The sequence below is a fragment of the Lissotriton vulgaris genome, chromosome 10 (genome assembly GCF_964263255.1).
Source record: "Lissotriton vulgaris chromosome 10, aLisVul1.2, whole genome shotgun sequence".
Lineage (NCBI taxonomy): Eukaryota > Metazoa > Chordata > Amphibia > Caudata > Salamandridae > Lissotriton > Lissotriton vulgaris.
The window spans coordinates 44,081,499-44,225,677 of record NC_141698.1 but is presented as its reverse complement, the minus strand read 5'-3'; the positions used below and the strand labels follow the sequence as shown (position 1 = coordinate 44,225,677).

Genomic DNA, 144,179 nt, shown 5'->3' with positions numbered 1-144,179 from the left:
CTACCTTGGTGTGGCTTATTAAGACAATGTCGTCTGCGTATAGTAGACAAGGTAGCTGGAGCCCTCCTAGTTTAGGGGCGTGGGAATTACAACCATTTAGTATTGGGACAAGGTCACCTAGGAATAGGTTGAAAAGCGTTGGGGGCCAGGACGCAGCCTTGCTTTAGGCCCCTATTGGTCTGTATGGGCCTTGACAAGGCGGATCCGTCCCCTATTTTTATCTGTACCCAGGTCTCTGTATGCAGGTTGATGAGCAGGTCCAACAGGGGTCTCGAGATCCCCCAGTCGTTCAATTTAGACCACAAAAGCTTCCAATTTATGTTGTCGAAAGCGGCCTTGTAGTCGATGAAGCAGAAATGAATGGGCATTTTGTTAGATTCTGCTTTGTCTATGAGCATACCCATGCTCAAGATGTTCGTCATCGTGCCTACTGACTTAGCGAAGCCTGTCTGGTTGGCAGGGATTAAGGATCTCTCTGTAGCCCAGGCTATCAGCTCTTCGAGTAGGGTACCTGCAAAGTATTTTGCCTCGTTGTCAATTAAAGCCACCAGTCGATAGTTATGTGGGGAAGCCTTATCTCCTGCCTTATAGATTGGGGAGATGATAGAGCCCCTCCAGGACCTTGGTATGGTGTTGAATTGTCGTATTTCCAGAAAGAGGGGTTCCAGGGCTGCTGCCCAGCCTGGCACATCTTGTTTGTAGAGAATAGGAGGTATACCATTTGGCCCTGGCGCTCCCTCCTTTCTTCCTTTTTTGATTTGGCGCTGTATGGTGCTTTGTAAGTTCGGCAAGTTCTCAATATCATTTGGAGTATAGCATTCTGTGGGCCTTGTGTCAGTAATTGTTGTATGATTTTTATAAATGGCAGGCTCGTAATGTTGGTTATTCCCTTCAGTCTGACTAAAATGGGTGCCGAGAAAGCTTGCCCAGATTTCCTCTGAGATGTTTGATGAAACCCCGTGGTGCGCAGGTCTTATGAATGCATTTATTGATTTCCAAAACCTTGCTCCATCGTTCCGTTTGATGTCGGAGTGAAGTCTCGCCCATAAATTGTCCTCAGCTGATTTGTTTGCTTCCCATTTTAGTTTTTTTAGTGTTGATTTTAGTTTTCGTAGATGGTTTTGCTTTACGGTGTCCATGGGTTTCCGTTGGAGTTCTCTCATTGTACGGTAGATTAAAGTCTTTATGTCTTTAATTTTCCCTTGGTCTTCTCGAGAGAATTTGCAGAAACTTACATCCCCCAATTGTGACTGAAACTTGGGTCTTGTTCCCATTTCGTTATTTCACTATCCCCATAGCGGCTCTCGAAGTGCTGTTTTGCCCTTTCCACTAGCGTTCCATCTGTTGCTGATGAATATTACATTTTTTTAAAGTTGATGGTTTGGGTTGACTCTTTTGGCACTTTTGATCGCTCAAAGTTCGGCTTTATGATCTTGATGATAATTTCTTGGGGGCAGTGATCGCTTTCCCCGCTGCAGCCGATCCGGTATGATTTTAAGGACTGGAAAAAGGGTAATGATATAAAAGTATAGTCTAGAATGCTGCTTGTTTTTGTTGTGTGAAAGGTTGCGACTGGAGGATTATCTCCAGAGGTCCTACAGTTGAGGGCCCTGATGTTAAAGTATTCCAGATCTTCTAGTGTCCTGTTACCTAGTTTTTTTTTTTGGGATAACTGTGAGGTTGCTTGTGTTGGGATGTCCCAAATTGCATTTTGGATTAGTTGTACGTCTTCCTGCGTCGCGCCCATGAGGTTAAGGTTAAAGTCCCCAGTAAGAACAACATTTGGTGTAGGTCTTTCCCTTATATGTGTCTCCATAAAGCTACAGAGGTCTTTAGCTGCTTTCCCTTTCCTTCTTGGGTTAATGTAGGCATTTATTAGAAGGAAGTCGGTTTCAGTAGTGCCTTGTTTGAGTTGTGGCAAGCGGATTTTTACAGCCAGGGCGGCTGTAGAGGATGGTCCATCTTCTATTGCCGTCAGTACACTTGTAACCAGTATATAGGTTACTAGGCCACCTTTGGAATGCCCATATTTAGCCGTCCTACTTGCAGCTGAGTAAAAACGTAAGTAGCCATGGAGGTTGGGGGGGTCTGCGAGCCATGTCTCTTGGAGTGCCACTATATCACATTTTCTGATGTAATTCATAAAATCTGAGTCAGTTATTTTGGAAGCCAGGCCATTGATGTTCCATGAGCATATTTTTAATGAGTCGTATACGTCTTCCTTTGGCTTGTGGCCGATTTGTCATTCGTTATTGTTTAGTGTTCTAGCAATCCATCCTGAGTCAAACATTCCAGGTATTTGTGTGTGTTCATCTGCTGTGACTTACTTACTTTCTTACTTACTTACCTTTCTCAAATGGTCTACCACCCCATTTACGAAGAGAGAGAACAAGGTTGGAGCCAGAACACAACCTTGGCGCACCTCCCTATTTACTGCCACCCTTCCCGTTAACTGGCCATGATTACCCCATCTGATTCTCGCATAGTTCCCCTCATGGAGATGCTTAGTGAAGTCAAGGATCATGGGAGGAATCCCCAGGTCGTGCAGTACTGCCCATAGCTTGTCCCTGGGGACCAGATCAAATGTGGTCTTCAAGTCAATGAATGCCAGATACAGGCTACCCCTTCCTATTGTTACCACTTTTCAGTGTAGGGTACAGAATCTAAACACTTGGTCGATCGTCCCTACTTTCTTCCTGAAACCTGCCTGGAAGTGTGATAGGACGTTTGCTTTTCCATCCAAGACCTCATTCGCGATAGGAGGACCCTGCCAACCACCTTCTGTATAACATCGATTAAACTAATCGGCCTGTAGTTGGCAGGATCCTCCCTATTGCCCTTTTTATATATCGTGACCACCTCCGCCCCCTTTCCAGGAGTCCGGGACTGGGTGGCCTCTAGCTATCAAATTCATCATAGGGTGGATGAGGTCAGCCCACACTTTAGCTTTTCGCACGAGTAGATCGCCAGGAAGGCAGTCCGGACCCGCCGCCTTTCCTGCAGCTAACCCAGCTATGGCAGATGAAACCTCGCTGAGCGCAAAAGGCTCTTCTACATACGCCCCTTCTGACAGGTAGATTGGGCTAGAATTCACCGCAACTAATGGGGAGGAGCCATTGGAACGTTCCAAGGATGTTTCAGCATCACAGTACAGAGCAAGAAAGTGGGCTTGCCAGGCCTGCTCCGTAATGTGATTAGGAATCAGATCGGATCCCTTCCGAGTACCCTTATTAAGTATTCCCCAAAAAACTACGGGGTCTTTTAAAAGAGAGGCGGTTTTAAGTTCCTGCCAATGCTCTTCTTCCCAATTACACTTAGCAGACTCAACTGCCCTAGCGTACTCCTTTCTCGCTAGTCTAACCAGGGAAGGATTGTTAGTTTTTAGAGCCAGGGAGAGACTATGCCTCTTTTCCCTGCAAACGTCTGAGTACGACAGGTTTGTAGGCCTGGGAAACTGTCTATTATTAGTACTCTGAATGCTAGGGCCCGGGGTGGTAAAGAGTACTCCCAAGCTATCAATCATCCTCTGATAAAGATCAGGAAGAGGAGAGGGCTCTGGACTCTCTATGTCATCACTAATCAACTTGAGCTCGATTGATTTCTGCTCAATGAGCTCTTTAATAATACCCAGTTTATCCTCCTGGTCAGCAACCTTATGCAATTTAAGGTGTCGGTTGCAGTGAGTGGGGACTACTTCTTTGGTCAGCATCCTCAGCATATTTGAGGTCTTGGCGATAGTCCAGTTATTTCTTACTTGCATACAGAGTGCGTTGTGGTCACTTTCCTGGGATGGTTTCACCTCCATATCCAATAGATCACCCCATAGTCGAATATCCAAAAGGATATAATCGATTTTTGATGGGCAACTAGGCCTGTTATACGTGTTGGCCCCTTTCAGATCTGAACAAGTTCGCCCATTAACAGCTCGTAAACTAAACTCCGCCGAAATGGCGTTCAGTTGTATGTCTCGTTGGGTCCACTTCTTGATTGGGGGGAGGTTTAGCTGCAGGATGTTAAATCTGCTGTCCTGCTCCCCCGTACCTAGCACGTCCTCCTCGCTTAGCGGTTCGAATGTGCAGTTAAAGTCTCCCGCCACTATAATTACGGAGTTAGGGGATAGAGCAGACAATTCAGAATTGAGAACTGAAAGAATAGTAGATTAGGCGTTCCCAGGTGACCCTTTACCATACACGTTAAATATTTCCAATTTAGGTCTGTTTGGCAAACCTTCCACCCTCAAGTGAAGGATATCCCTAGATAGTGTAGTGTGCATGGTGATAACCCAATTTAGGGAGATACTAAGCCAGATAAGGAGACCCCCAGAAGGTCGTCCCCTCCCCATACTTATTGCTGGAATAAAATATGTTGCATAACCGGATTTGTGCAAGGGGAGCAAACTCCAAGTCTCTTGGAACAAGCAGATATCTTGTTTCTCAATGAGGTCGTTCCACTCTGGGAGAAGCATTTTTTTTCCAACCCTGCAATGTTCCACAAGAGGAGTCGGATTGAGCTGGTGTTGTTACCTTCTCCAGTGGACGGCTCGTCAGAACCCACACCCGCAGGTCTGTCCGCCCCTACACCACTTGGGCAGGCAGACTCAATCTCCCAGCCCCATCCTCTGCTCCCTGGTGGGGATCAATAGTGTAGGGTTTAACTAGTGAATCAACTAAGCCAAGACCAGAGTCAGACCCCTCCACCTCGGTTGACCATTGTGGGATACAACGAAATTGGATAAGAGAGTGCCCTGGGAGGAGGGTGCGGAATTCAAGTTCCACCAGATTTTTTGCAATAACAGCACTGAATAACTGTATCTTAATACAGTCCGTCGCAGAACTACCTAGGCTGACCCTTCTGACTTTTGCTAGGTCCTCTCTTATCACTGACCTACACCCCCTAACATGCCTAGTCCAATGGATCACTTTATTTTTAAGGGACTCCCTACTCTCGAAGTTCCCGTTATTTGTTAGCTTTGGTACCTTAGTCATGTAAATCTTAGGCAGGGGGTTATCAAGGGGTCTGATTCCCATATGCTTAACTGGTCTCTGATTGTTGCCCTGACCCTCCCCTGGCACAGTGCCACTACGTGGCTTCCCTGTAGAAGGCTGGTATCCTACAGCCACTCGACTGTTGCTCAGGGACGGATCACGGCCACACCAGGGACCCCCGTTAGCTTTACCAGGGCAGTTGGGCCTCTCAGGGGATCTCTCTGAAACGATCTTATGCCCTATGGCCGGCCTCGACCCTACTCCTTCAGTGGTCCCCACCCTGGGCCCACTGTGGGCATAGGAATAGTAGAGGGAGCCGCGGTAGTGGGGGGTCTATGCCCACGGCTAGAATCTAATAACCAAAGTAGGGGAGCAAGGGAGACAGTGCTGTTGACCTTAAGAGCGTCCATCTTCTTATTTAGCGAAGCTAAACCACTTTCAAGAAGAGTTACTCTATGCAACAAGCTGATTAAGTTTGAAGAACAGGTGCTGCAGGATTCTGCATTTGAGGGGGAATGTGTTTTAATATCTTGGCTCACGGACTCTGGGGTGTTATCCTCACCAATGTGCTCCAGGATGTCAAATCTATTAGAGCACTCAATTTGGACCTTAGTCAAACCCACATCAGGACTGCCGTCGACAGTGCCACAAGCTGAATCGTAACCAATCTGCAATATGGGGAGTGGCACTAAATCACCCGCCTCTGATCTATGCACCTCTCCTACAGCATTTGCTTGTGGATTTTTCTTGTTAAAGATAGCTGGGATTACTCTTGGCTTTGCCCTGGGAAGGGCATCATGCAGCATGTCGTTAGCAGCAACATTGGAGCTTTGAGTTATTAACCCCCAACACTTCCTCACACTCAGTAACTATTGCCTCTATCCTTGTTAATACACAGTTACTGGCAGCATGTACACCTTTCTTGGGTTTTTTCCCTTTTTTTGATGGTGCTGAACCTCCCCCCTCCATGGACTTCCTTTTCCCCATTCTTTAGCACTTATGAGGATTGGGGGCACAAATAGACAATTTCAATTTCACTTAACAGCTAACAAAGGTCCACACAGTTTGTCGGATCCCACTGTGTAGAGGGACAGTTCTCAGCAATCTTCCGGAGTCCCAATGTGTCCCCCACTTATGGCTACAAACAGTACCTTTTTATCCAGCCGCTGCTTCTCGTGATGTGAGGGGGGGCCCAGCCCTGCCTCCTCCGGCCCCAGACGGCAACAGACGGCCCGCCCTTTGCCCGGGCTTAGCCCGCGCACGTCCCGTGGGCCAGAAGCAGATGCTGACAATATCCTGTAGGAGGGGGCGTGGCCGGGTAGCGCTGGTGTCTCTCACGCTGTTCAGCTGTGTCCCAAACACTGGTGCTGGACGCTGCATCTCCCATGGAGCGGGAGACGCGAGGTGGTTTTCTAGTGCCCGGTAGGAGGGGGCGTGGCCGGGTAGCACTGGTGCCTCTCGCGCTGTTCAGCTGTGTCCCAAACGCTGGTGCGGGAAGCAGTTTCAGCTGGGAATCATCTCTGTTTGCTGTCAGGTGTGCAGGTCGGCTGAGGCCAAAGGAGCGGGAGCGTCAGTGAGCTTTTCTTTTGTTGCATTAGATTGGAGGAGTACCTTCATAGGCGTCCATGCTCCGATGCATGCATTTACTAACAGTAAGGAAGGACGACCAGCCGGCATGTGAAAACCTGGGCAACTAGTATATACAACTAGTAGATATATATTAGTGTCTTTAGGAATTTTTTTATCTTATTTAAGAATTCTCATAATAAAAAAAACAATAAAAGAAGAAGTTAAAAAAAACTCTTATTGTTAAAAAAAATAGTTTTCTACACTTTTTTGTGCTTTCACAAACTTTTGTCGCACTTTAATATGGCTTCCTAGTCCCTTGATATGAATGTCGCTAAACTTGCATGACTTTAAGATGGCCGCTGAGATTTTGAACTCTTGTGTGAAATTTTATTTTGCCTGATTTCAAAATGGGCGCCAATTGGGGTGGAAAGGCGGGAAAATTTAATCTAGAATCGGAATCAGGACTCTAGAATCCCGTCACTGGTCGATTGGACCTTTTTACCTGTCATAGAGTGTAGAAGGAAATCCTTTTCAATATGTCAATTCAAACCACTTTCATCACCTTCCCCAAAGAACCACTGACAAAAAGTCAAGTTTGAAAATTTATTATAAAGCCAAAAGCAGTTGTGTATATAAACACCTCAGTAAAAGGTTCAGCAAATATACGGGTACTAATACAAACATAATCCTACGGAAAAGTCTCAATCGACTGAGAAACAACACCAAAATGATTTCCAAAACCACAAGACTTGCAAGGATTGCTAGAATTTGGGTCTTGGTAGGCATTGAAGAAAAGAAGAAATACATCAAGATAAATCTGTCCCAATGCTATACTAAATGACATCCCTACATCGCAGGTTCTCTCCTAACAAAAGGTGTCAGCCGTGGTCGCTTCCAAAGAAGTTCACTCACTTCGTTCGAACTTAAGACTATGAACCCATCTTCGCATAGCATCGCTCTCTGCCTACCCAGCATCTCTCTTGGCCCTCGTGCGCTTCTACTCTGCTATCCTCCCCGGGGTGTTGTCCCTAATACGAAACCCACAATACAGATGACACGCCCTAAGGGACGCCCCTCTCAAAGTATTAGTTTTCAAAGTGGCTTCATGGCGATATCTTCATCCTTGTTCGTTGAAAAACGGCCTTGGGTCCCACAGTCGTCTCCTCTTGAAGTTGCTTCCCTAAAATTCCACAGCCACTCCTCCAGGTCTGGAACTACCATCCTAACTCTCATACACAATGGGCCCTTCTCTACTATCTTTGGTTAACCTTGCACCTGCAAAGGAACGCACATAAATCGATTCGCATTAACATGCTACTTGCAATTAATTCTCTAAGGCAACCTTCTAGGAAAAGGCAGTTTCGTGATTTAATGTTAAGAAAAACATTCCTAGCTCGGCCTACACAATCCTCTCTCCCCACCTGGGCCTCTGCATGTTTCGAGATGTCACCCCCTAACATTGGCAAACAGCTTTGTTCATTAGGCCTACATCATTATAGCAAAAGAAAGAATACACTTTCTAACTAAACACTTCTATGTTGTTACATGGAATACAATAGTGAATTTCTAAACATGCATTTAAATACATCAATGCCTATTTAAGCATCCTTTAACTAAATTAGTATTACTTCAAAAATACATTTCTAGGTTAACATGACATTAGTATTTCAAAAGCACTTTACGTTACAGCTATGTAAATTCTGGTACATGAGTTCATAGCTTTGTGTCACACTTAAACATGATTATAATCCTCTATATATGCGGGTGCGGATTACTTGTGAATATGGTGCACCCCTACAATTTCTAACACAGTTTTGCGCTCTCTCAGGGGCATTCAAATTGTGCGAGATTTGCAACGCGCATGCTCCAATGATCTTCAAGAAAGGGAGCTCAGCGCATGCCTAACGGTAAGCCTATTTTCTCCTAATTGGTTATTTCCTTGAATTTCTCCACTTACTGAGAACCTTTAACATCCTGCAGCAAAACACTTACAGTCCAGGGTTATAATATAACAAAATTTCCCTTTTACATTGAGTAAGCATATGCTGATATTCTACAAGCCACGTTGCGCTCTTATCGGCTTCAAGTAATGTTTGAGCTTCAGTTTGTATCGCCGATCGTCACCAATTTGTAACATTCACAGAGCCTCACTAGTATTAAAGATATTTATTCTTCATGTCAATTGGGAAGTTATTTTGGTCTGCACTACAACTGCAACCAACTGTATTTTCATCCAACTACATCTAGTCCTAGAACACTAACATTCTACATTCTACATGGGGCCTTAACTACATGCCACAGTTCTAACATTTATATTACATCACTACAAACCACATTGATTTTTGCCTGCTTGTCAGTCCAGATTTTCATTTTATCATCATTGAACTTATATTTTTTCTTTCTTCCCCTGGTCTCCTTCTCTTCTTCCTGGCTTGCCATGTTGTTTGGGGGTAGAGGTGTTGTTTCCAGAGACTCACATGTTTCAGCTGTCCGAGCAGCCACTATGCATTCTCTCTGTCTCTTTCCTTCGGCAGCAGTCACTGATAAGCAATTCCTAGTTCAGGTCTTTGAGTGTGATCCTTGTCCCAGGAAGTCTTTTCCGTATTTTGAAATTGCATCCCCAATTTGCCATTCCTAAAACATGCTTTGCGAATCGCAATTTCACATTGCAAGGCCTAAATTCATCCATAATTGTGATTCCCTATTTGCAAATTTTTGCAAATGGAGAATCGCAATTTTTGGGCTTTTTACAAGTGTCCCTATATAGCTATTCAGCATCTCATTGAAAGCAAGGCAAGGAAAGACATACTGCTGCAAAGTGAAGTGTGGCTAAACATTTTAGAAAACCTCCTTGTTTTGGGATATATCTTTCCAGACTTTGACTTAGAACCAGCTACTTTAAGAAAGTATCACTGGCCCTAATAGACAGTAGTGACCTATTTCCCTTTGCTCACAAGTAGTGTATTTTTAAATTGGGTATCTCCAATCATGTTTGGAGAATGAGCAGTGGGCATTTACATACCAACTGACTCATCCTACTATTTAAACATTCAAAGTCAACAGTAGGGGTGTGTGGAACTCACAGAGTTGTACGTTTAAAGAACACATCACTTTGAAACCACACTGGAGGACTGGGTATCGGCACATATTTTGATTTGCGGCCATTTTAAAGTAATGTTAAATCTTTTTTATTATCTTTTAGTTCGAATTGTCAATTGGCTTTTGGAATGTTTGCTTGTTTCCTCTGATTTGCACTATACTTAGCACTTTATTCTGCAAAGAGCATAGGACCTTGTACATTAATGTATTACTGTAAATAACAGTGTTACCTTAAGAATTGTTGTAGGTGTTGTTAGACATAATTAACTTTAACCAACCAATTAACACAGCTTTAGAATTTCGGGGTCCCTAAAGGTGACCTGTTAAGTCATTGTTATTATGTATACCTGTATTTTGTATTGGAAATTGGTGCCAGTCTTTTATGTGCTTTTTGTAGTTTACAGTGAAACTAATGTGCTTGATTTTCATATTTCTTTTACACAGGAATGCATTTTTTAACTAACCAAAATTCTTGAACACGCAATAGGGTTTATCCACCAAACTTTGGAATAAAGACAATTCGATACAAAAGTTTGTTAAATTTTTATGAAATTAAAAAAATGCTACCTCCCCCTAACTTCCAGACTTTCAGGATTCGGCCATCCTTTCATCAGGTGGTGTTCAGGAGCGCCCTGAGGAGTTATGCGTTTACACCAGTATATACCAGAACACTCTCTAGTAGTTTGAATACCTTGCCCCAAATTACACTCCAGTCCAGGTTTCCTTATTACCACTCTGATGCATTATGCTCTTAGAATTTCCTTTTTTTTTACAACTGTTGCCTAGATTATGTGCACATCTTGCCTGGATAGCGTCCTGGAGGTTTAGCTTTGTTTAGTCTCATGGTTGCTATATAATAAGGCTATTGTAAGCCCTACATACATGAAATCTCAACTCTTCTTTCATTAGCTCCAATTTTCATTCTCTTACTGGTTTTCCTTTTTTCGTCGTATGATTTCTTGCACCAAAAAGCAGTGCAGCCTTTCCTCCATTGGAGGTTTTCTGATTTCCAACCCCTGGTTAATTACTCACCCCTGGATCTGTCCCCAACCTGTGGTCTTACACTGATCTTCCCGTTATTGCTTCCTTGTTATCTTAATGCAGAGATTTCTCGCAACCATATTTATTGCTGAGACTCCGTGTGAACTGTGGCTGTTTGATGCTTTGCAATAATGTGTGCTTCCACTTTATGTGTGCTTTGATAATTATTTGCTTCTTATTTTTCCAAATTCTTGAATTGATACCTAAGCACTTCTGTTCTTGCTCCTTTTTATTATAGCTCCTCTGTTCCTGTTATATCGATATTACTTGTCTTGTACTCAAGTGTTCTTAGTTCTGCTTGGACACTTCTAGTCCTGTCCCTGTATGTACAGTGATTCCTTGTTGTATAAAATGCACCTTTTCTGCAGGGTCACCCCAGATGTTTTGCCTTTTTCTGGACCGTATTTTTTTGAAGGACTTAGACTTCTGTGCATTATTACTCGTGCTAAGAAGCAGCAACATCCCTGTACCCCCTTCTTTAAACATGGTTAAATTGATTTGTAGTGGATTGACATATTTAACTGACATTTAGGTTCCTAGTAAGTTCAGTAGAAAATAGATCCTGCAAGTTATATGCCACCTGTGGATTGCAACACCTATTGTGCGATCCACTAAGTTGTGTAATGTTAGTACTTTTCCCCACAGGATACACTGACACCGGTTTGTGTGTAGAACTTCCGTTTATTGCCAGTAACATACAAGATATGAGCTAAGGGCGCCGAGCGTCTAACTATGCCAAGCTCCGGTCGCCAACTGCCGATTACTCCGTTCGCGCCTTTCCCTTCTACTCCTGTGCGCATGCGCGCCTATCCGCTCTAGCCTACGGCGTGACGCGTCATCGCGTTTACGCCCGTCGACTAGAGCGCACACCACATATCTCCCCCCTTTACCAAAAACAACGTCAAACATTTCCCCCCCAACATTGAAGAGTCCTCCAGCTGTGAACATTGTCTATGTGGGGCTCCAGGGGGAGGCCGGCACCAAGCTAGTGTCCGTCCATCACAAAGTCACTATAACGAGAGGGCACTACAACTGCCCTTCCGCTGCGGGTGTGTCTTACCGGCATGATCTCTCTCGCCTCTGTCTCTCCTTGGGACACCCCAGCTTCTCTCATGTCTGTTCTCTGCTCTGCATTCGCTTGTACTCCTCCTCCGTCGGTCGGCCTGGCTCTCCGGACAACCTCTTCACTGTCATCGCCTGCACCTTCACCTTGGTTATCTGTGCAAAACTCAGAGGGAGGTCTAACCTCTGGTTGATCCATGCATCTTTCGCCTTCCTCAACTTTGGGCCAGACTAATATTTTATTGACTCTGGCCATGCGATCTTGTGACCAGACCTTGCCGTCACTGAGGAGAGCCGCCCTGCCACGCACCTCTTTGACTTGTAACGGCTGGCTGAATTTGCTTTCGCCCTTCTTTTGTAGGGTGGGAAGTTTAATCCTAACCCACTCCCCTTCTTCCAGCGCCGTTTCCTTTGTGCTGCGTCGCTTGTCATAGTGTGCTGCATAGATCTTCTGGGCCTTCTCCAGATTGTGCTGCACCACCGCTGGGGACCACTTGCTGGTGAGGGTCTTCTCCCTCCATGCTACATTGTCCCGGGTGAAGGGATGCCGTCCTCTTAACACTTGGAACGGACTATACCCCACTACAGAGGGCGTTATCCGGTAGGCCCATAGCATGTTCATCACTTCCACCTCCCAGTCTTTTCCTCGCGATATGGCTGCCTGGATGGAGCCCATGAGCACCCTATTGAACCTTTCGACCTGGCCGTTGCAAGCTGGATGGTACACGGCAGTGTGTCTCACCTCGATCCCGTTCCTCTTCATGTATCTCCCCCACTTGTCCGACACAAATTGCGGTCCATTGTCACTGAGGATGGTTTTGGGTATCCCTTCTCTGAGGAACACCCCAGTTAGGAACTTCAAGATCGTGTCCGTATCCATCGACTCTTGTATGTCCACTTCTGGCCACTTAGAATACTTGTCTATTAACACACAGATGTACTTATTCACGCCTCTACTGTCCAGAACGGGCCCCAGAATGTCTATGGCCACATCCTCCCATGGGCCATGCGGGGTGTCGAACTTCCCCAGTGCTGGTCGGAGTGGGCGGAGCACCTTGTCCGCTCCTTGGCACTGTCCGCACTCCCGCACTTGTCTCTCGATGTGTGCATCCATTCCTGGCCACCAATACATCTGTTTGACCAACGCCTTGGTTTTCACTATGCCCAGATGCCCCTCGTGGAGCAATTTCAGCAGTCGGGGTATCAGCGTCACTGGGGGCACCACTCTCTCTCCTCTGTACAAGAATATCCCCGAGTCACTCAGGGACAATTCTTCTCTCATTTCATAGAAACGTCGGACGCCCTCCGTTAGCTTTTTCTTGTCCGGCCACCCCAACGTGAGATGTTTCCTTACTTCCATCTTCTCCTCGTCGAGCTCGTAAGCCGCCTGCCATTCCTGCGCACTGATGGATGACTCGTGATCCTCCATGCTGGCGACCATCTCCTCTGTGTCCGGGGTCTCTCCCGGCGCCTCTTCCATGGCCGATGCCCGGCTGAGGTAATCAGCTACCCTGTTCTGCGTACCTGGAAGATATTCTACGTCGTATGTATAGTCTAGCAACTTCAGGGTCATTTTCGCTATCCTCGGGGTGGCTGTGTCATGGCCCGATGACGTTAACACTTTGATGAGTGGCTTGTGATCAGTTTGGAGCCTGAATCTCGTGCCCCATATGAACTGACGAAATTTGCTCAACGCCCACGTGACCGCCAACATCTCCTTTTCAATTACGCTGTACCTTTGTTCCGTCGGGGACAGCGCCCGGGATGCAAAACTGATGGTTTCTTTGGTTCCATCCTCCCTTTCCTGCGCCAAGACGGCCCCCAAGCCCTTGTCGCTTGCGTCTGTTGTTACCATAGTCTTGCCCGTGGGGACATACCCCTGCAGTGGGATGGCATGGCTGATACAGTCTTTAATGGACTCGAACTCGGACTGGGCCTCCTTGTCCCATTCGAATTTTGTATTGTGCCTGATTAGTTGTCTCATCCTGTGCGTTCTCGTGGCAAAGTGTCTGACAAACTTGCTGTAATACTCGGCCATTCCAAGGATTGACCGCACTTCCTCCTTGGTTGTTGGGGCTTTGGCGTCCTTTATTGCCTTCACATTTTGCTCCTTCGGCGAGATGCCATGCGTTCCTATCTCGTGCCCTAGGTAGGTCACTGAGCGAGACCCAATTCTGCACTTGCTCCATTCCGCCGTCAATCCTTTGCCTTGCAGCACTCCCAGCACTTGACGTAGTTTCTTGTCGTGCTCGCGTTTGTCGGAGCCCATCACTAGGATGTCGTCTTGGAAGTATTGCACTCCCGATATGTCCTTAAACAACCTGTGCATCAACTTCTGGAAAACGGCCGCAGCGGATGCCAGGCCGAAGGGCATTCTCCTGAATTGGTAGCATCCAAAGGGCGTTATGAAGGCTGTGTACTTCCTGCTCGACGGGTGCAGTTCTATCTGGTAATATGCAGACGTGAGGTCTATGGTGGAAAAGTGGGTGATGCCTTTCGTCCTTGCTAGCATCTCCTCTATTCTGGGGAGCGGGAACCTTTCCACTATGAGGTTTTTGTTGAGCTCCCTCAGGTCCACACAGAGCCTGACCTTTCCATTTGGCTTTTTAACCACTACCAAGGGCGATAGCCATTCCGCACTGTCCACTGGCTCGATGATATCTAGCTCTTCCAACTTCCGTAGCTCCTGGCGCACCGCCTCACTCGTGGATATCGGTATGTTCCGGACCTTGTGCACTACTGGTACTGCTCCCTCCTTAAGGACCATTTTATGCACGAATTTGTCCAGTTTTCCTACCGTGCCCTCAAAAACCTTGGGGTATGCTGCCTTCCAGTCTTCCTCCTTCGAGAGGGGCCATTCGTCTGTCAGCAGGATCTGTTCTTTCCTTCCAGGGTTGAGTATGATTCCGAGATCACCTGCGTCTCTCCATCCCAGTACAGATGGGCCCTTTTCTGCCACATACAGGGTGCACGTGGCCGACCGTCCTCTGAATTCGAACTCCAAGTCCCTGCATCCTACCAGTGGAATGGAATCCTCGGTATACGAGATGGGTCTGATGTCCGGCGGCTCCAGGTCGGGCCCTATGACTGGCACAAAGTCCTCTTCCCATATCGACCTTTGCACAATGGTCCAGGGGGACCCTGAATCCACGGCCACATGTACTTTGACGCCCCCGATGCGCATGTCGGTGCGGGGCTTATCCCTTCGCTTACCGGATACGTCGAGCACTTGATCCTCTATGCACAGCACCAGGTCATCCTCTTCCTGGTCGTCTTCCTCACTTACGTTGGCCGTGGCCGCATCGATGCACTTGACCGTGGTCTTCGTCCCTTTCTTTCGGCAGACCTTTTCGAAGTGACCGGTCAACCCACAGAATGAGCACCTGGCGCGGAACGCGGGACAACGCCTGTCTTGGGCCGCGTGCGCCGCGCTGCCGCATCTGTAGCACGCGAATTTCGTTCCCTGGCTGGGGCGAGACATCTGCTTCCCAGACCCTCTTGTGTCCTTCTTCAGGTCTCCGTAAGCGCTTTTGGGCTTGCTGGATTGTGGTGCCTCATCAATCTTGTTGATCATCTGTCTCGGCTCACTTTCTCTTTTTGCCGCGTCTGCGCCTCTCTTCGACATTTCCGCCTTCTTGACCATCGCCACAACTTCTTTCAGGGTTGTCTCATTCATCGCCCATAGCTTGTCTTGGACTGCTCTGCTGGTGGTGTGCATCACAATTTGGTCTTTGATGTATTCATCCTGCAGGTTCCCATACCTACACGTGATTGCTAGCCGGCGGAGGGCCGCCACATAGTCATCAATGGATTCTCCAGGCTCTTGTTTTCTCTGTTGGAAGTTATAGCGGTCTATCGAGACGCACACTGCTGGGCGGTAATGGCTGTCCAGGTCGTCCAGTGCATTCACAAAGACGTCCGTCTCTGCCGCACCCCTCTCTTTGGGCACCAGATTCTTAAACACCCTGACCCCTTCTGGGCCTAAGTTGTGGAGTAACAGCCTCTTTTTCCTTTCCGGCTTGTATTCACCCTCGCTTTCATCTTCAAGGGCCTCAATGTAATTGAGGAAATATTCCTTCCAGTCCTCCCATTTTAGTAGGGGTTCTCCTGGTCTGGTTAGGAACGGGACGGGCGCCATTAGGGCTGACGCCTGATTCGCCATTCTGGCTTCGCCTCTGGGTTCTCCTTCCTGGGCCCTTTGGGCAGGCACACCAGACGTCCCTGCGCTCACTGCCGTGTCGCCTTGGCCCCTTGGGCTACCTGGGGTATTGTCCCTCGTAGTGTGTGCTTCCTGCGCTGTCTTCCCCCTTTCCTCTGGCTTGGGGGTGTCTCCCTTGGTTGCCAGGTTGCTGGCTGGGGGCTCTTGGGGTCTTGGGCCACACTAACCTGGCTTGTGAGGCAGGTGTTCCTGGCCGTGCTGCCGCGCTGCTGCCACGCCCTTGCTCTTCCTTGCAGGACCCGTGCCTTGCTGGCTCGTGGGAGTAGGCTGTGGGGGTTTTTTTCTTGCCGTCGTCCACTGCACCTGGTGGTGTCCCGATCTCAGCCTCGTCGCCACTGTAATGTTAGTACTTTTCCCCACAGGATACACTGACACCGGTTTGTGTGTAGAACTTCCGTTTATTGCCAGTAACATACAAGATATGAGCTAAGGGCGCCGAGCGTCTAACTATGCCAAGCTCCGGTCGCCAACTGCCGATTACTCCGTTCGCGCCTTTCCCTTCTACTCCTGTGCGCATGCGCGCCTATCCGCTCTAGCCTACGGCGTGACGCGTCATCGCGTTTACGCCCGTCGACTAGAGCGCACACCACAAGTTGGTCTGTAAAGCATGGTTTTGGGTCTACTAAGTGAAGCCTGACTTCAGCAGCCTAAACATGTCATAATAACCCTTTTAAAAAAGCGAAACACCATGCTTTTAAATGTTTGTAAACCACTTCAAAGTGCAGCTTGTTGACCACAATGTAGGATGCCCAATATTTAAATGTAGAACCTGGGTGAAATTGAGATTAGCATGTTTCTCCAGTGTCTAGGTTTCAAAAGCTATTTTCACCAGCCGGACTATAGCTAAATTTAAGAAAATGTCGAAATACAGTTTATAAATGTATGTATGTAAATTTTGAGATAAAATGGCTATAAAACTATTTTAAAAATCCAATTTAATAGTAACGTTGGATTGTTAATAAGCATTTAGGAAAATAGAAAGCTACCTTTTACCTACCTGAACCTCGAGTAAACTAATTAACACTGTCCTACTGATAGTGGTCTAACAGTGCTTGGCCTTGATTAGGGTAGATAACAGCTCCCTGAGCAGGAGTAATGGCCTTGAGGTTTAGAGGTGTTTTTCCCATTGAAAGAAGACCAATTGCATGGCCCAGGAACTTCAGTTACTTGTAAAGGGCCTATCCTTTCACAAGTAAATGTAAGGTGAGGCCTGGAGAAGGCATCCATTTGTTCCCATACCAAATCCAGTGAGCGGGGAGCTTCCCACCGTACAAATTTTGAGTCACTACAGAGGAGGGATGGATAATTTGTCTGCCAGCCTCTCTGGGTGGGAACAAAGGCTGAGTGCAATGAGGATGGGCTTCTCCTTCTTGCATTTTAGGAGCAAGGTGCTCTGTGGGGTTCTTTGCTGTACGCCTGGGTCAAGTTTGTGGAGAAGGCTCCATTACATTGCGCTATTCATGCTGACGTTTTGCGCCGTGTGTTTCTATCATACTGTAAAATCAGCACAAATAGTACCGCTTGAGTACATGTTGTACTCGAGTGGCAGTTTCCCCAATGTGAACAGGTTTCTCAACAAGAGTGGCATCGACCATCTGCAAATGCCAACGTCGAGAAATCTCGCCGGGGGGGGGGGGGGGTGGGGGGGGATCGGGTTGTCCAGAGTAATATTTTCTTTTTATTTATTTTGTATTGTTTTTAATCAGACCAAACATTAGACAATTCAGATTAACAATTTAAACAACAGATTTGGTTGTACAGAATTCATACAAAATAAAACAATAATTTGTCAAATTAGTCAAATGATAACACAAATACATACTGATCAATTAAGACCGAGGAAAACACATCCAAAGCAAATGAGATATATATTAGTGCAGAAATACAGTCCAAGCAACACATTTCTCTTATCCAATCCATTCGGCCACAGGCGCCCAGACTCGGGTCGCAAGTTGCAGCCGTCTCCCCCCTTTACAAGAGAATGCAGAGAATTCTAAATGATGTATGGCTAACAATCTTGCCCGCCACTGTCCAAATGTGGGGGCTTCCGGCGAGAGCCACTGAGATGTAATACATAGGCGAACCTGTGACATAACAATAAATATAAGAGCTGATTCATTAAAGGTGTTGCCACCAACTAATATATTACCTGCATCTACCCCAAATATCACAAGCGCCGGTGTTATTGTACATCGAATCTTAAGTGTAACATTAATAAAATACTCAATATCATCTAGAAAGGCACGGAGCGATAAGCAAGAATAAAACATATGTATTGCATCGGCTGCCAACAGCCCGCATCTTGGACATGTATTTCCTTTTGTGGCCCCCCCATTTTGCAATCTTAGCAGGCGTATAGTATAGGTCCAGCATAGACATGTAACTTTGGGTTTTAAGCGAACCAGATACTATAACCTGACTAGCAAGTTCTATCACCGAAGATAAATCAATACCAGCTACACCTAATTTCACTTCCCACTTGACGTTTTGAACTATCAAGTCATCCTGAAATGTTGATAAAATATAATGATACAGAATGCCAATTCTACTTCTCTTTTTTATCAACTCGATGACAGGCACTTTCTCCAAAATACAAGAATTTGTCTTCGAGTATTTTTGTATAAAACTTTGAATCTGTAAATACTTAAAGAAGTCACGTGAAGATAACTGAAATTTATCCCTTATTTCCCTATATGATAAAACAACACCATCCACAACCATATCGCCCAGCCCATAGATACCTTTGTTTTGCCATCTGTACATAACGTAATCCTGAAAGATGCTGGAAAATATTCGGGTAGCTTTAAAAGGCGTATATAGGTTCATATTTGGAAAAGTTAATTTCCTCCTAATCTTTCGCCAGATAGTATATGCTGCTAACAAAATCTTGAAGCAGGTTCTCTTACAGTAACTAGGTTCAAGGACTTCAAGTAATATACCTTTTGCAGCTGACCCAAGCCCAATGTCATAAATAGTGGGAGTGTTACATAAAGGTATGCTAACTTTATCTCCGCATAGCAACACACCTATTACCTGCAGCATTGCAGCCCAATAATAAATAGCAAGATTTGGAACCGCCCAGCCCCCTCGATCTCTGGGAAGGCACATCAACTTAGCTGCTCTACGTGAGCGTCTATACCCCCACAAAAATCTGTAACAAACTCTATCTGCCTTTAACAAGCTTGTTTGAGAAAACAAAAGAGGAATGGTCCTAAACAGATATAAAAACTTAGGTAAAATTTGCATTTTAATGACACTACATCGTCCATATAGAGTAATATTTTCTGCGGTCACCAACAACTTTTTCGTAACTCCGCACACTACTCAGATTGTGGAGTGGAAAAGCCTGTGAAAACTCCGCGAGCAGAACATAATTTTACACCCAGGCCTTCTTTGCAGTACGCCAGATAGGAACTGAGGCAAAAGTGGCAAGGTTTGCCCCAAGGAACTTTTTCCCCATTGGTTAGGGAGGAGCCAGGAGTTACTCTAAATGTTATTCTATTAGTAAATTCAGTAAGTGATTTTTATATTTGTTAGTGTTTTGTCTTTTCTTACTCTTATGGTACTTTATAAATACGTTAAACATTGCTCTAAATTAAGCCTGTGTGCTCTGTGTCATAGGTACCAGATGGTTGAGCTCAAGTTAATTTAGTGAATTAAGGATACACCCTGCCACGTTAGCATTATTATTCCTTAAGGTGGACAACCACCCCTCCCCAATAATAATCCACTTTCTTAGACTTCAGACTTGGACCCTTGGTTGTGGTGTTAAATATGCCCAGATAGCCAAAAAATGTTATGATAATGGGCTCTTTGGACAGAGAGCAGGTGGCTTTACAAAAGCCCTTGGGGCAAGATTACGTGCTGTTGAAATCTACTCAATCCATGAAACCGTACCTCACTATGGTTACTTTTAAACATGACCAGTTTCTGCTTACAAGGTTCAGGTTACACTTGCTATCTCAGCTACTTGCATTTCACTGGAGTTGGCAGGTTGTTCACCTTCTAACTCCCTTCAGTTGTGACCAGGCTTCACCGCAGGACAAAATATACTTTGTCATGTTTTACCAAGGAAAATGTATATCATCTCCCTTTTAAAAGCTCATCAATTTAGCCAAGTGCACCCTGCCTTGTTGTTTTTACAACTGCTGACTCCATTTTTTATGTGGCTAGTTTTTTAAAGGCTGCGTTGCAACTCAGGAACTTAGTGGGTGATTGATTGCATTGATGAAAACTAGACCGGTCTAGAGAGCCATTTTGTCTGTCAGGTTGTTTTTAATGTTTTATATGTTTTAAATGATCTGGTATGTGTGTATATATATACTGAATTGTTTTGTAATTTTATGGAGTGGGTGAGTACTGCCAAGGTTCACATACAATTGGACATGACCCAATATTTGTGTGGCATGAACTTGTCAAATGGTTTGACCCAAGGACCACTGTAAGTAAGACAATGTTTTCAAGAAGTGTCTGGTTTGTGCATAAAGTATATATATGATTTCTTGGGAGAAATGAATCCCAAAGTCTAATACTGCTTTTCAATATATTAATTTGTATTTATTTATTATCATAAATACAAGAGAGCAATCGAAAAAGCCAACATGTGTTCCACCCTTGTGGCCAGCAGGCCAAGGGCCAAGGGCTTTCTCAAGGCTAATTCAATAACAATGTCGAAGAACTTAGTATTTATGTAGAACAAAGTCACATATATTTTGACAGTAGTAAAATATGATATTGGGAAAAATAGTGTGTATGGTACAGTGAGGTAAAGACATAATCAAAATGAATAGATGGGGCAGAGAAAACCGGAGTGTTTCATTGTGACAGAAGAAGAAAAAGTAAAGTGGTCCGTGTTAAAGAATAAATAGTAGGATGAAAGTACAAGAGAGTCGTGTGTTGTAGACCGAGTTGGCAGCACCAAAGTGAGGCAGGAGGGGTTTGGGGTAAAGGTTTATCAAAATGAGAAAGGCAGTGGGAAGTGGGGGGATGGGGAGATGTGAGTGGTAGACATAGTAGTGGTCAGAGAGGTAAAAAGTGGGACAAAAATGGGTAGAGAAGGCAAGTCAACATGAAATCAAGCAGCATGTGCATTGACATATAGGAGCTTTTAATAGAACAAATGCACCTAAACAATAGCATATCAGGCTCCAAAATAATATAGTCATTAGAGCAGGTAATGATAAAAGAAACAATGACAGAAAGACTAATGGCAAAAAGAGATCATATAAGATATACAGTAAATATAGGAGGTGTCATTATATCAGGCCAGCTTTGAATTTGAGGGTCTGAGTGTGTCAGGGCGAGGGAAAGTCTGTACCCATATGTGTAGGTATAATGGTATCTGGAATAGCTAAGGTTCCCGAAAGCCTATACTTGCTCTAGTTGGAGTTGAGAAGACGGATCAAGACTTGCAAGGTTGTCTTTAAGGTATAGAAAAGGTCTTTAAATGCAAGGTCTATGAAGGGAAGGGGGAGAGATGGTGAGTCGAGGTGATTAAGAGGAGAGGGTACCGGAAATAACTGCTTACAAAATAAATGATGATAATGTCCATAACAAAACGCACCATCCAAAAGAATGTATAGAAGCGAGAAGGTCTCTGCGGTCAAAAGAGTTCAGGCGCCAGCTTCTTGAGTCTCTACTTATAGGTCAGTGGTTCCCAAACGTTTTCAACCTGCGGCTCCCTTGACCCATTTGCCATTTCCTGTGGCTCCCCACTGTTACTTTTCTTGAAGGGTGGGCGGATGTAAGCCCGGCCTCTAGAGTACTTGCATTTTTCTCCCTGGAAATAATTTGGATGAAGCTGATGCTGGTATTATAATCATATACGCAGGGTGTTTCATAATACTGAGGCGGAGCCTCTAATAAAATATTCCTAGTTACACTTCTTTGAACATGACTTTTTTAGAGTACTCTCTCAAACCTTTTTATCACACTTACAGTGCTAGATAGCACCCCATATGCATGTAGGGCCCATTGCCAAAGTGTTTCTGCACTTGAAGTATCTTTGCATGTACTCCCATGTCTACCCATGTCACACGTGCCAACACACCTGTCTCAGCAGGATGACTCAGGATTTTTTCAACCAAAAACAGCTTTATTTTTGATGTCTCTTCCCTAAAATTGCTTTCAAATCAATGTAAGTAAAATAAATTCCTCTGATTTTTTTTAAACGTCCCTCTTTCTTGTTTCCAAATGTTGGCATTATGCTGTATAGGGTGTTTTACTTCACTGTGCTCAAGGAGAGAGCAGGCCTGTCTGGAAATGTGTGTGTACTGAAAGAAATGTGTACTGGTAGTACCTATGATTCAAGTACAAATGTCAATACTTCATAATAATAAGTGTGCTTAATATACATTCCAACTGTACTTTCCTAATACCTTGCATTGGTGTAAAATTATTTTAGAAAAAAAAAACTATTATCGAGCCTAACAAACTAAATCAGGCATCTTCTGCTTCATTTGGAAGTGTTGGAATGTGGGGATCCACTGAAATTTGGAGGTCATCTCCCTCGACATACCATCAATTAAGCAGTATGTTTACAGCTTTAGGCATGTCACTTATAAATCATCGGCATCATGTGTTTAGGTCTAATTAGTTCAACTAAGGCCAACATACCCTTTAACATTAAATACATTAAAATGCTTGGTGTGCGACTCCCCTGGCTAGGTTTGACGGCTCCCCAGGGAGCCTCAGCGCACAGTTTGGGAACCACTGTCATAGGTAGTAGACTCATGTAGGTTGAAAGGCATTCCCAATCGTGATGTCAGGCAGCCGTAAAACTGATAGTCACAGCGGATTCTGAAAGCCAGAAAGTGAACTTAGTTTACGTGACACAAGTGTCTGATGGAAGGCATCTAGAGCAGTATGCCTGATAGTAAAGGGGAAATTCTAGGTTAACTAGAGTGCCAACTGAGGTAGAATGTCATGTTAATGACGGCAAGCATATCTGAGCATAATGATAGGAAAACGTGAGCCTCATATTAACAGGAAAAAGTTTTGTATACTGAAACTAACAGTGTGATCTGAAAAAAGTTAAATGATGGAAAAAAGTCATGGAGGGAAAGGTAATGGGAAAAATCCAAATTGCGATACGACAAGGTGCTGTATACAAACAATAAAAGAAATGAGATTAAAATGTAAGGAATTTAGCTCATGTAAGCGAGCAAGGCACGAGGAAAATCAAATTGAGAATAAGGTGATATAAAGACTTGAGTCAGAGTCACGTCAGGATAACACTAGAAACAGTCTTGACAAGTAAAAGCAGATAGGCAAGAAAAAAAAGTAAAGGTGATGGTTAATCAGGGTCGGGCGCTAACTAGGATAGAGTATTGTGGGGAAACCTTGCTGGGAGCAGTCTTAGTAGGAAAGAGTAGAAAAAGAAGAGGTACATGCAAGAAAACAAAGTACAATATTAGGAGACATTATAGTTTAACTGATGAAAGAACGGTAGATGTAGAGAATCGTCATCTGAGGTTACGTGGTACCCATACTTACCTTGTAATGGGTAAAACATAAAGCTCTCCGAGGATTTTCACATTGGGCGCAGGTCAGTAATCTTTAATCAACCAGGGAAGGGGGATGTGGGTTAAAAAGGCTGTATTTGGAGGAAAAAAGGCAAAAATACTGGAGTAAACAGAAGATAGCAAGACAAGGAGGTCAGGCACAGGTAAGGAAAGAGCAGCCAGTGGATTGGTACAAAGAGACACAGATACAGTTGAGTTAGTCATAACTGTGTCATAAGTAGTCTATGTTGAGGAACAAGTCATTTTTACATCCATTAGTGCATTTCTGCATCCCTATTGAGTCCCATATTTGCAGTGTCCATGCGTATGATGGGTTGGATCTCTCTTCGTCTCATGTGTAGTTCGCGGGTTTCCCCTCTTGATTGTGGTTTAATATGTTCCAGTCCGAAGAATTTTAATGTTTTGTGATGGGGATGACCTTATTGGAGGTGGTCTATCAATGGTGGTCCTACTTCAGGTTTATTGATGAAAGGTTAAATGTGTGATAATGGAAGCCGCCCTGCTTGGCTTTTCATGGCCTTGTAGATATGGACGGAGGCAACGCAGCACATTTCTCGGCATTGGCTCTCCCAGTAATAGGAAGGCATTCCATGGGTGTTCCAACGTAACAACCATGGCATATGACACATTTCCAGATTTACAAGAACCTGGTAATGTGTCAAAAGCCTACACCTCTCCAGGGGTGCCGCAGGGGAGGTGCAAATAGGAGAAATAACAATTTTTCTCCTAGTTTTTTCCTCTTTCTATGTGTGCTGCATTTAGGTGTCCCTTCCTGCACACAGACAGTCACCCATAAAGCACAGGCACTCTTGCATCATAGTGCAGTGGGGCCTGCGCTGGAGCATGGCAGCCATTTGCGCGTCAGCGCAGGGAAAAAGGGCAGGAATGCGCTGTATCTGATAGATGCAGCACCTTCCTCCTCTTTTCTTTTGACATAGGGCAGCGTAGCAGGGAGGCTTGTGGTGCTGCCCTATGCCAAGCAATTGTAAATGAGGCCCAGGATATAACTATACAAACCAGACACTATCCTCTGCCTCGAGCATTAGCAGTTTGTCCTCATTACTTAATCCAGAAAATCAGCTGCCCCCTTCAGATCCTTTGAGTTAAATTTAAATAGCTAATGTTTCCAGCCAGGAAATGGTCATCTTAGTTGAATTTTAATAGATAAAGGAGAACTGCTTGAAGCATGATACATATTCTACATTCATTTTTACATATGAGCTTGTTGAGAAAACATTTGTGTACATAGACCATGCCAAGGTAAGGTAAAATATCAGGTCGTATATCCTCAGAAAGCTTTGATGTAGTCTGTACAATTTACTTTAGAAGCAGACGTTCCAGTTTATTCCCTTAATGCTCTTATCCAGTACGAATGGAAGTTGTTGCTTTTTTTACCAAAATGTCCTTGGTATTCCTCTCTGGTCTGAGAAAGACAATGTAAATCTTTGGGGCAAAAATACAGTACATGAGGCCAGCACCAGAGGACAAGATTGCAAAGATCTCAACTGCAACAAGGTATTTTCCTTTTGTGCTGAGATAAGCTGGGATGAAAGAAATCCAGACACTGACAAATACCAGCATGCTGAAGGTGATGAACTTGGCTTCATTGAAGCTGTCTGGCAAATTTCGAGCTAAAAAAGCAATTCCAAAGCTTACACATGCCAAGAGTCCCATGAACACCAACATGCAGCAGAACATCAGGATGGAGCCCTCGTTGCACTGTGCAGTAATCTTCCAGTTGTCCGTACTATTGGTAAATTCTGGGAATCCTGGTGAAGTTCCCAACCAGATGACTCCAATGGTAACCTCTATGAAGGTACAGACCAGGACATTGATGTAGGATAATCTGGAGCCAATCCACCTTCTTAGCTTGCTGTTGGGCTTAGTGGCCCTAAAGGCGATGACGACCATGACTGTTTTAGCCATCACACACGAAACAGCAAGCGAGAAGGATATGCTGAAGATAACCTGACGAACCATGCAAGTCCCTCTCCTTGGCTGACCAATGAATATCAAGGAACAGAGGAAGCACATCATGAGGGCAAAGAGAAGAATATAACTGAGGTGGAGGTTGTTAGCCCGTACAACTGGAGTGTGCCGATAAGATATGAACGTAACCAAAATGCCAGCAGCATTAAAAAACAGGAAAATAGAGATTAAAGCCAGGATGAATCCCAGTGAGTCCTCATAGGACAAGAAGTCAATTTGCTTTGCAATGCATCTGTCTTTTTCTGTGCTTGACCAGTGGTCAATCGGGCATTGTATGCATTCTAAGGAGTCTGAAATAAAAACAAATGGCAACCTTTATAATTAAAATAATCTATTAGATTTTCAGATGAAGAAGCACATTTGTGCATTCATTTTGTTTCAGAGAAATAAGCTTCCATGTGCAAAGACAATTCTATTGTTCATAAGAACTGTACATCTAATGATGTTTTACTTTCAGACACAAATATTTATGATGCTTTTGATTAAATATCTGTTGTAAAGACAACACTCAATAAATATCTGCAATTGTTTCTTTGTCATTCAGGTTCCACTAGATGTTTCTTGTTATGTCACATTTTCAGGTAGGCCTAATCCCTGCGGGACACCTACATTATAGATTGAGTGCTTCTGAGTAGGTGAAATTCCTTATTGAAGTTTGAAACAGGAGAAATTTGCTATTGTTTGTACCTGAGAATGGGATGTAGGGTTGCCCTGCATGAGAAAAACCCCAGCCCAAAGCCCAACAGATGTGCTTTTATTACTCTTGAAAACAACTTTCCCAGCAGTGAAGCTAATGTATAGAGTCTATCTGAAGGATCTTCCCGGCACTCCAGATATTGTTATTAACATAGTGCAATTATCATTAAGGTATTTACATTGCCCAGATCCTAACAACCCTAAACACCTCACATGTTATTTCCATTTAATGCACTAGGCTAGATAGTGAATTGGCCCTTACGGCACTGACATCTGTCCCCGCTGGTTCTGGAGGAATTATCCCTTGGCTGCCTGATTACAAAGTGTTCATTTTCCAGAGGACCTTCAGATGCTAAGACTAACATGATGGCATTCATATCTTTCTTCTTCTATAACACTGGACTTTGAGACATTTTATGTGAGTTTAGTGTGGAGGTAATCCAGAGCAAACTATACCATCAAGGTCAACATTAAAATGCTTAGATTCAAGAACCTTGATAAAATTACACATGGTGCGAGTATAACAACAGTAAGAATAAGGTAACATTGAAGACAACCACCACTCAAAGTGAAATGGAACAGAGTACGTAAATATGAAGCTTTTTTATTGATTCATTCTGTAACTACCGTGGCCATGTTGTTCTGGCTCATGCTAATTGTGCTTGAGATGTGATATGATGTTGATATGATAACATGATGTTAGCTTGTTCAGGCAAAATGTTATGTTCTTAATATGTTTGAAGACCATCTCTCCATTTCTCAAGACCCCTGCACCCACAAAATTCCCTTTGCAGTGCAGCGTCAATGATAGCCTGTTTATTTGGAAGTCACTCAGGGGTGACTACAATGCATCCTGTTACAGCTCTGACTGTTGGTCGGATCCTTCAGGGCCGCATCGTAATCGGCCCCACGGTTTACTTTCCAACTGCCTAATTAAGATCTAGGCGGCTAGAAAGTAAACCGGTAGGTCATTCTGACTGGCCTCTAACAGGCTCTAGGAGCATGTCGGTCAGACAGCAGCCATCCAGTAATCTCTAGGGCAGGCCTATACGCCCTTGAGATTACGATGCATGGTTTCTGTCATTTTTGGACCTGTTGATCCCTGCACCTTATGGCAGGCACCTCATGGTGCCTGTCACAGGGTGCAGGGATGAACTCCACCTCCCTTTTCTGAATGGGAGCTTGTGTTATGGCGATTTACAGCAGTACCACAAGCTCCCATTGAGAAAAGGGAGCATACAACCGAACAGTGTTTGGTTACATCATAATGACCCAGTCAGGGCTGCCGACCGGAAGTCGGTTGGTCCCAGGACTGAGATGGTGTCGGGAGGACTTCAGTCCTTCTGTCATCCTAATCAGGCCCTATATATTTGTCTACTTTATTTTCAGGGTGACTCTTTGTCAGACTGAAATCACATTTCTATTTTTGCTTTTGTTGCTAAAGATTTTAAGACTTGTGCACAGATCTTTCTTTAACTGAATTATCCAGTGACATTGGTTAAATTGATCGGAAGTCCTTCACATTAGTCCAAGTATAGTGTGGCTTAAGGTTCTGCACGTGTTGCCACTGCCATAGCACATGGCATTCTGTGCTTGTTTATGCTAAAACAAACAGAAACTACTGAAAAAGTAAGTATGCTCAGGTGTCACTCCCAGCCACTAGTTGTTGCCCTCTATAAATAGTGTAATCCAGGCATCTCCTAAGAACTCTTTCTCGACGTGTGGAAGAATAGAAGAGGACTGGACCTTCTGTCTGTCACCTGAGAGAAGCCCTGAAAGTGTGGACCTGCTCACCCTTGTACCCAGGACAGAGATGTGAACTTCAAGGATCAGTTGGATGATCTCCTGTGTGGCAACAGCAAGCTACAAGAGGACCTTTCCTGGACAATATGAGCTAACCAGTGGCAACTGGAACTTAACCTGGATTTTGATGGTGAACTCTGCTTGACACCCAGAGAGTATCAAAGTGCCCCGTTCGTGTACTGGGGGCCTTAGAAGTGCACTCCAATGTTTGTTTGGCCACTAAAAGAAGTGCAGAAACCTTTGAAAAACTTTGCTCCAGATACTAAATGGGACCTGTTTAGAAAAGTATGTATTGAATCAAATTGAATTTCAGGTTTTTGCCCTGTGGAGATCCCCACTTCAGGTGAAATAACACAGCTCATAATTGTGGCATAAGTTATTCTTTCAGCTGAGCCCATCCACACTTTCGGCCACATGCATCATCCCGGCCTTTTGCGAATTCCAAATTGCGAAAAATAGGGAATCGCAATTTGGAATTCACAAAATGGGATGCATGTATATTTTTGCAAAATATTTGCGATTCGGTAAAAATCACAATTTTTACCGAATCGCAAATATTATGCGAATTCCAAAGTGCGAATTGGCAATTCCCATTGATTCCTTTGGGCCAAAAGGCCCATAGGGATCAATGGGAAGACTTTAACAAATTGCGATTTTCTTTTTGAAAATCGCAATTTGTTAATGCATTCCAAGGGTGCAGAGGGGGGTCCAAAGGACCCCCCCCTGCACCCCAGAAATGTAATTTGAAGTGCATGCTTCACTCACACATGTCCTAAGGACATGTGTGTCTGAAACATGAAAGTTTAAAAAATGCATTTTTGAGCATTTTCAAAACTTTTCGCAAATTACCACGAGGTTCAACCTCGTGGTAATTTACACCTCCTAATTGCTAATTCGCAATTAGAAAAACAATCATGCATTGCTTTTAAGGAATCGCAAATTTGCGATTGCTTAAAAGCAATCGCATTTTGGGAAATCGCTAAAAATAGCGAATTTCACAAAAATGCATGATGCATCCCAAAAACTTATTTAGGAAGTGCAAACGGCCGAATTTACCGATTCGCACCATTTGCACTTTCTAAATAGGTTGATGCATGTGGGGGTTTGAACGTTAAATGTGACTGTACACATTGAGAATAATCCTTTGTCATCCTGGAAGTGTGTCTTCTCCATAGGAAGCAGCAAGAGTTTTGTGAGTGGAAGCAGAAATGAAATATAGGGGTCAAGTACAGGAACTAAGGGCCTGATTTAGATCTTGGTGAGACTGGTCCCAGCACTGCTTTTTTGTTGGTCTACCCACACACCTACCTGGCATCCTCCAGCCTGATTAGAATACTGGATTTCAATATGAGAGAAGACCGATATGGTCCTGGCAAAACTGCCAGGACTTTGCTGCCCGCATCAATGGGGGAAAGGGATGGAGGCAGTGGCAGCAGGACTTCAGCCATGATTCCCGCAGTTGGTGTTTGGATGTGGGCTGTTTCCATAGCAATTCCAGTGGCAAACACTCCCACTTCATGTTGGCAGAATGGGAAGAAAAGTAGTGAGGTAGTTTGAGGTACAGGATGCTGTTTCCTCCGCTTCTCAAACGCACAGGTCCCTCCAGTCCTGCTGCACCCTTACTGTGACGGGCTAGTACCCCGTTTTGACGGATTCTATGGTAAGTGTCCGTGGTGTATGCGAGGATACATTGCATGGTGTGTGCATGTTGGTGGGGTGCAAGGCAATATGTACACCTAATGCACACTACACATATCCTGCAAGCACATATGTACACAGAAACAACATATATATGTTTTATGTTAAAAAATATATTAGTTACCTATCTATAAATTGTATCTTTACTATAAGAAGTTAGTGAACCCACCTGTTTGGTTGGTGATGCTCCCATCAGGACAGGACACACATGAGAAGCAGCACTTGGGACGCCCAGTAATGGCAGACTTCCGGTATCCCGGATCACAACTTTCACTGCAGACTGACGGAGGGGGCTGGAATAATGATAGATGGTTAAACATTTCCAAATCACAGCTCTCCCTACCTGTAAGTATTTTATTGGAATATATGTGTTACTTGTAACTGTTCTGGATCCTATGATGGAAAGAGCGGTGGATCTACCAGTGGTTGATTTCAGTAGTCTAAAAATGTGAAATGTATAATGGAGGTGCAGCATATTTAAGTGTTCCAACATGATATCACCACAAATAAGAGGGAAATCTCAGTTTTAATAATTAAGAGCTACTTTTTAAAATACACAAACATGTAGAGCAATAACCTGAATCAAAAATAGTGTGGAAAATGGAGGAGCATGCCACATATATATCTCCAGATGTTAAAGAGCTCTATTGGAGTTCTCCATCTCTTATAACAGTAATAAAACATGGAAAAAGGTAACATTTCTCATAATGGGAGTGTAGTTGCAGAGCATATGACTCTTGGATGCTCATGAGATGCTGTCTTCAGCTACTCTACAACTGTCTCTGATGTCAAAACTAGGATGTGAGTATTGAAGAAGGCATTCGCCCCTCCTTTGCCTGGCTTAATAACATGCCACTGGCAGCCTCAATTGTAGTTTACATGCCAGACTATGCACCAAGAGTGTACCTTTCCCATCTCTTTCTGTCCTGTCTTCATGCAGTCCTCTCCAGTCCTCCTTGGTGGTACAAGTGACTAAGATTATCAGCAGCAGCTAAGCATTATTAATGCATTTGTATCATACGCATAACGATTGAGGGGACATTTGAGGGTTCAATGAGTAAGGTGAGGCACAGTATAGGCATTAGAAGAAAAAAGAGTGTAGCAGAGTAAACACAGTATGGACAACTTGAAGTATCCTTTGGTTTGGCCATTAGTCACATGTAGGAATAAGCTTAGCTGCTTTATTATGATGTCAAGAAGTTGAAGACCTGGAGGAATTGACAAAAGCAACTAATGGTGCACAGGCCTATGGAGAGGTCTGAAGTGAAGTTGAAGGTAGCTTTAGCAGCCAAAAGAGCTAGGCTAACATCTCATGGGTAATAGGTTTCATACCACATAATCCTTCACCCCAAACCTAATTTGTTCCAAAAAGGCACATGACATTTCTTCATGCACATAAATATTTCTCTGAAATAAGGAAGATAAAATGCAAAGTGCCTCGAAAGCCAACAAAAAATGTAAAACATAAAAGCCTGCAGCAATAACCTCAATAGAATGAGACAAACAAACCTCCCTGTAATGCTGACAATTAAATTAAGAAGAGAGAAATGTCAGAATGTACCTTTTAGGTATAAGAGTTCAAAGTTGCCCAAGTGTCTCTACTGGAGGTAATAGAAGTGTATTCTTGCTTTAACACTGTAGTACTTCAAGATAGTTGAGAAAAATGGACAATGAGGATCGTATGTGATGGGCTGAGCATGAACAAATAGGAAAACTCCATGGCAACGCGAAGAAGGAAGGAAATAAAATAATAAGTGGGGGGATGAGAGTAAGTAGCCAATGTCAGTTTGCATACATCTATACATTTATGACCTAAACATCTTGAAGGGAAACAACCAATATAATTTCAGAGCTAGGAACATACATGCATATTCAGCAGGTCGACCAATCAATCGCTGCATCTCTCAAGAGTGTCCATACCATGTAATTACCAAATGGCAAAGTTAGTGGCCGAGTAACACTATAGACACTATGAAGCTATAGTAATTATCATATCTTCATCCCCTCCACCTGAGAGATCAATGCCAAAAGGGGAGATTAGAAGCAATTCCCCAGATTCATAAGCATTACATATGTAAAGGGAGCTGACAACCATTATATTGGCACAAAAAGTGATCTTCCAAGTCATCCAGAGGATAAGTAGGGATAAAGCACAGACAGAAAAAAGTGAGGCCTACTAAAGGCATGCTTCTACCACCAAGTTCATATACCCCAGACAACAGCCTAAGCAAACCTACAACCAAAATACCAAAATCTGACTAGCCCAATATTTTATTGGCTAAGCCACCCTACGAACCATAACCCAAATATGAGCCCAAGTCTGAGCCGAAGAAAATATTGTTTTTATTTTTACATTCTTATGGACCAATCAACTAGCAGGAATTAGCTTGCTGTATGTTAAACCAGTTTAAGACAGTCATCTATTATAATGAACAGAATAACAACCAAATAGAACATATGAAGCAAAAACATAACCTGAAAGAAAAGAAGAAGCAAGTGAGAGAAATAAATTTGCCATTAACCTCTAAGGAAGGTTTATGCACTGAGGGTTAACAAGAAAAAAATGATAGAAAAAATGAAGGCAGATGGAAGGCTGTAGGCAATTAATTAAGGAGCTCAAATGAGTTGTTTTCACAGTTCATAGCTTGAGGTCGGAAATGAAAGGAGACGAAGCATGACTACAGTGAAAGTAAAGATAAGGGAAGGGCTGACTACCCTTGATAACTTCACATAAATATAAAGTCAAATAAGCAAGCATAGAGCAGGAGAAAGAGAAAGGATGAAAATTATAAAACTGAGACAGAGGCATAACTAATTTGAGGAGGAAACAAGGTAATCCTGACAGGGTCATGCACGTAGGTTATCAGCTAGGATTCAGTGGATAGGGTAAGAAATGGTAAGTAGATGGAGGGACAGTTTTCAAATGTAGGAAATATAATAACTTTGTGGTGTGGAAGTCTCTTGAAGAAGGAACTTAGGTCAAATTCAAACAATCGGATTTTCTGTTTCCTTCTGAAATACTTACAGGTAAGGGGTGCCATTAAGAGGTCACTGATCCCTAAGAAGACAATATTGAAGATCTCTGCATGATAAATTCTTTAGTTTCCAAGTGAAATTCTATACACTCTTCAGATATTACCTCCTGATTGTTTGATCATGGGGCATGGATATACATGCTTGTGGAGATATACAGCTTGGCAAGTAATACAAACCAAACCAAAAACACAGAGGTTTCACTTAACTTTTTTCCTTAGATTTGGAATCAAGTTTACATTTAATCAGGATGTATTTTGTTTCCTCATGGTTCCATTTAAGGGGGTTAGAAGACATCCATCTTTGATTCTTCAACACTCACTCTTTCAGTGTAGAAATAGCTTCTATTTGGGAGGATCTTTAAATACTTCTAACTTCTATCTGCATATTGATGAATTATGTGTCTCTTCCAATGGAATTCAACAGCAATTTCATGTATAAATTGCATAACATTGGTGCCAGTATCATACCCTGCGGAACACCATAGACCTCAAATGTGGCTTGGATGTGTAATTCCCTAATTGGACTAATTCTTAATGACTACTCAAGAAAGGGTCAAAGCTACTAAAGACCTCACCACCTATGTACAAACAAGTCTCAAGGATCGGCAGGAGTTTATGAAGATTAATAATTCCAAAAGGATAAGAGGCCAGGCAGGACCAATATGTAACATGCAATTAATATCAGCAAGGATTTTAAGAGTGAAAGTTTCTCTAACACAAGCACTTTGAAATCTGCGTTGATAGGAGCCCAGACGTTTATTCTGAACAATGTAAATATTAACTGTATGTCCATACATTTCTCAAGAGCCTTTCATGCCCTTGTGAATTTTGATGCTTTTTATAAGATATAGAAAGTGTTAATCTTCTCTTACGTAAAAGTTGTTTAGTAGGCTGCAAAAAAAGCAAATTGTTGAAGTTCTTTTTGATTATATGAGACAGAATTAAATCACAAGTACAAGTGAGGTACCATTTTTATCAAGAGACCCGGGGGGATGTGGGGTGGGAGGAAATTGGGGATCCACGCACATTCTAGAACTTTCCCACACAGAAATTTGAGAAAAAAGTGATTTTTTAAGCTAAATTTGAGGTTTGCAGGGATTCTGGGTAGGAAAACGTTGGTGAATAATGCAAGCCATACCTTGCTGGACTCCCCAGGTGCGTAGTTTTCAGAAATGTGTGGGTTGGTAGGTTTCCCTAGATGACCACCAAGCCCGGGGCCAAAAACTCATGGGACCCCCTTGCAAAATCAGGTTGGTTTGTGATAGGTAATTTTGGTGTCGCCTGAATAGGTTTGGGGCCCTTGCCTGTCGCGGGTCCGTGACCTGTCCATGTGAGTGAGGTACAATTTTTATCGGGGGACCGGGGGAACGCTGGGTGCGAGGGAATTTGTGGCTCCACGCAGTTTCCCAAATTTTCCCATACAGACATTTGAGAACAAAGTTCTGCTAAATTTGAGGTTTGCAGGGGATTCTGGGTAGGAAATCTTTGGGAGACCCACGCAAGCCATACCTCGCAGGACTCCCCCGGGTGTCTAGTTGTCAGAATTGTATGGGTTTGGTAGGCTTCCCTAGATGGCCGCCAAGCCCGGGGACAATAACTCAGGTGACACCCCCAAAATCAGGTCCTTTCAAAATAGGAAATTTTGATGTCTCCACAATATGTTTTGGGTCCTTCCCTGCCACAGGTCCTTGGCCCACCCACACACGTAAAGTACCATTTCTATTGGGATACTTGGAGGAATGCTGGGGGGTAGGAAATGTGTTGTTTCTTTCTGAAGCGTGAAAAGTCTGGCACAATAATGCAAGGAAAATGTGACAGTCACATTTTGAAGTTTGCAGGATATTTTTGGTAAGATAACTTGTTAGGACCCACAAGAGAAACATCACCATGTACTTCCATGGGTGTTTAGTTTACGAAAAAATATACAGTTGGTACGTTTTTCTTATATGGAATGTACACCTTGGCAGAGAGACAAAAAAGACAAATATTACTGCACAGCCATCTATTCCTCAAGCACACACACATATACTGGTTGGATTTGGCATGAGGGCGAGTGATGGTTTAGTATATAACATTTTATTAACAAGAGGTTTCACAAAAATGAAATGCACTGTCAATAATTAAAAGGACAAAAAACAAAACCAGTGAAGCCACAACAAGGCCCCAACCGCTTTACAGGCCATTCACACACCTTTCATACATGATACACACAAGACCATTCGCACCACCAAGTATGAAACCAACACATTACAGCAGTCACAAAAAGGGACAAGGTACACTCTGCTTGAGAAAGACAGAAAAGACAAATATTTCGGAACAACCACCTATTCCTCAAGCACACATACACACAGTTGGATTTGGCGGGAGGGTGAGTGATGGTTCAGTATATACAGTTGTATTAACCAGAGATTTCACAAAAATGAAATGCACTGTTAATAATTGAAAGGATGGGAAACTGAACCATTGACTCACAGCTCATGAGCTGTTAAGCCACAACAAGGCACCAACCTCTTTACAGGCCATTCATATACCTTTTATACGTGTGACACATACAAAACCATTCACACTGCCAGCGTGGGCCAGGCACATTACAACACTCACACCAGCAGACAGCGCCATTCAAGGGCCCATCACTTTCATACTCTGACATTCCTGAAACAGCAACCACACCAGCTCACGGATTGTGTGGAGTGGTGTTTGGCTAGCAGTGTGTGTAGTGACCAGCAGCAAGTCAATACTCACACACCACCAATCTAGCCACATCCTCCACCACTCCAACTCTAGGAACACTTGCCTGTTCCACTACAACAAGGCTGCCTATTACACACTCCTGAAACTTATAATAGGTCATCTTTGACACAGGACAACAATCCTTGAATACAAAAAAAAACATTAATGGTTGCCAAGTGAAAAAAAAGATGGATAGCCAACTTCTTACACCAAATGTAAGCCTTACGAAGAGCAGTGTAAGGTTCCAACCTCTGATCTACTCTATCAACACTACCCATGTGCCTATTATAGTTTAAAATGCACACAGGTTTGCACGCTTCAGCAACGTGACCCCAAACAGTCATAGGGGAAGTGCTTTCATCATGGATGGTAGTCAGCATGTAGACATCTCTCCTGTCTGAAAACTTGACAGCTAGAAGTTCCTCACAATGCAAAGCACTGCACTGTCCCCGCACAAGCTTTTGACAAACAAGTTATTTTGGGAAACCTTTACAGTTAGAGAGGATTGTGCCACTAGCATCAGTGTCCACTTTGACCAATTGCCTGAACAACTGCACACCAGTGTAGAAGTTATCTACATATAAATGGTGACCTTTGTTAAAAAGTCCTCTACCATGTTCCCACACAATTTTCTCAGTCACACCAAAAATGGACCGACAACCAGGAGAGTTAATCCTGGATTCCTTACCTGTGTACACCCTGAAATTAGAGACATATCCAGTCCTACTGTCACACAGCATATACAGCTTAATTCCAAAGCATGCCCTCTTACTAGGAATGTATTGCCTAAATACCAAGCGACCCTTGAACAAGACCACAGACTCATCCACTGCTATTTCTTTCCCTGGAGCATAGTCTCAGAAAATCGATCTACAAAGTGATCAATGACAGGCCAAATCTTAAAAAGATGGTCACAATCAGGGTGATCTCCTGGCAATGCTAAAGTATTATCAACAAAATGCAGCATCCGAAGAAGAAGCAAATACCTATCACTACACATGACTGTCGGAAATATAGCCGTTGCGGTCAAGGGACTAGTAGACCAATATGAAGACATTGATGGCTTCCTAAGCAAGCCCATCAAAAAAGTGAAACCCAAGAACTTCTTCATCTCTTCCAGATTCGTGGGAGTCCACTGGATAGCTCTAGAGTGGGGCCTAAGGCTGGCACTGTTGTCCCTCAAAAACTGTTCGGCATACAAATTAGTCTGCTTGACAATCTCTGCCAAAAATACATTGTCCATAAACAACTGAAAAAAATGTATCTGCAAAAAGTTTTCAGTATTCACTCTACACCCTGGCACACCAGTAAACTCTGGCAAAGCCGGCTGCACCATGCCTGTGGCAACTCAGAGGTCAGCACTTCCGACGGGAAGCCTTGCAGCCCCAGGCTGCAGCCCAGAAGCCTCTTGCTGCACTATTGGCACATCAATGTCCCCTTCTAAAACAGGCACTTCATCCGTACTAAGAGTAACTTCATCCGCACTGAGAGTAGCGTCATCATCTGATGATTCCATGTGGAGAGAAAACTCACTGCCTGAATTTTTCACTTCCTCCTCTGCCTCAGAAGCAGAGTGAGTCTCTGAACCATGGTCAGAGGAAGACTCAAAAAGCATACCAACAACCTGCTGAGCAGTAATTTTGCGGCTAGCCATCATCCTTACTACGAAAGGAGACTGCACAAACAAGTCAACAACAACCAACACTGTGCAAAATAAGTAAGTAAAAAAATGTGTGGCTTTATCACAAAGATCTATATACTCAAAAAACGATACGATTCACTTGCAAGAGACAGCTATATACTATGTAGAGACACATCAAAAACCAACGATATTCCACTAGAAAGATAAAAACAAAACCATTACTCACAAGACAACAAAATACACATGAAGCACAAATGCAAAATGTTTTTGACACTCAAAAAACAGAAGCCAAACATACTCCACCATTTTCCAAAAAACACATTCATGCAGAGAAATGAAACTCATTTACATTGTACAAAAAAAAATTCTCTCACCAAACACATGCAACTAGACAAACAGCAGAACCACCAGTAACGAAACCACAACCTGGAACAGTTTAAAGAGCAAAAGCCTTGAACTAGAACAAAAAGGGAGAAATAAAGCATTACAATTGCAATTCACAAGAAATAAAACAATTAACATTTTAACACGCTATGCCACTACCCAAATAGTCAATCTGCGAGATGGGCCTTCAAATAGGGCTGAGAAAAATGGGGGGTGATCTTGCTCAAGGTATGGGGTGAAGTTGTCTGCCAGGCCGATCTGTCTCCCAGGTGGGGCAGAAAATAGCAGACAGAAATGTGTCCCGTTTGCAAAAGAAATAAATCCCTGGTGCCTAGAAGGGTTTTCTGCCTCCCGCCTAGGGCAGAAAGGCCAAAAAAAGGGGCAGATGTTTCCCCCCCCCCCCCGAGGGGAAGAAAAAACATTAACCAAATGTTACCCCCTTGGAAGCAACCATGTCGCTTTCATTACACACAAAACAAAATCCCTGGTGCCAAGTGTGTTTTCTGCTGCGCCCCCCCCCCCCCATCCCCGGGAACAGCAAGAACATATAAACAAGGCGATATGCCCCAGGCGGGGCAGAATGCAGAAATCCCTGGTGTCTAGTGGGGGTCTTCTGCCCCCCGGGGGCAGAACGATCAAATAAATGAGCCGATCTGCTCCAGGCAGGGCAGAATACAAATAAAAAAAATATGCCCCCTGCCCAAGGTGTTGCTTCCATTTTTGTTTTTAAATCCTTGACTGTGCGCGGTTGTGCAGCAGCAATGCCCTGAATTGAGACATCAGGGGAGAGGAAAAACTCTTTCCTCTCCCCCGATGCTTCAATACATCGCAATTCCCCCCCATCCCCCCCCCCCCCGCCGACCCCACTGTAGCAAGAAAACGTACCTCGCTCCTTCTGGACTCCTGGAAGTAAATGGCTTCCAGCGTGTCCAGGGCTTCCTGATGAAGCAGGTGCGCGCTGTGCATGCTGACACCATGGGATTGCCTGGGGGGATTGGCAGCGGAAACTCTTCCGCTGCCATCTCCCTTTGTGGAGGCTAGATGGGCTGCCCATGGAGGGAGGGCCAGTGCTGCCCCCATGGGTTTGTGCCATGACTAGCGCTTCCGTCATGAGCATACACCCACTGTTGCAAATGACAGAACCACTCCATCATGAGCATGGAAAAGGTTAAAAACAAGAAGGCACGGAGGATCAAAAAAACTGATTTTAGTCTGACCTAAAGTAATCTTGGTATGGTTGAATTAAGATACATAGCACCATCAACTCTGAAGAACTGTGAAAAAGAAAGTTTATGAGAGCTCCTAAATAGAAACTGGTAAGAAACAACTTAAAAATCAATCAATCAATCAGTGACACTTATAGAGCGCGCTACATACCCGTAGGGTCTCAAGGCGCTGGGGGGGGGGGGGTGCCGCTACTGCTCGAACAGCCAGGTCTTCAGCTTCTTCCTGAAGGAGAGGTGGTCTTGGGTCAGGCGCAGGTCGGTCGGGAGGGAGTTCCAGGTCTTGGCGGCCAGGTAGGAGAAGGACCTTCCTCCTGTAGTCGCTCTTCGGATGCGGGGGACGGCGGTGAGGGCGTGGTTGGCTGATCGGAGGTGGCGTTTGGGAGCGTAGAAGTTGATCCGGCTGTTGAGGTAGCTCGGGCCTTGGTCGTGTAGGGCTTTGTGTGCGTGGGTGAGGAGGCGGAAGGTGATTCTTTTGTTGACGGGGAGCCAGTGAAGGTCTCTCAGATGTCCGGTGATGTGGCTGTTTCGTGGGATGTCGAGGATGAGTCTGGCTGAGGCGTTCTGGATCCGCTGGAGTCTCTTCTGGAGCTTGGCGGTGGTACCGGCGTAGAGGGCGTTGCCGTAGTCCAGTCGGCTGGTGACGAGGGCCTGGGTGACGGTCTTCCTGGTCTCGGTGGGGATCCACCAGAAGATCTTCCGTAGCATGCGTAGGATGTTGAAGCACGCCGAGGAGACGTTGTTGACTTGCCTGGTCATGGAGAGGGAGGAGTCCAGGATGAAGCCCAGGTTGCGTGCATGGTCTGTCGGTTTGGGTGCGGTGCCCAGGGCGGGAGGCCACCAGGAGTCGTCCCAGGCGGAGGGTGAAGAGCCCAGGATGAGGACCTCTGTCTTGTCAGAGTTCAGTTTCAGGCGGCTGGTCGTCATCCACTCGGCTACCTCTTTCATCCCTTCGTGCAGGTTGGCTCTGGCGGAGGCGGGGTCGTTGGTCAGGGAGAGGATCAGCTGGGTGTCGTCGGCGTAGGAGATTATGCTGAGGTTGTGTTTGCGTACGATGGCCGCGAGGGGGCTCATGTAGACGTTGAAGAGGTTGGGGCTCAGAGATGATCCTTGAGGGACGCCGCAGATGACTTCGGAGGCCTCTGACTTGTACGGTGGTAGGCGGACTCTCTGTGTTCTTCCGTCGAGGAAGGAGATGATACATTCCAGCGCCTTGTCCTGGATTCCGATGTTGCTGAGGCGCTGTACTAGGGTGCGGTGGCAGACCGTGTCGAATGCCGCGGAGAGGTCTAGGAGGATGAGGGCCGCTGTTTCTCCATTGTCCATCAGGGCTCGGATGTCATCGGTGGCGGCGATGAGGGCGGTCTCGGTGCTGTGATTGGCTCGGAAGCCGGGCTGTGAGGGGTCGAGGGATCCGTTCCTCTCGAGGAAGGCGGCCATCTGCTTGTTGACGGTCTTCTCGATGACTTTGGCTGGAAACGGGAGGAGCGAGATGGGGCAGTAGTTCTTGAGTTCGGTGGGGTCCGCTGTTGGTTTCTTGAGTAGAGCGCTGAGTTCGGCCTGTTTCCAGCACTCAGGGAAGGTGGCGGTGTCGAAGGATGTGTTGATGATGTCTCGCAGGTGGGGTGCGATGACAGCGTCGGCCTTGTTGAAGACGTGGTGAGGGCAGGGGTCGGTCGGTGATCCGGAGTGGATGGAGTTCATCGTGCGGATGGTGTCTTCGGTGCTGATCGGGGTCCAGGCGTGGAGGGTGGTGGTGGGGTTGTTGTGCTTGAACCCTGCTAGTCCTGCTAGTCCAACTATAGAGATTAAGGAGGTCGTAGATTCAAACCCTTTAAAGTCCCTACTGCCTAAAACAATACAACTGGTTAATCACATATCCATGTTATTTACTTGAACAATTACCCACCTCTCTGCCACTCTCTACGATGGAACGATTCCATTGGTTCTAATCCCATTTATGCCAGCCACCACACATATTGCTCTCATGTTCTTGAAACCCTGTCCCATTCAGTAATAGTAACACAGTCATTACACGGCACACTTGCACTATTACATCTGCACACTCAGTAGTGCAACTTGCCTCATGTCAGGCATGACCAATATATACAGTATTGACAAATGCAGACACTTTTAAACCTTTTATTTGCATTTAACTAAATTATTACTTGCACATCAACAGTTACCAAATGCGGACCAAGCCAGAATTAAACAATCCAGCATCAACACATTGTTGGTCACCTCACAATATTATATGCACCTCATGCAATCCCTAGCAAACAGGCAGATTGAGAAGGCTGAAGAGAGCAGATGTCACACCATCACAAATGACATTGCTTCAACCATTTGATAGCAGTTCTGTTTCTTCAGGACAGTTCACAGCATCATCACTCTCATCCCAGTAATCTACATTTATCGAAAGGAAAAGCTTTATAAGTGCTACTATGCAATAGCAAGTAAGAACATCAAAAACAACAAGAACATAATGCTTGCAATAATCAGAGCTACTGGTAATTACTCTGCCTCATATTTCATACATATAATTCCATTGTCTTTTTCTCACTCTACAGATAGCGACCAGCCATATAAAAACGTAGTCCTGGACCTACCAGAAAACAACACACAGATACATTACTTGCCCCTGCCATGAAACACAAATGACTCCAGGCAAGTTGCAGCTTTGTTGGGTCTCATCAGTGAAATGTGGATTGTATCCCATCACACAGTTAAATACCAAGCCGGCAACTGGGCATACCCATGGTCATCTCATGGATACTAAGGGTCCAGTTTAGGGGTAGATGAGGGCTATAGTTGGTCCCAGTCTTTAGTGGTGGGGATTAAAAAATGGCCGCCTGTAATGTGTCTGAGAAAACGTACCAGTTATGGTGATTATTTCAACTTGTTTTTCTCACTGCCCCCCTAATAGCCTTAAGTAAATAATTGATATTAAATCACATATTTAATAATAAGCACTTAACTATGGCTTTCCTTCTTGTCTTCTTCCATTCCTTTCTTCATTTCTTCCTCCCTTACTTCTCTCCTTCTATCCCAGTATCTCGTTGGATCCATGGCATTACTTATCATGCACTTGGAAGGGATTTTTCTCTTCAGTTTTAAGAGGGGTTGGGGACAGAGTGGAGAGCTAGTTGGATTCCTGCTGCTTTTAAGGTAATGCTTATTTGTTGTCCTTCCTTAAATCATCTATGTAATCTCTTCCTTGGATGCAGTGCAGCTCTGGGTTACAAATATAAATAAACACTGACAAAGCAAAAAGGTCTGTGGTTGGCTGACTTCTTATTGAAATGGCCAATGCATGCTTTTAAAAAATGTTTTTAGTAAATTGTTATTACAAAATCATTAAAAAAAAGGTTCCCTTGTGTGCACTTGAGTGCGACACACAGTTAAATGTATTTAAATACTTCTGAGGTAAGGTTTCACAGAAACATGCGCATTGGTGGAAATACGAGCATGCAGCTAGCTAACTGCTGTAGATGATTCTAGGATTCTAGTAAATATTCCCGATTTCATGCCCTTATGTGGTTTTATTAAATCATACCCTTATACAGGCATAAGAATCATACCCATATTAAGACATAGCCAATGCAGTCCAAATACGGCAAGGCTACTCCCATAGACTCCTAGAAAGCACAACGCGTTCTTAAACAACCCAAGCCTCCAGCAGCCCAGGAATTCCCCCTGCTTCTGTATTGATTTGTCCTAGAACTCCTGGAGTCCTGAAAGAACTGTGAGTTCTTAGTGACGTCTTATGTCCAACCTTACGTCAAACTCGGCACCTTCCAGGTATAAATATTCTGGCATCTGCCTTAAGCAACACACGGTGGTTTGGAGCAGATCGGCTATCTACTTGCCCGACGCCCTGCTGATGCGAGTGCCGAAGGAAGCCGACCCTCCCTGCAGACGCCTTGAGAGAGACGCTGTCTTTTCTCCTGCCGAGAAATCCAGCTCCAGTGTTTCCCTGTCACCCTTGAGGGTTGCTGGGAGATCGAGTCCTGAAAAAGAGATACAAGACCTCCTTCATTCTATAACCAAGGTACGGAGCTGATTAGACCCACAGAGAATTCTTGATTCAGATTCTTGGCAAAAACTGTAACTCATCTACTCCTTCCCTGTACTAGGCTTAGGTTAGGTACACTGGGGTAGGCGTATCTTAGAAACACCAGTTGAGTACGTTTAGTCATTATTTAATCGTTGTATGTATTTTATCTGTTTTAAGTGTCTTGTGGCTTAGAAACCATATAAATGCTTTGACAGTATTATTTCATAAGACTCGTTTTACTGTACGCACTTTACTTTATGACAAGTATTGCAATTGTGGCAATTCACTTCTCCTGCATGAGAAAGTAGACTGCTCAATAAATACCCTTTTTATTAAAAACGCCCGTCTCTCTATTTCTCTGCACTTCTGGTGAAAGTAAGCATGCACGATTAACTGAGTGAAATAGCTATCTATTGTTTCCGCGACTCTGGAGATATACTTCTTTTTCTGGGGGAGCAAAGTTGTCATGTTTATGCGGTTGTCAGAAACTAATCCCTTCTTGTCTATTCAGGAAAGTTAACACCTTCTTGTTTACTTGAGAAAGTTTCTAGTGACCTCTGAGCTAGCTGGCACGCACAATTAAGTCTAAAATATTCAATAGAGACCTAGTCGACCTCAGTCCTACGTCTACACTGTCGTTTATGTTATTGCAATGCGCAGAGCCTATTGGGAATATAGGAACTACACTACAAAACACAGAAGAATACATTGTCCTATCACTGTCTGGACATCTGGGTAAGGTCTTGAGAAGACAATATTTTCTATATCCGAGGAGTGAAGACAAGGAGGAAGATGGCAAAAGCAGAGAATACATTCTGAAAGTGACAGTTATTCTCAAGTAGTAATATCATTTATGTTCAGCAGCCTTTTTAAATGCAATTTTTTTAGTTTATATAATACATTATTTATTTAGGAAAAGAATGGGATTAAAACTTTTTGCAAAAAATGTGCCACACTAGCAGTGCAGATGTGGTGCAGCCTAGTAGACTGGAGGCGTATCTGGTCCTTGCAGGGAAATACACAGAAAATAAACATGTAAATAAGAATAGTCCCAGGTCACTCAAGGTGGTTATTGTTGGGGCAGAAATGAAGGTAGCCAACGGCTCACCAATTACAACATGCTCTATGCTGTGCAGAAGGAAAGCGTGAAAGGCACACAAAAAGGCAAATAAATGAAGAGAGCTAGCTGAAACCTCCTAAATGCTTTGACTAACACAGGGCCTAAAAATATTCTTCACATGCTTTGTAATACAGAGAGTGGGCTGTTAAATTATGTGGTGGATAGGTTGCAGCAGCAGAGTCTGCTAAGGTTCAGCTGTCTGGCACCAAGTAGTTCTACCATCTCAGTCTTGGGTGCGGAACTTCATGTCCCTGTAAATGGTACCAAAAACTGCTGGGGTCTAGAAGAACAGAACGAGCCAAAGGCACCGTTATTATAGATGTTTGTTTTGCATTTTCAAATTGTTTTATGGCTATAAAGGGAGTTAAACTCATTGGCACTCCTATGGGAGCCTTAGAAAGGCAGCACGTGGGACCGCTACAGCATGTTCCTGCAAGGCATGGACTGTGAAGTCTACGCCATTTTGGAACTGGGGGTGTAAGCACACAGGGGGCACACATGTGCACCCTGCATGCACCAACATTCATGGGGCAAGGAGGACCCTGTAGGGCCCTCTTTGTTTCCTGACCGCCAGTAGTTGCATGTAGTAAGAACTTCCATGAGACTGCTGGCAGTCAAGAAACTCGGAATATGCATGGTGGTGCTGCAGGGTCACCATCCGCATATTGTGAGGCCCTGACTGCCACGCCACCATCAGGGAATGGGGTTCCCTGGCAGTGGCAGCAGTCAAATGGTGATCTGACTGCCAAAGTAGAAATAGGGAAAAACTGTCTGTGCAGCAGTGGCTGGACTGCCACACCACTGTGAGTTTGGCGGTCTAGGGACTGCCATTCTCATAATTATGCTCTAAGGGCCCGATTCACAGAATGAACTTAAAACTCAATCCTAAACTTACTACTGTTTTGGTATTCACAGATTGCACTTACTACTTTTGGTATTCACAGAATGAATTTACTACTTTTGGTATTCACAGAATGCACTTACTACTTTTGGTATTCACAGAATGAACTTACTCATTTCAGTATTCACAGAAGTTAGGACTCCTAACTTTAGGACTCCTAAATGCCTTCTGTGAATACCGAAAGTCTTAAAATTAGGATTTTTCTCAATTTAGTAGTAGTAAAGTTAGGACTACTAACTTTAGGACTCCTAAATGACTTCTGTGAATACCGAAAGTCTTAAAATTACGATTTTTCTCAATGTAGTAGTAGTAAAGTTAGGAGTCCTAACTTTACTAATACTAAATTGAGAAATTAAGTGCGAGCTACAGATAATTTGCCCCTCTTTGTTTTCTTTGAGTTGCTTGTTTTATAAAGTTTTGGAGGCTTTACCAACTCCCCTTCAGGACAGGTGAGGAATACTTGCTACTTGGTAATAAATGATTAGTCTTTTAATTTTGGAGCAGCTGTTGTTTTTCCTGAACTGCCTTCTGCAAATGTGTTGAAAGTGTTGTTTTTCTGTAAAGTTAATCAACATGGTTCTCACCTGAGACCATTTTCCACCCCATATGCTGACATTCTTGTTAATGACCAGTCGTAGGTGGTTGGGAGCACTGACGTCGTAGGTCCCCAATGTCACAAAGCTTCTGGTTTCATTGGATGTAATGTGCCAATACAACAAATCAAGGAATGAACGGAAATCTCCAGATGCATCGAAATATAACCCGCTGCCAGCCGAACTCAGCGTTCGTGCATTCTTCACATATTGCAAAATCTGCAAGCAAACAATATTTTGGGACTTCAAAAGGGATGTAGAAGAATTTTGGAAGGACATTCATTATGCTGTTTGGAATCTGTAATGAAATGTTGAGGCCACAGATATCTTATAGAGAGAGAAACGTTTAAGAACACAGTACTCTACTGTAGGTAAGCAGATTATAGCGATTGTGAGAATGAGTTGAGGGGTGTTTTAAGACAAATTGCTATATAGATAGCATAGCTATGAGAAACGCAAAACTGAACACAACACATTAGTGCCCTCACCTGCCATGGCTGAAAATCTTTAGGATCTGCACATGTACCAATGGTAAAGGGACCTTCTTGATCTTTACAATGAAGCAGATCATGTAATGCCTGGGCCATGGCATAGATAGCTTGGTATGCTGAAAAAGAGAACCGAAAATCATTCACCTCCAACAACGAAGCATCAAGAGATTGAAGATGTTCTGTCCCACTACAGAGAACCTGCTTGTCTTCTTTTCCCCCAGATTTAGTTCCATTAAATGCATTCATCCATTTGCAACTGAAGGCCTGCTCCCAAAAAGTCTTCATGAATATGTCCTCGGTGTCTCTCAGTGGGTGAATATTGTACAGAAACTCTTTGAGTCCAGGGATGTCTCCTCTGTGCACTGCCAGTCCCAGAGTGCCATTTAATATATGCCACATGTCTCTCCATGAGAAAAAATTTGATGGAACCCAGCTTGTAATACCGATCCAGATTTTGTCAGGGATCCATCTCAGAGATATCTCCTTTAGAAATGGCGCTATATCTATCGCATAGGTGTAGCACACAATGACTCTAGCAGTGGATCTTTGAACAGTATCAATGGCATGATCTAAGGATGCCCTGCTGGATTGTGTGGGCAGAGTTTCAAAGAATTCAATGCATATGTCATTCTTTGCAGCCTCCTTTCTAAGCATCTGACTACCTTGGAGACCATGATCATTATTTGAGACCAGAATTCCAATCCACGTCCATCCAAAGAGGAGCAAAATCTGCAATAAGCCATCCACCTGGAAGGTAGCACTTGTCACTGTCCGTAGGAATGATGGAAATTGGATTTTGTCACTTAGGATTGGAAGTGCTGCAACATAGCTGATCTGTGGAGAAACATTTTTTATAGCACACACTTAACATATGTAAATCTAGTGTTTTCAAAATAAATATTGCTTTTTAGCATTCTAGAGTAATTTAGACTTTCTTTTGTAAATTTTGCATATACATAAATCAACATGTGTGTATTCTATTACAGGTCAGGACAGCAGTATATATATATATATATATCCAGTCGCGAAATTTCCTGGTGTGTCGGGCTCATTTTGATGTAAGTGAGCGTCTGGTGTTTATATATATATATATATATATATATATATATATATATATATATATATATATATATATATATATATTTATATTACCTACTGGCGGTCGCCAGTAGGTAGTTATAGTTAGGATTGGCTACCATAGGAAATTCCGAACATTCTATTGGGAATAACTTTGGCGCCGATTGAGGGATCTGCCTGTAATTTTCCTTAAAATGGTCTTGCTGCGCTCCGCTCCTTCCCTGCAAGTTTAGGGGGGATTCGTGAAGTGGGGACTGAGAAAAAAGGGTGGTCCCAAAACGTGTTTTCTCCATGTTAATTTCCGTAGGACGGTCTGACAAGTCTACAGCCCGAAGCGCTGAACGGAATTACGCCAAATTTGGCAAAATTGTAGGGACTGGTAGGCAGATGTGCCTTTGCTATGTTTGGTGAAAATTGCTCCAGTGGTTTTTATGAAAATTAAGTTAAAAACACATATATATCTATAGGCGCGCTGCCTGCGCTCCCCGGTGCGCGTACCGGGGAGCGCACCCGCCGCGCTACGGGAGTGCCCAAGCAAAAGCTGATTGGCTGTCGGGTGTCTGTCAACATTCTAAACAGTCCGGAGAGTCCGCCATCTTGTGTCTCGGTAGAATCGAGACACAAGAGGTGAAAAAAGAAAGGGGGATATAATTAAAAGGGGGCAGAGTAGACACCCCCTGACCCCCTAGGTTTTCTGAGGGGGGCCTAGAAGGACCATGAAGGGCTAAAAAACTTTTTTTTTTTTTAAAGTTTCGCGGGGTGAGCGCTGGCGGCGCTCCCCAGTACGCTCTCCGGTACGCGCACCCTGAATGCACCACGGGGAAAATGAGTGTAAAAAAATAGAGAAAAAAAAATGTTGAGTGTTGCATTGCTGAAGTGTGTCAAAAAAATGATGCAACTCCAGCAATGCATCCTTTCACATGGGGCCTGTGAAAGGGCCTGCATCAGTCTTACACCTACTGTGATACAGGCACAAGATTTGGACGCAACAGCGTCATAAAAGTGACGCAGTGATATCTCTTAGATTTCACTGCGTCACCTCTGCAACCCTTTCTTGCGTCAATACACCCCTTTTGTATACATTACACCTGACGTAGGTATCATGTGGCGCAGGGGTTTACAAAGTGACGCATCTACCTAGATGCGTCACTTTGTAAATATGACTCAATAAGGTGCATTTTTAACAGCACTGGTGAGTCACAAAAAGTGACGCACCGGTGGCCTAAAAGTGACGCATGGCCTCATAAAATGAGGCCTTCAGTCTTCTACTCATGCGTCATATTAAATATATGACGCATTATGTCGCAAGTACTTACAGATACGTCAGTATTTCAGACGTATCTGTAAGCGCAAAAGTGATGCATTGCTGGAGTGTGTCACAAAAATGATGCAACTCCAGCAATGCATCCTTTCACATGAGGAAAGTCCCATGTGAAAGGGCCTGCATCAGTCTACACAACGGCGTCCTAAAAGTGACGCAGTGAAATCTCATAGATTTCACTGCGTCACCTCTACGACCCTTTCTTGCGTCAGTACGTCCCTTTTGCATACATTACACCTGACGTAGGTATAATGTGGTGCAGGGGTTTACAAAGTGACGCATCTACCTAGATGCGTCACTTTGTAAATATGACTGAATAAGGTGCATTTTTTACAGCACTGGTGCGTCAAAAAAAGTGAGGCACCGGTGGCGTAAAAGTGACGCATGGCCTCATAAATGAGGCCTTCAGTCTTCTACTCATGCGTCATATTTAATATATGTGATGTCATTTGAGATGTCATCAGTGATGCCATCAGTGATGTCACTGACCATGTCATAAATGATGTAATATGTGACATCATCAGCAGTGGATTGCGGGCACGCAAGTTATAGTGAGTCCAACTAACTATAACGTGGGAATTTCAATGGTTTTGTATGAGTAAAATGTCCAGCTAACTATAACTGGTGTGAAACCTATGGTTTTTTCAGTGAATTTCAATTGTTTTTTAAATGCTAATTCCTAACTATAACGATTGTGAAACCTCTGGTTTTTTCACTGAATTATATATATATATCCAACAGTTCCCGTTTTTCCAAAGTACAAGAAAATAAAGTCCAGGGCACAATCCTTAGTTTCAGCGTGCTTTTATTTAGCAGGAAACTCGACGCGTTTAAGAGACCAAGTCTCCTTTTTCACGAGTGTGAATATGAGGTAGAATAACGTTATATATACAAAACATGTGCCTCTCACCCTTAGTGAAAATAGACAACATACTCCCGTTAGTGCTTATTGTGGCCTGGACTTCGTTTTCTTGTACTTTGGCAAAACGAGAACTGTTGGATTGTCGGGTGTTGCGAGCCCGTTCCGGCCCATCGCTGCGAGTGGCTGAGACAGTATTGCTGAAATCGAGTTGGAATATAGATTGCGGAGAGTATTCATATAGTTTATCCTAAACTCTACAGAAACAGAGACGTTTCGGCTGTTGCCTTTCTCAATGACATCAGGTGCACCAGAAATGGACAACATTTATCAAGAGTGTTACATAAACATCAACAAAGTACTCGCAAGCATATATCATAATATATATCGTCGCCATCTTGCCGTGGTGTCCATTCGTTCCAGTGCCGATAGAAACATTGGTATCGCACCAATGTGTAATGACCACTGGGTAAAACATTAGTTATATATACACATTACAAATTTTCAATGTATCCACGCACAATAATAATGTCAATTCATTATAAGTGCCACATCTGACAATACGCTCTATATGGGTTCATACAAGGTGCAAATACTTAATTGCGTGTGTTCCAATCAGAACACGTAAGACACAACTGTGTCCTACCTGCATTCTGTTATTAGATGATATCATACATGATCTGCAATTAAGAAAGTGCTACGTGTCAGTGGTGCAGCCCTCTATGGGCCATGGCCCTAAAGTCTATTATATAAATAATGTTTTCCTCCAGGGTCTGGTTGCTTGAAATCAAAGGAAATCCCTACATGTCCAATGCAAAACATTTGTGAGAAAGAAAGCAAAGTGCAATCAAATATATATTTTTTAAACTGTCTGTATCTTGAAATCTAGCCTGTCACAGATAAGTATTCTTATTATTCTCCTAGGTGCACACAAGGATGGTCTGAAATCAGTAGAACGTTTTCTGATAAACCATCCTTTAAAGTTAATGGAACATAACGTAATGCTGCTAGAATGAATAGAGTTAACAATATTTTTCTCTTTCAAGAACAACATTATGGGCAGGTCTCGGGCACGGCAACGGGCACCTACTTCACCCCCAGCAATACAAATGTATTAGTGGGCTTGTGGGAGAAACAGGTGGCCTGGTCTGATTCCAATGACAGCTAGACAACTAATGTGGTAGCATGGCATAGATACATAGATGACCTCTTTGTATTCTGGAAGGGGTCATAAGAGACATCCAAAGCATACATAGAGATCTTAAACACAAACAATGTCAACTTGATGTTCACTAAGGAAGTGAGTTTCACGTCAGTGAATGTGTTAGATTTTAAGGTTTTTGTCTCTGAAGAGAAGCTCTGTACCATGCTTTATAGAAAACCCACTGCTAGGAATTCAATACTGCACGCTACCAGCAGCCACCCACATAAGCTCATTACCAGCATCCCCTATGGTGAACTCTTGAGAATTAAAAGGAACAACACAAGGGTTAGTGATTTCCAGAAAGCGGCCCAAGAGAGTATAGCTAGATGCAGTACATGGGGTTATGGGAAAGAGGTACTGAAACAAGCCCTGAAAAAGTTTGAGTCTATCCCTAGAGGAGAATTACTAAAGGAAACACCTACGGTAAACACAGACATGGGTACATTTAGAATGATTACTACCTTCTCGGTTAACACCAATGAACTAAAGAACATTTTCTGCAAACATTGGTTTACCCTAAATTTGGACCCGGTCATAGGCCCTGATATACCACAAAGTCCCCTGTTGACCTTTAGAAAAGCTAGATCTTTGGGTAACAACTTGATACATAGTCATTATGAAAAAGAAAGCAAGGGAACATTCAGGGAATTACAGGGCTTCTTTCCATGTGGTAAGTGCAAAGCCTGCTCTAACAGCAACAGGATTTTGTCCAATAGAGTTTCAGGGCTGAAGAAATCCAGACCTATAAACAAGTTCATGACTTGCAGTACACTATACACTGTCTATTGCTTATTGTGCTCCTGTGTCTTAAAATACATTGGAAATACTATCCATCCCCCCAAAATACATATTTTAGAACATATGAGGGCTGCCATGAATGAAGATACAACATACCCAGTTGCTAGACACTTCAGTACGAAGCATTTTTTGCAACAGAGATTTACTTAAGATTTCCTGTATAGACCATGTACCTGACAACCCCAGGGAAGGGGATAGAATCTTAAAACTTAGAAGGTTGGAATCCCGCTACATAATAGATCTACAAACTAAGGCCCCAAAATAGTAGTAAGGAATTATCAGTCGACCTCGGAGAATAATAAGAATACTTATTTGTGACAGGCTAGATTTCAAGATACATTTTTAATTTTTTTGTATTGCAGTTTCCCGCAGCGCTTTCACTGCCACCTGGAAGCCTTGGACAGTGTTTGTTGGTAAAGCATGTGCTGCGCAGGGCTGCGAGCGTGTGGGACCGGACTTCGAGGACCAGAAGCCTCGGTAACCCGCGCCTCCCATCACCTGGCCGCTCTCCCTGTTCGCCACGCCCCGCCTTCACATTTAAAAGGACTTGAAGGCAGAAGTGCATTGGGACTACTTGCTGACCGTGCTAGTGTTGCTATTTACAACTCGCTATTTACAACCCGCGGTACCCGCTCCGCGGGTCCCGCAGCGCTTTCACTGCCACCTGGAAGCCTTGGACAGTGTTTGTTGGTAAAGCGTGTGCTGCGCAGGGCTGCGAGTGTGTGGGACCGGACTTCGAGGACCAGAAGCCTCGGTAACCCGCGCCTCCCGTCACCTGGCCGCTCTCCCTGTTCGCCACGCCCCGCCTTCACTCTACTGGTCCATGTATTTAAGAGAAGGGCTCTCCCCGCGGCGCGGGAGCGTCCCGGGAGAAGCCCGGGACAAGGGCGGGACCGTCCAGGGCCGGTAGAGGCCGGGCTGGGCCCCCCCTCTGATAAGCTCAGTGTTGTGGTCTTACCATTATTGGGTTTGTAATCCCACCTACCCTTGAGTTTATCTGATAGTAATTCCTGAAGTAACGTGTTCTCACTTGTTTATTGGCTGTCTTAATTTGCCCACCTTCTGTTTAACACCTCCTTTTTTTCCTTAGGCACTACTTATCACTGTCTTATTGTTTAAGAATGTCTAGCCCTATTCCTAACTCTCTTCCTAATTGTGTGAATATATCCATTCTCGGCCCCCTTGATAAATATTTTGCTAAAGCAACTAAGGATATTGATCGAGAGTTAGCTCTAGCTGAAAGGAGGGCCGAACGTCGTCTCTCAATTGAGCTTCTTAAGAGACAGGCTCCTCCTAGTCAAGTGAAGTCTCCTATATCCACTTCGGTACATGTTGAGACGGATGCAGAATTGTTTAACACAAATAATATACCCTTAATTTTTCAAGAAAGTCCGCCCTTACTGGAAGATTTGGATGCAGCTGTGGAAGATCAACGTAACCTGTCCACGGTTGTGTCCAATAACCTTATAGATCTTAATACCCCTTCGCCCTTGGACGCTGTCCCCCACTCTATTAGTAACATCTTACCTCCGCCCTTGAAGATCCAAACTGAGGTAGTCACGTTGCTTGATCCTCAATCTACCACTAAAACAAGTAGAGCACGTGACAATCAAGAGAATAGAGGTGTGGTATGTTCCCCAGTTAGGAAAAGAAGGAGGAAGGGAGGGAAAAATAAAAGTGGGTCTGGCAACCCGTGGAAGCCGCCACAGGTAGCTGTCCACAAAGAAACCACGCCAGATGTAGTGGGGAAAGACTTAATAGTGGAAACAGAGGTAATAGCAGGGAATGTTGTTAGGGAACACAAATCCACTCTTAATGATGGGCTTCATGAGGCTGTTGAAAGTCTTTTAAAAGCCCTTATTCTCCCTCTCATTGAAAGGCTTAAAAGGCTGGATAAAAAAACTTGATCGCCTTTTACCAGAGTTTATTCCCCCAGAGAATCCAAACCCAATTACCCCAGCCATTCCAATTGAAAACGAAACCATAACTAAACAATCTGAAAACAATCAAAACAGGCAACATAATCCCACTATGAAACCAAATAATGTGCCTGCTAATAAGAATCCCATTACATTAGCTGGCACACCAGGTACTATAGCTTCGAAACCCACAAGCAAAGAGAAGACCCGATCAGTGGTTCCAAAGCCCGTTCAATCCAATATATTACCCTCCACCCAAATAAATTCTTCTAATAGAGGTAAATCAAACTATAAAAACATAGTAGATCTGCCTCCGGACTCTTCCAATTTTGTTATTATTTTAACAGGTGTTCCTGCTGTTCCAGAGGGAATTGTGGAATCAAATAGTAGTTTAAAAAATACGGTCATTCATTGACTACGTTTAAATAGACCTCTACCTTTACACTTGAATGGAGACATTGTCTCAGTTAGAAGATGTCATTGGGTGGGCATACGCCCTAAGGACATAGAGGGTGATCTGATTATTGTTAACTTTCGGGATCATAGGGTGGTCACTTATATTAGCGATTGGTTTCTGGGAGGTAGTGATGGAGGAGTGTCATCCCGGAATTTGACATACTTCTATCCGGAAAACATGATGTTCTCCTCGAATAAGCCCCGGATGAGATATGGTTTGGATTTCCCATATCATCGGAAACAATTTATGAATCAGCCTATCCCCAAACACTTTAACAGAAATGTTAATTTTTTCCCCCCGCCAAACCACCCTAATATGTATCCTAGTTCAAATAACTACCTCCCTATAAATCCAAAGGATTTTTGGAATATTCCTTTATCAAATATGTTCCATCCGCTAACTCCTATGGATTTAAATGACTGACTGAATCTAACTTCCCAACAAAAAATATCAGTCTGGGATAAAAAGTTTACATTTTCTTCTTTGACTGAGGATGTTGTGCCTACATTGGTGTCCCACCACGATTTTATCCCGTGGGATAATATGAAGACAATAACCAACAATAACATAAATGATGTAGAGAACCTTTGGGCTAGTGATAGATTTCAGAGTCACTATGAAATAAACAATGATTCTGTAAACTATGGTAGTGATGGAGATGATGTTGTTCAAGGGAATATGGGATCCATGTGTATACCAAATCTTAATGCTGAATTAGATCAGTGGTCTGGAGACAACCCGTGTACATTTAGAGATATAAATACTCCTGATGCTGATGTGGTAATAAATGGTATAGGAAATAGGGTAGATGGGTGTGTTTTAGCTCATCCTATAGTGATAACACCACAGAGAAAAGAAGGTAAACGAGAGGAGGCTAACTGTTTCCGTTTAAACTCTTGGAATATAGCAGGCCTTGCACGAAGAGTAGATGATCCGGTCTGGCTAGACTATGTTGACTCTTTTGACATTGCCTGCTTCCAAGAGACATGGAGTACTGTGGACCAGAGCTTGGATGGTTTTCAAATGTTTAATGTTTGTGCAATACCATCGCAGTCAGGGAGAGCCAAGGGTGGGCTTATGACAGCTATCTCCGTAAAACAGAACCTAAGACATGTGAGCCGAGTGGTGGAATCACCTTGGTACCAATTACTCATGATTAAGGATCTATTTCCGGAAACCCTTCTTCTCATAAACTGGTATTATAATATATTTGATCCCCATGTAACCGTAATTATTGATAATTTACAAGAAGAGATTGTTAAGGTGACAAATAGGGTCTTCCCTCTTTCCATTATATGGTTAGGTGATTTTAATTGTGAGCTATGTAAATTCAGCGGGTCTAGGGTGTGTGGTCTGATGGATTTAACTGACCAACCTATGGCCCATTTTATTCATTCTAAACAAGGAGAGGCTCTAAATAGAATCGTCATGAACAATGATCTATGTATCTTGGATATGTCTAGCTTTTCTGGTGCATTGAATATACCCACTTTTCAAGGTACAGGGGGCAGAATGAGTACAATTGATTTTGCTATGGTGTCTAAGGGGTTTTCTCATTTTTTGAAAGATTTTAAAATTGAGGCGAACCCAGCTAGTGACCATAATCCCCTAATTTTGAGCTTTAACCTGGCTCCCGAAAAAAATCTGTTTTCGGAACAACCTATAGTATATAGCCAAAACCAGGGTGTCACTTTAAGGTGGGATAAAGTACATATGAGACAACTGGAAGTGGATATCTTTAAGGAAAATGAGGATAAGATAGAAACTTGTCTGACACCTACATCTGATCCAGATCACATAATCAAGAATTTTGAATTATTACTGGGAAATGTTGCTTCACACCTTGTAAGGACAGGGGGGAGGAAACAAGATCGAGGGCCTAAATGGTTTGATGGTGAATGCTCTTCTGCCCAAACCTATTTAACAAAGGCACTACGCCGAGACCCACGTGATAGGGAATTGGTTAGATCAGCCAGGAAAAGATATAGTGAGGCAGTCAGTAAGAGGAAAAATGATTTGCGGACTAAAGCATGGGAAGATTTGGAAAAAGCAGTTGATCTAAAGGATAATAGGCTTTTTTGGGAGATAATAAATAGGCCTTTTTTAAAATAAGGGGAAGATAATACTATCTGAGTACATATACCTGAAGACTCCTGGGTAGCTCACTATAGTAAAATCTTTAATCCAAATGATATAGTGTGGACTGCTACCATGGGAGAATGTGATTACAATTTTAACATGGAGACAGCAAAGTCACTCAGTGACTCATTAACGCTTTCGGAGGTAGAGTTAGCTTTGACCAAGGGGGCTGCCTTAAAGGCCCTGATGCAGTACCCTTGGATCTTTTTAAACATAATTTGGAGGTCTGGTCACCATTACTTTTGAATGTTTTTAAGGCAATAGTTCTGGGGCCCATTCCGACCTCTTGGAAAGAGGCAGTTGTGGTGCCTATTTTTAAAAAGGGTGACAAGTCTGACCCACGTTGCTATAGGCCAATATCATTAATAGACGCGTCATGTAAGCTAATGGGTAGGGTGATATTGGCTCGCCTTGAAACATGGGTAGAGTCAGCGGGGGTTATTGTAGAATCCCAATATGGTTTTAGAAGAGGGAAAGGAACTACCGAGCAGTGTTTGAATCTAGCACTGATCATGGGCAAGTACATGCGTGACAAGAATAGTTCTATTCATTTGGCATTCATGGACTTGTCCAGTGCTTTCGACACGGTATGTAGGGATAAATTGTGGCGGATGATGGAGTCTATGGGGTTTGAGGAGCCTCTGGTTACCCTGCTCCGCAGGCTTCACGCTGCCACAATGGTTAGAATTAGATATGGCGCTGGGGGTGAGAAAACTAGACCTATATTATCTACCGAAGGTGTCCGCCAGGGATGTATTTTAGCCCCTTTTTTATTTCTGGTTTATACGACCGGACTAGAAAGTTTCCTGTTAGAAACAGGTGCTGATTTTCCTCAGATAAATGGTAAAAGAATTCCAATGTTGTCATATGCAGATGACGCTGTCCTAATGGCCCTTACTCCCAATAGCATGCAGATTTGCCTGAACGCTTTTGACATGTTTATGGGAAAATTAGATCTTGGGGTCAGTTTTACTAAATCCTTTGCCATGACTTGCGATCCGAAAAGTCTTAAAATCCGCAAATACAGGGTCAGGGACTCAAATAAAGAGAAAGTTGATAACTTCAATTATTTGGGAAACCTTTTTAATAAAAAACTGAACTGGGAACCTCTGATATCAGCCCGGGTTCAAAAGGTTACACAGTCAATTGAAGCTCTCTTTCGCTTTGCTAGTAAATTAGGACAACGACGCATAGCAGAAATAATATCTTTGTATAAAGCTAAATGTGTCTCTGCTATGACCTTTGGTGCTGGTGTCTGGGGGTCGCAAAATTGTGAAAAGTTACAGATTATGGAGAATACATTTATAAAACGTCTCCTATCTGTCCCATCGGGCACATCAAACTTCTTTTGCCACGGGGAGGTTGGTATTGAGTTTGCAAGTGACATTATTCATGTAGCACCATTAGTATTATGGTCTAAAGTTTGGAAAACTGAGGAACTGAAACTGACAAAAGAAATCCTACAAGATTGCCTTAAACTTGAGCACTATAAGGAAATCCCATGGCTTCGATATGTCAGAGATACCCTTTATAAGATTGGGTTAGGCAACATGTTTACAAACCCTGGCATGATCAATAAGGATACTAAATTAACTATCAAGAATGCCTACAGCTCTAAATTGGGTTCCTTAAAGAACAGTGACTATGTATTACGTGTTCGGGGAAGGTTAGTGCGACCCTTTTATTTATCATATATTATGAATACACAATTGCGTTTCTATCTGACAAGGTTTCGCCTTGGTACTCTCCACTTCCTTTTTGCATTTCCAAAGCAGGGGGGTTGGAGTGAGACGCTACCTTGTTGTCCCTGTAATAATAAGGTCTCGCAAAATACTTTGCACCTTATCCTTTTTTGCACTTTGTATAAGGTCCCAAGAAATACTTTTATTAGACCATTACTATTATCCCTTGGATCATGCTATTATAAAGAAGGATATCAATTTTTATTATCTTTGTCAACTGCAAACATCTGTAATGCTGTACTGAGTTTTATTAGATCAGCTCTTGTGATTAGAAACTGATATTGAATGTTTATGAAAATCAGATTTATGTAATTATGTACCGTGGTTTTATTGTAAATCATGTAAATATGTACCGTGAATTTATTGTAGATGCTGTTATTATATTGATGTATACTTTTATGATTTCTTTGTGGAATCGAAATAAAGTTATTTAAACGAAACGTATTGCAGTTTGCTTTCTTTCTCACACATTTCTTGCTTAGGACATGTTAACATTTTGAACTAAAAAGAACAAATACATTTGCCAGTTATAGAGAGCAGAGATATAGCTAGTGGTGTCTAGTTAGTGAGCTGAAAAGAGTTTTTAACAAGATCTACTACTTATAATACTATGGAGGTGGTGGATAAATTGTAAATGAAAGTTATAAATATAACTTTGGAATGTTTAATATTTGTGTAGTTTAAACTTGGTTTGTATAGGGAAAATAAGGTTTCCTAACTATAACTGAGCTTTACCCTTTGTTTTATTGATTGCATTTCAAAATTTTCCAAACTTTTTTAATAAAAATGAGTTTCAAATCATAAAGTCCAGTGTTGCAAGGGGAGAGTTGTTATGTGGAGTGTTGTGCAGTACAATGGAGTGTTGTAAAGTCTATTGTCATATATTGGAGTATTGTAGATTGGATTCGAGTGGAGTAGAGTAGTGTGTTGTAGTGTATAATATAGTTTAGTAAAGTGTATTATATTGTAGAGGCATGGTGCCTCATATAGTGGAGTGAAGTATCCTAGACTAGAGCAGCGAGTTATACAGTGGAATAGCATGTCAAACAGTAGAGTAGAGTGTTGAAGAATCTCATAGAGGTGAGTAAGGTGAAGTTGAGTGTCATAGAGTGGAGTATCATCAAGTAGAGTGTTGTAGAGTACAGTGGAGGAGACGTGTCATATAATGGAGTGGTAAATCATAGAGAAAAGGTTTGTGATGTATCGTCAAGTGTCATACAGTTTAGTACAGTGGCATAGGGTAGATGGGCATAGAGTGGAGTAGAGTGTCCTGGAGTGCCATAGAGTGTTCTACAGTGTTCTACTGTGAAGTGATGTAGAACAGGGTATAGTACAATGGCACAGAGTAGGATAAAGTGTAGTAGAGTGGGCTATAGTGGAGTGGAATACCCTGGAGGGGGGTAGTGTAGAGTGGAGTAAAGTGTAATAGAGTGAAGTGGTGTGGCGTATACTACTGTGTTGTAGCATACAGTTGAATAAAGTGTTACAAATGGCAGTGCTGTGTTATATAGTAGAGAATAGTGTGGTATTGTACAGTATCAGAAAGTGATGTAGACTGCAGTAGAGTAGAGTGGCATACAGTGAAGTTGATCTTTGTAGAGTGGAGTGGTGTACAGGACATTACAGTGTTGTAGAGTGTGATACAGTGGATTGGCATTCAGTGTTATGGAGCTCAGTGGCATTGAGCAGAATAGAGTGGCGTACAGTGGAGTGGTGGAGTAGAGTGGAGTACTGTGTCAGATTAGGGTGGAGTAAAGTGGGGTGGGTGCAGTGGCATACAAAAAGTTGCATACAGTGTTGTTAGTGGACTAGCGTAGCGTAGAGTCTCGTGTACAGTATAGTACAGTGTTGTACAATGGAGTGAAGTGGTATAGGTAGGAGTAAAGTGTTGGAGAGTGCCATACAGTGTAGTATAGTGGTGTAGAGTGGAGTTTATAGAGTACAGTAGCATGTGAAAAAGTGGAGCTGCGTAGAGTGAGGTAAAGTCTCATACAGTGGAGTAGAGTTGAGTGGAGTGGTGTAACATAGTGTGGAGTAAAGCACAATAGAGTGTATTGGCTCGTTATAGAGTAGAAAGGCATGATGTGGATTGTACTAGGTTAGTTTAGAAAGTAAACTGTTATAAAGTGAAATTGCATCTTGTACAGTTGACTGGAGTTCTGCGTCATATAGTAAAGTATTGTATTGTAGAATAGAGTGTTGTACAATGGAGTGTACGGGCATAGAGTGGAGTATAGAGTTAGAAAGTGTAGTGTAGGGGGTAGAGTGAAGTAGAATGTCATTGTGTGCCATGAAGTGTGATATACTTCCAATATTAAATACCTAGATAAACAGTTGCGTCACTATGTTAAAGCCATTCTAAGTCTGTTAGTTTCATGTTTAAATCAGTGTGTGCATGGCTGCCTCAGTGTGGCATCAGTGTATGAATAAGTGTACCACAGTATGCATCAGTGTTTGCATGGGTTAGCATATGCATCAGTGTGTGTCTAAGTGTGTCAGTGTATGCAATTATGCATAAGTGAATGCCTGAGTGTCTTAGTGAATAAATCAGTTTCTGACTGGCTGTTTCAGTGTATGCATATGTGTGCGATTGAGTGTGTTAGTGTACGTATGAGTATGTCCCTGGGTGTTTCAGTGTATTTCTCAGTGTCTGTTTGGGTGTGTTACTGTATGTATCAGGGTGGGCCTGGGTGTGCGACTGAATGCATCAGAGTGTATCTGGGTGTCTCAGCGTAGCATAAGTGTATGCATAAGTGTACCACAGTATGCTCAGTGTTTGCATGGGTTAGCATATGCATCAGTATGTTTAAGTGTATCAGTGTATGCAATTATGCATAAGTGTATGCCTGAGTGTCTTAGTGAATAAATCAGTTTCTGACTGGCTATTTCAGGATATGCATATGTGTTTGATTGAGTGTGTTAGTGTACGCACGAGTATGTCCCTGGGTGTTTCAGTGTATTGCTCAGTGTCTGTTTGGGTGTGTTACTGTGTGTATGGGGGTGGACCTAGGTGTGCTACTGAATGCATCAGAGTGTGTCGGGGTGTATCAACATATGCATCACTGTAAGGGTGCATCAGTGTATCCGTCAGCATATGCCTGGGTGTCTTAGTGTATGCATATGTGTGTGTCAGGGTGTGAATTGGTGTGTCACTGAATACATAAGTGTGTCATTAGGTGAGTTATTCTATTCAAAAGTGTGTTTCTGGGTGTGTCATTGTGTACATTAGTGTTTCCTTGGGTATGTTATTATATATTTCAGTGTGTGCCTGGTTGTGCTATTGTATGCATCAGAGTATATCTCGGGTTGTCAGTGTATAGACCACTGTCTGTCTGGGTATGTCAGTGTTTGGCTCAGTGTGTGCATGGGTCTCTTACTGTATAACTCAGTTTGTTAGTGTGTGCATTAGTGTCTGTTTGTCTGTGTGAGCGTATACATTAGTGTATGGCCATGTAACTATATGCATCAATGTGTGCCTCAGTGTGTTACTGTATGCATAAGTGTATGCCTAACCATGTCAGTGTATGCATTTGTGTGTGCCTGGGTGTGGCAGTGTATGCATGAGTGTGTCAGTGTATGCATCAGTGTGTGCCTCGGTGTGTCAGTGTATGCATACATGTATTCATGGATGTTTTGCTGTATGTATCATTGTGTGCCTAGGTGTGTTAGTGTATACATCAGTGTGTGCTTGAGTGTATTACTGAATGCATCAGTGTGTGCCTGGGTGTGCTACTGTATGCATTAGACTGTGTCTGGTGTGTCAGTGTATGCATCAGTGTATGTGTACCTAAGGCTTACCTTACAGTTGACTTATATGTAGAAAAAATAGATGTTTAAGGCTTGGCAAGGGATTTGAAGTGGCTACTCGACCTGGCAGTACAACTGCACACACAGCCTGTGCAGGAGTAGGTCTGAGTCGACTTCAATCAAAACTACTTATCTGGATAGGTGACTTAGAGTGTCAGTACTTGAGTAGATACCTAAATAACTGTATCAGCCCCTCTCTGGGTGTGTCACTTACATGTGTAAGTAACTATGTCACTATATGAGTGGCTGTCTTAGTATATGTATAGGTCTCTATACTCTATACGTATATATAAGTGTCTGTATAGTTACCGTTCTGGCTGTATTAGAGAGTCTAGGGGTATGTACCTGTGTGTGCAACTTGATCTCTTACTGCTGGAAACATCAGTGCTGATGGGCATATAACTGAATGTTTAAGTGCCTCTGTCTAACTGGGTGTTTGAGTGGCTATATGCTTTTGTAAATAGGTATTTAACTCAAACTATATGAGTATAACTCAGTTTATGGGTCTCTAAGTACATATGTATCTCACTGAAATTTAAAAGTAAATATCTTACATTTTAGGCACATATCTCCTTGCTTTATGATTTATGAACTACTTACCTTAGGAGTGATCTACATGTAGGGGACGGTGGGCCTCATTTATTCGTTTTTGCGGTAGTGCAGCGCCTTCCTGCTGAGCTGCCCTATGGCACAATATAAGGGCAGGAATGCGCCGTATCTATCAGATATGGTGCATTCCTGTCTTTTTCCGACTGCACAGGCACACAATGGGCTGCCATGCGCCAACGCAGGCACCTTTGCACCATGTTGGAAGGGTGCCTGCGTTGAGAGGGTTGATTGTTTTAGGAAAACCTTCCTGCAAAACAACTATCAAAATGAGGCGTTTTTCCTCTTTCTATGTGTGATGCAGAATGCAGCATACATAGAAAAAGGAACACAAAGAAGAAATAAGGATATTTCTCTCCGTTGTGCCTCCTTTACACCTCCCCATGGGGAGGCGTAAGTTTTTGGAGGTGCCTCAGATTTACGATTTCTCATAAATCTGGGCCAGTGTCAAAACGCAATGAATGTTGCTGGGAACTCCCCCAGGAACATCCATTGCACGCCCCTTTAACACAGAAAGCTGCATTAAAGGTAACCATATTGACAAGGCAGTATTATGTGGCTCAGTGCTGCCTGATGAATATTGTGCAGGCTCCTGTGCCACAGAACGTCACAAAAAGTGATATTATGGCACTGCAAGGGGCCTCACAAATGAGGCCCAGGGAGTTTAAGGAGTGGCGAAGAGTTTTAAACGCCTGCTCAACTTGCCAGTAAAACTGCAAACACATTCTCTGCAGTAGCAGTCCCAACAATGGCTACTTGTCGGGATCGGTGACTTGATAGTGTCAGTTCCTAAGTACATATCTTAATGAATGTATTAGTTCCTCTGTGGATGTGTCATTGGGTATGTAAGTAACTATGTCAGCATATGACTGGCTCTCTTAGTATGTCTATAGATCTGTAAATGTGTATGTAAGAGGTGGCATGGATTGCTTACTGGCTGTGTTTATGAGTGTTGGGGTATGTAACTGTGTGTGCAACTGGCTCGCTTACTACTGGATAGATAAGTGCTATGTTGGTGCGTGAGTGAATGTGTAAGTACGCCTGTCGCTGTCTGACTGGATGTGTGAGTGGCTTTAAGCTTTTATAAATAGATATGTGAGTTACAGTATGGTGGGGAGACTGGATGTGTAACTGTGTGTAAGGCTCTCTTAGTGTGCATGTAACTCACTGAAACTTCAAAGTACATGTCTTACCTTTTAAACACATACCACCTGTTATGTGGCCTACCTACGGCCTACCATAGGGGGCACTTATATTTAATAAAAGTGGACTTTAAGGCTTGACAAGGGGTTTTAAATGGCATGTCAGCCTGTTAGTTAAACTGCACACACAGGCTTTGCAGTAGCAGGCCAGACACCTGTTTAAAGGGTGACTTGTCTGGGTGGCTGACTTGGTTTTGTCAGTACTTTAGTACATATCTAAGTGAGTGTACCATTTCCTCTGTGCACATGTCACTGAGTATGTAAGTAACAATGTTGCTATATTCCTGACTCTCTTAGAAACAGTATGGGTCTCTGAATGTATATGTTAGTAGTGTTATGGATTGCTTACTGGCTGTATTAGTGACTCTTGGATTGTATAACTGTGTGTGCAAGTTGGTCTGTTAGTGCTGGATACATAACTGTTGTATGGGTAAGTGAGTAGATGTGTAAGTGTCACTGTCTCTGGCTAGCTGGGTATGTGAGTGCCTCTATGGTTTTGTAAATAGGTATGTGAGTTGCAGTATGGGTGGGAGACTGAATGTTAGTTACATAGGTCACTCACTCATACAATTGCTGACACTCTCACTCACCCATATAATCACTCACACATCCATACACTCACCAATACAGATACTAACACACACTTACTCACCCATACAGTCACAGACATACTCACTAACTCACCCATACAGCCATTAACATACCCACTCACTCATTCATATAGCTACTAATACATTCACTTGCCCACCCATATAGCCACTAACACACACACTCACTCACCTATACAGACACGCACACACCCACTCACTCACTCACCTACAGAGCCATTCATGCACCTACTCACTCACCCATACAGTTACTAACACACCAACTTAGTCATCCTTACAGGTACTAACATGCGCAGTACCTCACCTATATAGCAACTCATACACAAACTCATTCACACATACAGTCACTGACATACCCACTCACTCACACAAAGAGCTACTAACACACACACTTACTCTCCCATATGGCCACCCATGCATGCACTCATTCACTCATACAGTCACTCACAGGTTCAAATACTAACACACCTATTCACCTATACATCTACTCACATACCTACTCACTCACCCATACAGGTAATGACACACCTTCTCACTCATCCATACAACTACTAATACATGCACTCACTCACCCATATAGTTAATAAAACATGCACTCACTCACCAATACAGCTACTAAAATACCCATCCACTCAACCATACAGCTATTAATAAACCTACTCTTTCACCCATACAGTCAATGATACACCCACTTGCTCACTCATACAGCTACTAACACACACACACTCATTCAACTATACAGCTACTAACACACAAACTCACTCACCCATACAGCTACTAACACATGCACTCCCTCACACATACAACCACTCACATATGCACTCAATCACCCATATAGTCACTGACACATCCATTCACTCACCCATACAGCTACTAACCCACATACTCACTCACCCATACAGCCACTCAGACACCCACTCACTCACCCATACAGCTACCCACACATAGTCCCTCAGCAATACAGCCACTTATACATGCACACACTCACCCAGGCCATACAGTCACTCACACACCTACTCAGTCATGCATACAGTCATTGACACAAACACTCATTCACCCATTCAGCTACTTACGCACGTTTTCACTCACCTATACAGCTACTCAAACATGCAGTCACTAACAAATACACCCACTCTCTCACCTATAGAGCTATTAATACACACTCACTCACCCATACGGATACTCACAAATCTACTTACTCAACTATACAGACACTCAGATACCCTCTCACTCACTCACTTACCCATACAGCCACTGACACACCCAGTTATACACCCACACAACCACTCTTACACCTGCTCACTCATACAGCGACTCACATACCTAGTCACTGACACACCAACTCACTCATCCATATAACTTCTCACATACTCACACACCCAGTTACAGATACTCTCAGACACTCACTTACCCACTCACCGACCCACTCAGACTCTCATACACCAAATACACTCACTCACAGCTAGTCATTCACCCATATACTCACACAGCCTTTCACTCACCTATATAGCTACTTACACACCCACTCACTTATCCATACAGCCACTCACACACCCACTCACATAACCACTCGCTCACCCACTTACACAGGAACTCACTCACTCATACACTGATTTACACATCTAGACACATACAATTCTTCTTTTTAAATCATGAAAGATGGTTCTAACCATTTTTCTAAGCAAATGTTGCTTGATGCATTCATGATGGCTTGGGCCGTGGAGGGCAGCACCACCCGATGGATGTAAACGGGGCCACGAAGTTTGAAATTTCCAGAGTCTCATTTGTGGGGCAGCAGTCGTCGGGGATTTGAATGGACCTGCGCTCAGAAACCCATTGGGGGTCAGAAGATTTTTCCTGGGTCAGAAGATTGCACCAATTGCACACTACAAATCCCATGATGCAACAAGGGATTTAGCTAATCTGAGTGGCCTATTGGAGGGCAGTCAACCATTGATAAAGTGTGACATGGGGCCACAGAGACATTTCAGCCTAAAATCGTTGATGCTTCACATTGTCAAATTTGTGTTCGAGTAGAAATATTTGGCCTGTTTCATAGACGATTCTATCCCGATTAAATTTGAAAGCTTTCCTTATTTTTATGGTATCTTCATGTTTTTTTGGTCGTGTCTTGATTTCATTTCTCATCTTTGTGATATGTTCTTGATTGTCACATTTATCTAGATCACTATTTAATTTGTCTATTTCCTAGATAAATTCCTCTCAGTCAATTTGTGCATATTTTATTACATTTTTTCACCAGTCGCCTAGAGGTGTCTAGATTGCTTTCTCCCCATTCAGTTAGCATTTTGGGGTTTGGGTTGTCAAAACGTGATGTGAGCAATATCCTAAGTCCATGAGGCACTCTCCCTGCTTCCTCTTATTTCTGAAGGGACTTTTGCTCCCACCACTTTATATATATTTCACCTCAATGCCTTCATTCAAAATCAAGATCAGCCACACTCTCTCCACGTATCCCATGAAGATGGCTTTCTAAGTGCTTGATTGTATATTATTATCTCTAGGATCTCTACAACACACAACACAGGACATATATATATATATCACGCAACACTCCGGGATGCTTAATTAGTTAATTGGCAAGGTTGCTCTCAACCAACACATTTCACCTTTTGGCTTTTTTACGGTATGGTTGTGCCTCAATACATACAAAATGTCATTAACAGTGAAAAAGGACATATGAAAATTGGAACACATTATTGTTTGGCTTTTCTGGGCACCATTTTGAAATGTCGATATTATATAGGCGATTTCACTACATCAAAAAAAAGACAACTTTAAATGATAATATATACAAATAAAGTTTCAATCCAATTCATATATTGCTTATTTCAGCATTGTGCAGCAATAAAAAGAAGATTAAACTGCATATTTATACAGTACATCATCTTTCAGCTTCATTCCCCAAACTTGCTTTGAGCATTGTCATTTATCACCACTCGCATATTGTTGTATATATAGACAATGTTTTTTTAAATAGTAATCGCGTTCACAGCGTGGTGAAGAAAGGGCCTGGGTCTCTGACTAGTGCTCAGGAATCCCGCTGTACAGGACTTACAGGTGGTACCAGGAGGGCTTCTTGGCCCCCCAAAGTCCCTCAGGAGTAAAATGGACTTCATCCCCCAAAAAGTACTGTGCCAGGAGATGCATTTGCAGAGTGGTGGAGAAAGGAGGCGTGGCCTCCGAAGACTTCTTAGCCATTTTACTGAATGGGAATTACTGGAAGTGACAGTAGGGGTAATTGGCCTCCAATTATATATAAGGTTTCCCTTCCTGCATATAAATAATCATTAAAACAATGACGTTTTGCAAGTTCTATGTGTGCTAATGCACACATTGCTTTTCAAATATAACAAGTTGCATTTCGATTGATAATATGCAGAATCAAATCTTTGTCTTAGCAAATATGGAAACCACTTGGATGAAAAATTGTCAGAAATTAAATATAAACAATTGATCCTCTCAACCATCAAATATTTCAGGATGGCAGATGTGAATTTTCAAATAAATAATTATTTATGTATATGTTTATCAACAGCAGTCATAGTAAACCTAAATCTCACTTTTAAGCTTGCACTATTTTTCCATACATGATAGGCTCATATCTTACCTGAGGGAACCTGCTGAGCCCAAGTATTCTTGCCATAGGAAGAGCTTCTGTTGATGGACCAGCTCCGATGAAGCCAACCAGCTTTGGGCGTGAAGGGCGACTGTAGTTGGGTAATGTATCTTTGCCCCCCGAGAGCAGCTGCAGGGTCCCCTGAATAGCCCCCAACTCAGAGAAACAAGAGTCATAAACTTGAAATCCCAAAGTAGTGTTAGGTAGAAGATCTGGGCTACTATTAATTTCTCTGATGGCAAAGACCATGGCAAGGACGCATTGATAGAATTCTGAATAAATCCTGGAGATAACGAACAACATGAAACCAGACATTTTCATTAAATCAGTGGCGCATATCATCATATTAGAATCAAATTGCATTTATTTAAATTAAAAGCCAAAAAGTTAGCAAAGCATCCGGTCACACATGTAATTAAATAACTTACATTTTTTACATATTATTTATTTAATTTTATTTTTGCTTCTCTTTATTTTCATTAAATTCATTATACTTTATTTAGGAGAGGTATTTATAAAGTTTGTTTCAGAGTATTATATTGCACAGAGAATTATATGCCTCAGTGTACACAAGACATTTCTGCAGTCAATGCTTTTTTGAATTGATGAAAGGAGGGGGCAGACATTTGAAAGATTTTAGTTTAGTGTCCTTAAACACAGTTTGAAAAGTCTTGCCTTCTAATGTTGACTGGAAAATGCTCTTTGGAGTGTCGAACTGGACCGAAGTAGATAGTTTCTCTGCAAGGAAATTAGGCTTCTAGTGATGTCCTTGAAGATGATGCTGAATCCTACACTGGAAGGGGAATCCATTAGGATTCTCAATCAAGTGGTGGTCATACCTGAGGGAAAGATAACCTTTAGTGATGCCAAAATGGTGTTTAGGAAGCCAAAGAGCACAATATGCATAACATGGGGTTGCCTTGTATTGCATTTTATTTGCCTTTTTATTAGACTTCATACCAGTAACAAGGTGCTGAAGGGCATTTGTGGACTCATAGAAGGTGGATGAATGAATGGCCAGTGTTCCAATGTGTGTGAAGACCAGAATTGCACTCTTATGTTGTTTTTGTTGATGCATCTTGGTGAGAATTGATGAAAAAAGGAGTGAGAGATAGGATGCTAAGTCACAAGCTTGTGTATGGATGGATAAACAATGCATGAGTGTAGGGCCTCCCATGTTGGAAGTGTTTTGGTGTTGTGCATGTATGTCAGAAACGGCACATACGATGTTGCTGTGAACACTTAGCTGGACACAGGCATGAGTTTAAGAGAAAAGTGGCTGACAGAGTAATGTATGTGGATATCTACCATCATGGTAGTCATCTTTATCAAAAGAAAAAAATGCACAGAAGTGAAAGATGCTAATTTTCCATGGATCATAATATACTCTCTGTGGTCTCCACTCCTAGGAATGTTCAGTTTTCTTCTAGCAGTAGAACATTCACTGACAGGTTTAGTCATGTGCGGATGGGAACAAACAAAAGGAATGGACATTATATAACCAGCATCCACCCAAATTGAACAGAGGACCATCTGTTAGGAGGGCATGGCCTTCATATTTAATTAATTTAATATCTCATGTTTCCTCCCAGTATTATGGGAGTGCCTTCCCTAATACATATTTGGGGTACCCAGTCTTTAGGGTGTCAACTAGAGGGAAAGCACTGCTGATTGAAACAGAAAGGTTTTGAGGAGGAGAAATGCAGGTTAATACAGCCACCAGGACCTAAGGCTAAGATGAAGTGAGGCTGATGGCTAATCCAGGGAACATTTTTGTTAAATTAAGACACTGAAAAACATTGGCTGAGGAGTGGATCCAGGAGGAAATCATACTCAGATCCTATCAGGCTGTAACAGGCTCAACCTCTCTGCCTGGCCTTTTTCTAGGTATCTGGGATGAAAACCTTGGACAGCAACCTAGTCACTTGAATCAGAGTGCACAAATAGTTCAGTTCAGTGATACTCAAAGTACAGCCCATGGGCCGCTTTTGCAGCCCTCCTGACCTTCACATGCAGAAGCGTTTCACCTTAGTACATAAGATTGTATCAGTGCATTTTGAAGCATTTTTTTAAAGTGATAGTTTAAAAAAATTAATATAGAAACAGTCACGCCTCCTACCACCCTAACAAAAATGCCAACAGTGAAGTAAGAGGCAAGTCATTTGTTCTGTCAAACCCTTTGGGTGGATACTATACATGGATAAAATTACAGTTTATTAAGACAAACACGTTAGAATGTTTTGTACTGTGCACACAGTTATTTCAAGGTGCTCTTACATGTGAAAACAAGAAAAAGGACGCCAAGTAAAATAAAATATTTGCCTAGGATCAAGGAGGTTTGGAAACTTCTTGGAGTGAAGGCTGGGGAGTGAAGGACATTTTTGCACTATGATCCAAAAAGTGTGTGACAGGAGTCCATAAATGCAATCATTTTGCGGCAAGTGAAAGAGGATGAACAAGAGTCGTATCTAATCTGTGATTAAGGCAAATAGCATACCACCAGGCGAGGTATGATATTTTGGAGGTATCTTTACAATGCTTTGTATGTGCTGAAAAGAAACAGCTAATAATGGATCAATGATTTGGGGTCGTGAATGACTTCCCTGCCAGTCAGGAGACAAACTACCTAAAACAACATTAATGAAGAATAGGGGAATTTTGGTTTTAAAAATGATGTTAATTTGAGACCAAACCTGTTCCCAAAATTTAAATACATTTGGAAATGTAAATAACATGTGATTCGGGTCGGCAGAATCATGAGGGCATGACCAACATTAACTAGGAGTGTTAGCATGTATCCTATGCAGATGCCCTGGAGTAAAAAGCAGTCTGTTATAGATGAAAAAAATTGTTTGAATGGTATTTGCCGCTCTAGAGGATTTTCTTATTTTGAGCCAAATTTTTTTCCAAAAAGAACTGGGCAAAACAACCCCTAGGTCTGCCTCCCAAGAGAGTTCTATTTTAGACGTATCTCTGTTTAGGGGCAATTGTGTTAAACAAGAGTAAATGGTAGAGGCCTTTGGATGTAATTGAAGAAAGGTATTAGGGGGCAGATTTAAAAGCCCCAAGCCCCATGTGCCACGTGTACACCGCCTTATGTGACGCAAGCGCGGCGTACACGTAGCGCATCTCTGTGAGGTATTTACAATGTAACGCAGCTAGGGAGATGCGTCACGTTATAAAGCCCAGCGCCACAATGGGGGCGTTCCCATGCAGGGTGGGTGTTCCGGCGCCTGTGCGCCTCGCAAAAGTGCCTGCGTGAATTCTACAAGATTTCACGCAGGCACTTCCGCGACGCTGCTACGTATATTCCTTACGGCTGCTTGAAGCAGGCATAAGGACTGACGCAGCATGTTAAGTATTGGGCGGCCCTGAGCATTGCTGGAGTTGCGTCGCGCTTGCGACTCGACTCCAGCGATGCGCCGCCCTTACGTCACGAGATGCGTCATGCATCTGCCTACCCTTGCGCCACGCAAGGGTAGTTTTGCGTGACGCATCTGTTCTGGCGCATCTCTGCTGATATGCAGAGATGCGCCAGAACTCGTAAATATCCCCCTTCAAGTGTTGTGGGAGATGGAAGATAAGGAGGGTGCATCTGAAATCGCAATTTGCAAAGTTAAAAATGTGTGTTTGGTGGAGGCTGGTAATTGATACAGCTCCAGTGCTTGTGAGAATTGGAGGGGTATGCCTTGGTCATATAACTGGTATATCTATATCAGGCCTTTCTTTCTCCAGGTTCTCCAATATATCGGTTTATTTTTGATTAATACCTGCTTTTTATGCCAGATTTTGGAGTTCATAATAGTGTTAAGATCATGTGGGACTTGAGGGAGGGTGACTTGCAATAGTTTACATGAGTGTTTGATAACTGGCGTGGAGTTGTTTTGAAGTTTGCGAGTAAAAGCAAGGTATTCCTGAAATGAGAAAGGTTCTGTAAATGAAGCTTCAAGGTCAACCCATAATGGTCTGTTAGATGAATAGTCAGATAGCCAATGTGATAACTGTTTCAATTAAAAGGCTTTATTGTAATTAGAAAAGTGGGGAAAATTAAGGCCTCCTTCCGATTTCGTCTTCTAGTTTTTGTAATGCGAACATTGGTTTCTTGTTATTCCATAACAAAGTTATTAGTATAGAGTTGATCTTGTGAAAGTGTTTAGTTGGAATAGATAATGGTATATTGGAGATGATATAAAGAACTATAGGGGTGAGCATCATTTTGATGCTGTCTAAGCGTCACCACCAGGGGAGATGAAGTGGACTGAAACCGAATTTAGACTCTCCCAAATGCAGATGGAGAGGCAGGGTGTTCCAAAGCTTAGCCTTGGGAAACGCAGAAGTCTCAAATTATTAGATGTCAAGTCTCTCACCTGCTGGTACTGTCTGATTCTATTTCTACTGTATAGTGCCCCTTTGCCCCTAAATACATTTGCTGTCCCGTTAACTCACTCTTACAGGTTTCTAATTTCTGTCTTTCTGACTTTTTTTGTCTTTGTCATTCTCCTTCTTTCCCCTTTGTGCATTTTCCTCTCCTGCTGTTGATAAAGTCCAATGTGGAAAATAAGTGTCAGTCTTTAAAATGAGTGTCAGTAGGACCCACCCGCCACCATTAGCTCAAATTAAGCACTACCTGCCATGGGAACGTGTGCTGCAAATTCAAGCTGCCTACTTGATTAAAGCAATAAAGTCAGTCTCAGAGTGGGAGCATCATTCAGCATTCAAGAATAGCATTGCCCCTTGTTTTTGTACCTGAGCAAAGTGGCACAGTGCACTGTTTGAATTCAGGGCAAAATGTAATACATTTTAAACTCACATTACCCAATAATACCTCAATCCATAGGACTATATTTGACCCAAACTGTGCCAGAGAAGCACTATGGCACATAAACACTGTAAATGGATTCATTTTATTAATGTAGAAAAAAAGTATGATTACAAAGGAAATCTAATTACCTTTCACAGCGCCTGGGAGAAGGGCGCTCTGTGAACAAAGAATTGATCGAAGGGTAAATTGTTTCTTCACGGACAGAAGCCAGAATGCCAAATACCATATCCCCTTCCTTGGAATACGTCTCCACGTTTGGTAGTGAGAGTTCACAAGGGAGTGGTCGGCCATCTGATGCAGCAGTGGATGCAGTTGCCCACAAGACCATAATAATTATCAAGTATGTAATATCCATTTCCAAGTTCGGATCTTTTTTTGAACCACGCTGGGACTTCTAATACCTAAAGGTGCTCCTCAAACTACAAAAACAAAATGGTGGTCAGTATGTGAGGGCAAGGTAGTTGCTTTGGTCTATGAACATGTTCACACCTATTATAACTATTGATTACTGTTCTCAAACCTGACATAAAAGTCAGTCACGTCACTCCGTAAAGCACACCATTACCAGTTGTTGTAAGAGGGCAGCTGTCACACATTAAGATACCTTGGGCCCGATTCACAGAACTAACTTAAGACAAAATCCTAAACTTACTACTTTTGGTATTCACAGAAGTTAGGATTTTGTCTTAAGTTTGTCTTAAGACAAACTTAAGACAAACTTAAGACAAAATCCTAACTTCTGTGAATACCAAAGGTAGTACGTTTAGGATTTTGTCTTCAGTTAGTTCTGTGAATCGGGCCCTTAGTTCGTAGGCAGTAGTACAGAATCCAGTTGATGTAGTTAATTATATACGCCTACCCAGTGCAACCTCGACTCTGGTGACCCCCCTCGCCGTAACCACTAACACAGCAACGTAATGGCTCCCCAACATTCAATGACTTCATAGGCCCAAAATGTATCCTAATCACTCTGCACATTGTTTTAGATGTATCCATCATTCTTCAGCAAATTGGTCACATGTTATGGTTTATTGTGATAAGATTGCAAAATAAATTCTGGGAAGAGATTTTCAGCCATTTCCAGCTGAAATGTGGTATCGAAATTGTAGTTAACGAGAAATTAATTTTGTACAGTTATGATCCTGATCTTTCCTTTCCCAACCAGGTGGCTCAATTGCTATATATTGCTATGGCAGTGGCTAGATCTCTGCTATTACAACTTTGGCGTACAGAGCAGATCTCATCTCTTTATGAATGGCTACATAAGATGTAACGGGTTAAATTAAGTGAGAGTACGTTCGCCCAACGAGCAGAGGGTATTAGAAGATTTGGGGGACTTTCTTTGATTACAAATTTCTTTTGAGAGCAGGCATTGAGATTACGGGAAATAGTCGTTTTTATATGCTCTACAGCATATTATATGCAGACTTCAATAACTTTTGTTGTATAATGTGTGATGTATGTTATTTGTTTTCCTTTCTTTCTTAGAACTATGACATTTGTTAAGACTAAATGAGATGAAGTACTGTCAATGAACTGTACATTATTTATAATTTTATTTATCATTTTGTATTGTTTTGAAAGACTTCTTGCTAGCAATCCCATGTTGTGTTTACAACCACACATGCAAATATGCACATTTTATAACACATGTTCTTGCTGAAATAGAACATTGATTTGATGTTTGGTGTTTGGGGGTATACTTCAATTGAAATAGTAGGAAAAATTCAAAAAAGACTTCATAGGCCTGGTGACTAGTGCAGATAATTCATGTCAAAGACAGATATTTATAGCAGAAGGTGTAGTTCTAGCAAACATTCTGGTTTATAAGAGCTTCAAAAGTAACTAGTAGCCACAAAAGTTTGAATTGCTAGAATTAAACTTCAGGTGTTGAAAGAGTGCAGGTGTCACAAATGAAGATACCTTCTTAGAAACCAGTGGCCTCATTTATGAGAAATGACGCAATGCTGCATGAAAGCAGCGATGCGTCACTTCTCAGTGCAGACTCCTTGCGGACTCCTTGCGACATTCCTGATGTGAAAGGGCCCGTGTCAGTCTTACGCCTGCTGTGAGGCAGGCACAAGATTTTGACGCAACGGCGTCCTAAAAGTGACGCAGTGAAATCTCATAGATTTCACTGCGTCACTTCTACGACCCTTCCTTGCGTCAATATGCCCCCCTTGCATACATTATACCTGGCGCAGGTATAATGTGGCGCAGGGGTTTATAAAATGACGCATCTACCTAGATGCGTCACTTTGCAAATATGGCGCAACAAGGCGCATTTTTTACGCCACTGGTGCGTCACCAAAAGTGATGCACGGGCGGCGTAAAATTGACGCACAGCCGCATAAATGAGGCCCCAGTAGTATAGTAGCCGCTTGATGTATGTAATTATATACGCTGGAGAACGCTGTTTACAGCCTACTCAGTGCAACTTCCACTCTGGTAACCCCCCTCCCCTCTAACCACTGACACATCAAAATACTGACGGCTCAACATTCATTGACCTCATAGACATGGTGATCAGAGCAGAGAATTCATGACAAAGACATAATTATAACAGATGGTGTATTTTTTAGCAAAAATGACTAGTAGGCAAAAAATAATTAATTTGCTGAAATAACATTTCTCATTAAGTTCTCTTAAGATGACCAGCCCACTATAAGTTTCAATTACATTTTTAAAACAAATGCATGTTGTAGATTCCTGAATTTGTCTTTCAGGAGTGGTACAGTCTTGAACCCATGGTAAGGTTTCCTATAGCAGTTTGTTAGTTAAGCCTGATAAGGACATTGTTGGTGTGACTGAGCATGTAGGGTGAATGGATTGGGAAGTCCCCAACTGTCTTCCAACTTCCTGCCATATTGTGTTAGATCAGGGTGATTGAATGCAGGAGATTAGGAAAACACGTGACAGCTTGGTGAGCATAGCACAAATACAATTTTATTATGTATGTTCCCTTAGATCATACCCTAGTGTTCACTGTCACAAATCAAACCATCCTCCCTATGTAACTCCTAACGCAAGCATGTGTGTACTGCAAAGACATTCACTGATCCATTATTAATTGCTCTTAATTGCTAATTATGCACATGGTCTCTCTGTCCATTTCCTCACTCTCTTCAAGCATCCAGCACTATGTCTCAACAGAGGTAGAACAAAACACTGTTTCTGAACTTAGGTACCATAAAGTGTATTTTTGGCATCCTCATCTTGTGCTACAGATATGTAGAGCACACGAAGGAAATTGTACTATACTCATTTGATTCAGTCTGCAAAACCATCCATGCATGATTCATGTGGTCCAGTACAGCTTTTTAAGCTAGGATATCGCCCGTTGGTCAATGACTGCATTTATGCAACTGACTTTTGGCCTCATACTTCACCTAAGAGACATGCTTGCTTATAACATGTCAGTAAATAGGTGGCGTTGAATCTAAAATGAATGAGGAGTGTGTCAGTCCACCTATACCATTTCCTATTTCACACTAATGAAACAGGAGAACAACACCCGTGAGATTTTCAGAGGCAGGGTACAATCTGTCACCCTGTGCAGAACTGATTTATGGGGGTGTGAAAAGGTCCAGGTGCTGTTTTCAAGGAAAACCAATTTTGCTAAATTAATCCTCACCAAAGCACCCTCATGGTGCCTTTCTTCTTTGACACAGATCTCAGGAAAAATGATCACCTCTCTATCTTAAGACCAATATTATTTTGGGTCAGATTGTGGACAACAGCTGTGCTTGACATTTATAGGGTTGTCTAGTAGAAATCTTATTTCTAGGTAAGGCAGTTACACTGCTCTGGTTAGGCCATGTAAAAGAATTGGTTTAGCACCCTGGGGTTAGAAACCATGTGGCACGAGCCTTGTTCTATGGTATGGGCAAAACACCTAAGGGCTCTTTGAAAGTTCCTTCATAGAATTGTGTTGTGTGCAGGAGTCATCAGTGTCCTGAAAAGGGTAGTTTATCTGACAAATGTTTAGAGTTTATACTATTTCCACCCACGTTTTGATGTTGTACCTAGATTAAATATTTCCAAACAAAAACACTTTTTATGAAATTTCGGTCTGGTATGATGCATATAACCAGTAAATCGAAGAGTCACTCTGATGATGAGACTAACAGGTGTGACGTGCAATCACAATGTTATTGAAATATTGAACATGTATTACGTTTTTTGACCGGTCTATTAGAATGTGAGTAAATGCTGGATTCTCCCTTTATGTCTGTTTTTGAGGTTTTGGAGCTAACTGCCCACATTTTAAACTTAGTACAATGCTTTATTGTATTCGTATTGTAAATTATAACTATGTTTTGTGTAGGGTTCTGCCATGAAATAATCATAGACTTGACTTGACATGGCAAAGTAACACTCACACATGTTGGAAATAAGTGAACATTTATATAGGTGTCGTGTTGTACATTTGTATTGTAAATATTATCCACAACACATATATACGTTATGCTACAGGTAAAATTCTGAATAAGAACAACTTTCTTTTGTAAATGTGGCCGGTGTTGTTAGTATGCATAGGGGAATGCAACTAATTGGGATAATCCATTATTTACCCTGTGTATTTTCTTTTTCTCTTTGTCACCTTTTGGAGATTGCTTAACATCTTACACATTTTAACGTGATGCAACAAATAAAATGCATTAATATGATGACAGTGGCATGAGCCCAAAGTGAACTTTAAAAAGTGGCTTTGGTAGAGACAGTTAGGATGGTTGCAGGTAGATTGTTGAATCTCCTTAGAAACCATTGTCTGTAAATGTGATGGATCCCCTATTCCACCCACTCAGAGGGGCTGTTTGTGTTCTCGCAGTTGTCAGTGACTGACCAATCAAAATACAATCCTAACATGACCAATTTCTACACTTCCACAGGATCTCCTGTTGTGAGCCCCTCTCCCTTTGTCCAGCGAAACATTGGTGGCCGGATGTCATTCTCTTACTAGCCTAACAACACCAGAAAGTCGATGATATGTCAAGTCAAGTTTGCCCTATTTCAAATCTTAGACTGCTTTATAGTGTGGCTCACTGGTTAGAGGAGGCAGACCCTGAAGCAGAGGTCAGACCCGGGACCAGGGTTCAATTCCCGATGCGGCAGTGTCCTGAGCCCAATTGTCCATGGACTCGATAATTCTCGCTTCGGTGCCCACTCTAATTACGAGTTCACACTATGCAGCTCTGGGCAATAAGCTTGCATAATCTCCACAACGGCCCCCCGCGGCGAGATGCCTGTCTTTCACCTTGGGGATGCCCAGTATGGGTTATCTCACAGGGAAAAAGCCAGGACGGGTTCCCAATGCAAGCGCCAAGATGCCCTAGGGTAAGTCGAGCGCTATATAAGAACATACATACATCCTTTATTGTGCTGAAAAGAGAAACAGAAAAAGCATTTTTAATGTGACCTGGCAAAAGGTTTATACAATGCGGAGCTACTTTGTAGTTTACAGATCCTTGGCGATTTTAATGGAGACTACTTTCTGCTGTGTAGAAAACAAAAAACTACAACACATTAGAAATTTAAAAAACACTTACTGAATTATCAGAGATGTGTATAAGCATTTTTGTAGTGAAGAGAACCCGCATGTCTGCAACGGCTCGAATAATTGCAGGAGATTTAGTATGATCAGCAGTTTTATAAGATTTTTCTTTCCTAGGCATGGTGTCACCAGAGAAATGGCTTCATAGTAATCATCTGTACTGATCCCTTGATGGTCCACCCACCACCCCACAGCCAGTCCTCCTCCAGGTAATGACAGGTTAACACCAGCAGAAAATAGCCACCTTCCATAAATAAAATTATAGCCTGTCTGCACGCCAGGATGCTGTCAGGCACAGCTGCAGTGACATCTTCACCATGATGGACATCTGGGGCACTTCTGAGGCCACTCGGAAAACTAGATTGTGGCCAAGTGAACTCACACAAAAGGCAGGCAAAAAGTTGGGGGAAGACCAGCCTAAGGCTGTCAGGTTTGACACCCTCATCACAAATCCATTGCAAAATATTACACAATTCCTGCAGTACCAAAGTATGAGGCAGTGGGAGCCAGGTTTGAGCACCAGTGCAGAGGATGATACCAACAGCAAGCTAATCTTGATAGTTATTGTGCTTCGATGAATTTTCCCCTTCTGCAATTTAGAGAAGCACATTTTCTGTGTGATTTTAGTTGCTATAATCTGGATAGTTTTGTAATGTGTGTGAATGTGTCTTACAATTTTCTCATCCTACACTACCGCCAGTAATCCCTGCCTTGCTTTTTGTCAAGGAGCTTCCCATTGACAATATGCAAATTGCGGGTTATGTGTATGAAAATACTGCGACTCGTGAAACGGTTGTAAAAGCGTTTGTGACCGCAAAAATGACTCCATCCGCAAACCCCAAATTGCTATGCAACTGTTTTGCGAGTCTGTAAAAATTGTGAATGCAAATACTGATTCGCAAATAGGAAATCACTATTTGCGACTCCCAAATGGTATGTTCATCGTATCCGCAAATAGTGAATGGTCGCAAAATTGAGCTCAAGTGCATGCAGTTTAGCACGAGTTTGGAACAAGTTGTAAATGGGTGGAGAGTATATACACAGGCCCATTATGCGCCAGCGATTACAACAATGGCTGCCCTTTACCTTATTGCCCGGAGGATGCGAATGCTGGTTGTTCAGTGGAGGAGGAGGAGGCGGAGGAAAGAGTGGATTTTTTAGAGTCAGGCAGGCCCTCTTTCAACAAAATAAGGAAGAAATCTATGAGAAATACAGGCTATGTTGTCATATTGGAGATTATTTCAATCTTACACCCACATCTTGAAAGCTTGAGCCCGCACAGTAATGCAATCCCTATTCTTGTGCATGTGTTGTGCTCATTACACCAATTAGCCTCTGGCAGTTACCAGGGTGGGATTGCAGTAGCAGGAGGGGTTTCAGAAGGTGCGCTTTCGCAGTTCTTCAGTGCATTCCTAGATGCCATGCTGATCTACAGTCACCAAGACATATACCTACCCAGAAATGCCCAGGAAAAGCATAGTACCAAATTGGAGTTTTACAGGATTGCATATTTTCCCCATGTCATAGGGTGTATAGATGGGACACATGTGCCCATATGTCCCCCATCCTATCTTGAATGCTTTTTCTGAAACAAGAAAAGTACGAAATCCCTGAACATTCAGTTGGTAAGCAATGCCTACAGTATCATAACTGATGTTGTGTCACAATATCCAGGAAGCACCCATGACTCCTACATGTTTAGACACAGCAGGATAAACAGATGGCTGGAAAGAGGGTAATTTGATGATGGATATCTATTAGGTATGGAATAGAAAGTTATTTGTGTGTGTGGTCAACTATTCATCATACCATATAGCAATACCATATAGCATCGAGAGTATGTTCGTGTTGCAGGTGACATTGCGAAAGCCATATGTCCATGAATCCTCACACCATACCCTTCTCCACCTCCCGAAATGAGTGCCAAAATAATAATGCGCATTGTAGCACCAGGAGTGTCATTGAGTGGACATTTGCTCTACTGAAAATCCCATTTCAAGTGCTTGCACTACAGTGGGGCTGCTTCATCATTTGCACCTAAATTAGCTGGTAAGATAGTAGCAACTTGTGCCATACTCCCAAATATTGCCACCAGGAGTGGCATTCACATCAAGGTGTCTGAGTCGTATTCAAAGGATGAAGATCCCGAGCCACCAGTACAGACCTCGAGAGATGGGAGTAGAGCAGTGGGCAATGTAGTCAGTCTGCTTTCCCTCAAAAGCAGGTGTTATCTGTTGCAGATCCCTTGTTAGATCGCCACTAAAGTGGCCCATAGGAACCTGTACATTGACAGTCCTCCTGCACAGGGTTGCTGTTGCATGTTCATCTTGGCTGTACTGTGTCTACCTTTGCATGTCCGACCTGAGTAATGTGTCAATTTGTGGTCCAATTGGCTTTGGTTCTCTGCCACTTGGTAGTATTTTCAAAACCCACTGCAATACTGTCATGCATTCTTTAAAACCTCCTGTTCATCATCTTCATCTGTTCATGTTGCAGGCGTAGAATTTGCGACATGGACTGTTCCAGCCCTCCACACACCATTGTGTCCTGTGATGCCTGTGGGATCAGCTGAAGTGTTTGCGGTACAGATCGTACCCTGTGTTGCTGTCGACCATGTCCCAATATCAGGGGCGGACTGGCTACCGGGCGTTTTTGTGTGCTGTTAAGCTGGGGGCTAATTTCTCTGCTGTGGGGGCTGATTTCGTTGATGGGGACCAGCGTGCCCTTTGAAATAAAAAAAGCAAAACAAACTTTGTTCAGCACACGCAGGTCTCCATCAACGAAATTAGCCCCCAGCTCGGCCACACACCAAAATGCCCGGTAGCCAGTCCGGCCCTGCCCAATATATGCAGCTGGCATGGTCTCCATATGGGAGTCGCAGTCTGACTTGTTTGTGGATGGGCCTCATCCTTCTCTGGTGATGCAGGCTGGGATGAAGAGACAGCACTGGTGAGGATGGAATGTGCTGTGGAGGGCTCACTTTTTGATTGATTGGGGTCTTCCTCCACATCCATGTAAGTTGCCTAACCTGCCTCCGACTCTGCCCCTTCTGTATGCGGTCTAGATACACCTGTGTTGCAGAAAACATTCTAGCTAACTTCTGTTTTATCTGTTTGTGTGCCAACTACTTATACTTTCGTATTTTAGTTACAATAAACTTTGATTACCTTTACTGTGTGTTTTGTACTACATGTCCCATTGGTTTGGATGCAGTAAGTTTTACCTTAACATGTCTCTGTGTATGACCCATTTACATTAAACAGTACAATGAACATGCTGCACTTACTTGTGTTGGGTCCTGGAGTCAAGGTATCCAAGTGTCCGAATCCAACAACTGCCTCAGGCTCATTGGTTCCTTCCACCATTCTTTCTATGGCTGTAGGTGGGGGTACTGTGAAGGGTCTACAGTACCCCCTGAGGGTTGTTATCTTTTACAAATTACTGTTTCCAAACAATTTCTTTGGAGACAGTCTTAAGTTGATTACTCTACCTATTCTGCAGTCAGTCGCGGCCAGTGCAGGTAAGTGCGGTGGGGCAGTGGAATGGGTATGGCGGTTTGGAAGTCGATAGACGATGAAAAAGATATAAAACAAGCATGTGGAGAGGCAACAAACAAAATAATGACAGAAAATGTTGATGCAATAAAACACAACTGATGTCCTTTGTAGATGTATAAAAAGTCCAGTTTTAATGAAGCTTCTTGACACAATGAAACAAGTGAACAGCCAATATTCTCAAAATTGGATGACCAATAAAAACAGCCAAGAAACAGCCAACGCGTTTCGCCCGAAGCGGGCTTCCTCAGGGCAAACATTTCTTGAATAATTAACAGTCACAGTCGTTAGCACTCCAAAGGTAAAAGTACATAGAAAAGTGAACGTATTTATATACGTGATAGTACGGCCACTACACATTTAGCCCCAGGTCCCCGCCAAAAAAGAGGAAGCGCGGGAGGGCTAGCAAGGGTAGCAAAGGTGCTAAAACATTGAATATTTCTAAAACACCTCAAAGCCCCGCATGGGACGTTAGAAAAAAGGCTCCAAAGAGCGCCCAAGATCAACAGCTCCCCGTCCCTATCTGTTACGGATTTAATGGTGGCTATGCATCAACTGTTTAAAGCATTAATTTCTGCCTTTAACAAAGAGAGTTAAGAGAATAGGCGTGCAACTGGGGTCCATAGAAAGGAAATGGTAAAGCACACAGAGTTGTTTAGTAACTTAGCTTCCTCTAGCTCTTTTAATTCTAGTGAGAATACTGTATTAGGACCGAGGCCAACACCTAATTCTCCTAACAAGGACCAACCGCCTCCCCAAGTCCAGAATATCCCGGTCCCCCATGCTACAGCTAAACCCACTAATAATATAAAAATGGGGGAAAAAGCTGAAAAGCTGGCCAAAATACAGGAACAGGAAAACCCTAAATCATTGGCTAATGGCCCTACTTTTCCCGACAAGCGGCATAGAGCAATCCATAATAAAATAGATCTGCCACCTGAGGCCGCACCTTTTGTTGTAGTAATGGCGGGTGTTCCGGCACTCCCGGAGGGAAGAATAGAGGACCATCGAGCATTAAAAAATAAAGTAATATTTTGGTTGAGTAACAACAGACCCTTACCTGCACATATCAATGGAGAAATCCTTAATGTAAGACGTTTGGGTTGGGTGGGGAATCGCCCAAAGGACAGAGGGGGGGATGATGTAATTGTTAATTTGAAGGATCACAGAGCAGTGAGACACATTGGTGATTGGTATAACGATGGCGGTAGGGAAGAAATTTCTACACACAATCTAAGTTATTTCTATCCCCAGTCGTTGCTACCACACCCTCCAAGACATATGGTCTTTAATAGGCCCATTACAGAAGGTTTTGGTTATAATGTCCCCACTTTTAATTATTACTCGATGCTTTCTGGATTGGAAGGAGTTGATTGACTTCAAAAACCGCCCATTGGGGTTAAATTCACCTGTGCCCAGTCCACTACTCCTGAAATTTTAACATCAGGCAGACCAGGTATTCTAGATAAATCAGCTGGTGGTGTTATCTTAACGTTCGAATCATGCTACACAGAAACTGGGAGAGGTAGTGGGGTATTCTGCAATGTAGATTCAATGTCCTTGGGAGCTGTTCCTCTAAATATCAGTAGTAAAAATATGGTAAAACCTAGAATGGCTGAACCCAGGCAGGTAGTCCATTCCACCCCTCCAGTGGGCAGCTCCTTAGTTAACGATCGACCCCCAATAACATTTCTTTTCTGGAATATAGCCGGTCTTTGCTCTAAGTTAGTGGATGGTATTGGTTTGAACTTTCTCCAGAAACGTAACGTAATCTGTCTCCAGGAGACATGGTCCACGTCCGAAATCTATTTGGTAGGATACAAAACCTACTTTTCCCCCGCATTAGCTGTGACATCGGGCAGGGCGAAAGGAGGTTTGACCATTTTTATAGCCAATACCATAGGGGGGCTAAAAACAACAGTAGTGGATCTGGATGTAAACTATCAGTTACTTAGCCTTTCTTTCAATAACAGGGACACCATCCTCCTGCTTAACTTTTACAGCAACTTACCAGAAGGAGAGGTGCAGAAGGTTCTGTATAGTTTCCGAGATAAGCTATCCTCTTTGACACGGGGTTCAGGAGGTAGTGCAGGGGTAACTATTATGTGGGGGGGGTGATCTTAATCAACACCCCTGCCAATTTAGTAACAGTAATCTCTGCGGGGTAGTGGACAAAAACGAGGAACCTATTGTCCAACTTAATCACTCTACTACAGGAAAGTATTTAAATGAAATAATCTCCGATTTGGACCTTGTAATTGTTACCAAAATGGATGTTATATCCCAGCAGCTGGACCCAACTTTTTTGGGGAGGGGTGCGAGACCACAATAGATTATATCCCAGTTTCAAACGTCTTGGCCAATTGTGTAATGAGCTTTGCCCCATCAATTAACACCCTAAGTGACCATTGTGCCCTTAGCCTAGAACTCCGTCTTACCCCTCATCATACTATGCAAAGAATAGCCAGCGCGTTAAGTCAGAACGCTCTGCACTTGGATAAGATTAATGGATTTTCTCTAAAATGGGAGAAGGTAGACCCCTTGGAGATAACTGAAAAAGTTAAAAAAGTAGCTTATCCATCAATTGTCGAATGCTTAGATCCATTAGCATCAAACGAGGAAGTTCTAAGCAATTTTGGGGTAATTTTAAAGACTAAGAGAAAAAATAGTCAGCATAAGAAAGCAGGGTGGTTCAATCACAGATGTACGGCGGCTCACACTAAATTAAAAGTAGCACTACAAAAAACCAATAGAGTCTCACTGGAAATAGTAAATCTAAGAAAGGATTATAGCACTGCATTAAAGGAGCGGAAGGCAGAATTGAAACAGGCTTTATGGGTCCAGCTACATAAAAGTTGCATGGACAAAAATAGTGCAGTGTTTTGGACAGTGATTAAATCTCCTTTCTTGGCCGATCTTAAAAATGTCCCGACTCTTGATGTAGCTATTGAGGAATCAGTTTGGGTGGCCCATTTTACAAAGATATTTCAGAAAGGCCCAGTATCAATGGGCGATGATTTAGTCTCCACCAGTAGCCTCACTGCGGTGTCTTATCCGATATTATTGGAATTTACCATCAATGAGGTACTCCATGCCCTATCAGCGAGTAAAAATGGCAAGGTCCCGGGTCCTGATGGGGTTCCCATAGACCTATTTAAATGCAACTTGGATCTGTGGGCCCCAATGCTGACAAGGTTATTTAGGGCTGTGACAGAGGTGGGCCTGTTGAACTCTTGGAAAAAATCCATTATGGTCCCTATCTTTAAAAAGGGTGACTGCCAGGATGTATCCTGCTATCGCCCGATTTCACTGCTGGATTCGCTGGGCAAAGTGGTAGGTAGAGTTGTCCTTGAGCACCTCCAGCGGTGGGCTGACGATGGCAGGGTGCTTTCGGACCTCCAATTCTGATTTCGGGAGGGGTTTGGAACAATCAAACAAGCCCTGAATTTATCCATGTTATTGGGAAAATATGTCTGCGCAAAGCCGGGCAGATTCTACATGGTATATGTCGATCTGTCCGCGGCTTTCGACTTCATCTCCCATGCAAAACTCTGGTCCGTTTTACTAACAATGGGGATTGACTTACCACTGGTGAATTTCCTAAGAGAACTACATTCTAATGCCTCTGCGAGGGTGCGGTTTGGGGTAAAAGGTGAGCTGACTGCGTCGTTTGGAGTGGAGCGGGGAGTATGGCAAGGTTGTGTCCTGGCCCCCTTTCTGTTTATACTCTATACAAACGGCCTGGAGTCGGCCATGCTGAGGGGGTCCCAGGATCTCCCACAAGTAAAAAACCATCGGATCGCCGCTCTGCTCTACGCGGACGATGCCGTAATTTTGGCGCGTACCCCCGTGAACTCCAGAAGGCATTGAATAGATATTCTGATTTTATGGGAAAGCTAGACTTACATATAAATATAAAAAAACGTATGTAATGATAGCTGGACCAGGAAAAAAAGTGGTAAAGGATATTTATCTTAACAGAGAGAAACTTGCAACCCCTGACCAATACCCTTATTTGGGAATTATTATTGATCATAAATTAAATTGGAAAGCCGCGATCGAGGCTAGAAAACTCCATCTTTTAAGAGCAACTGCAGCTCTCATGAATGTTTCCCAAAAGCTGGGTAAGAAGCCACCGGTAGAATTGTTAAAGATATACGTATGGGGCCGGAGTGTGCATACAAACATTAGCGCTCTGCAAATGGTTGAGAACACTTTTTTAAGATTTTTACTAGCGGTACCTAAGAGCGTGTCCAGGCTTTCATGCCACATGGAATTGGGGATCCCCTACCTGTTTGATCTAGCGAAAATTCAACCACTTCTTCTCTGGCACCGAATTTGGTCGTCGGAAAAAAAACCTATTGACACAACAAATAATTGCAGACTGCATGTCACTGGATTATTCATATAAAATCAGATGGTTGTCATATATAAAAGAATTTTTGAATGATTTAGGACTAGGGAACCATTATAATGTACCAAGTACGGTTCGGGAAATATCTAGGAAGACACTTAAAGTAATGTCCCTTAGTCATCTAGAAGAACTACGAATCGCCAAGGAAGCAACTAAAGCGTCTGTGCAACACTCTATGGCGGTTCAAACTACTCTTTTAATCCAGCCGTATCGAACTTTCGATCTTACTATATTTGAGAGATTGCTCCTGACCAGGTTTAGGCTAAATATCTTTCATCGATTGGTTGCCTTCCGAGTGAGAAATAGTTGGGACCCAGTTTTACCATCTTGCCCATGCGATTAGATTTCCGCGCAGGCAACCATTCACACTTTTTTCTTCTGCAAATTTTGTGATGGGCATCGAAAGATCTGGTTGATACCTCTGCTAAAACTGTTGGGTATTAGAAGATGCCGTCCAGCGCTGTTAAGTCTTCAGTTCTTAGAAACGGAATGGACTTCTAAATATGTAGTCAAATTCTTGAAATGTATTTTTAGACATAAAATGAACTTGTGAGAACTTCCTTCCGCGCTAATGAATTTGTTCCAGATAAATCTAGTATTTTTATGATTTAGGTATAACGGTTAGGGATCCCCGATGTTCCTTTTTGACAATGCTTTTTTCATGATTTGTAATTATTTTAAAAGTGAATATATCTGTTTTTATCTGTGAAATTGCTTTTATGGTTTTGTATATATTTCAAAAACCGAATAACGATACATTCATTCATTTATTCATTCATATACGTGTCCTATATAAAAACCGAAACAAGACAGGGGTTGAATATTTCAACCTTGTGAGAGACTCGTAGAGGCGGCTTAAAGATATCGGGTTATCATCTAGGGGCACGAGTTTGTTGAGGATTCGGATGCTCGTAAGGTGAAGATACGTTTGTGAACACGACTCAGCCCACAGCAGATTTTGAAGTTACTACCTACAGGTTCACTTCCAGTTTAGATACGATTGGACAGCAGCTGTAAAACAGTGGCATAGGTATTCGCTTGGTGTTTCTAGCAAGACCCATTAGAACACTTCCCCTGAAGAAGGAATCGGTGCGTTCCGAAATGCATTGGGCCAGTTTCAACATATGTTTCAATTGAAAATGTGATACATGTGAAATAATGAAATAGCTACAACTTATTATTTAATAGGATTATGTTGTTAATTGGATTTATGGAATGGAATGTATTATACATTGATATGTGAACATTGAACACATCAATGTTATGGATAAAAAGGACATATGAAATGATATCAAAAAATTTGAAAAGTTCAATTTAAGGTTTTTGTGTGTAATGATAGTTTTATTTCAAGTGATTTTGAGAAGTATATAAAGTTAAGTGAACTTTACGTTCATGAGGTACAGTGCACACTACATGCAGGGGAACCCCTGTCTTGTTTCGGTAGTTTATCTTTATGTGAAGCCAACACACTTTAGTAGTGTAGTACCCTTGTTGTAAAATGTGATTTTTAAGTTCTAGTATCATAATAGAGTGCACCTTCATCCCGCAGGGATCTCTTTCTACTTTCTTCTACTATGTAAATAAAGCATCAAAAGAACACCAGACAATGAAGGAACCAGACGCAGATTCATACAAGAATTTCTTCAAGAAAAGTGCTGAGTTAGCTAAGTTTTCTGCCACACGTAGTTGTGATTGCGTAATTGAGGTATACGCTGCAATATGTAATGCGTCCAATAAGTATTAGTCGTAAACCGTCCCCATTCCTTCCATACGATGTTCACCCTCGCTTCCTGGCAACCGGGTTTCGCACCTTGGCACATTCTTGGCACATTCTCTGACAGGAAGGGGGAGAGATGGGGAGTCAAGGTGATTAAGAGGAGAGGGTACAGGTATACAGGAAAGAGCTGCTTACAAAATAAACAAAAAGCACCATCCACAAGAATGTATGGAAGCAAGAAGGTCTCTGCGGTCAAAAGATTTCAGGTGCCCGCTTCTTGAGTATCTACTTATAGTTAATAGACTCTTGGAGGTTGAAAGGCATTCCTGATCATGACATCAGGGAGCTGTAAAACGGATAGTCACGGCGGATTCTGACAGCTAGAAAGTGAACTTAGTTTACATGACACGAGTCTCATGTCACATGACTGATGGCAGGTGTCTAGAGCGTAACGGCAGGGAGCCGTATGCCCAACCGTAATGGGGAATTTCTAGATAACTTGAGTGCCAACTGTGGTAGCATGACACAGAAGGCATGTAACGGTACTGACGGCAGGCATATCTGAGCATCATGATAGGAAAACGAGAGTCTGATAGTAACGGGAAAAAGTTTAGTATACTGAAACTAACAGTGCGATCTGAAAAAAGTTACATGACTGCAAAAATTTGTGGAAGTAAAGGTCACAGGAAAAATGCAAATTGTTGTGATAAGACAAGGTGCTGTATACGAACAATAAAAGAAATGCGATTAAAAAGTAAGGAATTCAGCTCATGTAAGCGAGCAAGGCACAAAGAAAATCAAATGGAGAATAAGGTCATATAAAGGCTTGAGTCAGGGTAACACTGAAAACAGTCTTGTAAAGTAAGAGCAGATAGGTGAGAAAAATCAAAAGTAACGGTGATGGGTAGTCAGGGCTCGGGCGCTAATTATGATAGAATATTGTGGGGGAACCTAGCTGGGAGCAGTTTTAGGAGGAAAAAGTAGAAGAAGAAGAGGTACATGCAAGAAAACAAAGTACAATTCTAGGAGATATAAACAAATTAACTAATGAAAGAACAGTAGATGTAGAGAATCGTCATCTGAGGTTACGTGGTACAATTATTTACCTTGTAATGGGTAGACCATAAAGCTCTCCAATGATTTCCACATTGGACACAATACAGTAATCTGTAATCAAATAAGGAATGGGGATGTGGGTTGAAAAGGCTGTATTAGGACGAAAAAGGGCAAATATATTGGAGTAAACAGAAGATAGTAAGACAAGGAGGTCAGGTAAGAGAAGAGCTGCCAGCAGATTGGTACAAAGAGACACAGACAGATACAGTAAAGTTAGTCATAACTATGTCATAAGTAGACTATGTTGAGGAACAAGTCATTTGCACAACCAATAGTGCATTTCTGCATCCCTATTGAGTCCCATATTTTCAGTGTCCATCCGTATGATGAGTTTGCTCTCTTTTCGTCTCATGTGTAGTTTGCGGTTTTACCGTCTTGACTGCGGTTTAACATGTTCCAGTCTGAAGAATTTGAATGTTTTGTGATGGGGATGACATTCCTGGAGGTGGTCTGTCAATGGTGGTCCTACTTCAGGTTTGTTGATGAAAGGTTAAATGTGTGATAAGGCAAGCTACCCTGCTTGGATTTTCATGGCCATGTAGATATGGACTGAGGCAATGCAGTACAATTCGCTGCTTTGCCTCACCCTGCGATAGATAGGCACTCCATGGGCGTACAATTGTAACAACCATGGCATTTGACACATTCCCAGATTTACAAAAACCTGAAAATGTGTCAAAAACCTATGCATCTTCAGGGGTGGTGTAGGGGAGTCACACATAGGAGAAATAACATTATTCAGCAGCACACATAATAAGATGACATCTCCTCCATTGTTTGTTTTTGTGCAGGAACGTGTCCCTTCTTGCATACAAACAGACACCTATAAAGCGCAGACACCTCTGCACCATGTTGCAGTGGTCCCTGCTCTGGCACATGACAGCCATTTGCGCGCCAGCCTAGGGGAAAAGGGCAGGAATGTGGCGTATCTGATAGATGCAGCACATTCCTGACCTTTTCTTTTGTAGCAGTAGGTCTTGTGGTGCTGCCTTATGCCAAAATATTGTAAATGAGACCCAGGGTATAACTATTCAAACCAGACACAACCCTCTGCCTCTAGCATCAGCATTTTGTCCTCATTACTTAATCCAGAAAACCAGCTTAGCTGCAAATGCACACATGTTTCTGTCTCAGTCAGAGAGTAAGTCAAAAGAGTTCCCCTTTCAGATCCTTTGAGTTAAATTTAAATAGCTAATGCTTCCAGTCGGGAAAGGGTTATCTTAGTTGAATTTTAATAGATAAATGAGAACAGCTTGAAGCATGATACATATTGTACATCAATTTTTACATACAAACCTGTTGAGAAAACATTTATGTACATTGGCCATGTCTAGGTAAGAAAAAATCATAGGTTGCATATCCTCAGAAAGCTTTGAATTAGTCTGTGCAATTTAATCTAGAAGAAAACTTTCCAGTTTCTTCCATTAATCCTTTTATCCAGTACGCATGGAAGTTGTTGCTTTTTTTACTAAAAAGTCCTTGGTATTCCTCTCTGGTCTGAGAAAGACAATGTAAATCTTTGGTGCAAAAATACAGTACATGAGGCCAGCACCAGAGGACAAGATTGCAAAGATCTCAACTGCAACAAGGTATTTTCCTTTTGTGCTGAGATAAGCTGGGATGAAAGAAATCCAGACACTGACAAATACCAGCATGCTGAAGGTGATGAACTTGGCTTCATTGAAGCTGTCTGGCAAATTTCGAGCTAAAAAAGCAATTCCAAAGCTTACACATGCCAAGAGTCCCATGAACACCAACATGCAGCAAAACATCAGGATGGAGCCCTCATTACATCCTGCAGTAATCTTCCAGTTGTCCGTACTATTGGTAAGTTCTGGGAATCCTGGTGAAGTTCCCAACCAGATGACTCCAATAGTAACCTCTATGAAGGTACAGACCAGAACATTGATGTAGGAGAATCTGGAGCCAATCCACCTTCTTAACTTGCTGTTGGGCTTAGTGGCCCTAAAGGCGATGACGACCATGACTGTTTTAGCCATTACACAGGAAATAGCAAGTGAGAAGGATATGCTGAAGATAACCTGGCGAACCATGCAAGTCCCTCTCCTTGGCTGGCCAATGAAAATCAAGGAACAGAGGAAGCACATCATGAGGGCAAAGAGAAGAATATAACTGAGGTGGAGGTTGTTAGCCCGTACAACTGGAGTGTGCCGATAAGATATAAAAGTAGTCAAGATGCCAGCAGCATTAAAGAACAGGAAAATTGAGATTAAAGCCAGGATGAATCCCAGTGGGTCCTTATAGGACAAGAAGTCAATTTTCTTTGCAATGCATCTGTCTTTTTCTGTGCTAGACCAGTGGTCAATCGGGCATTTTATGCAGTCTAAGGAATCTGAAATAAAAACAGATGGCAACATTTGTAATTAAAATAATGTATTAGATATTCAGATGAAGAAGTATATATTTGCACTCATTTTGTTTCAGAAAAATCGACTTCCATGTGAAAAGACAAGTCTATTGTTCGTACAAACTGTGCATTTTATAATGTTGTACTTTCTTTCAGGTACAATCTTTTATAATGCTTTTGATTAAATATTAGTTGTAAAGACAAAAGTAACAAAATATTTGCCTTTTTTTCTTTGTCATTCAGGTTCCTCTAGATGTTTCTTGGTATACCACATTTTAGAGGTGGGCCTAATCCCAGTGGGACACCCAAATTGCAGATCACGTGATTCGAAGTAAAAGTAGAGGTCGGTGAAAATCCGGGGTGAATTTTGAAACAGAAGGATTTTGCCATTTTCTTCACCTGAATAGCAGAAGTAGGGTTGCCCTACATGAGAACAATAATCAGTCTAAATCCCAATAAAGGTGCTTTTATCACTCTTGAAAGCAATTTTCTCAGCAGTGAAGCTAATGTGTAGAGTCTACCTGAAGGGACTTCTCAGCACTCTAGTAGCAGGTACCTAATACAGGCCGCAAGTCCTGGGGAACTGGCATTAATGCACTGACCAGTACCAGATGTTCCTATTAACAATGTGCAATTATCATTAAGTTATATACATTGTTCAGATCCCAGCAGACCTAAACACCTCGCTTGTTTTCCTCATTCCATGCATTTGGCAAAATTGTGATTTGGCCCTTGTTGATTTTTGTTTGTTGATAGTAAGAAAACGTAAACAGTGATTAGAGATTTGCCATGATCTGACCGAAAGATTCTGATCTTCTTTGTTCTATTTGTTCACTTACATTGCAACATTCATGATTATTTATTGATCTTGAAGATATGTTGTATACTATCAAAGCTCATGCCATCACACCTATTCATCTGAGCTAGGCTTTGACTGATTGACCAGCCTACCCAGGCACTCAAGCAGGCTTGGAACACAAACTTTCTGTTGCAAAAGAAGGACCCAGAGTCCTGGCCAGAACTGAATACCTGAATTGTCAGCTTTGAAATTGCTTTGTTTTCCCTTTGAATACATCTGGGGAAATAGCCCGACAACAGTACATTAAAGTGTGAGGTGTTATATTTTGGTTAAATCCGTGACAACTTCAGCTAGCCAGTGAGTATAGTGTGGAAGTAATCCAGAGCAAACTAAACCATCAAGGTCAACATTAAAATGCTGAGTTTCAAGAACCTTGATAGAATTACACATGTAGCATCTATACCAGATAATAAGAATATGGTTGCATTGGGGAGAATTGCCACTAAGATTGAAATGTAACTGAGTATGAAAATATGAAACTTATTTATTGATTTGTAACCCTATCTACCTCAGCCATGTTTCTAGATCATGTTATTTGTGCTAGAGCGCATGTGATCATTATTGATGATTAGAACTTCTCTTTCACATTATTATTAATTATTATTAATCAACATTTATAATGTGCAGTATTCACCTTTCAGATATCATGGCACTGACATATAGCCTGAAACATAACAAGACCTCTTAAATTTACAGCAGTTATCATTGATATTACATCCTTATGCCCCTTGTATTGAAAACAGACAGGTTTTTAGACTCTTCCTAAAACTGAACTGATTTCCCTTGGCTCTACAAGGTGCTTCCAGTTTGTTCCTTAACTGAGCCACCTTGACCCGAAAGGACCTTCCACCTGACCTTACTTTCCTGAAACTTGGCACACATACCAGGTTACCCAATGATGATCTTAAACACCATGTAGGCTCATAAGGCATGAATTTTCTTTGTATTAACAAAGGACCACCTGAACTGTTGACAACTTTATTGACTATACATAAGGCCTTAAAGATACAGCCCTCAATGTCCTTGAAGCTGAATCATGTATTGAATAATTCAGGGTAAGCTTAGCTTCCAGAATTTGTATCCTACATTGGTCTCTCGATTAGGTAGTCTGGCATTAGCAGGGTACTGCAATAATCAGCTTAAAATGGTGCCTTGTATCACTCGCTTCCTGGCTGGCTGTAGTAGCATTGGACCAATTTTCTTTAGATTCTTCAGTAGACCGAAACAGGTAGCTGATGTTTGATTAACCCCTTCCGTGCTCATGACGAGCTGAGCTCGTCATGAGGCACGGTGCTTGTGTGCTAATGACGAGCTGAGCTCGTCATGACCACACCCAGTTCTATTATGGCTCAGCACAGCAGAAGATCATCTTAAGCAGCCAATGTTTTAATATGGTTCTCCATAAACAAGTGTTCATACATCATTACTCCCAGATTTTGTACCACCTGAGCAGCCTCCAGAATGTTAGAGCTAGTCCAGGGCCAGAAATGATGCTGGAGTAAGGTACGGTAGAGGGGGGCCAACACAGGAGTTCAGTGTTGTTTTCATTAAACTTCAGTGAGTTTCTCCTTAGCCATTTCATCATTTATTTTAAACATGCATGCAGTCCTTCAATGTGGCTCTGGTTGTTGTTATCCAGAAACAGGATTACCTGTGTGGTGTCTGCATAGTTAACAACAGAAATGTCATGGGGTTTATCAAAGTCAAGAGTTGGTGTAAATATGCATTAAAGAGGATGCGACTCAGAGCTGATCCCTGGGGTACTCCATGTCTAGTTTCCTTTAACTTGGAGCTGAATGTGGAGAGTGAGATTTCTTGATATCTGCCTGATAGATAGGATTTAATGTACTCCAAAATAGTGCCTTCCACTTCCATCTCTTACAATCTAAGGATTAGTGTTTGATGACTGACAGTGTCAAATACAGTTGATAGATCTAGTAATATCAACACAGCTGACCGACCATTGTCAACCGTCATCCTTAATTCATCCATGGCCATAATAAGTGTCTCTTGATATGATAACATGTTAATATCTTGTTTGTGCAAAACGTTATGTTCTTTATATGTTTAAGGACCATCTCTCCGTTTCTCCTGACATCAAACCCTTGCACCTACAATATTCCCTTTGTAGGTGCAGCGTGATTGAAAGCCTTTTTGTAAAATATTTGTGCATGCTTTTTTTTCAGGGTGGCTCTCTGTCAGATTGAATCTGTAACTCATATATATTTTCTTTTGTTGCAAAAATGTAAGACTTGTGCAAATATTTGTCTGTAACTGAACTATCTAGTGACATTGGATAAATTGATTTGATGTCCAGGTTTATGTTGCTGAAGTATCTGCACATCTTGCAACTGCCATAGCACATGGCATTTTGGATCTGCTTGTGCTAAAGCAAACAGAAACTACTGAAAAAGTCGGCATGCTCGCCCCAGCACTCTTTCCGGGTTGGTTGGGGAGTGTCACTCTCATCCACTAACTTTCGCCAGGCACAATTGTTGAAATCCAAGGCATTTCCTCAGAACTCTGCCTAAATCTATGGAAGAACAGAAGAGGACTGAACCTTCTGCCTGTCACCTAAGAGGAGCCCTGAAGAAGTTGACCTGCTCGCCCTTGTACTCAGGACAGTGATGTGGACTTCAAGGATCAATGGGTTGATCTCATGTATGGCAAAGGGGACACAGCAAGCTGCATATGGACTTTTCCTAGAAAATAGAAGCTAACCAGTAGCAACGAGAACTTAAACTTGACATTGATGGTGACCTCTGCCTGGTACCCTGATAGTCTCTAAGTGCCCCACTCACATCCTGTGGGACTTAGACGTGCACCTCTATAATTATGTGAGTGCTAAAGAAAAAGCTCATAATGACTGCATGAGTGATTGTTTCAGGACAAGGCCCACTTACACTTAGAATGTTAAATGCGATTTTATAACCACAATGAGAATAATTCTTTGTCAGAAAGGATGGTTTCTTCTCCTAAGAAACCTAAGACGTAGCAAGATTTTTGGTGTAGAATAATGCCAAAATACAAGGGTCAAGTGCAGAAACTAAGCCCTGGATTCTGAAAGCTTCAGACAATGCAACACACACCCAAAGAGGTTAGGCTGTGTTGTGTGACAGGGAGAGAGCAGGAGAGCACCAAATTCACTGAGATATGTCACTCGCCTCACCCTCTCCCTAGCGTTAGTGCTGATTTGTGCTGTTGTTCTGCAGGCACACGGCTTATTGCCAAAGTGCTAGTGTGTGCGCCCGAGTCTAGCATAGGTTTTGTACAGGTAGGGTACCCTTCCTGGACAAAATACTGTGCCTAGTCAAGTTTAATTTGTGTGTGTGCTTTACAGTGCCGAAAATGTAAATGTAAATGCATTTGAGCTTGTATAGTGCACAGGTACCCGCAGTGGGTTTCCCGGCTCTTGCTTAGGGAACCCGTCCTGGTATCCCCTTGTGAGATAACCCCCGTAGGGTATCCACAAGGTGAAAGCCAGGTATCCCGCCGCGAGGGGCCGTTGTAGAGATTAAGCAAGCTATTGCCCAGAGTCGCAGAGTGCGAACCCGTGAGTCGAGAAGGCACCGGAGCGAGAATTATCGAGTCCGTGGAATTTTTGAGTCCAAGACCCGCCGAGGCGGGCAATTGAACCCTGGTCCAGGGCCAATCTCAGCTTCCGGGTCTGCCGCCTCTAACCCCTGAGCCACACTTCTCCACTTGCAAAGTCGGAAATGCTCAGAGAAATGAAAATATTTCTTTGTTTAACCCCTGCTTTTCAGCTGTGTTTATTTTTGGCACTAAACCCTTTCCACCAATGTTAGTCAATAGGTTTTAGCATCAAAAAGCATGGATGGTAGCATGGAAACGCGCATGTACCACCCATGTATCACCACCTTGATGCAATACAAATCAGCATTTCGCACTGCTTTGCATTACTGTTATGTACAAACCAATGCAAATACCAATTTGTGTTGGTTTGTAAATCCCAAAACAGGTTTAGTGTTGGGTTTGAGTTGGAAAAGTTACGCTAACCCAATGCTAAACCTTTGAGAATCTGGGCTCAAGTGCTTTATTTTGTGACAATTTTCTATCTAAGTTTCGGAGAATATTTATTAACATTAGTTGAGATGTATGAAGAATAATCAAGTGACTTTTCAGTGAGCCTATAAGTTTCCTATTTAGTTGTTATTATGCCATCCAATTGAACAGTTTCACAACTGCTCTTGTTTCCTGCCTAGAGTATCTCTTAGATGCCTACTTGATCATAAATACCCACTGACCATTTTCATTCCTTTCACTGAGAGGCACTTCTTACCAATTTAGGCTGAAATACAGGTGCAAGTGGTCCTTGTCTGCTGAGGTGGAGCTGTCCACTGAATAACATATCTTTACTTAACACCTTCCGAGCGTCGAACGTTCAGCGCCCATTGCTGAACGTTCGGATAACGAATGCTGGCCTGTCGGCCAACGGTCGTGCGCAGCACTGGGGAGGTAGTGCTCGTGACGACCGTTGGCCGACGGCAGCACTTAAAGGGTTAAGGACGTTAGTGAACCCACCTGTTTGGTTGGTGATGCTCCCATCAGGACAGGGCACACAGGAGAAGCAGCACTTGGGACGTCCTGTAATGGCAGACTTCCGGTATCCTGGATGACAACTTTCACTGCAGACTGACTGAGGGATCTGGAATCATGACAGATGGTTAAGCATTTCCCAATCAAGGCTCTCCTATCTTTAAGCATTGTATTGGAATATATGTGTGACTTGAAACTGTTCTGGATCTCATTATAGGACGGTCCTGTATTTTCTGCATGGCCCATTGTAGTTTTCCCTATGTTGGCATAGCTGTGCACGTTGTAGACATTCATAATTAAATAATCAATTGTGGCATACAGCCCAGTCTTTTTACAGCTATACATCGGGGCCAAATGCAGCTACCTAATATTCTAGCCCTCGGGTCCTTCCTTTCATACACCCCTTTTTCTAGATTAAAGATAGATAAAGGCTGTGCAAGCCATTTTTGAAACATTGGGGTGAGTGGATCCAACCAGGCCAAGAGAAATACAGATTCTAACCCCTGCAATGGCCAAAAACAAAAAAGATTGATGTGTCCAATAGTTCCATTACTTCTGATCCTTAGCAGCATTAATTCTGGAGTTAGGATTACTTTTATTTTCAGGGATTGACCTAAAAAAATTGATGAAAGAGGATTGGCGCAGCGGCCAGAGTGCTTGACTCCGGACCACGGGGTTCAGAGTTTGATCCCGACACCAGTGGCAGGTTAGCCCAGCACCTTGTGACTCTGGGCAATGGCTCGCTAAATCTTCCTGACAGCCCCCAGTACCGGAACACCTCTATGGAGGTAGCTGTGTTCTTTACAAAAGCTGGTATTTCATTTCAGTTCATATCCCTCTTCAGGGTTTCTAGCAGGGGACATGTTGAGAACATATGTATTTGTTCTGCTACTGCAGCGAGGACAGCTGACTCCTGCTGGATCCCCCCCGGGGCTATTTTGTCTGGGGTGTAATACATCAAGAAATTAATTTTATAATGTTGTGACTGTTACATGGCAGAGCATAGAATTGACGTCCATAGTTCCAAAGAGTCTAAAAACTGCCACAATCTGTACCTAGCTTGCGTTTCCATTTCTCCACTTGCTTTTCAAGGTCGTCCTGCATCATTTGGGTTAGCCCCTCATATATGTGACTGGCAGTACATCCCTCATAATCCCTATCCACCTCCATGATAGAGTTTTTGCAAAATCCCTTCGGCCCCCCTTTCTTCTTAGCTAAAAAGCTCAATTTCTGCAAATACTTAAAAAAGTGTTTTCTATCAAGCCCATAATTACCTTGAACTTCCTCAAATGACTGAATCCCATCCGGATTACCAAATCCTCCCTGCGTGACATAACCATATCATGAAAAATTTCAGGAAGCACTGGGTTCAGAGTAGAAGTTCATCCTGCCGAGCCCTATTTTCCTCTTTAGTGCCACCCATACCTGAAGTGCGGCTGACAGAACTTTGAATCTAACTCTCTTATATAGCAAGGCTCATTATATTTCAAGACCAATTTTGGGCCTCATCTCCTAATAATAGCTCATAAGTATCGGGTGACCCCCTCCTACACCATCAATCTTCAGAGTTCCCTCTCACAAGACCACACATATACTGTAGCACTGTGGTACGAATGGTACATTCTTAGATCCGGAACTGTCCATCCCCTCTCTCCCTGGGAAGTGTCATAAACCTCAGAGCTCTCATTATCTTCTCGTAAGCCCAAATAATCCTGCTAAAAATGTTTTCCATCCCCTTAAACCAATGACTTTCAATTTCCAATGGTATAGCCCGAAGAGGTTGAGGAAGTCATTCATCCTATCAAAATCCTTCTTCCCTTTCTGAATGACAGGGGCTAAATTTAGCTCCACAATTTCATCCAGCTCTAACGTTATATTTATACATAGATAAATTGATGACTGCATCACCCGGATGTCCTCCAGATATACCAAGCTATTTGTGACTATTCACATTTTTTGCTGATTGAATGAATACCCTGAAATCCTCCCAAAAATCCAGGCCTCTTTCTCTTCTCAATTTCCGTATGCACTAATTGAGGATCAGATGTTACTAACGCAATATCATTAGCGTAACCTTTCGGTATTGCACTCTTGAAAACACATAGGTTTAATGCCCCTATTGGCGTCGATTTTCCGAATATGGAGATCTTTGTAACATGCAAAAAGAAGAGGGGAACAGGGGCAGCCTTGTCTTGTCCCCCTTTTTATGAAAAGTGGTTCTGTATGGCCCTGCTTAAGGCAAAGCCTGACAACAGGGGCCTGATACATTACCCAGATAGCATCGCTAAAACCCTTACCAATACCGAACCACTCGTGGTTGGCCCAGAGGTTGTTCCAGGAGACCCTATCAAATGCCTTTCTGGCATCATGCAGGATCAGCGCCATAGGGTCTCCTGTGATTGCAGCCGCATCAAACAGTGTTACCACCCTGCATATGTGGTTAGTGCTACCTCTGCCCAATATAAAACCATGCTGCAGAAGGAAATCACCTTACCCATAACAAGGTTTAGCAGGGAGGGAAATATCTTTGAAATTATCTTTGCATTGCTGTTCATACGTTTTCTGGGTCTATAAGACCCAGCTTCAGTTGAAGGCTTCCCCTTCTTCAAAAAAATAATGGTGGCCCAAGCCCATGACTCTGGGGGGCACACCCCCATTAGTGCCTGACTTAGTGTTTTAACCAGATTGGGTCCTTTTGAAAACGGAACATCTAAGAATTCAACATCTTCTACAGAGAACTGCTCCTGTTGTATATCACTTAAATAATCTCTAATTAGGCTGTCCTTGGATTGCTGATCCTCACGGTATAAGTTCTCATAATACTTACAAAATTTCTCCTGCGTACCCATGGACCAGTTAGGATCTCACTCCTAACTGCTTTATGTCTGGTCCATACTGCCAGCATATGCCTGACTCATTCGTTATGCTTCCGGCAACCTTGCAAGATACTTTGTAGCTACTTTAGCTGCTGAGATTTATCCTATTGCGGCCAATGCAAGTTTGAGCAATATATTCTCTGTGCATGCCCCAGAATGCCAGAAACCGGTCCTTGGAAGCTTGTTTCCGGTCCAGGGAAGGCATGGCCTGGCAGTTCGGGCTGGACTGTTCCCATGAGGCACAGGGTCAGACTGATTTGCATATGGCCATGTCTGAACTGGGGTGGTGTGGAGTGCAAACAAACAATGGATTTAGGCCCAGATCTCTGTACTGGGGTGAACTTATGACATTGTTCTGCATTCTGTCCATCAACTGTGGTTTTTTCAATTGTCACCCCGAGTGGGATGGGTATGCTCAGACATGAGCCCCATGCTCTACACACCACTGGATTCAAGCAAGCCGGGCTGAAGATGGCTGGAATGCCAGAAACCGGTCCTCGGAAGCTTGTTTCCGGTCCAGGGAAGGCATGGCTTGGCAGTTCGGCTGGACTGTTCCCATGAGGCACAGGGTCAGACTGATTTGCATATGGCCATGTCTGAACTGGGGTGGTGTGGAGTGCAAAAAAACGATGGATTTAGGCCCAGATCTCTGTACTGGGGTGAATGTATGACATTGTTCTGCATTCTGTCCATCAACTGTGGTTTTTGCAATTGTCAGCCCCAGAAGCTATAGCACCAACAAGTTCCTCCTCAATATGTGCCAATGCTTTATATAATACATTTAGGTGCTAAATTTCCTTCGTTTTACAATGCAGACTGAAGCTGAGTGTCTAGCCCTTACCCCTTTTTCAACCACATCCCAGACCATACCACTACCAGTTCTGTTTCTGTTAATCTCCATGAACTCCCCAATCCATTTATTCATGTATATGATATGGCCCTGATCCTGCAACAAGCCCCTTTCAAATTTCCAAGTATATTCTTTACAACTCCATAACGGTAACCTCGAAAACCAAGGGGTTATGATCTGACATGACTCACTGCTATCAACTGCTATGTAACAAAGAAGTAATCGAGATGTGCTACAGTTTTATGAGTGGCTGAAAAATAGGTGCTACCAAGGTCAAAGGCTTTAAATGTGGCCACACATCGATTAGCTCATTGTCTAATGTCAGACGTGTAAGAGCCCTAAAACCTTATGTTTCCAGCAAGCATAATTACAAGTGTTTCTACTCCAGAGCCCGCCCATGCAATTAATATTCTGGGCACCACAGAATATAATCGGGGTTGGTCATAACGCTATTTCAGTGTTGAGAGATTCCAAAATATCAGAGTCAACACCAGTATACCCCTATAGAGAGGAGGCGGTAAATACATATTTACAATAACAGCATTCTGCTATCACCCAGCCCCCATATTTTTCCGCCAAACGCCTTTGCAATATTTTATGACACCTCTGAGTAAGAATAGCCACTCCTCTGGTTCTGGTTCCTTGTGTAGTATTTACAGTAACCCTCTTGTGGTTCTCATCCTTCCTAGATGGTCAGACCTTCCAAGTCACGGTCCCCCTTCCACGCCTGCACTCACCCACTGCGCTCTGGGGTGCCCCAGGGGTCAGCATTAAGCCCTACTTTATTCAATGTATATATGAGACCCCTGGCTCTGCTAGCCAAAACCCGGGGGCTCTCCCTGGTGTCATATGCAGATGACACCCAGCTGGTGTTTGTCTTCTCCAACAACCCTCGCCAGGATATGGTGACATTTAGACAAGATCTGGCAGTTATCTCGGAGTGGATGCCACTAATTATTTGCAGCTAAATTCAGCCAAATCAGAGATACTTCTGGTAGGTAAAGACTCCCATCTATGGGGCAATGAGTGGTGGCCTCCTGCTCTTGGAGCTCCCCCGTACCCAAACCTATGGTGAAGAACCGAGGCATAATGATGGACAGTGATCTCACCTTTGAGATCCATGCCAAGTCAGTGGCAGGGAAAGTGTTGTACTGCTGCGGGCCTCAAACCAATACTAGGTCTCTTTGACTCTAAGATTTGGCAACTGATCATCCAATCATCTGTCCTTGCCAGACTAGATTACTGCAATGTGCATCTTCTGGGAGCCAACAAATACGCAATTATAAGGTAACAGAGCATTCAGAATGCTGCTGCTTGGGCAATCTTTGCCCTCCCCAAACACTGTCATATCTCAAGATTCCTAAGTTGCCTGCACTAGCTTCCTTTAGAACAGAGAGTGCGCTTTAAAATGTTGTGCATCACCCACAAGATCCTTCTGGGCACTGGCCCCGGAATCTTGAGTGATTTATGTTCCTACTATGCCCCCCACATGTGCGCTGTGCTCTGCAGATCTGCTCCTGGCCAGACTTCCTTGGATACGGAGGGAAAGAGCTGGCAGTCGATCTCCCTAGCCACATCCGCAGTAATCCTGATAACCTAACCTTCAGAAGGCTGGTGAAGACCTGGCTTTTCACCCAATGTTAATCTCCCTTCTGTTCTGTCGCTTCACTATGTGTTCATCTCTTGCGCTGGGACGCCCCATTGCTGGGGCAGCCATGCGCTCTACACATACTTTAACATAACATACCATACCCACGCTGTTCAATTTGTTTTTCCTCACACCGTCAAACACTAAGATTTAATCTAGGCTTAACTTCAACCATCTTAAATTAAAACCCATTAAATCAGAAGTAATTCTGTTCTCCCCCAAGAATAACCAATCTCCAATCCAAGACTGTATCAGCAACCTGAAGGCCCTAAATTGCTCGCTCACTCTTTCCAACTCGGCTAAATCCTTAGGCTTCTCCTTTGACAAAAATGTGTCAATGAAGGATCATATCAAAAGCCAAAGTAGCGCTTTACACACTAAATCACCTCAAAAAAGGTAAGCCATTCATTCCATCAGACGATTTCAAATGGCTTGTGCAATCTCTGGTCCTCTCCAAACCTGACTACGGGAATGCTATCCTCTCAGGTAATCCAACAACTCACCTCACCTTAATCCCTCAGATCAGTACTAAACATGGCAGCCCAGTTTATAATAGACTTTAACCGGTACAAACACATCATGCCTGCCCTCAAGTCCCTACCCTGGCTTCACATAGAAGGAGGATGCATCTATAAGACTGCCTGCATCACCCACGAAGCACTTCACGCACATTCCCCTGACTATTTAGACAGCAAACTCACAAAAGCTGGAAGAACCAGACGTATGAGAAGATCCACCTCTCTTCTTCTTGCCCCTCCTAAATTTAAAAGAAAAACTACCTAGGCTCGCTCTTTTTCAGGTAATGCTCCCAGCATTTGGAACTCCTTCTGAGGCGCATACGATGCAGCCCCTCCTTCCCGGGCTTCAAAAGAGACTTGAAATGCCATCTCCTCAATAAATACTGGAACTCATGAACAAACTGAACTCGGTTCAAATTAACTTTCTTGTTCATTTCAAACTGTTGGTCAGTTGGCTGTTTTTCTTTCTTTGTGCTTGTCTCTATTGTTCTTGATGTCCTTCTCTCCATGGTATCTAAATGTTCGTATGGACCTCAATTCAGCAATTCCAACCTTATGTCCCAAAAAGTGTATTTTTCTGTGCATATATTTTGGTGTGCTCCTCTTGCCCTGCCTAACTATACCTCCCTTGCTTATTTGTTATGTTTACTTGAACCTATGATTTTTGCTCGTCATTTGCTCAGTGACTGATTATTGCGTTGTTCTTGACTCTGGAAAGCGCTCTGATACCTCAGAGTCTAGCTAGCACTATATAAAACCTTAAATATATAAAATAATTAAATGAGTAATTAAAGGATGCATTTTGTTTTCTTGTGGTTCCATTTAAGGTGGTTAGCAGACATCAATCCTTGATTCTTCAGTACTCAGTTTTACAGTGTAGAAATATCTTCTATCAGGAAGATCTTTAAATACTTATGACTTTTAACACCATCGCTGCTGATGGTTTTCCCCTCCTGTGATGGGTCCCGAGTTATTCCCATTGTTCATGACTAACTCAGCTCGTCATGAGCACAGCTCAACCGTGCCGCTGACCTCGTCATGAGCATCGAAGGGGTTAACTGCATTTTGAGGAATACTAACTATGTCTCCTCCATTGGAATGCATCAGCAATTTCGTGTATAAATTGTACACCATTGATGCCAGTATCAATCCCTGGGAAACTATATAAAACCTTAAATATATAAAATAATTAAATGAGTAATTAAAGGATGCATTTTGTTTTCTTGTGGTTCCATTTAAGGTGGTTAGCAGACATCAATCCTTGATTCTTCAGTACTCAGTTTTACAGTGTAGAAATATCTTCTATCAGGAAGATCTTTAAATACTTATGACTTTTAACACCATCGCTGCTGATGGTTTTCCCCTCCTGTGATGGGTCCCGAGTTATTCCCATTGTTCATGACTAACTCAGCTCGTCATGAGCACAGCTCAACCGTGCCGCTGACCTCGTCATGAGCATCGAAGGGGTTAACTGCATTTTGAGGAATACTAACTATGTCTCCTCCATTGGAATGCATCAGCAATTTCGTGTATAAATTGTACACCATTGATGCCAGTATCAATCCCTGGGAAACACTACAGACCACGAATGTGGCTTGGAGGCATAATTCCCTAATGAGACTAATTCCTATTGAATATTCAAGAAGGGATCAAAGATGCTGAAGACCTCACCACCTATTCATACACAATTCTCCAGAAGTTTATGAAGATCATTCTTGTTACTAATTCCAAAAGGATACGAAGGCAGGCAGCACCAATATCTAACATGCAATAAATATAAGCAAGGATTTTGAGGGTGCCAGTTTCTCTAATGCAACCACTTTGCAATCGGTGTTGGTAGGAGGCCCACAAGTTTGTTTTGAACAATGTGATTATTTAACTGTATCTCCACACATTGGTTGAGGGTCTTGCATTCCCTTGTAAGTTTTTTCATAGGTCGAAAAATTGAGGGTCTAGTATTCCCCTGTAAGTTTTTTTTCACAAGTCGGAAAATAGTCATAGTTTTTTTTATTATGAAAGTCATTTGGCTCTTTTTGTATAGGATATAGGATATGGAAACATATAGGGCCAGATGTAGGTGGCCAAATACCGGTCGGTAACGGTAACAGTAATTTTTACCGAATAATTACCTACATGGCATTTACCGATTTGTAAATACCGAATCGGTAAAATTGGATATTTATGAATCGGTAAATGCCATTTACCTACATCTGGCCCTTAGTCTTTTTCTCACATGATATAGTTATTTAGTAGGCAGCATAAAAAGCAAATTGTTATATCATCATCCTAGAATGGGAGTTTTAATGCTTTAATTGTGTCTGTTAAATTGACCGTGGTTAGTGGAGAACATTCTGGCTAGACCTCAACTTTTGGTGACTGGAAAATATTAAGCAAGGTGGTTGACTTGAAATAAGAAGGAACTTCAAATTAATAAGACATTTTTGTAGAAAAAATGTAGACACTCATTACATGGATTTAGGTGGTCACTTGGTTTGCCCGATTTTGACATGTTAAGTTTCACCCACTTAACTATAAATTATGGGAAGTTTATGGAGTTGGAAATGCACCTTTGGCTTTTAAAACAACTGTATTTATTATTTTCCTCTTACATTTGTAACACAGACAGGTATCTAGGAGTCTTACAGTAGTGTCATGTTCTCTCTAACTTCTGAATTCATAATCTTTTTTTTATTTTTTTATTTTTGGAAGACCTTTATTTATAGAAAGTCGTACATACAGCCAACAACGAGCCCGAGGGCTCACAAATGCAGTACATTTCAACACGACAACGCGCAAAGGATCAATTACAGAGGCATTGAGGTCTGATTTTCAAAGTTTCTTCTGAAGGATAGACAGGATCAGGATATCACAGAACAACGAGTTGGTTCCGGCCTCGTGGGATCAGTATAGACAAGTATATAATATAAGAAATCGCCGGAATCGCTGCTGTCCACAAATAAGAAAAACGTCTAAACCCAGAAAAGAAAGAAAAAGAAAAAGAATAGAAGGCCCATAGAACCAAAAAGAAATAAACAAGAAACCCCCCCATCCACCCCCCACCCTGCACCCCTGCATCTGGCTACGGCCTACCCCCCCCTAGCAGTGTGCCTGTCGCCCCACAAAAGGAGTCCCGAAATATAGAGAGTAAGAAAAGAATCCTAATCTATAACTCCCATTAAATAAAGAGAGGCGGGGAGGAGCCCACCACCCGTCCCCCGGCTTCACCCTCCCGTAAGTCCAATAACAGCACATAATAGAAAGTCCGGTGACGTTGAGCATTACGAGCAACACAATTTAAAAGTACAACGGCGGCCCATAGCGCGATCAAGAGTAACAACACACCACCCACATGCCTAGGTCAGCAACGAAGAAACAGCCAATCCACGAGAAGAAGCGTTCATCCCTGTCCCGTTTTCTCTTTTCCACCACTGCAAACCATGGCAACCCAGGGGGACATAAACGATAAGTCGAGAGAGACAGTCTGATACAAGCACTTAATCGCACCAGGTACAAGCAGATCCAGTGATCCCAGGATGGGCATAAAGTACACAGTTCCCGTGTTGTAAAGCGTAGCCGGGCCAGGGGAGAAAGTCTCAGTGTTCAGCCCTGTCTGGAGCGGACCCCGGGGAACGGGGGGCATGACATGGGGAGAGCACTTCCGTCGCGGTCGCAAGTCCCTGATTGCACGCCGTCTCGGGTAAACACCATCCACAGCGTAAGACATCTCGGGACTTGGGGTATCAGAACCATCTTCATCGCATGGGGCAGCCATCCTGTTGCTGGCGGGCATGGAGGAAGGAGAGTCTCTGTGAACCTGCGTGTCAGCCATTTTGAAGCGACTCAGTGCACACACTATGTCGTCCACCTTGCTGGCCAAAGCTCGAGCAGAGTGCACAATATCATGACGAAGGGAAACAATAGCCGCCAATAGAGCACCATAGCCCTGAACACCTCCATTTGCCCTTCCAAACATGGCCCGCTGCTCCACACGTCCGCGACAACACTGTGTCATAGACATCTCAAGGCTGCAATTCGATACGCTCTCCATAGTATTCAGTAGAGACGCCACAAGTCAGGCTAGGCTACACACAAAGGGGCATCAATTCCCTGGGTGGCAAGGAGCGGCAGGCAGAACCGTGATATGACCATAAACATTGTCCCTTAGAGACGCCACCCCATCCAACGTCAAGGGAGCGGAAAAACTGGGAGCCGCCCGCCATTAGCGGGAAAGTGTACAAGCAGTCTCTGGGCAATCAACAGTCCGGGCTCATGCAGACGGATGATTTACACAATCAAACCGACAGGCACACTCATCTCTGTACCTACAGTCCAGTGGGGCGTACGGTGCAGGCTCGTCTGTTGCGCGGTAAAAAGTTCCGACCGGGTCACCCCAGACGCTGAAGCCCGATGTTGTTCGCCTGGCAGCCGGTCCCAGCTTCCACTCGAGGTCCCGGCCTCAGAGCTGCTGCAGGCCGCAAACTGCAGTCGGACGGTTCGCCCACTTGCGATGAAGTGCGAGCTTCAGGATTTCGGCACAGGTCGTCGGAGCCCGTCTGCTTCCGCGGTGTGCCGTCTTGGTACAGGATCACCGGCAGGATAGTTATGTAGGAGGTGATGGTCCCCGGAGCCGAGGGACTACGCGTCCGACCTGGACGCCATCTTGGCTCCTCCCCCCCTGAATTCATAATCTTCTGTGGAAAGAATCATTTGAGAACCATGATTTTCATTTACTTTTACTGCATTCCATCCGGGTGGCAAATATAAATAAACACTGACAAAGCAAAGAGGTCTGTGGTTGGCCGATTTGTTAGTGAAATGGCCAATGAATTTTTGTAAATTCTTAATACAAAAACATACAAATAGGTGCCCTTGTGTGTCTATGCATGCAGCTCAGAGACAAATGAATTTAACTGCTTCTGTAGAAATGTTTCACAGAAATATGCATAAAGGCGACGTGTGCATTGATGAATATATGAAAATGAAGCTAGCAACACAGAAGAATACATTGACAGAACACTGTCTGGAAATCTGGGTAAAGCCTTGATATGACAATATTTTCTATGTCCGAGGAGTGAAAGAAGAGAAGGAAGATGGAGAAAGCAGAGAATACATTCTGAAATTGGTGGTTATTCTCAAGTAGTAGTACACTTAATGTTCAGCAGCCTTTTAAAATGCAATTTTTTAGTTTATACAATACATTTTTTATTTGAGAAAAGAATGGGATTAAAAAATGTTCCCAAAAAAGTTACCACCCTTGCAGTACGAATGTGGTTCACATCAAGCAGCATTGGCAGCTCAGTAGACTGGAGGCCTACCTGGTCCATGCAGGGGAAAAAAATAGACAATAAACATATAAATAAATAGGAGTAGTCCCAAACCACTCAAGGTGATTATTGTTGGGGCTGAAGTGGAGGGATCCAACGGCTGGCCAATTGCAACATGCTGTATGTTGTGGTGTGCAGAATGAAAGCGTGAAGGACACAAAAAAAGGCAAATGAATGAAGAGAGCAAGCTGAAACCTCCTAAAAGCCTTGACTAACACAGGGCCTAGAAATATTATTTGCATACCTCACATGATATGCATTACATACAGTGGGCTTTCAAATTATGATAAGTCAGCAGCTCTATGGTGGATAAGTTTCAGGCAATAAGATTCTGGCAGTAGAGGCTGCTAAGGTTCCGCTGTCTGAAACCAAGTAGTTCTGCCATCTCAGTCTATGGTGAGGAACTAAATATTGCTGGTAATGGTACCACAAACTGCTAGTCCTCATGGTGTCTAGGAGAACAGAGTGATTTAAAAGCACTGTAGTTATGGATTTCTTTCTGCATTTCAAAATCTGTTATGGTTTAAAGGGAGTTAAACTCTTTGGCACATGGTGACCAACTGTTGTTCTCAGGATTTGTTATAAGGACACCTAGCAAACAGAAATGCCTAAGTGTGGAACCTTCAGCACAATTTTAATGATGGCTTGTGGGCGGCCATTCTCGGCGAATCCATCTTTTAGAGGGCCAACATCTTCAAGACCCAAACTTTAGGAAGGAAGCTATTTTAAACTCGACACAGGAGGTTCTCCAGATTGTCCATGAATGTGTAAGGTTTTACCACAAGATGGGTGGGCAGATTCTAAAACTCTCAACTTCTGGAAACATCACTGGACTGAGCATTGAGAGGATATCACTGGAGATAATTCATCCTCATGCTAACATATAAATGTGCCGGGACCTTTGTTAGAGAGTCCAACTTCCAATTTTCAGGCTAGGTTTTTTGCCCTTTGGGTAAAATGTTTCCTTTTTACATAGGTCCAGCACAGAAGACCCACAGCAACACATGGATGGATGTTTGATTTTGTAAACATTTCGCATAAGCTGTCAATGGGTATCATTGACCTAAGTCCTTACAATGGCAATATTCATACTCTTTAAATGTTTTATTGTTCCACATTCTATGTCTTTCTTAGTTAATGCATATTCACTATTTCTAGAAACTTGCTCCGGACCATGGCTGTTTTCTTTTATTATGTGCAATGTTTTAGAGTTGCTAGTCCTGAACCCACCATGAGTAAATCTAAGACTACCCCCACCATTGTAAAGGGCAAGATACAAATAATTTGGTCATCGTTGTTTTATTTAGTTTTGTTTGCTTTGCTTGTTTTATAAAATTTTGGAGTCTTTACCAACTCTCCACTAAAGGGTTGGAAAGGAATACATGCTACTTGGAAATAAATGATAATGTAAAGGGACGCCCCTTCCCCGCTGTGCGGGAGCACGCGGGAGCATCGCGGGAGAAGCCCGGGACAAGGGCGGGACCATCTTTGGCCATCAGTGGCCAGAAGAGGCCAGGCCGGGCCATATCTCTTGGCTCTGCTAAGTGGGCATGGGAACAACGGGAGCATGGCCACAGGCACTAGAGCAAGCAAAACTAGGAAAGCAGCGGGAGACGTAGTCATAGGTACAATGGATCAATTTATAACTCGGGCTGTCTCCATTGTAGAAAAGGAGATAGTCCTAGCTGAACGAAGACTATCCCGGGACTCCAAGGGCCTGTCACACAAGCGCTCATCCTTGGGCGCCCTTGCCCTAGCCCCTAGTCCTGTAAATGCACCACCTACACCATTTGTGGTAGTTGACTCACCGGACATTGACGAGAGGGTAAGTCGGATCAGGGCAAGCTTAGAAAGGGTGTCGACCATTGCACTGGACATTGCCCATGTCTCAACACACCCTAACCCACCTGATTCAATTGATCCTTTGCTGGGGGCCCAAAACCATGATCCTGATCTTGAGACCAACAATGCCCAAAGTCCTTCTGTTACATCCAACGAAGCTTTACACCTTCCCCCCACAGCTGCACCTATTGAAGTTAGCACCTCCCTAGTAGCGGCTTTAGTAACTTCTCCACCAGGGAAATCAGCACCAGGACTTGCTGCACCCAGGAAAAGAAAGCGCCCTGTTAGCCCTTGCAGGGGGGGTTCTCTAAAACCATACAGCAAAGTAAGTAGGCACAATGTGACCAAAGGGGGTATCCCTTCAAATCACATTCTACACCCAAAAACTACTAACACCCACACTAGAGTCACACTACTCAAGGGTCCTGTTTGCCCGCTAGGCACATCAGGCCCGTCAGCGTCTCTTAGCACCACCCCAGTTCCTCAGGCTGTGCACACTGACACTGCCACTCCACCCCTAGACGTTGAGAGCCTAATCAGGTCTATGGTGATGCCCCTTGCAGATAAGATCGATTGTCTCACACGAAAATTAGCCACCCTTGAGCAATCAATGTTGGATAATTTCTACGCTGTGAAGTCATTGGTTAAATTTCACTCCAAGATGCAGGGAGAAGACAATGGAGGGTCAAGGAGTGATGCTGTAATATTAGTACCCTCGGAGCCAACGCCTCGTCAAATAGCGCCTGTACTTGGGGAGGCCCCACAGACACTACAATCTAATATAGGAATCAGCCCCGCCCCACAAACCTCTAACCTTAGACCCAGTTTGGGCCCCCTAAGGAAAAAATCCAATACTCAAGCACCGAAGGCCCCCAAGGTTAACTTTGCTCCCAATCCAGAGCCTACAGCGTTAACCTCTAAAGTAGCTGAAAATGCGCCAACCACGCCGAATGGAAATGTAATTCCATCTATTCCCATTTCTGGCAGTCAGGTTGCGCCTAAATCTTTAGCTAAATCTCCAGCTAAATTATCATTAGGCAGGGCAAAAACAAGCACACCTAATGCTAGCCTCCCCCCTGGGTGTCAACCGTATGTGGTAATCCTCACGGGGGTCCCGGAGCTTGAAGAGGGTTCTTGTGAGTTGTACTCTGACCTTAAACACAAGACCCTCTCCTGGCTTAGAGCAAATAGACCCCTCCCAGGGCATATTGACGGCAGAATAGCCCATGTCCGTCGTGTGGGGTGGATTGGCAATAGATGCAAGGATTTAACTGGGGACGGTGTGCTGATTAATTTCAGCGATCCTAGAGCAGCAGGTATGATCTGCAGTCAGCAGTCGCTACACAACTTTTGCGACATACAAACTAGGGACCTGGGGTACTTCTATCGTCCTCTCCCGTTACCTGGGTTTAAGAAGTTGTTGCCGGATGGGGGTAGAGGTGCATGGTACCCCCACTACCTGACCCTGGATGTTAGAGCAAGGGCATGGACGCCGACCCAAGCGGCTCCACCCCAGGGATGGGGTTGGTGACTTGGCGATCAAGTTGTATTAAATGCCCCTCCACCTAAGGTTAACGTATCATGCACAGCTGAGAGGGTCTCCTCGATATTAGTTACCCCCACTGTGTCCCAGCCCACGCCCACCCCTCCCACCCCCTCTCCCTCAGGCTGTCGGACTGAGTTCACAGAGTCCATGGAAGGAATAGAAAACTCGGGGGCCCCGAGTAGGGATGCTGGATGTGCTGGGTCACCGATTCGCCCTACCCTGAAGGCTATCAGCTGGAATGTGGCAGGCTTAAATAATAAGTTGGATGCCCCGGATTGGGTGGCGCTTACAGAGCCCCACGCAGTCTGCGCATTCCAAGAAACGTGGTGTGTGGAACCAAGGCACAGAGTAGGATATGCTACCTTCTCTGTCCCGGCAGGTATCCCAGTATCAGGAAGAGGGCGTCCATTTGGAGGTCTCTTAGTCTGGGTCGACATATCATTAGGATGGCGAGTGCACCATCATCCCCAAAAATCACCAGATTTGATGTGGCTCACTGCAAAATGCCCAAACAAAGTTGAGAAGCTGGAGATTTTTAATATTTACACACGAGGGGCTTCAGGGAGGGCCTCGTCACCAACCCTCCTGGCTCTAGAAGCAGCCTTGGGGGAGTGTCGTGGAGACACACTAATTTTGGTGATGGGGGATTTTAACTGTACATTCGAGCCTTTGATGGCCGATGAATCCTTGGACCTGCATGACGAAGATTCGAGGAGAGGCGTTCCGTCCCTCGATCTTCCAATTGTCAAAAGATGGACACCCAAAATCGTCCAACTGAATTCCCTCACTCTAGAGTTTGGCTTGAGAGCAGCCAACGGGAGAACACGGTCAGACCTAGAGGGGGCACACACGTATAATAGGGTGGGTCACTCATCTAGGATAGACTACATCCTTTTAAACTTTTCTTTGTGGGCCTACATGGAGGATATGATAGTTCTGCCTTCCTTGGAAAGTGATCACAACGCACTCTCATTATCCCTAATATATTGGTGGAGGGACAGCGGATCATTTCTTGGAGCTCCTGACGCATCTGAACAGAGGTCATTGGGGGGGGTGGTCCCCTCAAATTGCCTCAGACGTCTAAAATGGGACAAAGTGGCAATTGATGAAGAAAAACTATCCTGCATCAGAGCCGTTATCACCGCAGCCTCTGAAACTTTGGAAAGTCATCCCCCTAGCCCGCACAAGATTTCAGCTATGTTTAGCGAGGTTTCGACATCGATAGGGGACTTGTTCATGGTTAAACTAAACTCTAAGGGAAACAAAAACCATGATAAGCGACAGGGCAAATCAGGCTGGTATTCATCGGAGTGCCGTGCTGGAAAGAGAGCTCTAATCATGGCAGTAAAGAGTGGTGATGCATTAACAATAGCTGCTAAACGCAAGTCCTACAAATTTGTAATAAAGGCAGCCAGGAGAGACTGGGAAGATGCCTTCTGGCAAGAGCTTCGTGCAGCTAGTGCAGAAAAAAACGCAAAAGGCTTTTGGGACTTGTTACGAAAGAAACACAGACCTTTGGACACCGTCATTACATGCAATATAACCGAAGATCTGTGGCACTCACACTTCTCAAAACTGTACACTGCTCCTGCTGTAGAAGCGATGGACTTCCCACTACCTCAGATCCTTCAAGGTGATGGCAGCTATGAGGAGAGCTTATTTTCCAGGAAAGAGGCTGAAACTGCCATAAAATCTCTGGTACCCCGCAAAGCAGCCGGACCTGATGACCTACCTGGGGACCTTCTCCGCATGGACATAAGCGAATGGGGTACGCTGATTGCATCGCTACTGAACGCAGCTATGGCAGTCGCCCCCCTCCCTGCTTCCTGGATGGCAGCCGAGGTGGTCCCCCTGCACAAGAAAGGCTCAAGAGATGACCCAGCTAATTATAGACCGATTAGCTTAATAGATTGTTCCCAAAAAGTGGCGGGTAAGGTCCTCTTATCTAGGGTCCAGCAGTGGGCAGACGAGAATAAGATACTCTCGGACTTTCAGGCTGGGTTCAGAGCCGGTACAGGGACAATAGAACAATCGCTAAGGCTACTCATGATCTACTGGAAGGTCGTCACGATTGGGAAGGGTACCTTATATCTGGCCTTCATCGACCTCCGGACGGCCTTTGATTTGGTGCCTAGAAACAACTTGTGGAAGGTGCTGTGTGACCTCGGTATGCCACCCTACTTGCTCCATCTGATCATGAGGTTCCACGAAAATAACTACGCCCAAATACGTTGGGGGCCAAATGGTCAAAAGACCCCAAGAATAGAGGTGAACAGAGGTGTACGGCAAGGCTGCGTACTTGCCCCAATCCTATTCTCCCTATATGTAAATGGGGTGGTGGACTTCTTGACCCAGACACCAGCAGATGCGCCCCGTCTGGCAGGTCGCTTAATCCCTACCTTGCTCTTTGCTGACGATACTTTACTTTTGTCAAAATCTCCAATGGGCCTCCAGCAGCTTCTTTCCGGATTTGACAACTTCTGCAAGCAGAGAGGTCTCTGTATCAACACAGACAAAACTAAGTATCTTATTTTGAACCCCCCACAAAAGCCCGGCCCCCCTCCAACATTGGGGCCTGTTGCACTAGAAAGAACCAAGATGTTTGACTATCTGGGCATCCGCTTGGTGGATTCTATGAAATGGGACTGCCATTTGACTAAAATGTTGCTGAGCCTAAAAAGAGTGACTGGGGCCCTGTTGAAAGAGCAGAGAGCAGCATCTACAAGACCGATAGCGGCAGTAATGGACATTTACTCCGCCAGAGGAGTGAGTGCAGCACTTTATGGGGCAGAGCTCTGGGGGATGTCAAACATGAAAGAGCTAACTCGAGCCGAGAACGCCTTCCTGAGAAGCCTAATGTCTCTCGGCCCTTCTGTCCCTATTCTACCCTTGCAACTGGACATGGGCTGCAGGGGGGTTGAAGATCAAGCAAAATTACGCCCCCTGTTACTGTGGGCCCGCATCTGGAGAGTGCCAGAGCTCTCAAGCTATGCGGATGGCCTACGGGAGATAATTAATTCCACTGGTTGGGCAAAAATAAAATGGCTAAGGGACATTAAGGCTCTACTTGCCAATCTGGGGCTGGAAGAAGCATGGCACCAACAGTCAGCCCCGCCTAAATCTGTGCTAAAACAACTCTATTGGTCATGGGTGGCAAGTAAAAGAAACTCTTTCTCAACGACCTGTAAGTCCACCAGAAATTTCTTGGAGTTTAAAGATGTCCCCATCAGAGAATTGTACCTGGACATTATTACTGCCCCATGGGATAGGTCCCTGTATTTTAAATTTAGACTAGGTCTTCTCCCAGTCATGGAGCTCACATGCCACTGGAAAATTCCATACCAGACTGCGCCATGGTGCCCTTTTTGCCCTCAGCGTCGTGAATCCGTCCCCCATCTGTTATTCGAGTGCCCTGCCTACAAGGTTCCTCGCGTGAAATGGATAAAACCAATGTGCCTCACCTTGGGCACCAGACATTGTAATGTGGCACTACGAATTTTACTTACAGACACTCGTTCATTCTTCGCATGCGCCACCTCGAAGTACCTAGGTTGGGCATGGCGAATACGGTCAAAAAGACTTAGGCAAATTGTTTAATTATGATTTTTATATGGTCTGTTTCTGGCCTATTTCTTTTTTAGCTAATTTAAATAACTTCCCCTTTAGAAATTGCAGAAACAACACCGAGTCTTAGTACATTAAGGGCTTTTATGTTTTTAACCTAGTAATGTTTTAAGTGAATTTATCATGTATGTACGCTTTTTAAGATATTTTTATGTCGAAATAAAGCCTATTTGACTTGACTTGACTTGAATAATGTAAGTAATTTAAATTTGGAGCAGCTGTTGTCTTTCCAGACTTGCCTTCCACAAATGTGTTGAAAGTATTGTTTTTCTGTAAAGTTAATCAAAATGGTTAATACCTGAGACCATTTTCCACCCAAGATGCTGACATTCTTGTCAATGACCAGTCGTAGGTTTTTGGGAACACTGACGTCATAGGTCCCCAATGTCACAAAGCTTCTTGTTTCATTGGATGTAATGTGCCAATACAACAAATCAAGGAATGAACGGAAATCTCCAGATGCATCGAAATAGGACTCGCTGCCAGCAGAACTCCGCGTTCGTGCATTCTTCACATAATGCAACATCTGCAAGCAAACAATATTGTGAGACTTCAAAAGGGATGAACTTTGGAAGGTCATGCATTAAACTGCTTGGAATATGTAATGCAATGTTGAGGCCACAGATATCTTATACAGTGAGCCAAGCTTCAGAACATGATACTCTTCTATAGATAGTGCGGATTACAGTGATGTGAGAATGAGTTGGGGGAAGTGGTTAAGACACACTACTGTAAGGATAGCATTGTTAGGACAAAAGCAAAACTGTATATACCATATTGGTGCCCTCACCTGCCATGGCTCAAAATGTTTAGGATCTGCACATGAACCATTGGTGAAGGGACCTTCTTGAGCTTTACAATGAAGCAGATCATGTAATGCCTGGGCCAAGGCATAGATAGCTTGGTATGCTGAAAAAGGGTACCGGAAATCATTCACTTCAAACACTGAGGCATCAAGAGATTTAAGATTTTCTGTCCCACTGCAGAGAACCTGCTCATCTTCTTTTTCCCCAGATTTTGTTCCATTAAATGTGTTCATCCATTTGCAACTAAAAGCCTCCTCCCAAAAAGTTGTCATGAAGATGTCGTTGGTGTCCCTGAGGGGATGTATATTGTACAGAAACTCTTTGAGTCCAGGGATGTCTCCTCTGTGCACCGCCAGTCCCAGAGTGCCATTCAATATAAGCCACATGTCCCTCCATGAGAAAACTTTTGATGGAACCCAGCTTGGAATACCGATCCATAATTTTTCAGACATCCATCTCAGAGATATGTCCTTTAGAAATGGTGCTATATCTATCACATAGGTGTAGCACACAACCACTCTAGCAGTGGATTGTTGCACAATATCAATTGCATGGGCTAAGGATGCCCTGCTGGATTGTGTGGGCAGCGTTTCAAAGAATTCAATGCAGATGTCATTCTTTGCGGCCTCCTCTCTAAGCATCTGACTCCCTTGGAGACCATGGTCATTGTTTGAGACCAAAACTCCAATCCATGTCCATCCAAAGAGGAGCAACATCTCCATCAAGCCATCCACATGGAAGGTAGCACTTGTCACTGTCCGTAGGAATGATGGGAACTGGATTTTGTCACTTAGGATTGGAAGTGCTGCAACATAGCTGATCTGTGGAGAAAGAAACAAATTTAATAGCACAAATTGAACATATGTATATCTAGTGTTTTAAAAATAAATCTAACTTTGAGCATTCTAGAGTAATTTCATCTTTCTTTTGTATAATATGCATATACATAACCCAGCATGCCTGCATTCAAATAACAATCAGGACAAAAGTTTTTTGATCTATATTATGTATTCATTAACCACAAGACAAACAACCAATAATGGTGATAATATTTGTGCAGCAGAGTGGGTTTCAATCTTTCACAGTCTGAACAGCCCCAGGTTTCCACAGCATTAGTAGGCCATTTACATCAACCATGGAGACATATGTAATTGTAACCTGGCCTGTAATGCTATTGCATACCCCTGATCCCGAACCACCCAGTCCAATGAAATTAAGAACCATCCATCCACAACAAGGAAATCAACTCTTAGGGGCCAGTCAGTTGAGATGTGGAAGATGCTTTAATCAGATAGTAAAAGAATAGGAGCATAATATTGCTGGGTCATGAAAGTCACTTGGTGGAAGGCCAAGCCCTGTGGTCAGCCCCCTATAGGCACAGTCAAAGGCCATGAGTGGTGGGGGGTTGACTTTACATATGGTATTAATATATACTTTACGTTTAAAAGAAACGTCGATTTCACTGACAAAACCAAAGGTTAAAGTAAAGTTATAGTTAGTTGTAAGAAAAAGATTTCTTTAAAAAAAAACTTACAAATTCAATAAAAGAACCAAAGGTTAAAGTGACATTATAGTTAAGTGAATATGTCAGTAACGGAAAAAATCACAGAAATTCAGCCGTTATAGATAACTTAGTTATAGTTAGTGTTGGCTGGTTAGTGGCATGAAATAGTGTGTAACTAGTTCAGCTACTTATAATAAGTTGAAGGTGGTGGATACATTGTTAATGAAAGTTATAATATACCTTTAAAATGTTTAAAGTTTGTGTAGTCCAGTGTCACCATTAGAAAGTTGTTATGTAGAGTGTTGTGCAGTACAGTGGACGAGAGGTTTGTAACGTTTATTGACATAGACTAGAGTTTTGGAGATTTTAATCGAGTGGAGTAGAGAAGAGTGTTGCAGCATATCATACAGTGTAGTATAGTGTTGCATAATGTTGTATAATGTAGTGGCATGGTGTTTCATGCAGTGGAGTGAAGTATCTTAGACTAGTTCTGAGGCCAGATGTAAGTGGTCAGAGGACTGGACCACCTTTCAAGAAAAAATTCTTGATTTTTTCAGGAAACCCTCACTCACCCTAGTGGTGACATGCTTCATCATCGGGTCCACTGGGAGAGATCGAATACCTCCCCAGTGTGCTGCGACGCCCGGAGACTGCGGAGCAGGTTTTGTGAGAGTGAAGAGTGAAAAAAAGTTAAGTGTGATTAAAAATGTCTGAGGTTGTCCCAAAAATTCATTTATTAACTGGTCAACCCGACATAATAAAATTAAATTAACTATGTGCAGGGAAAACTAACCAAAAATGATACTGGTGTTTCCCTGTTAGGGGAAGGTCAACATGTTTCTGCCCTTTATGTGTGTGAATTTACAGGGCTTTCATCAGGACCAATATGCGAGTGTTGCCTCAGCAGGTGTGAGCGCGCTAAGGCCCACCCTGCTAAAGGCTGTGAAAGTTAAAAATAGCACTATGTGTAAAAATGGTGCATAAAAAGTAAGCCTGGGCGTAGTTCGCGTAGCCGCACTCCGCGAGCTACGCGAAGATGCACTTGCACTCCGCGAACTACGCATAGCTCCGCGAGCATGCGTAGTAGCTTGCTTGACCCGTTCGAGAGCCATTTTTCGTCTTCGGGAGCGCCGTGGAACTCTGGAACCTGCTCGACACCACATCTCCAGACGTCGCCTTCCTCACGGAAACATGGATGAACGCCTCCTCAGCGCCCGACATCGCCGTCGCCATCCCGGACGGATACAAGATCACCCAGAGAGACCGCGTCAACGAGACAGGAGGAGGCATCGCCATCGTCCACAAGAACACCATCCGCATCACGACCAACTCAGACGACACCCTCACAGCCGCTTAACATCTTCACTTCCAGATACACACCGACCCCAAGACCACACTCAGAGGCACCCTCATCTACAGACCCCCAGGACCTCGCACACAATTCAGCGAAGACATCGCAGACTTCATCAGCCCACACGCCCTCGCCTCCGCTGGCTACATCCTCCTAGGGGACATCAACTTCCACCTGGAGAACAACAACGACAACACCACCACCACCCTGCTGGACAACCTCGCCAACCTGGGACTCATGCAACTGGTGAACACCCCCACCCACTACGCCGGACACACGCTTGACCCAGTCTTCTCCTCCAGCAAGTACATCTCCTTCAGCCACTCCACCGGACTCCACTGGACAGACCACAGCTGCGTCCACTTCAGCTTCAGAAAGACCACGACTCACCACCACCCGCAACAGGTTCCCCGCAGTAACTGGAACAAGATCACCACCGACCAGCTCACCCCTTCACTGAGCCAGAACCCTCCCGCCAGCTCAACAGACCCCAACCAAGCAGCCAACAACCTCACACAGTGGATCACCAATTGCGCTCGCCCAACCAGCCTCGACCACTCGCAGTCCGGCTTCCGCGCCAACCACAGCACCGAGACCGCCCTCATCGCAGCCAATGACGACATCTGAGCCCTGCTCGACAACTGGGAAACAGCGGCCCTCATCCTCCTGGACCTCTCCGCAGCATTCGATACGGTCTGCCACCGCACCCTAGTGCAGCGCCTCAGCAACATCGGAATCCAAGAGAAGGCACTGGAGTGGATCATCTCGTTCCTCACCGGAAGAACCCAGAGAGTCCGCCTCCCCCATACAGATCCAAGGCCACCGAAGTCATATGCGGCGTACCACAAGGATCATCACTCAGCCCCACCCTCTTCAACGTCTACATGAGCCCACTCGCAGCCATCGTACGCCAACACAACCTCAACATCATCTCCTACGCCGACGACACCCAGCTGATCCTCTCCCTCACCAACGACCCAGGAACCGCCAGAACCAACCTACACGTAGGGATGAAAGACGTAGTCGAGTGGATGAGGAACAGCCGCCTGAAACTGAACTCAGACAAGATGGAAGTCCTCATCCTTGGATCATCACCCTCCGCCTGGGACGACTCCTGGTGGCCCCCTGCCCTGGGCAGCGCACCCAAACCAACGGACCACGCACGCAACCTGGGCTTCATCCTGGACTCCTCCCTCTCGATGACCAGACAAGTCAACACCGTCTCATCATCATGCTTCAACATCATACGCATGCTCCGAAAGATCTTCCGATGGCTCGCCACCGAAACCAGGAAGACGGTCACACAGGCACTCGTCACCAGCCGACTGGACTACGGAAACACCCTCTATACCGGAACCACAGCCAAACTCCAGAAAAGACTCTATCACATCCAGAACGCCTCCGCACGACTCATCTTGGACATCCCCCGACAGAGCCACATCTCCGGACACCTGAGGGACCTTAACTGGCTCCCCGTCAGCAAGAGAATCACGTTCCAACTCCTCACCCACGCACACAAGGCCCTCCACGACCTTGGCCCCAGGTACCTCAACAACCGCCTGACCTTCTACACTCCGTGCCACGCATCCAAAGATCCACCATGGGAGGAAGTTCCTTCTCCTACCTGGCAGCCAAGACTTGGAACTCCCTCCCCATCCACCTCCGCCTGACCCAAGACCACCTCTGCTTCAGGAAGCAACTCAAGACATGGCTGTTCGAGCAGTAGCGGTCCCCCTCCCCCAAGCGCCTTGAGACCCTCAGGGTGAGTAGCGCGCTATACAAATATCCTGATTGATTGATTGATTGATTGCCTGCATGCTCGGGATGTGTAGCGCGCAAAGTTACCCATGAGGTTTGTCCAGCCCGCTCGCGTCCCCTTATTTCCGGTCACTACTAACGTGTTCGCGAGTTATTCTGTGCCAGATTGCAGTTTCTGCGTGTTCGGCAACTCGATCTTACCGACAAGCATCCTCGCGCACGCGAACATGCTATTGAGCGCGCGAGAACTACGCTACGCAGCAGTTTGCGGAGTATTCGACAACTTCGCGTTCTCCGCGGAGCGCGGAGTTGCCGAAACTCCGCAAACTCCGCGAACGGAGCGTAGTTCTTCGCCCAGGGTTAATAAAATGTACAAACCAAAAGGCTTGGGGAATTACCTCACCTAGATCCAGCGGGGGACAGCTAGGTGTCGAGTGGGTGCTGAGCGTTGCGGGCGGTGTGCCATTGTCGCTCCCACCCCCCTCCTGAATCTATGGGGCGTGGTTCACTTTATGTACAAACTTCTAGGCTCCTCGCAACAGAGGTAATTCCCCAAGCCTTTTGGTTTGTACTTTTTATGCACCATTTTTACACATAGTGCTATTTTTAACTTTCACAGCCTTTGGCAGGGTGGGCCTTAGCACGCTCACACCTGCTGAGGCAACACTTGCATATTGGTCCTGATGAAAGCCCTGTAAATTCACACACATAAAGGGCAGAAACATGTTGACCTTCCCCTAACAGGGAAACACCAGTATAATTTTTGGTTAGTTTTCCCTGCACATAGTTAATTTAATTTTATTATGTCGTGTTGACCAGTTAATAAATGAATTTTTGGGACAACCTCAGACATTTTTAATCACACTTAACTTTTTTTCACTCTTCACTCTCACAAAACCTGCTCTGCAGTCTCCTGGCGTCGCAGCACACTGGGGAGGTATTCGATCTCTCCCAGTGGACCCGATGATGAAGCATGTCACCACTAGGGTGAGTGAGGGTTTCCTGAAAAAATCAAGCATTTTTTCTTGAAAGGTGGTCCAGTCCTCTGACCACTTACATCTGGCCTCAGAATTTACGTGCTATATTCACTTCTTTAGCGCCATACTGACGGACACTCTTCCATTGTTTATTTACTTACTGACTGGGGACTAAGAGTGCCCTTGAACCCTTTCTCTCCCTTTGTTGACTGGTATCTTAGACTAGAGCAGTGAGTTGTACAGTTGAATCTCATGTCAAACAGTAGGGCAGGATGTAGTAGACTGTCATAGAGTAGAGTAGAGTTTTTATAGTGAAGTAGAGTGCCTTAGAGTGGAGAATCATCAAGTAGAGTGCCGTATAGGACTAAGGCGAGAGTGTTGTGGAGTGAAGTGTTGTGTCATATAGCAAAGTAGCGTATCATAGAGAGAAGTTGAGTGGCGTGTTGTTGAGTGTCATACAGTGTAGTACAGTGTTATAGAGTGGCTTTGCATACAGGAGAGCAGCGTGTCAGACAGTGGAGCGACGTAGAGTGGAGTATAGTACAGTGGTGTAGAGCGGGATAAAGTGTTGTACAGTGGAGTATTGTTGAGTCAAGTACACTTGAGTGGGTAGTGTAGAATGAAGTAAAGTGTCATATATTATAGTGGTGTGGAGTGCAGTAGAGTAGAGTGGCATAGCATACTGTTGAGTAAAGTGTTTTGAATTGGAGTACCGTGTTGTAAAGTAGAGTGTAGTGGGGTGTTGTACAGTATTGGAAAGTGATGTTGACTATAGTAGAGTGACATACATTCTAGTTGATTTTTGTTGAATGGAGTGGTGTACATGACAGTACAGTGTTGTAGAGTGTTGTACAGTGGATTGGCATAAAGCGTTACATATTGCAAGGGCAGTGAGTGGCATAGAGTGGATGGCGTACAGTGGGGTAGTGGAGTAGAGTGGAGTACTGTTTCAGATACAATTGGAGTAAAGTGGTGTGCTGTGGCTTACAAAGAGTTGGGTATCGAGTCATATAGTGGACTTGAGTGTCGTAGAGTAGAGTGGAGTAAAGTGTTGTCCAGTGGTGTATTGTACAGTACAGTGTTGTACAGTGGAATGAGGGGTTTTAAGCAGGAGCAAAGTGTCTGAGAGTGGCAAACGGTATAGTACAGTGTTGTAGGCTGGATTTGCATAGAGTTCTGTATTGTGTGAAACTGTGGAGCTGAGTAGAGTGGATAGTTGCATAGTAGCATGGAGGGAGGTAAAGTCTTGTTCAGTCGAGTAGAGTTTAGTCAAGTGGTGTAACTTAGTGTGGAGTAAAGTACAATAGAGTGTATTAGTGTTGTAGAGGAGAGTGAGATGGAATGGAGTGTAAAGGTGAAGTGTAGGTAGTAAACTTTTATAAGTGTTGTTTAGTGAATTGGAGCGTTCTACACTAGTGTGTACGGCCATAGAGTGGAGTATAGAGTTGGATCATGGAGTCAAACATCATAGAATGCCATGAAGTGTGGTAGAGTCCCATAGAGTGGAGCTATATAGAGCAGAGTGGCATACAATGGAGTGACATAAAGTGGAGTGGCGTACACTGTAGTCGAGTACAGTGGATTTCCGTAAAGTAGAGTAGCATGCAGGAGAATAGCATACAGTGGAATACTGTACAGTGGTGTGTAGAATAGTGGGGTGGCATCGAGTGGAATAGCATAGAGTGGACTGATGTACAGTGGAGTGTTATAAAATGGAGTAGGGCGCAGTGGATTAGCATTGAGTGGGGTGGCTAGGGGTGGGCGTAGTTCGCAAAGTAGCGCTACGCGAAGCTACGCGAAGTGCACTTCGCACTACGCAAACTTCACCTAGCACTAGGCGAGCTGCGTAGTAGCATGTTCGCACTGTGCAAGATGCATTTTCAATGATTGCACAGTGCGAACAAGCATCTGGCACTGTGCAATCATTGAAAACGGCATCTTGCACAGTGCAAGCTGTAGTATTCTGCAGCTCGAGTAGATTTTTACTCTAGCAGCAGCTTTCTCAACGCGAACTGGTAGTTTCTCATTGCGAGCGGTCGCGAGCATGCACGACCATTCGCAATGAGAAACCTGACCTCCCCGCGTTGAGAGTCTCGCCGGGATGTCATTTTGCTTGCTCGCGGTCGCGAACATGACGTTGAAGACCGCAAACAAGCACTGTGCTACGTTCGCACTGTGCTACATGCAGCTCCAGTAGTGCGAAGTTGCGCAAATTCGCAAACTACGCGAGCGTAGCGTAGTGCTTCGCCCATGGTTAGTGGCATACACTGAAGTGGCTTAGTATAGAGTTGAGGACACTGTTATGAATTTGAGCGGGAACATATACATAAGAGTGGAGTGCTGTGTCATACAGTTATGAAATTGTATAAACAAGTAGGAGGACCCCACTCTAACTTGTAGAGGACGGTGGGGAAAGTAATTAGAAAGAAACAGACGTCCGGGTTCGTTGGGCAGTCAGAGCCTTATTAAGGCATAAAAGGAGAGTATTAAATCTCCGACCGTATATATAATTTTACTAAGCTGATCTGGAAGTGGTGGAAATTAAATTAACCCACGACATTGAGACCGAGCAACTTTGCAAATACTCAACAAGCAAAGCACCAAAAGTCCAAATTTCTCAAAAAGGACTCCTCATAGAACCAAGAAGTTCCATCCAGGTGGAAAATAAATCCATTTGGATTAACAAGAATCAGTCCTGATGAAGGTGTACTAGAAAAAGCCGAAACGCCGCGTCGACCCTTTGATTCTGTGACCTTTTTTTAATAACATTGTGATGATCATGTTCATTGTTTAATGCTTTTAATGTGTTTTTATATTTTGCATTGTGTAATAAAACCTATATACTGTTACCAAACAAATGTGGTGATATGTTTTTAGTCAAAAAACGTTTTTAATCAATTAACTTGTTTAAATTTGTCTGTTTTGTTGTAATCAAATGCATAAGATTGGCTTCAGATAACTGAATCAACTTTTTTGGATCCTGTTATTTCCCCGTAATTATTCTACCAAACAACATATATGTATTTTTCCTACCATAAGCAATTATATAAATGTATGCTCTTCGCTTCACAACAAGTGTGTAATTTTTGCCTTCTTCGTGGTAAATATGCCCCCCAAGCATTGGTAATTATCCTAGGTTGTTAAAGGTGATACCCATTAGTCCTATACTAAAATAAGACAACATCCTGACTGTCCAACGAACCCGGACGTCTGTTTCTTTCTAAATACAGTTATGAAAACCACAATAGAGTAGAGGGTTGTACAATAAATTGTATGGCCATAGAGTAAAAAGCAAATTTGGACAGTGGAGTGTACGGGGATATGGTGGAATAGAGTTTAGTTGAGTGGCATAGAGTGTAGTTGTTTTTTGTAGAGTGCAGTTATATAGAGTGGAGTATGGTACACTGGAATATCATAGATTGAAGTAGCGTAGATTGGAGTAGTGTACAGAGGAGTGGCATAGAGTGTAATAGCATACAATGGAGGGGCATAAAGTGTAATACTATATAGTGTAGCAGCGCACAGTTGAGTGGCGTACAGTGATGTGGTTTAATCTGGAGTGGTATATTATGGGGTGGGCTAGAGTGTAGTAGCATACAGGGGAGTGTTGTAAGGTTGATTGGGGCAGCATGGAATACCATACACTAGAGGGTCAAACACTGACGTTTTGCACAGTGTGATAGTGTAGAATGGAATGGCGTACAGTGGAATAGCATAGACTCAATAAATCAGGGAATTGTAAGTGCGCTACTCACCTGTGATGGTCTCAAGGTGTTGGGGGATGCAGCTCTGGTCAGTCGAAGAGCCAGGTCTTGAGGGTCTTCCTTAAGATGTGCAAGGTGGGGCATGCCTGATGTTGATAGGTAGCTCATTCCAGGTCATGGCCATGATGTAGGAGAAGGTTCTTCAGCCCGATCTTGCTCTGCAAATGCGCGGGGGTTCAGTGAGGGCGAGGTCGGCGGATCAGAGGTTCCTCTTGGGTGTGTGGAAGGAGATTCCGTCGTGAGGTATTGGGGTCTGGTGTTGTGGAGGCATTTGTAGGAATGGGTGAGTGTCTTGAAGGTTACTCTTTTCTCAATGGGGAGCAAGTGGAGGTTGCGCAGGTGCTGGGTGATGTGTTCGTGTCGAGGGATGCAGAGGACGAGTCTGGCTGAGGTGTAGCGTATGGTCACGAGTTTGCAGAGATGAGACTTTTTGCTCCTGGCGTAGAGGGTGTTTCCATAGTCCAGTCTGCTGGTTATGAGTGCGTGGGTGACGGTCTGCCTTGATTCATGGGGGATCCATTTGAAGGTCTTTTGGAGGATGCAGATGGTGTTAAAGCAGGTGGAGGTGCTGGTGTTGACCTGTCGGGTCATGGAGAGGGAGGAGAAGATGAGGACTTCTGTCTTCTCTGAGTTGAGCTTCAGGCAGCTGTTGCTGGTTCAGGGTGCTACATCTTACATTCCTTCCTAGAAGTTGAGTCTGGTGGTGATGGGGTCTTTGGTAAGGGAGAGGATGAGCTGTGTGTCATCAGCGTGGGATACTATGCTGAGTCCATGCTGTCTGACGATGGCAGCGAGGGGGGCCATGTAGATATTGAAGAGTGTGGGGCTGAGTGGAGTGCAATGGAGTGGTTTACAGTAGACTAGCATAGAGTGGAATGGCGTAGAGTAGAATAACGTAAAGTGGCTTGGCGTAAAGTGGAGTGGTGTAGACTGGAGTACTGTATAGTGGATTGGGGTAGAGTAAAACAGCATATAGGGGAGTGGCATAGAGTGTAGTGACGCCCAATGGAGTAGTGTAGAATGGAGTGGCGTAGAGTGGAGTGGTGTGCACTGGAGTGGCAAAGACTGAAGTAGCATATAGTGGAATGGCACACAGTGGAATCGCATAGAGTGAAGTGGTGTACTGTTGAGTGGCATAGGAATAGTGTATATGGAGAAGCACACTTTGCTGTTGTGTACAGTATAGTGTTGTAGACTAGATTGATGTACCATGAAATGGGGTGAAGTGTAATGCCATGCAGTGGGATCCAATGGAATAGCCTGGAATGGAGTGGGGTAGAGTGGAGTGGAGTGGCATACACCTGAGTGGCATAGAGTAGAGTAGTATACAGTAGAGCGGCATACAGTGGACTAACATAGAGTGATTTGGCATATTGTGCAAAGACTTAGAGTGAAATAGCATATACTGAAGTAGCGTATAGCGGAGTGGTATACACAGAAGAGGCGTAGAGTGGAGCTACATATATTGTAATAGTGTAGAGTGGACTGGTGTAGAGGGAAGTTGTATACAGTGTAGTAGTTTGGAGTGGAGTGGCATACAACAGAGTGTTGTACAGTGGAGTGGCATAGAGTGCAATAGTGTATAGAAAAGTAGTGTACTATGGAGTGATGTATAATGGAGTGGTGTATACTGAAGTAGCATACAGTGTGATAGCATACAGTGGAGTGGCGTTCAAATTAATAGCACAGAAGGAAGTGGCGTATAGTGGAGTGCCATATACTGGAGTGGCATGGAGTGGAGTGGCATACATTAGAGTGGCATACAGTGGAATAGCATAGAGTGGAGTGGCTTACAGTGGAATGGGGTAGAGTGAAATAGCATATACTGGACTAGCATATACCGGAGTGACATACACTTAAGAGGTGCTGAGTAGAATTGCATATAGTGTGATAGTATACAGTGGCCTGGCATAGACTGGAGATGAGTACAGTGCAATAGCATAGATTGGAGTGGCGTAAAGCAGATTTGTTTTACTGTGAAGTGGCAGAGAGTGTAATAGTGTATAGTGGTGTAGCGTACAGTGGAGTGGCATATAATTGATTGGTGTAGACTAAAGTGGTGTACCTTGGAGTGGGGTCCAACCGAATAGCATAGAATGAAGTGGCATATAGTGGAGTGCCATACACTGGAGTGGCGTAGTATGGAGTAGTGTACTGTGGAGTGGCATGCAGTGGAAGAGTGAACAGTGAAAGGTTGTATAGTGGAGTGACATACAGTGTAATAGAGTAGAGTGGAGTGGCCTACAGTAGAATGGGGTAGAGTGAAATAGCTTATTTTGGAGTAGTGCTCAGAGGAGTAGCTTACATTGATGTTTGTACAGTATAATAGCATAGAGATGGAGTCTTGTACAGTGGAGAGGCATATTGTGGAATGGCGTAGATTGGAACAGCGTAGAGGGGAGTGGCTACAGTGGCATGGCGTACAGATGTATGTGACATTCAGCAGAAATGTAGATTATTGTGTGCAGAGTAATGCCAAAGAGCGAAATGCACTGCATTGCATTTCTCTAGATTTCCAATCAACACAGGGCCACCTGTGGTGCCCTTGCATTCCTTTGTAAATCTGACTGAGTCTGACTGAGACTGAGTATGTCAGAGTGACACAAGGGCCCCATATCCAATAATACAGCAAGGCCTTAGTTATATTTTGGGCCATGTTATACCGTGATACCTTTGCAGTCACAAGCTAGTGTATCATTGGTTAGAGAATAAAAAGGCAGCCATTTTGTTTTTACAACACTTTGCCTGTGTTCAGTGTTAGGGCTGTAGATATAGGTAAGTAGTAGGTCCTTACCTAATATCACTTTATTAATTGATGTAGTAATTCTGAAACTTAACACATGCAGTGTATTTTTTTTGGGGGGGGGGGTCGTCCTTGCTACTTTTAGCATGATTGTGCTACATATGAAGCCCAAAGTGAATGGAAGCCAATCATTGTTATAAAAACTAAGATTATTGTTTTCTTTCTAATGGCCAATTCTGTCCTCCATATAGTAGTTTGCGTAGCTCACTGCAAAGTCACTTTTCCATTTTGGTGCACATGAGTACGTAAAGAAAAGGGCTTTTGTTTGTTTTGTTGGGCACAGTTTTATTTTGTACGCCAGAGAGCATGCAAAGAAAACTTATGTAAATTAAGATGTATTCTCTTTAATATGTATTTGTTTATAGGTATCCATTAGCATGTGACCATAATGGGTCTTTCGGGTGCTCATGTGGTAACTCTAAAACTATATATATGTAGTCTAGTCAAGGGATTCCTTGCGCCTTTTAGTAGGATTGTGCTACTTTTGCAGAAGAAAGTGAATGAAAGGTAATCATTGTAATTGTTCTAAAAATTGAGGGCCTGATTCACAAAGTGCCTCCACAGTTGAATTCTCATTGCAGAAATTCTGCCCTGAGTGCGGAGACCGCCTCACGACTGTGGAGTCTCTACCATAAATATGGATGTCCTTTGTGAATCATTCTGGCCATAAGATTATAATTTTTTCCTAGTTGTTAATTAGACTGTTCTCCAAATAGTAGTCTGTGTGGCTTACTCCTGGGTTGATTCTTCATTTTGCTGCACGTGGGTGCATAAGAAAGATGTTTTTTGTTTGGCATTTTGGGTGCCACTTTTCTTTTGGGAGCCAGAGAGCATGAAAAGAAAACTAATGTAGATTAAGATGTGTTCTATTTGTTCATGTAGCCAACCTGAAACTTTATGTAAGTTGTTTAGTTTTTCTTTTGGGCTTCCATAGTACTTTTAAGAGAACTGTGCTATAAGATACCACAAAGTAGAAAAACCTGATAACTTACAAAATACTTACTCTACTTATCTGCAGTACCCAAAGAAATCATTTGCGTACACTAATATCTAATGCTGCCAATTTTCTGCAAAACACAACTCGCAGTTTTAGTCTATGTAAAATGCATTGGATTTCAAGCCAATTTTGTGAACCTTTTTATTTCTTTGCGGCCCCTTGAGCAAACACTGTAAAACTATCAGTCCACTGACAATAAAAGGGGTACAACAGGTCTTTTTTACGAAGATACGTCAAGCAGGTACAAAATTATTAATCAAAAAATCCCTATTTCTGGTGACCCTAACTGTAACTAAAGAGTGGCTACTGCTGTTGTGGGGATTCTGCTCATGCACAGAACTATGCGCAGGAAACCAGGACCGAGGTGTATTGTGGTGTACCAAAAACCCACCTCAGTGCCCACAACTCCTATCTGACGAGCATCAGTGTTTCATTCATTCTCCGTACTACAGCAAAGCTACCAATGATTAGACAACCCAGAACAAGCGACTTTAGGACTTCTCAGGAATAATGGGAATCAAGAACACTCTTTCATTTTTATCCTCATAAAAGTCCACAACGTGAGTAATCAGAGACACAGTATAGTTTAAAATGTTTATTTCAACTACATGCTCTAAGATGCAAGTAAAAAGATGCATAAAATCAATGCAATCAGGATTGTTACAATTCCATGTAACACAAAGGGAGAAATCATGTTAGAATGACAGTTAAACCAGGATCTGAATGCTAATGGAGAGTCCTTGCTCTTGCAATGAATAAAACTCTGTTGAGTCATCTGCTGTAGAGTGCGCTTTTCATAATTTTGGACACACTTTGGAACATGTAAACGGCTGACCTGCCGTGAAAAGCAGCACCGCCATCAAAGAGTTGGTTTTCGAATTTAACAAGTTGTATTTCGATTGATAATATGGGAAGGATCCTCACAAGCAGTAAATAGTTTAGGATCACTGATGCGAATTTACAGTTAAATAATTATGTGTGTATATGTTCATCAGCACCAGTCATAGTACACCTTAGTATCACTGTTATGCTTGCATTGTTTTTCCGTACATGATAGGCTCATACCTTACCTGAGGGAATCTGCTGAGCCCAAGTATTCTTGCCATAGGAAGAGCTTCTGATGATGGCCCATCTCCGATGAAGCCAACCAGCTTGGGGCTTGAAGGGCGGCTGTAGTTGGGTATTGTTTCTTTGCCCCCCGAGAGCAGCTGCAGGGTCCCCTGAATAGCCCCCAACTCAGAGAAACAAGAGTCATAAATGTGAAATCCCAACGTGGTGTTAGGTAGAAGATCTGGGCTACTATTAATTTCTCTTATGGCAAAGACCATGGCAAGGACACTTTGATAGAATTCTGAATGAATCCTGGACATAACGAAACAACATGAAACCAGAATAAATTTAAATTAAAGCATATCAAATTAGAATCAAATGGCTTTTATATCAATTAAAAGACATATAGGTAGCATAAAGTTAGCAAACCATCTGCTCACACATGTAATTAAATTCACATAAAAGATGTTCGCTTATTATTTTATTGCTCTTTATATTATTTTATTTTTGTTTTACTTCATTTTGTTTAAAGTAATTTCACCTTATTTAGTAGAGACATTTATAACGTTTGTTTTAGACTATTACATTACACACAGAATTGTAAGCTTCAGTGCATATAAGACATATCTGCTGTCATTGCATTTCTAAATTGTTGGAAGGAGAGGGCAGGCTCATTTGCAGTGAGATTTTAGTATATTGTCCTCAAACAGAGTTTGAAAAGTTTTGCCTTCCTGCCTATCCCGGTTGCCTTTTCTGGGCATCTAATGTTGACAGGATTTTGCTCTTTGGGTTGCCAAACTGTACCAAAGTAGAGAGTTCTCTACAAGATAATACCGCAACAGGTACGGAACGGCCCCCCCGGGTACGGTGCGTACAGCCCATGATCGCAGGGGTACGGTGCGTATCCCTGTGATCACGGTGTGTAAGCACCGTACCCCGCGATCTTGGGGTGTACGCACCATAACCCTTGTTCGCTGGGTGTATGGTGTGTACACCCTGCGATCACGGGGTACGGTGCGTACACCCCGTGATCGCAGGGGTACGCACCATCTCCCTGCTATCATGGGGTGTACACAACGTACGGTGTGTAAGGGATTGTGTGCTTTTCTGTACGAATTGCCCTTACCTGACGTGGACTGTATGAATCGCGTCCTCATACCCCGGTCTGGATCGTACTCATCGGGTCGTACGGCATGTGTACGAGTCGTACGGTTCACTGTTTCAGCCATGCAATACGTACGGATCGGGACGATTCGGACCGACTGACGGACTACGGATCGTAATACCCGCCTCGGACGGATGGGTACGCATCGTACGGCGTTGGCTCCGGATGAAAATCGTACTGACGTTTTTTTTTCAGGATCGTAATCGGCCCTATAATGTTGCTTTGAACACTTAGCTGCATCTGAGCATGAGTTTAAGAGAAAAGTGTTGGAACAGACGGAGTAATGTATTTGGATACCTACCATCACTGTAGTATTCTTTATCATCACAAAAAAACAAAAAACAAAAAACAAAAAAAAAGGCTCAGAAAAAAAAAATATTATTCCCACACCAGTCTATGCAACAGTAGGGAAAAAACTTTATGAATCCATCAAATTGCCACAACTTTTCTCTGCAACAAAAAAACACCTTAACCAGGCCATAGGGACATAGGCCCTCACTCAGATCTTAGCTGCCAGGCTGCACCCGCTTACTCTAAATGAACTGCATCCATCCTGGAAGCCGCTTGGATGCTTAATAGAGTGCAGACTATGTAAATATAAAAGTCAATCACTGGTACACTTACTTTTATGCTGCCCGGCTCTGCGGCAGGTCTCCTAATCCATTTTAAGCCTATTTTCCTCCAACAGGGCATTTGCACATCAAACAAAGCTGTATGTCAGCTCTATACCTGGACACTGTTAAAGATATAGACAATTTCGGCAAATTTGTACAACACACATGCTCCCTTTGAATGGCAGGATGGCCGTAGCTGAGAGTGAACAATAGCCAGACGAGGCATACCGTTAAGGGCACTATCCCCCTACACGATTGGCACACCACGACTGGACCCAAAGCCACTGCTGCTCTAAATTATCCCACGCACGGCCAAATAGATACGAGACATGTGGGGATAAGAAGCACTGTCACTTTATTGAAAATCTCCAAATGACAACAGCTAACTGCTCTGTTTTAACTTTGCCACAAGAAACTAGGCCAACAACCAACGCATCATGCACAAAGTTGTGGTTAAAACTTTATAAAGAACTTTTGAACTCAAAATTGATTTTAATATCTGATTGTCTTCTGATTGTCGTCCAGTTTCGAACACCTTTTTGTAATGATTTTAAGTAATTACACAAGCAAAATAAATGTATTCTGTCATTCATTCATTTATTCATTCAGTAGTGAAAGTGGTGGACTTTGGAAGAATAACGTTTACTATTCCCACTCCTGTCTATGTAACAGTAGGGAAAGCATAGGACTCTGATGGGTGACATATACTATTCCCATTCTAGTCTGTGCAATAGTAGGGAAAGTGATAGATATCAGAAAAGAAAAAAATACTTTTCCCACTCCAATGTTTGCAACAGTAAGGAAAGCACTTGATTACAGAAGGGTTACATGTATGATTCCCACTCTAATCTGTGCAACAGTAGTGAAAGGGGTGGACTACAGTGGGGTAAAATGTCCAGGTCCCACTCATATGCAAGAGTAGGGAAATCATTGAAGTTCGGAGAGGTAACATTTAATATTTCCATAGCAGTTTGTGCAAAAGTAGGGAAAGTGTTGGACCCCAGAGGGGAAAACGGTACTATTCCCACTCCAGTCTGTGCAACAGTAGGAAAAGTGTTAGACTCCCAAGGAGTACATTTAGTGCTCCCACTCTAATCTGTGCAACAGTAGGGAAAGAGGTGGACTACAGTGGGGTAAAATATGCAGTTCCAAAACAAATGTGCAAGAGTAGGGAAATCATTGAAGTTCGGAGAGGTAACATTTACTATTTCCATGGCAGTGTGTGCAACAGTAGGGAAGTGTTTGACTCCAGAGGGGAAAACTGTACTATTCCCACTCCAGTCTGTGCAACAGTAGGAAAACCGTTGGACTCCCAAGAAGTACATTTAGTGTTCCCACTCCAGTCCTTACAACAGTAGAGAAAGCACTGGAGTTTACAGGGGTAACATTTACTGTTTCCACTCTAGTCTGATGAACAGTAGGGAAAGTGTTGGCCTCCAGAGGGGTAACATTTACTATTCGCACTCAGTTATGTGCAACAGTAGGGAAAGTGTTGGGCTTTGGATAGGTAACATTTACTATTCACACTTCAATCTGTGCAACAGTAGGGAAAGTGTTGGACTTCAGAGGGGTAACATGTACTATTTCCACCCCAGTCTGTGTAACAGTAGGGAGAGTGTTGGACTCCAGAGTAGTAACATTTTCTGTTCCCACTTACGTCTATTCAACCCTAGGGGAAGCGCTGGACTCCAGGGGGTAACAATTACTATTCCCACACTAGTCTCTGCATCAGTAGGAAAAGCATTGGAATTTGGAGGGGTTAAATGTATCATGCCCAATCCAGTCTGTCCAACAGTAGGGAAAGCTTTGGACTCCAGAGGGGTAACATAATATTCACACTCCAGTCAGGGCCGGCTCTAGGCTCATGGTGGCCCTGGGCAAGGAGCGTAGGTAGGGGGCCCGGAAGAGGTAGTCCGGGCGGGGCGGAGCGCGCTTGCCAGTAAAGAGGGGGTCAGGGTGTTTAGTAGTGGAACAGAGCCGGAGGCCGCCAAATCCCTGCCAGGGGCCACCACACAAATATGTATCCATTATCAGAGGATTAATATATTAAGGATATATATTGGCGTGGTGGCCCCTGGGGTTTGGTGGCCCTGTGCAGGTGCACAGCTTGCACATGCCTAGAGCCGGCCCTGCTCCAGTCTGTGCAACAGTCAGGAAAGCGTTGGATTTCAGAGGGGAACATTTTCCGCATCCACTCCAGTCCCCGCAACAATAGGAAAAGTACTTCACTTCAAACACATATCATATATGAACTGTAACCATACTAATGTGAAAAATATATAAAACTCTTAATAAAAGCTATATGAATGAAAAACTATATATATAAAAAACAATTAACACAATGATTAATCAATTTAAGAATTACCTATCAATGTAAAGAAATTGGCCAATCTTTTATCCCCACAAACCTAGGAGCTCCCACTTATAATATAACTAGAATAAATGCATGTAACACAGTAAAAAAGAAAGGGCCCGATTCACAGAACTAACTGAAGATAAAATCCTAAACTTACTACTTTTGGTATTCACAGTAGTTAGGATTTTGTCTTAAGACAGACTTAAGACAGAGTTAAGTTAGGATTTTGACTTAAGTCTGTCTTAAGTCTGTTTTAAGACAAACTTATGACAAAATCCTAACTTCCGTGAGTACCAAAAGTAGTAAGTTTAGGATTTTGTCTTAAGTTAGTTCTGTGAATCGGGCCCATAATAACTAATTAAATCATAGTTGATACATGAAAAATTAATGTTTAGTTAATTAATCAATTGTGTATTAATTATTAATTATTTAATATGTATATATTTATTTATAATTCATTAATTAACAATTAACTTCCCAGCCTATAACCCTACACACTCTCCAACCTGCACCTAACAAATCACTTAAAATGTGATTATTACAAAATGTACATCATTAAGAATCAATTAAATAATTAATAATAAATTGTTAATCAATTAATACTTAATTAATGTCCCACCCTATGCCCTTACAAACCCCGCGAACTGTACCTAGCAAATAACTATGACTATTACTTAATGTGTATAATTATTAATCAATGGCATAATTAGTAATACATTAATAAATAATGATTATACTTCATTATATTCCCACCCTGCACACCTACAAACCTAGCAACCCACTACGATATTATAAACTACTATTATAATTAAATAAATAAATTAAAACTCACTTAACATCATAAACTATATTCAAAAATATTAACAATTATGCAAAGAATATTAACCAATTTTTTTGAAACTATATTATGAAAACCATATTTGCAACATTGCAGAGAATTTACAAATTATTTTAGTAGAGACTTAGACCAAAAAACCTATTGGAAGGGTGAGGCTTGCTCACTATCCTACTTTGATTGACACCATGTGAGGTTGGCTGGTATAGTGTTCTTTTGGCGGGGATGTGTTTCATTCTCAGTTTAGTCTTGGCCATTGCCTGTCATCCTCAGTAAGTCAGTGCTGGGGCAACCCTAGACCTTTGACCCACTGGGAAATTGTGTGTGCTAGGCTTAATTCCATATTTTCCTACAGCCAAGTCTGTAGTGTGGTATCAGACACCCCGTCTGCATGTTTTCCATGTGGCTCCTCCATCCATCACAGCCACTTTTCTCGTGAAACATATTTCGTTCATAAGGTCCCTCTTGAGACACTCAGGGCTTTAGTTTCCCTTGTTATAGCTAACATCATGATTATTCTGGCTTCTCTAACCACCACCTGAGGTTGCTATGAGTGTGTTGAATGTGACTTGGTCCTTTTAGGAATGAATGTCCCTGGCTCAGTGGGATGGACACCGCATTTCCTTCACTGTACCTCGTGTATGTGAGGGGACATAGTTGTGACTGCTGGTGCTATTCTGTACTTGTTCACTTTTTGCCAGAAAACCTTCACCACTATTTCCTATGTAGTGAAAACTTCTTTAAGGAGTCACTTGCCAATCGGGATACTGGGCTGAAATTGCAACAGTCAGAGCTTTAAAACAGTTTTATGTGATTTCATAGAAAAGTAATTTAATTGAACACCCCCCACTGAGAAATTACTTCACCTGAACCATTTATTGGAAATGGCAGTTCCTTCATTACAAACCAATACATAGAATTTTTTTTTTCGAAAGTGTTTTTTACGTGCCCATTTTTTTTTTAAATTAGCTCTCTCTTCTGGATTGTCTTTAGGTTTGATATAGATCCTTTATTAGACATTATGGTTTCTCAAATTTTTACACTCAAAATAGGATATTTTAGCTTTGTTATAATTACATAATGAATATTAACTATTTCTATATTTTTTAACAATCAATTACATGCATCCATATCTTTAACTATTTTAAGTAATGTAATTAAATGTAACATTATTTCCTATTGATTTTTATTTTACCTCCATTATTTTCTATTGAAAGGTGTTCCAGTACGAGTAAGTTCCATGTATGATGTTGGACTTACCAATTGTTTTTAGTAGTAAGTTGCACTTACAATTTTGTGAATAAGCAAAAAGTTGTAAACTTACTCAAAAGTGTAAATTGCTAAAAAAAATGTATCTTTAACTTAAACTTTTGATTACATGTACACATCTAAGTAAGTGTATTGCTACATTCATTTTTCAATTCAAAATATGGGGGCTAATTACAATGTTAGGGGAAAGCCTCTGACCAGCTGTCGGATGTTTTCTGCCCAACATCATTGGCTTTAGAATGACGGCGGTCGGGTGAAACCTGTGGGAGAATTCCAGCATGGTGCTGGCGGGCTCAAGGAGCTTGTCGGTTAGTCGGGAGTCACCATAATCCCCTAATGATGGCGAAGCTAGGCTCGGCTCCGCTGTCGGGATTAGGATGGCACTTTCTGCCTGCCCTTTCATGGCAATCCACCAGACATGAAAGGCTGCCGGAAAGTGACTTAGGGGTCCCCTAGCAGGACCCCCTTCCCCACCCGCCCTCTGTTATGGAACCTGGGGAAATAAATGGTGCCCCCAAGACATTCATGCACCATGTGGCAGGCATCCTAAGGTGCCTGCCATGCGACCGTCCTATGAGTGGTCGCATCCACATCGTTTGCTCAGAACAACTGAAATATGGTCAGGTGGTTCCAGACTGCTACTGGGTTCCAGACCGCCATGGTGTTGCGCGGTTGCAAGTCTACCTGAGATCGTTATTAGGCCCCAAGATATTAAAATCTTTTGTAAAAGACTAATAAATGTGTTCTTTTTTCTATAGTTTAATATCAAATTATATTTATTCATATGTTTAACATGGGGATTTATTTTAATTTTCTTTCTGTCTTATTTTCTATGCAAAGGTGTTGCATTACCAGTGGTTAGCCATATTGGGTGCGAGACTTACTATTGTTTTTACCTTTTTTTAGAAGTAACTCACTCTAAACAACACGTAAGAGGTGGTATTATCTTGCTCGATAAATAAAGTACCCGTGGAATCATTGTTTTGTCATGTGTAATAAATACCACCTAAACTTGTAATCAGTCTGGAGGTAAGGTTTTATAATTAAGGCAATTTTTTATTTAGAATTTCCCATGGTAGGACAGCATAAACTATGCACAGACAGGTCATGGTGGCTGTTCATTATTTTACTGACAATGTACATGCCTTGTGGTAATTACCTTATGTGTATGGTTGCCTTTGCTCTGAAACTCACCTAGCTAAGTGATACCATGTTGTGCCAGTTCTGACAGAGCCTCTGCCACATGGAATGTTTGGACAAAATATTGTGAGGCAGAAATATCATTTAAAAGAATGATACTCTTTAAAACAATATTACTTAGCTAGTTTTTAATCCAGTGGCACAGTGAGCAAGGGACCCTCGTCTGGGCATACCCATCCCACTTAGGGTGAAAAGTGCAGCAGCAACAAATGATGGACCGAAAGCAGAATGAATCAAACATTCACCCCTAGTCAAGACATCTGGGTTAAATCGTGCAGCCCCACTACGCGCCGCCCACCTCCCTCTCCTACACGACTAATTTAATTTAAAATAGTGTAAAAGTAAATTAAAAGCACTTACCTGCTGATATGTGGCGTCCCCAGGCTCCCTCTTCTGCTTTGCGCCGACTTCTTCCAGAAAAATGCGCATGCGCGGGCGCCGGCGCATGCGCATTTCTTGCGAGAAATGCGCATGAGCGGGCGCCCGTGCATGCGCATTTTGCTGGAAGAAGTTGGCGCAAAGCAGAAGAGGGAGCCCCGGGACGCTGCATATCAGGTAAGTGCCTTTAATTTACTTTTACACTATTTTAAATTAAAATAGGCATTTAGAAGAGGGCAGGAGGGAGGCGGGTGGCGGACAACTTCGCTCCGTACACGTAGTGTGCGTAGTGTTGCCTACTACGCCTACTTTGCGAATCGCGAAGTAGGCAACACTACGTACACTCCGTGGATGGAGCAAAGCACTGCGCCCAGGGTTAGTTAAATCCATTGGTCTTTTGCTCACTACAGCATCCCAGTTCTTTTTGCATTTGTCATTCTAAGTGGGAAGTGTATGCCCTGACGTGGGTCCAGTGCTCGGTATGCCACAAGATTCAAGCTAGCCTTGCTGATATGGGTTGTTACCCTAAAATCGTTACTTGGATTCTTCTTTCTAGTCCGGGTGGATTTCACCCATATCGCTTGACTGGGGCTGAATGTTTGATTCAACCAGCATTCCATCCTTCAATTTTTGGCCACTGCACTTTTCGCCCTAAGTGAGATAGGTCTGACAAAAAGAGGGTCCCTTACTCGCTGTGCCACAGGATTAAATCCAGCCTGAGGAATAGGGTCAGGACTGATTTGTGTATGGCTGGATCCAAACTGGGGTGGTGTAGTGAGCAAAATAATAATAGATTATATATACAAATATGTAAATCATAAAACAAGACCGTTTTATGTGAAAATGCTCACAGTATGCAGAGTAATGTGTTGTGCCTGTGATTCACATGCCCCAAATTTTAGGGACCATTGTCATGGTTATAGATTTTGCTAACATTATCTAGTATAAAATCAAAATTGTAAATGCGCAATCTTCTTCAGAAGCTGAAGTGGCAACCAGGTTGTTCTGTATCTGCAGGGTCAAAGGGAAATGGGTTTGTTGCTTTGTTGGCACAGACTGCTCTAGCATGGCACCACTCGCCCACGTCGCCCGACTGCACGATCTTAACATCATCTCATACGCCAACGATACCCAGCTGATCCTCTCCCTCACCAAGGACCCCCACATCTCCAAAACTAACCTCCACGAAGGAGTGAAGGCCATCGCTGAATGGATGAGGAACAGCCGACTGAAACTGAACTCAGACAAGACGGAGGTCCTCATCCTCGGATCCACCCCTTCGGCCTGGAACGACTCCTTGTGGCCGACCGCATTGGGAACAGCTCCAACACCCACCGACCATGCACTCAACCTAGGGGTCATCCTTGACTCCACCCTCTCCATGACCAAGCAGGTCAACGCCATCACTTTCTCCTGCTTCAACACCCGCTGCATGATCCGCAAGATCTACACGCGGATCCCCACTGAGACAAGAAGAACAATCACCCAGGCCTCGTCAGCAGCAGGTTGGACTACGGAAACACCCTCTACGCAGTAGCCCCGGCCAAACTCCTGAAACGGCTACAACGCATCCAGAAGGCCGCTGCACTCCTGATCCTCGACATCCCTTGTCGCAGCCACATCACACCTCACCTGAGAGACCTGAACTGGCTCCCCGTCAACAAGAGGATAACCTTCAAGCTCCTCACCCACGCACATAAGGCACTCCACAACACTGACTCAGATTCTACACCCCCACCCGCTAGCTCTGCTCCGCTGACCTTGCCCTGGCAACAGTCCCCCGCACCTGAAGAGCGGCCTCCGGCAGCAGATCGTTCTCTCACCTCGCTGCCAAGACCCGGAACACCCTCCCCATCCACCTACGGCAGACCCAGGACCTGCTGTCCTTCAGAAGACTCCTCAAGACCTGGCTCTTTTAGCAGTAACAGCATCCCCCACCTCCCAGCGCCTTGAGACCCTCAAGGGTAAGTAGTGCGCTTTACAAATGCCATGATTGATTGAGTGATTAGCACACACCTATTGCCCATTTCCCTAGATGTGTATGAGTCTTCCATCAACTTGCTTTTGTCAGACAGTCAGCTTTAGTCCTATACATTCACTGAGGGAATACCTCTCTAGTGATTATTTATCCCACTCTCACAACAATTCTGCACTCGCAGCCCAAGGGATTACTTCCTGGAGCTCAGCTGTAAATTTCCTAGTGGCAATTGTTGCTCCATACAATGCCATGACGAGTACTCACATCCAGTCAGTCAAAGGTCACCCGCTTTTCAACCGCTAATGGAATGCTTCCACCGACATAGCTGGTTTCTACATGAGTACAACAAGATCAAAAGTTGCTCTCCCTAATTAAAGAGACAAACGTTGATAGCTAATCAAGCTATTTCAATGATGACACATGCCATAACATTCTGAATTTTTTTTACAATTTTGTGAATAACTTTACTATTAATATTTTTGCTGCTTATTCAAAAAGTGAAGACTTGGATATTCAGTGATTAATGTAGAAAAATAAGTTCCAGTACCTAAAGCTCACTTCAGAAGCCCATGGCCGGCACCAGTGCATTAAGTACCAAGGCTATGTAGCCTGGAATCTACCTCATGCTTCTTTAATCCTCTACCAGACACTCCCTGCCACTTTATCTCACTCTTACAGGTTTCTGCTTTCTCCCTTTGTGACTTTTTTTACTTTGTCTTTCTTTCCTCATAGTGCATTTAGATAAGTACTAGTCTCCAGAAATGCGTTTCAGTAGGTCCTCCCAGTTACCACCAGCTCAAACTAAGCACTACCTTGCTTGGGAACATGTGCTATGGATTCAAGCTCTCCACTTAAAAACAATAAAGTTAGTCTCAGGGTGGGTACATCAATAAGCATTCAAGAATAGCATGGCCCCATTCTTTTGTTCATGGCAAAGCAGTGCAGTGCACTCTTTGAATTCAGGGCAATATGTAAAGCATTTCATACGCACATTACCCGATAATAACTCAATGCCATAGGAATAAATTTCAACCAAATTATGCCAAGTAACCGCTACAACACATAAACGCTATACATGGATTCAATTTATTAACGCAGAAAGAATTAAGGTAATAAAGGCAATCTAAATACCTTACACAGTGCCTGGGAGAAGGGGGCTCTGTGAACAAAGACTTGAGGGAAGGGTAAACTGTTTCTTCATGAACAGATGCCAGAATGCCAAATAAGACATCCCCTTCCTTGGAATACATCTCCACGTTCGGTAGTGAGAGTTCACAATTGTGTGGTCGGCCATCAGATGCAGCAGTGGAAGCAGTTGCGCACAAGACCATTACAATTATCATGCATTTTATATGCATTTCCATGTTTGGAACTTCTTGGGAACCACACTGGGCCTTTTAGCTAGAGATGATCTTCAAGCTAGAAAAACAAAAAGGTCGTCAGTGTGTGAGGGTAAGATAGTTGCTAAGGTCTAAGAACATGCTCCTGGCTATCATAACCTATTGGTTACTGTTCTCAAACTTGACATAAAAGACATCACTCAGTAAACCACACCCAACAGCCTAGTGATGGCAATCCATTATCACCATGACATAAATTAACATAAACCATTGACTCTTGAAAACACCATAAGCAGGTGTTGAAAGAGGGCAGGTGCCACAAATGAAGAAGTCAGCAGTATGGTAGCTGGTTGATGAATTAGATATGCTGTACAAGGCTGTACAAGGCTGTTTACAAGCTATTCAGCAGAATGGCTCCAGAGTGAAGCTTCTACTCTGGTTAACCCCCGTCTGTAACCACTGACCAGCAGTTTAATGATTCCCCAACATTCAATGACCTCATAGACCTGGTGAGCAAAGCAAAGCATTCATGAAAAAGACAGATAGTTATACACAGAAATTGTATTTTTAGCAAAAATTGGACACCATGGGTATGACATTTTTATTTGGTTAGTTAGTGTCCAAAAAGATTCAATTTGCTGCAATTAAATTTCTCAGTCCTTTTTTCTTGAGATGACCAGCCCACTATTGGTTTTTATTACATTTTTAAAACAAATTGAATGTTGTAGATTCCAGACTTTGCCTTTCAGTAGTAACATTGTCTTGTACTCATGGAAAGTTATTCCTGTAACATACAAAACTTGATGGGAGGAATGCTGGCAATGTGTCTAACCACTGGTGATCGCTCAGCGTAGCATCCCAATCCATTGTTCTTTTGCTCACCATGTCACATTCAGTTTGGACCCAGGCATATGCAAATCAGTCTTGAACCTCTCCCTCATGTGAACAGTCCAGCTCGAACTGTCATACCAGGTTCTCCCAGAACTGGAAACAAGAATCCTGAGACCGGTTTTGGGTTTTCACCCATCATCAGCAAGGCTAGCTTGAACCCAGTGACACAGTGAGCATGGGACTCACGTCTGGGAATACCCATGCCATTTGAGGCGGTACATGAAGCACACAAAAGATGATGATAGGAATGCTGGCAATGCGACTACTCACTTTTTCTTTAAACACCCTCAGTGGGAAGGATATGCCCAGATGTGAGTCCCCTGCTCACAGCACTCCTGGATTCAGGCTAGACTGGCTGATGAGGTGTGATGCCCAAAAACCGGTCCCAGGATACTTTTTCTGGACCTGGCTTTGCAGTTAGGGCTGGACTGTTCCCATGGGTAACAGGGTCAAGACTGATTCGGATATGGCTGGGTCCATAATGGGGTGGTGTGCTGAGCAAAAGAACAATTGATTTAACCAACATCTTTGTGACTGGGGGTGAGTGATTGCATTTTTCAACATTCCATCATCATTTGTTCCTTTTGCCTAAGTTATTTCTGTAGACCGGCTTGTAAGTTTTGCTTCCTAATATACTTAAAGTCATTATACGATCTTCCATGATACTATTCAAGTTCATTAGTTTCGCGATTACACACGCTCATCTGTGCGAAGTAAGGCTGGCCCGATACAGTGTTGGAGTTAAGCCTGATAAGGACATTGTTGGTAGGACTGAGCATGTAGGGTGAATGGATTGGGGAGTTCCCAACTGTCTACCAGCTTCCTGCTATATTGTGTTAGACCAGGTTGATTGAATGCAGCAGGGTAGGAAAACATGCGGCAGTTTGGTGAGCATAGCAAAAACACAATTTTAATATGCATGTTAACTTAGAGCAGACCATTTTGTTCACCATCACAAAGCAGAAACATCTTCCCTACGTAACTCCTAATGCAGGACGTGTGCGCTGCAAAGACATTCAATGATCCATTATAAATTGCTCATAAAAGCTGATTATGCACAAGGTCTCTCTACCCATTTCCTCACTCTTCAAACATCCAGCCACTATGTCTCAACAGAGATAGAAGGAAATACTGGTCCTGAACTTAAGGGCCAGAAAGTGTTTTTTAGCATCCTCATCTTGTGCTTCATATGTCTAGATCACACAAGAGGAATTGTACTACACTCCTTTGATACAGTCTTCAAAGCCATTGATACCTGATTCATCTGGTCCAGTACAGCTCCTTAAGCTGGGCTAATGCCCATTGGCCAAGGTCTGAATTATGCAACCAACTTCTGGCCTCACACTTCACCTGAGAGACATGCTTGGCTGTAACATCACAGTGAATGGATAAAGTTGAATCTAAGATTAATGAGGAGAGTGTATCTGTCCACAAATATAATTTCCTACTTCACACAAATGCAACAGGAGGACAATGTTCTTGGATTTGCAGATCCAGGATAGAATCTGTCACACTGAAATATAGGAAAGTAAAATTGTCCAGGTCCTGGTTTCAAGGGGAATCTATTTTGTTAAATCACTTTTTAATTTGCCGCAAACACCCCTCTTGAGCATTTCTTCTTTGACAAAGATATCAAGAAAATTAACCGCCTCACTTTCTTAAAACCATTATTATTTTGAGCCAGATTGTGGACAACATCTGAGCTCGAATTTTATAGGGCTTGTCTACTAGAAATCTTTCTCTAGGTAAGTCTGTTAAACACTGCCCTGGTTAGGCCATGTAAAGCATTGGCTAAGTACCCTTGGGGTTGCAATCATGTGATTTGAGCCTTGTTCCATGGCCCAGACATCCAAGGGCACTTTGAAAGCTTCTTATTAGCACTGTGTTGTGTGCAGGAGTCATCAGTGTCCACAAAATGGTAGTTTAACTGACAAATGTTTAGTGTTTAAGTAATTTCCACCCACGTTTTGAATTGTACTTGGATGAAATATTTCTAAACAAAAAGACTTTTTATTAAATTTATGTTTGGTACCATGCATATAACCGGTAAATGGAAGAGTAGCTCTGAGGACAAGACTAACAAGTGTGATATGCGTAATCACAATGTTATTTTTTTTTCCCCGGTCTATCAGAATGTGAGGAGATACTAGATTCGCCTTTAGGTCTTTTTTTAAAGTTTAGGAACTATGGAACTACTTGCGGCATTTGAAACTTTGTATGATGTTCTATTGTATGCATATTGTAAATTTTAACTATGAGCTTCATTATTATAGCATCGTACCAGTAATGGGACCACCCGACAAGGAGTCAGCAGTCTCGCTACCAATATTTGGATGTGACTGCCTTCACAGTGGTCGGAAAGTGTATTTTTCCTATTGCGACCTGTACTGTGGGCTACAGCACAAGCTGCTATAGGAAAAATACACTTTCATCCATCCATGCACCGTGTGGCAGGCACCATGCGAATGTTTAGGGGAGCACTACAGGTGCACTCTAGGGCCCATAACAGAAGACCACAGAGGACAGGAACACTGCTAGGTGGCCCCAAAAGAACCTTTCAGCCAACCTTTTCAAGACGGAAGAACTGATATGAAAAGACTGTTAGAAAGGTGTTGCAATAGTCATCGAAATGCCTGAGCAGACACCACCTCCATTTTAGGGATTACAATCCACCCGCGGCGCGGATGGGCTCCTTGAACCTGTCAGAGGGGGACC

The 144,179-nt window shown here is 43.2% G+C and overlaps 2 protein-coding genes across 2 annotated transcripts; both read right to left on the bottom strand.

The window, feature by feature from the left end:
• Positions 1-24,857: 24,857 nt before the first annotated feature.
• On the bottom strand, positions 24,858-72,416 carry LOC147684526 (extracellular calcium-sensing receptor-like). Its single transcript, XM_086939687.1, has 6 exons — positions 72,190-72,416; positions 67,231-67,522; positions 45,858-46,694; positions 45,361-45,588; positions 29,854-29,977; positions 24,858-25,777 (listed from the first exon to the last, which is right to left on the bottom strand). Exons 1-6 carry the CDS (start codon positions 72,414-72,416, stop codon positions 24,858-24,860), a joined length of 2,628 nt encoding a protein of 875 aa, XP_086795813.1.
• Positions 72,417-89,849: 17,433 nt separating this feature from the next.
• On the bottom strand, positions 89,850-140,564 carry LOC147684525 (extracellular calcium-sensing receptor-like). The gene is made up of 6 exons (XM_086939686.1): positions 140,365-140,564; positions 129,459-129,750; positions 115,219-116,055; positions 114,727-114,954; positions 96,186-96,309; positions 89,850-90,769 (listed from the first exon to the last, which is right to left on the bottom strand). Exons 1-6 carry the CDS (start codon positions 140,562-140,564, stop codon positions 89,850-89,852), a joined length of 2,601 nt encoding a protein of 866 aa, XP_086795812.1.
• Between the last annotated feature and the right edge of the window lie 3,615 nt (positions 140,565-144,179).

What these genes read in the sequence shown, in the direction of transcription:
- LOC147684525 (XM_086939686.1), bottom strand. Translation starts at nt 140,564, where the DNA reads ATGGTCTTGTGCGCAACTGCTTCCACTGCTGCATCTGATGGCCGACCA. An exon ending in GGCTCAGCAGATTCCCTCAG is followed by an intron (nt 116,056 to 129,458) that starts GTAAGGTATGAG and finishes CTTTCTCCACAG; the next exon opens with ATCAGCTATGTTGCAGCACT. An exon ending in AACATTTTGAGCCATGGCAG is followed by an intron (nt 114,955 to 115,218) that starts GTGAGGGCACCA and finishes GTTTGCTTGCAG; the next exon opens with ATGTTGCATTATGTGAAGAA.
- LOC147684526 (XM_086939687.1), bottom strand. Translation starts at nt 72,416, where the DNA reads ATGGATATTACATACTTGATAATTATTATGGTCTTGTGGGCAACTGCA. An exon ending in GGGGTGGAAAATGGTCTCAG is followed by an intron (nt 29,978 to 45,360) that starts GTGAGAACCATG and finishes TCATTATTCCAG; the next exon opens with CCCCCTCCGTCAGTCTGCAG. An exon ending in GAGCATCACCAACCAAACAG is followed by an intron (nt 25,778 to 29,853) that starts GTGGGTTCACTA and finishes TTTTTATTTCAG; the next exon opens with ACTCCTTAGAATGCATACAA.